We start from the raw sequence: 103,639 nt of genomic DNA on the forward strand, positions 1-103,639 counted from the left end.
AAATAATTTGATTACTTTATACCCCTACCAAGCATCTTGCACAAAGCAAATAAAAATTTAAACAGATATTTTGACTTTTATTGGATACACTAAATTGAGCTTGACGCACGTAAAATCTGTCGCGTGGTGCTACACTTATTCCTTTTTCACAAGCGTGCGGCTTATCTAGCAACGCACGTATAGAGTTGGAGTTGGAGTTGAACTGTTCATTTAATTACGTGCATTCTTTGTAGAGTTGGAGTTGAACTGTTCATTTAATGCTATTATATCTTGTGGAGTATAATTCACATGTCACGTCAGCATTTCGCTTTCTCCTCTTTTATTACACTTTCACTCACAATGGATTACACTCCATAAGGTGTAATAGCATGGATCCACAATTAAATCAAATATTTATTTTAATAATGCATAACTCATATCCCATAAATAGATAAAGTAATTTTAAAAATAATTTTGTTATTTTTAAAAAATAAAGTACTAATGGGTAATTTGGAAAATTTTGGGGGTTTTGATTTTGTGAGGATGATGAATTTTCTACATTTGGAACATTTAACATATTTGTAAAACTGCTAAAATTTTCATCCATAATTACAAAAAATGAATTAAATGAGTGAGAGAGTTGGAGTTGTATGTCAGCATCCACAATGCTATTACATATTGTGGAGTATAATTCACATGCCACGTCAGCATTCCGCTTTCTCCTCTTTTATTACACTTTCACTCACAATGGATTACACTCCATAAGGTGTAATAGCATGGATCCACAATTAAATCAAATATTTATTTTAATAATGCATAACTCATATCCCATAAATAGATAAAGTAATTTTTAAAAATAATTTTTTTATTTTTAAAAATAAAGTACTAATAGGTAATTTGGAAAATTTTGGGGGTTTTGATTTTGTGAGGATGATGAATTTTCTACATTTGGAACATTTAACATATTTGTAAAACTGCTAAAATTTTCATCCATAATTACAAAAACTGAATTAAATGAGTGAGAGAGTTGGAGTTGTATGTCAGCATCCACAATGCTATTACATATTGTGGAGTATAATTCACATGCCACGTCAGCATTCCGCTTTCTTCTCTTTTATTACACTTTCACTCACAATGGATTACACTCCATAAGGTGTAATAGCATGGATCCACAATTAAATCAAATATTTATTTTAATAATGCATAACTCATATCCCATAAATAGATAAAGTAATTTTTAAAAATAATTTTGTTATTTTTAAAAAATAAAGTACTAATGGGTAATTTGGAAAATTTTGGGGGTTTTGATTTTGTGAGGATGATGAATTTTCTACATTTGGAACATTTAACATATTTGTAAAACTGCTAAAATTTTCATCCATAATTACAAAAACTGAATTAAATGAGTGAGAGAGTAAAAGTGTGTGAGAGAGTAAAAGAAATAATTGAGTAAAATAGTGGGATATGTTTTAAAAAAAAAGTGTTGTGTGTTTATATAGAAGGCTAAAATCTAACCGTTGAATATAACCGTTGGAAAGCCAAAATGTGTTGTGTGCTGACAAATTTACCGTTGAAGCAAAAATTGAATGTAACCGTTGGTGGTTAGAATTATTTTACATTTAATCATGAGTCCCACTTTCTAATGGATTACTCGTATCATGTAATCTCCATGACACGGTTCTAGTGGGAGACCGTGTCATGGAGCGGTGTAATGGCCCTCCATTACACCCGCGCTGCTGTTGCTCTAATTAATAGTAGTTCAATTCTCCAGCTACTAATAAGATATCTTAACGTTTTAAGGTAGTCATGTAAGATACTAAGATCCCTTACTTATTCTACAAAAGCATGATGGGGTAGGATGGATATTCAAGAATACACGAATTACGAAGCTCAGGGAACAATGGTAATCTGCTTCCCCGGGTAAATAAACTGATGGTTCATTGATTAAAACTGGTAACTTCGAGAATATTTGATTAAATTTCAAAAAGAATTAAAAAAAAAAAAAAAAGATGTATCCAACTGAACTAATTCATTGATCATAATTACCGTCCAAGGACTCCACTTACAAGGTTAATCACCTCTTCAAAATCTTGAATTTGCATGCTATGCATAATGCATACTTATTTTTCCAAGTCCAACTCATGCATGTTCATCACGATTGCTATCCAATGGCGAATCGTAGAAGCACACATTTTACTGCTATTAGATTACAATTTATGCCATAAATCACTCATAACGAGCCTCTAATCCACCCCACTTAAAAAGCAAGTGTCGGACAGCCAATTTTGATTGGCAAGTTCTTGTTGGTCTTCGAAGCTGAATGCACCAAAAGAGATGCCAGCATCACCATCCCATTTATTTCCCTACCCTTTGGTATATGTATGGAATCCTTGGTGATAAGATACGAGATTATATACCAGATTCACTGCTTATTTTTGCAAAACTATTTGGATAAGTTGTCATTCTCTTCGAAATTTTTGCGCATAAGTTGAGTTCTGAGGTGGATCACCAGCCATTCCATTTATTTTATTCTTCCCTTTTTTGCTAAAGTTTGATCCATGAAAGACTAGTATTAGTACCTTTTCTCTTGCAGTGGAGTGTGGACTGCAATTTTGTTCTTATATTATGTCGGGGGAATCTCGAAATTAGGGTGCCCAAGATCAGACGCAACTCCAAGAAATATCTCACGCCCAAACGACAGAGAGAGTGAGTCATGACTAATTACTAATAAATGGATGAATAAACTATTTAATAATTGATTGATTCCTGACTGATTGTACTTTTTTGCTTGAAATTTTGTGGCTCAGACTGAGACCGTTGGAATCAGCATCTGAATGGATCTGAAGATTCCGGTACCTGTTTTATTTTCATTGGGGTGATTTCAAAAAATCTCGGCTGAGGTTTCTGACAATTGCAACTACCTTCCTTAAAGTTTAAAATGTTATGAAAATCTCCACTAAAAGGTATGTTTTAATAACAATTTGTGATGTAAGCGAAACAATGTCCACTGAATACTCTATATTTACCTATCAGATTTGTAAAACAAATCCAAATAGTAAAAGAAGCCAAATATGACCATTACTTGATAGATAAAATTTTCCACGTAGTTTTTTGCAGGAAAAATTGAACCACGTCTTGAAGGCATCATTTTTGTGCTTGGACATTTTTTTTTAGTTAAATAATTTGTTAAGATACTCTGTTTAACAAATGCATTCCTATTAGTTCATCAGTTCTTTATAGAATAGAGCAAAAAATTCATCCAAGGATTTGAGAATGTAAAATAATGTATTAGATAAGATGATATTAGAACTTTTCGATAAAGAAGCATTAGTGAGAATGAGTTCCCTTTTTTCTTTTAAACTCACTTTTTATTTAAGATTTGTAGAGTTTGTGAAGGTTGTTATAATTTTTTCATAATATTAAAAGATGTAAGTATAATTTTTCAAACTTTAGAAGAAGTAACACAATTGGAAGAAACATTATGAGAGGTTTCCGAAATTATTTCATTTGTTTAGATTCCATATGGACCACAGCAAAGACCATATCAACATGCATGTTGAGACTCCGACATCATTGGCGACGAAGCGCTCCAAATATTTGAATACTAGATTAGTTGGGATAGTTTTGTTAAAAAAAAAATAGTATAATTTTTTTTAATATAATATATATAAGATGAAAAAAATGTGGTTGAAAATTTGTTGAAGATGCAAACAAAAAAAAATTGGCAAATAATCACCGCCCAAACAAACCTTGAAAGCTTTGGCATGTCATACATTTTGGGCTTTCCCCTTGAAAACTTTGATTTGACTCCATCATTTACTAGGGTGATGTTCACCAAAAAAAAATTTTTTTTTGAAAAGGATGTTCACAAAATAAGTCACATCTTTTATGCTGGATTCCAACTCCAATCAGAATCAATTTGTTGTCATGTATGTCTAGGATTGTTTCTATTTGATTATTTGATTTACTTGGACTATGATCTAATACATTCTTAAAAAAAAAAAAAAACTCAAATTAAGTAACTAGATCTCAAGGGAGGGAAAAGAGTGGTAGGAAAGAGGAGGAGGGAGGAGAGGAGGGGCGGTGGCAGTCGTGGGTGGTGAGTATAGATGGTGGGTGGAAAAAGAAAGAGGCAGCAAGAATTATTTTATTTTATTTTATTTGCTTTGTTTAAGTGCATATTGTGTATTGATTGCATGGATTAAGTATTTTTGGAAGTGTTTTTTAAATGTGATAGTGTAGATTCCAAAAACAAAACAAAAAAAAGACAAATCCAAATAGACCTTTAGTTTTCATTGATGGTTTCATACAAGAAAAAACGTTTAAAACATCTCTTATATTTTCGCGAAAATATGAATCTCACACACTACTAGCCCTCTATAATTTTTTTTTTTGCTAGGTCACTTAATCTCAGCTTCGCCTCCTAGCTACTCTCTCTTAAAGTTGCTTCTTGTTCAATTATGCCATCTCTGTATTTGCAATTTGTTTTGGCTGATATCATCGAGGGCCGTCTGAATTTGAATATCTTTAGGCTTTTAGCTCGAGCCCATTCATGAGAGAAATATAATATGGTAACAAATTTGTCCATCCAACCATCCTCTAATATTTGGCAATCACATTCTCTTAACAGACGCCAAACCTTAAGTAGAGGATGGTGGGATACAATTTCTCATAATTGTTTTTGCCGAAAGCTCACCTATTCTGCATTTCCTAGCAACATTTCGTGGAAACAACTAATTGATTCCCTCAGGGAGTGTAGCTCAAAAATACATTAGGTAAAATGATTAGAGTCTCTCAAAATGAGAGCATTTTCTCTCTCTACATAGAGAGTAAAGTCCCCCTTGTGGGTCTCTGAAACTACCAAAATTCAAATTACCCGCACTTCTTCTTTCCCAATAATTTCAACTTTTTCCACTGAAAGCATTGATCCTCCTCGCATTCAACAAACAATGATGAAACTGTGATGCATTTATGATGATTATTGATTTGTTTACTCACGATCCTCTTCAAATGGCTCGCTCAGCTTCATTTTGGTCCAGGTAGCTTGGTCTCTCGTAGGTAATCAGTAGGTTTAGCTCAGTCAAATCTGGTTGTTTTTCCTTGAATAATCTTCTTTTAGCTAGCTAATTGTTCCTTTCAGCTTCATCTTCATTCCGTTTGTAGTGTTTTCCGTTCTGTTTGTGTTTTTTGTATATTTCTCTGTGTCTGTTGAGTATTTTGAACAGCTAGCTACTTTAGCTTCAGAGACAAGTCTATAGTCTGAGCATTGCTTTGTAATTGCGATTGATTCCTAAGCCATTGTCTGATGGCTGAGGAGTTTGAGGAAGTGTTAAGAAAATTTGAGCTAACTGATAAGAAGGCTAATGGTATTCAGCTCGAAGGAGGGGAAATGTTTCAAGGAATAAAGGAATGTAAAATGAGTATCATTGGTAAAGTGGTGGGGGAAAAAATGTGAACATATCTGGAATTAAAAGTTTTTCTTGCAAATATGTGGTCGTTTGCCAAAAACCTGAGAGCATTGAGATTGGAGTGAATATGTTCCAGTTCATCTTTAATAATAGGTATGATATGGATAGGATCCTTAATGGTAGACCTTGGGTTTTCGATAATCTTTCTTTGGTGCTTCTATCTTAGAAGGAAGGGATTGAACTTGATACAAAGGCTTTTTCTAAGACATGGATTTGGGTCCATATGTGGAATTTACCACTTCATTGGGTTACCAAGGAGATTGGGAAGAGAATTGGGGGAGTTTTCAATAGGGTTAGAGAGGTAATAATTTCGCCAGGAGAGAGGAAAGAAGGCAAACACTTGAAAGTTTTGGTGGAATTGGATCTAAACCATCCTATCCTTAGGGCAACTACTGTCAGGATAAGGGATGAAGCTAAGTGGATCAAGTTTAGGTATGAGAAATGCCCTGACTTCTGCTATTATTGTGGGAATATGGGCCATAATGAGAGAAATTGTAAAGACAAAAGTGTGAACATAAGGAAAGAACACAATATGGAGCATGGTTGAGAGCCAGCTCTTCCAGAAGTCCAGCTAAGAAATTTAATGAAGCTAAGTCTTCTGAATCAAGCAATAGAGAGGAACAGGGTAGTTCAAGGGATAGTAGGATGGGTGTTAAACAATTGCTGCTGACTTGGCAAGCTGATGAAAAAAGTAGAAACATACAAAATGAGGTTGCTAGTGGGGGGATGCAAGGAGAAATGATCATGAGATCCTGGATATGAGTGTTGGGGAGAAAACAGTGGGACCAACAGCTTCAGAGGGGGGAGGATCAGATAGGATGGGGGATGTACTAAAGGAAAGGGCAAAGGGGGGTAAAAAAGAACTGTTAAGGGAAGAATTAGGGAGGGAAACCTTGAGGGAATGGAATATATTACTGTAAATGAGGAAGGGAGTGGACTAGTGGACTGTGACTTAACGTGGATTGATGGGAGTGAGGGAGGAATGGGTGAGCAGGGAGGGTTGGAGGGGGGTAGGTTGGAGGCTGAAGGTTCCAAGGTCTCAAAGGGGAGTAGGAAACAGGTGTTAGAAAAATATAAGGGGAATAGTGGGTAGAAAAGATTGATTCAGGAGGTGGGAAGGAGGAAGCTTCTGTGAGAGCTTAACTCTGGACTGGAATCTCAGAAATGGGCAAATAAAAGGAAACAGGATGGCTTAGATGGGAAAGAAAATGAAGGCTTGGTAGATGGTAGTCTAAAGAGAGGTAGAAGAATGGTAATAGATACTGAGGGGATCACAATGCTGAAGATGGTGGAGCTCGACCTAAATGGGGCTCCAAAGTCTTTATGAAGGCTCTGATGTGAAACTGTCGAGGTGCTGGGAGCCCCTTGACAGTTTTCCAACTAAAGGAGATTGCAAATCTCCATTCCCCAGAGGTGATATGCTTGTCAGAAACTAAGAATAAGAAATGTTTCATGAATAAAGTTAAGATGAAGCTGCGGTATGATAAACTATTTGTAGCGGAGCCTATTGGTAGGTCAGGAGGACTGGCTGTCATGTAGAAGAAAGAACTAGCTGTTAATAGGGTGCTGTTTACTGATTTTTTGATAGAATTGTAGATTGAAGGTACTAGGGATGAGTCTAAGTGGTGGCTCATCTGTGTATATACCAGTAGTGTAGAGGCAATTAGAGAGTAACAATGGAACATCATCACTGAAAGAAAGGCTTTACGGGGAAAAAACTGGGTGATTGCAGGGGATATGCATGATATTGTCAATAATGATGAAAAGTGGGGTGGAGGCCTGAGAATAGTTTTAGGAAGTTCAGGAGTTTCATTAAAGTGAATAAGTTGATAGATATAGGTTTTGAGGGTATTCTGTCGACTTGGTGTAACAACTGGGAGGATGAAGGGGAGATTAAAGAAAAACTGGACAGAATTATGGTCACTAGAGGATGGAGAGAGGACTACAGAAAGACAAAGTGTATACATATCCAAAATAAGGCCTCTGATCATTGCATGTTATTGCTTGATACTAAGCCAGGGGGTAGGAAATGGAAGAGGAGGTTCTATTTTGATAGAAATTGGCTTAAAAATTCAGATGTATGAAAGGTAGTTAGTAGAGCTTGGAGCAAACAACAAATTGGTTCAAGAGGTTATAGACTCCTGCTAAAAATAAAGAAGTGTAGAATGGCTCTTCTGGACTAGAATAGACAGCACAATAATAATGCTAAGAGACAAATCCAGAGTATAAAACAGGAACTAAGGGAGCTACAAAGGAGTGGCAAGATTGATATGGGAGAGAGGAGAAGAGAACTGAGATGAAAATTGGCTGAGACTTATAGAAAGGAGGAGGTATTCTGGAGGCAGAAGGCTAGGAGTTGTTGGTTAAAAGAGGGGGATAAAAATACTAAATATTTTCATGCCATTGTGGAGGGTAGGAAAAGGAGGAATACTATCTCAGCTTTGTAGAAGAGTGGTGGGGATTGGTGTAAATCTGGGGAGGATATTGAGGAGGAGATAGAGGGGTATTTTAGGGGCCTGTTCACTTCTTTTAATCCTTAGCATTTTGATACTATTTTGGAAGGAATTCCTTAAATAATTACAAGGCAGATGAATCAAAGACTAGTGAGACTTGTTTCTGAAGAGGAAGTCAGGAAAACTGTGTATTCTCCCTTCATCCAAATAAGGCACCTGGACCTAATGGTATGACGCCTATTTTCTAAGTGTGGGAGTCATTCTGTTTGATATTTTAAAGCTCAGGATAGACTTCGTTGAATGTTCCTTCTCCTTTATCAGAAGGGGAGAGAACTCTGTAGCTCACCATTTGGCTAAATTTGCCTTACACTTGGTAGATGAGAATGTGTGGCAGGAATCATTTCCTGACTGGCTAAGTAGTTTAGCTAGTAAAGATGCAGGAGCACGTACTCCAGCTTTGTAACTTTGAATTGTTTTAATGAGAGTGTTATCGTTTGAAAAAAAAAAACTAATTGATTCCCCCGGAAATTATGTTAGCAATTTGCTAGCAAATGTTGAGTAGCGAGGAATTGCCCATTTAGCGTGGCTTTTCTCAGGCGATACTGTCAAAGTTACAACATCATGATATGCATACTTAGGGCTGCAAACGAACCGAATCGAGTCGAGTTTTGAGCTAATCGAGCCGAGTTTTGATTAAATTTTACCAAACTCGAACTCGAGCTCGAGCTCGACTCGAATCAAGTCGAACAGAGCTCGAGCTCGAAAAAAAATAAAAAATAAATATTTTATTTTTAAAAAATAAATAAAATAATATTTTTTTCTGAATAAATAATAAAATATTAAGAATATATACGTAATTTTACTATAAAAATAAAAAATATATATATAATATATGTAATTTTATTATTAAATAAAAATAAAAATAAAAAATATATATATATACTCAATCTCGCGAATCGGCTCGCGAGTTAACGAACTTAATATTCTTAGCTCGAGTTTGACTCGAGTCGGCTCGAACTCGACTCAAGCGAGCGTAAGCAGTTCGATTCGTTTGCAGCCCTATGCATACTCAATACAAAAAGGAGGATTGAGTTGTTGAGTTGATGGCCACTGAGAAGTTGAGGCCCAACAAATTGGCGGGTCCTTCTCGAAATTGGGCATTACTCCAAGAATAGGATTGGTTTCGAAAAAATTGACAGGCTTTAGATCAAAGCTAGAAGACACTGTAGGCATCACAGGAAAGTCCTCCTGGCATGGTACGTGATGAAATCCCAGTGTGTACCACAGCACAATATCCTTGTTCTCAATTGGACGATTCCTGTTTGACATTTAAAAGAGAATCAAGAAAAAGTAAGTACCAACATATTAAAGAAGTCAATGAATGGATGCCCAGAAATTCTTGTTGGAGTTTACAGTGCTATCACCGTATATTTGGAGTTCAAAATTCGATTGTTTTTTATTCCTTTGAAGAAAAATTGAACTGAAGCAGATCCCAGGTAAAGTATATACCTGTCAGACCAGACAGCAAGTGTATCTTCCCCCTTGCTTTGATACACTAGAAACCCACCAGCCCATTGTTCTGATCGGTTATAGGGAGTCACCCAAATCTATCATTACAAAATAACATTTGAATCGAAACTCGCGATGACCTAATATTTCCAGAAAGATTTTAATACTCGTGATCAAATATATATGATTATTAATTGGCGACACAATCCAATTACTGGTACCTCATTGTTGGTGAAAGCAGCTCGCAATTGTGGGGGATCATCAAGATCTAGCAAACTGGCTGCAGTGGCACGAGGAACCAGTTTGTACCCTGTTGGATTACCTAATCTAGAAAACCGGGAAGGGTTAATGAAATGAAACTCGAAAGGATCGTAGAGCTTAAGCTTTATTCTTGCATCTTCCTCATTTTTGGCTACTTGTCTTTTGGCCTTCAAGATACTCTTTCTAGGAGATTGTCCCCCCAGATTCTCTTCCTTGACAAGATTAATGTTGACGAAAGAATTGTTTGAGCCATCAATGTCCATGTCCAAATGAAAAGTAATGAAATGATCATGCACAACACCAAGTACGTTTTCTGATACTAGAGGAGTGGACATTTCTACATTTGATGGCACTTGATTGGGATTTTCGTATGGAGTTCCTTTCACCATTAGCATTCCTGACAAGCTCACCTGGACTCGGATTAAACCATCCATTTGAAACTCCCAGTCGAATATGTAATCATAGTTTCCAACTGATGCTGCCATTCTAGCTACAAGAGTTATCTTCGGCCTTGCTTCTCTTATCTGCTCGAAAGTTAGAATCAAATTACTTCATCTACTTCACGGCTACCGATATCAACATTTTGCAGTTATACAATATTGACGCCTTCATGTACAAATTATCCAAGTCAAGGGGCTGAATGAGAATATAGGTTTCGAATATTCCTAAAACTGACACTCGGGTTACATGCAGTTTTTACTCATGGTCAAAATTTAGTCTATTCACATGGGAAATTTTTCACACAGTAGTAAATTTATAGTTTACTAATGTCATCTTCCCACCTTTTTGCCTATTCTTTGGATATTTGTCTTCCAGCGTTACTAGTTATGGTGTGTGTATTCATGGGAACAAACCTGCTGATATGTTAGCCAAACTAGCAGCTAACTTAGATCAGAGATTTGTATGGTAGGATAGCTTGAGTTTATTTCCAAAGTAACCTTCTTTAGAAAAAATATTTACAGTTGCTCTTTCACAAATTATTACCTTTTAATATCTCTTATGCCAGGTAAACTTCTATCTTAAATGTCGTGAGAGCTACAACCTCCTCCTTGTTTTGAGGGATAATTTCACAAACCTCCTCTAAGATTTATGACATTTACATTTAGCTCCCTTCACCTCTAAAAAATTATGCATACATTTTCTGAATAGTAGTTGTGGGTTTTATTTGGCTGATGTAAGGGAAAAAATCATACTAATAACTCGAATTTTGCTTAAGGAGTTTTTATAGTATTTAAATCAAATTATTCAATGAATACATTCTTGTTTTTCTCCTAGTCTTAAATAGTTTCACCTTAGGCCTAAATCATTTTCTCTATATTCCTTTGGCCAAAGTTACAACTGTATATTTGTGTTTGCAATTGTTTATTAAACTTTGGTCAGTGAAAAAATGAGGACAAATCGAAAGAATGAGAGATGAATCAATTAAAAAGCACGATTAACACTGAAATTTTTGAGACATGGAGATTTGGATTATGGAAAGGATAAGAAAACTTGAATAGGGGAAAAAAGGTGGATTGAAACTGTAAGAAAGAAATAGCATGGGGTGATACAGTATTTGGTGATGGGTAGATTCTTAGTGATACATTTTTCAAGTTTGACAAGCATTTCATTACCTTTTTCCCTTTTTCAAAAAATTGTCACTAGAATATTTTATGAAGTTTGGGAAGATTATTATATCTTAAAAAAGCGTGATAAGTATAATATTTGAATGTAAAGGTGTGCAACATGAAATTATCAGAAATCTTGGAAGGGGTTTTCGTAATTATCCTTTGTTGTAATAGTATTCACCTTTTTCTACCTCGTGATTATTGGTTTTAACATTCGCATTCGAAATGCAAATGCAAAAAGCAAAATTTAAGGATGAAAAATAAAAAAAACCAAGGCAATAAACATAGGAAAAGACTCTATATTTGATTATTACTAAAATATTATAAAATGATTATAGTACTTCTTTTTCATTTTTTATTAGTAACACTTTTTCTTAAAAAAAAAATAGTGGGGGGAGGGGGGGAATGGTAGGATTTAAAAAGCGAAGAGGGGACGGGGAGATCAATCAAAATTTAGGATCCCAAATTCTTTGGAGTAACATGATAATATTATTTCTAAAAACCCAATATCGAATCCTATTGGTTTTGATATAAAGGAACTTGGATGATTGAAAAGCTTAAAATATAAAATATTTGTTAACTATAATATCTTATCATTAATCAAATGTGGAATCTTATGTTTGTTACCTATTTTTGCTTTGGATTTGGTTTTTTGGTGTTTGAACTTCGAGTATGACCTGAGTAAGATTACTACAATTCATTTAAATGTGGTCTTCCTCCATTTAAATGGGAGCTTACATGGCATAAAAAAAAAAGATTAAACCTACTGGAAAATTTTTTTCCAAAGAAGGTTACTTCAGAAATAAACTCCGGACAATTTTCCGTCCTTTTCGGTTAACGCTGTATCTGCTGATTTAAATGAATGAAGTATTGATCTTTTTCCTAACAAGAATAACCATTCATGTGCCATAGGATAACAATTATGGTAACTCATACCTCAAAACCGTTGCCCGGGAGCTCTGAATGCCGCCAACCGATATCACCTGCATATTTCTCGAAAATGCAAATCATGTTGGGCTGAATATACGGTCTACCATCAGCATAAACAAATACGCCATCCATATAGTATGAGTACCTAGGACAATCGTTGAGTGGCACAAGTGCTAAGGCCATCGCACCTAGACCAAATTCCCCAGCATCCATGAACGACTTGAAGTACCAATTTTGACTGCAGTCCATATGTGGCACAAATAGTTCTGAAGCAAATCCCTTGTACATCACACCACACTCCTGAATGCACCAGTCTCAGAATCTTGAACCATGGCTTTAGAGATCACCATCCCAGCTCGCTGGTCTGCCTTAAGGTGGAAAATCCAATTGGCCCATCTGACAATGTGTCCATCCTCAACGGTAAAGCTTGGCCCTTGAGGCTGTTCTATTGAAATTGGATTGACTGGCTGCATTTTTGAAGGCTTGTTTTGTGCCTGATGCCGATAATCAGTGTTCTCAGCTTTAGGCACTGGAATTCCCCCGCCCGGATCCAAGACTCTTAAAATATTTCGGTTGTCAATGTCCACAATTACGACCAACCCTTCAACTGGCCTCATGTAGAAATTGGGCGTGCCCTGGTTAACAAAACATTCAACCTTCGCGATACGCCTCCCTTCTTCTTCAGGGCCAAACCATCCAAGGGGAAGGTGGGACGCAAGTAAGATCCGGAAACTTCAATCCTCGAGCCATGATGGACTTGTTGAACTCTTCACTAGTTGATGTAATTTGCAGAGCAACCTTTATGTCGTCCATGGACAGCATTGGATACCCTGATCCTGGATTTTTTACATGACTTGTGATTTGGCCCAAGTTTAAGTCCACAATGAGTAAATGAACTTCACCATTCAGTATTGCAGTTGCAGAAGCTTTCCTTGGTGGGAGGGAATGGCCTTTTCCCCATTCCAAGACTTGGGCTTTTTCAGGTTCGTCAAGGGGTAGAGAATGAACCGACGGAAAGAATGATGTAAATGGTTCATAGGATTAGAGGATGTCTCGGACCACCCCGTTGAAGGATTTCTTGAACAGTTAAGGGGTCCTGTGGGTGTGAAGGAGTGTCAGCAGCCAAGTGGTTGGGTTTGGGGATTGGAGTCTCCAGGACTGAGCTCAACTTTGCTTTCCTATTACTAGAATTGCACCAATATGTGACCTTGGGGCATCCCAGGAATCCTGAACTGATTGTTTTGTACCAATATGGACGTTGCAGATATGAAGAAGAGAACGATGAGGATAATGGAGAAACGGGAACAGGATGGAGGTTCCATTTCTGTCTTTCTTTCTCTGGTTAAAGAAGAGAGTCTAATGAGTTTATATGATGAGAAGTCAATCCTTCCATCAATGAAAATGGCCCTTTACTCTGTTTTGGAACGAACAACAAACAGATGATGCTTATTACACAAAATGTCCGCGGCAATAACATCTCACCCAACGGAGGAGATGAAATGGACTGTTTGTAACAGGTAACAAAAATAATATAACTAGATAGCATCCTATTACGTAATTCGATACCAAACCTAAAAAAGAATATGGAGCAAGAGAGAGCGACAAATAGGGTATTATAACAGGTCAAGTGGACCAATGCCTTCTGCTTCATAACCAAGGCTGTTTTAGTTGGACGAGGTCTACAACAACTTATTCAAATAGCTTGTGGTTCCTCAGTTACTCTCCTGAGTATAAAAACTCAGCAAGTTTGTGCAAATAGGGTGATGGCTAAGAATTTTATTGAAGAATTATTGCCAAGTAGCTTTCTTCAAGCGTCTTGTAATCATTCACAAAAAATGGATATTTTTATTCCACTTGTTTGCTCGCAGCATAATTCTTTCCTGGCTTTGTCGTAGCAAAAAACTTGTAATAATTAAGGAGACGACATACTTTATTTCTGCATTTGAAACTCCTTTGCGCAAGCATGGCAAGGCATCTGTCAATTAGAAAGTAATTGATTTTTCGAATTTCAAGGAGCAAAAATCAAAGGAAAAAAAATGAAAAATCCATGAGAAAAGGTAGAAAATTTTGTCAAACTCGAATAATTCTGTTTAAAAAAAAAACTTGAATAATTTTGGAGTTTGTAGTAGGAAAATGGTTATATGCAATTTTTAATAACATAAAAGAACTTTTCAGCTTTCATCCAAATTGAATAATTTGTAATTAAATTCAACCTCCATAATCTTTTGTGTTAATGATTTGAATACCATAAGTACAAATTCACTACCAAATAAAATTGACATCTAAAATTTGAAGATAGAAAAAAAAAATACGGCCTATTTTGTTTTGTTTCCCATTGTTGGAGATTTTTATTTATTTTTTCCTTCCTTCTCATCAATCTTGGAGGGGATGGATGTTTTTTCCTACTTTTAGATGCAACTGAGTACAGACGTCAGAACAAATTTGTACCCATTTAAAATAAGAAATATTTACCTTGTTTTGCTTTAAAATTCAATTATAATGTATAATTTCAAATTATTTTACTTGTGTGCGGTCGCATATCTCAATCTTCACCCAAAATCTGACCTGATTCTTAGCATATTATCCGGATTACACGAAAAGAGTCACACACACGCATGCGCGCGCGCACAGACACACACACACACACACACACATATATATATATATATATTCATGTTTGGATTGCATTTTTTATAGCAAAATTATTGCGACGCTTTGATATATGTGAGGTGAAAAGGTGATTGGAAAATGTGTTAATGGAGAACGTAGCAATTTTTGTTTTGAAAATTGCTTTCCAAATCTGTGCCAAAATAATCCACACAATCAGGCATTGTTTTTTGTCATTTAAATTTCACAGTGAGCTATGGTTTGGATCATATTGAACAATATTAACATTTAAATTTATAAATAACTAAAGTTTAAGGACCTAGCATAGAAGTCACATCCACAACACTTTGGACACTTAATTTAGTGCAAAACTTGAAAATTGTGATTGTGGCTTTTTTTTTTTTTTTTTTTTACAATTTGTTTGTGTCGAATCATTTCACAAGTACTAAAATCACTGCCCACGGGAAAGAAAACTTCAGAACGTTTCTTCTGCTTTTTATTTGAAGAATTATGCTTCTTCTCAAGTTATTATCAACAAAAAATTCATCTCAATTTCTGGATAGCGGTGGAGGCTGTCTACTTTTTCTTTCTTCTTGAAACGGATCCATGAAATGAGCAGAATTTCCTCAAGCCTGAGGCAAGATATATATGGCCATCCTAAATATCTTTGACTATCTCTTATGTTTGAACTTGTATACAAGTGATAGATGGACTATGTCAAATTTTCTTGACAACATCAAAGTATAACATCATAAATTCGAAACAAAACTGACGACACAAAAAATTACCTCAGCAAAGATCGCAAATGTGGCTGACAAAACCAAAGGAATGTATTTTGATTAGCAAGATGGTGTGTGTTTGTCTACAATGGAGCATAATAGATAATTAAAACCCATTTATGATTTACGGTATTTTTTGCTAAAAAAAAAAAAGAAATTTTAGGTGACATAATCAATTTTAAGTATTTCTACGCATCATTTCATAAATTTAGTTGTTTGGATTGCTGTTTTCCGTCAAAAAATTACGTTACTTTCCGTGATCACATTTCCCTATTACCTTTTTCCCTCACATACATCAAATCGATATAGTAATTTTTTCATGAAAAATCATGAAAAATACAATCCAAACACAACTGTACGACAACTAATAATTCTTTTGTTTTCCTTTTAGGTTCCTAGGTTTTGTTGTATGAGTATTTGACAATGGCACATGCACCAAGCTCCCGAGCATGGGTGCATGTATAATGTATTAATGTAGTATTTATGTATTTGTAAAGCCCACAAATGCAATCATACTATTTTTTTCCCCCTTTTCTTCTTCCTTTAAGAAAAAAATGCACTCGTGCCATAAACATCAATTAACAAAATAGTTTCTTTTACGAGAAACATTTACACATTCTTGAGGACATGTACCATTATTATTTCAGGAACATATCAGTACTTGCTCAAGGCAATCTTTTTTTTTTTTTTGACACGATAAATGCTATATACATCTACTCATACTCCACGCTGAGATGAAGGGATGGGGCCGAGGAAATCAATGGAGAACCAGAAGGGATTGAATATCCACGGAATCGGATGGATATATGAACCTCCATCGAATCAAACGGGTTTCTTTGCATCCGCTGTAAAATTTTCAGAAAATCTTAAATTAGAATGTAAGTCAAGGGATTCGACCCTTGATTTACACCTAATAATAAGAGCCTTAAAGCTCTCAGTGATGACCAACTGGTACTTGCTCAAGGCAATCGCTAGCAAGTTTTAATCATGATTCACTCCGGCGTTTCTTCTCTTCATGTACCTATCAGTTTGCATCTTGATTCGGTTGATTTTATGGCTCGGAAACTTGTATAGTGCCAATGAAAGTTCCACCCATGTCCAATAATTGTTTCACTTATTTGATCTGTTCAAAAAAGAAAAGAATATCATATTGAAAGTAAGATTTATGGCTCATGGGAAAATTTATAGAAAGCAATAAAAGCAGAAACGAAGTTTATGGAGCCAATCTTCTTTAAAATCCTGCATTATTAGCCCTTAATCGGCAAGAGAAAATAAAGAGTGATATATACATGCATAAGTGTAACATCGCTTGTCAATTCTCTCAAGAAAACCAAAAGTGGTAGTACTAGTGTAAATTGCAAAAATTGCCGATAAATAGAAAATGAAGGGTGAGCCTTCTCGATAGGATTTTCGATGAAAATCATCCATTCCACTTGGTTTTAATCGTTAGCAAGCAAGTCTCTTTCACGAAATGAAATGGGAAGGGGAAAAAAACAAAGGGAAAAAAAAAAAAAGGGGGAGAGAAAAGTATGCTTTTGACATTTCCAAAAAGAAAAAGAGAATCTACCCCGGAAACTTTTCATATTGGTTATTTTTCCTTTTTAGATTATGGAAAAGCAGTTTTGGTTCAAAAATTTGATTGTGTGTATAATTGGAGGAGGTACAGGATTACGAAGTAATGCAGATGCATTGCCCTGCGGGACATGTCAACGACTGCGTGGTGGCTAATTTAATGCATTGCATTGGTTGTCATGATAATGACCAAATTATACACTTCGTCGATTGCAGTAAACGCGACAAAAATATGCACACCAATGACAGCACCACTGCCAGTATTGATTGATTTATGACACTATGAACAGCCCTATCCAAAGTATCCCATCATCACCACACTCACAAAAACTCCGTACATTACATTGAACTGGAATGCAATTGCTCCCAAATGTCACCAAGTTGAACTAATGCAGCTGACCTTGCTTGGAACGTGATTTTATGTACGAAAATTTTACCTTTTTTTAAACATATTTTTTAATCAATTTTTTTATATATATCAAATCGTTATAATATATATATTTTTAATAAAATTTCTTAAAAATACAATTCAAATGAATTATAAATAATTAGCTCAATTTCATATTGGTTACTAATTTTTTTTTTGTTACATATTCAGTGTAAAAAATTCTTTACATTGTAATCATAGCTCAGTGGCTTTTGTTGCATGCAAAATTATCTTCGAGCTTGTAATTAATATTACAAGATCTTAAACTTGTTGGTGTTCATAATTATTCACACTACAATACGGACGGATAAGAGCCCAATCCATCTAATAAAATTTCTTTTTTCATCACAAAGGAAAGGGAAAAAAAAAAAAAAGACAATCCATGTATTTTTGGTTAGAAAAGAAAGAGTCAAATCCATCTATTTTTGGTTAGTTGAGGTGAAGACCGAAAAGTCCACAAAAATTAGGATTCGTAATTCATTGTACAATCACCTTTTTACTATATATATTAGATGTAATTCATTGTACAATTACCTTTTTACTATATTGGATGTACATTTTATGTTAGAAATGTATGTATACTTGGTATACTCGTAACTTGTGCCTTAAAAAAAAAAGGAAAAAAATGGATGTATACTTGTACATAAAATTGGACGAGATGTCTTGCCTTTTCTTGAAGTTTGGAAAGATTAAAGTAGTCTCGCTTTGTTGCTTTTTCCACCAGCCTCTCCAACTCCAACCCAGTCATCGCAGATTCGCAGCCCCCCCCCCCGGCCCCACTGTGCTCCTTTCCTCCTGTATCACTTCTTCCCCCCTCCAGGCCTTCACCAGAAGATGAAGCATTGAATCATCTGCAATCCCAAAATTTACCCCAAATATCTGTTCAAAAAACTAGTTTTTTCATCAGTTTAGCCCCAAAAAAAAATTTTATTGTGTTTTTTTTTGCGGAAGTGTTTTAAGTGAAGAAATACAGATGACCCAATTGAAGCCGATTCTGTCCCACCTTGATGCCATACCCTCTACGCCGGGGAAGTGCAAACCGGACAAAACGTCGCCGTATCACTCCACTTTTCATCGTTTAAGGCTTCATTCTGCACTTCTCCCAAGGCGCACTCTTTGGTCATTTATTTTCCTCTTCCTTATTCTGCTGTTCCTTTTCTTGTCTCCGCCGTCTGCCACTAGCACCGCCTCGAACGCCTCTGTCAATGGAGGCAAGCGCCGGAGTCTCCATACTGCTGCAGTGGTTGGACCCAGTCTCGGCCCGAACTGGGAGAATCGGGCATGGGCCTCGGCCCGTCCGGCTTCCAAGTCGGGCCTCTCCGTTCTAGTCACCGGTGCGGTTGGTTTCGTCGGAGCCCATGTCTCCCTTGCCCTCAAAAAGCGTGGAGACGGCGTCGTTGGGGTGGACAACTTCAACTCTTACTATGAAACCGGGCTTAAGAAGGCCCGAAATTCCCTCCTAGAAAAGTCGGGAATTTTTGTTGTTGAAGGTGACATAAACGACGCCGCATTGCTTCGGAAACTCTTCGAGACGGTGAAATTTACGCACGTGATGCATTTGGCCGCTCAAGCCGGGGTACGGTATGCTATGAAAAATCCCATGTCCTATATTCATAGTAACGTGGATGGTTTTGTGAATTTACTAGAAATATGTAAAGCTGCAAATCCACAGCCTTCTGTTGTTTGGGCTTCGTCTAGTTCTGTTTATGGATTAAATTCTAAGGTGCCCTTTTCGGAAAAAGATCGAACTGACCAGCCAGCAAGTTTGTATGCAGCCACAAAAAAGGCTGGTGAAGAAATAGCACATACATATAATCATATTTATGGACTTTCCTTAACCGGGTTAAGGTTTTTTACGGTTTATGGACCGTGGGGTAGGCCTGATATGGCGTATTATTTCTTTACCAAGGATATATTGAGAGGAAAAGAGATTAAAATCTATGAGGGGGTTGATCATGGGACTGTAGCAAGGGATTTTACTTACATTGATGATGTGGTGAAGGGTTGTTTGGCTGCGTTGGATACGGCAAAAAAGAGTACCGGGAGTGGGGGGAAGAAAAGAGGTGCTGCACAGTTTAGGATCTATAATTTGGGGAATACGACCCCGGTGCCAATTGGGAGGCTTGTGAGTATATTGGAGAAGTTGTTGAGGGTGAAGGCTAAGAAGAAGGTGATTCAAATGCCAAGGAATGGAGATGTGCCTTTTACTCATGCCAACATTAGTTTGGCTCACAAGGAGCTTGGTTATAAGCCTACTACGGATTTGGAGGCCGGGTTGAAGAAGTTTGTTAAGTGGTATGTTGGTTATTATGGATCGAAGAAAAAAAGTGCTTGGTGATCTCTCAGAAACCAAGTGCTTGGTGATCTCTCAGAAACCAGTTCAGGTCATATGAGAGACTTGTTTTCTTCAAGTTTAGCTCACTAGAACTTGGATGATTGTTGCCCTTTGGAATAAGAATCGTTGCCCTTTGGAAGATCTTATTCAGTAACTGCATCGTGTTCGATTGTGAAGTTGCTAAATGGATGGAGCTGTTGATTGTCCTGCATTTGATGGCAAGGCATTCTTGATCTGTATCCGTAGAGCAGCATTGGCCTTCTTATTGTTTTACCATATTTATGTTTTTTGGTTATTCGATTTGTGGGTAGATATGTACAGTTCTTGACTGATGATATATGAGGATTTTATTTGTGCCGAGCACTGTTTTCACTATCTTGATGTAGTTTCAATTAGAAAAATATTTTCTTAATTAGACAGTTAATTGATATTTATTAAACTTTATTAGAAAACAATTGAATGTTCTACTAAACCATTTGCATGGAAAATTTTTAGCAAAAAATGCTGTTTCACTCTTTTATTTGATTGTCTGGATGAAGTTTCAGTTGTTGGGCAGTCAACTTGTTTAATTGGCCAGATTGGTGCATGGATTTCTTCACTTTTCGAATTGGTGATATACAGTTGCACTGGTTTTTCTATATATCAGCCTTTTCATTTTATCATCATTTTCAAATACTCTAGTATAATTCTAGAGGATACCTTTATTTGTTGCTCATGAACTTTGGGATTCTCACAGTGATTTTTTATGTGTGCTTCCCTTGTTTGACCATTAATCTTGTTCAGGTTTAACCGTGCATCCTTTGTACTTGCGTATCTCTGACAAACAGTTGTTGAAACTGGATTGACGGAGATAGACTATGAAGCTGTTCTTGATAACTAGCAAGTTTGCTTGATTAGAAACACTTAACAGCCAGCTATTTTGGCATGTTGCTCAAAGGTTGTAATTTGGGAAACTTTTGAGATGCTGTATACTTGAGTCTAACTTCTAACAAGGTAAAAACTGCTTGTCGACATTTGAGTGTAGGGCCTGATTGTAGCATTGCTGCTGTTCTATTCATATCCATTTCCGCCTCCTAAAATTTGTCCGCAGGTATTTCGTCTGTTAACCTCATTGGGACCAAATATGAAGCTTCTATTAACAGCTGTCTGATGATAAGCAGCCAGTCTTGAACTCTCAAAGCGTAGCCCGATTCTGACTTTATGTTGGCGTGGCATACCAGAATTGTCAAATGAAAGATCATCCTGTGCACATGCACAAATTTCTTCCCTATTAATGCTTTAGCCATTCTCATCTCACCAGTTCTGGCTAATCGCAGGTGAAGACGTATACTGATTTTCGTTTTCTTTCTAGATGCGATTTGGCACAAGACCGAGCACTTGTTTAGATGGCTGATGGCCTCTTTCCTCATAGAGGACTTGCTAGATACTCTTTCTGCCTGGTATGGATGACCAGGTGTCTGTGTTTCACTGCCTCACAGGCCAGCAGTCTATTTCGAGTATAGGAATTGGGTCATCTTCTTTTTCGCTGGTCAAATTTGTCAATTGCACACGTAATGAAACCGGGGCGGGCGTTGTCATTTTCCTTGGAGGAGGTTCCTCTTCTTTTCGCCCCCTGGTCAGATAATGTTGGATGGCAGGAATGGCCTCGCCTCTTTTTGTCTATTAAGTGAACCTTAGGTCCCATCCCATCTTGAGTCGATCAATAACAATGTAGAGGATTTGCAACCTTGAATCTTCTTAGGGGCTTAAATCAATTCATTGCCCTGAATAACTAACTAGGAGTCCTCATTATTAATTAGTCCCACAGGAGTTTTGTTTTGTCACGATTGACGCTCAGACTGGCATTCTGCATTCCCCTCTTCAAGAAAAACTCTAATGGTGGAGTATTAATTATTACGTAAGATGTGAAATGTCACCTAAAATGTTGAAAAGAATAGGAAGATGATTGCTTGTTTCTTGCGAAGATCACTTCCCAGTTTAAAACAATCAGGTGCTCACATTTTATCACGACCAAATAACATCCCAGTTTGAAACAATCAAGGTCCTCTCAAGAAAGAAAAAAAGTGTAACCGGACCTCCATGGAAGTAGAACATTTTTCTGTCACGTCCTAGTGTACTTTCCTTTTCTTTTCTTTATTGTCCCTTTTTTATGCTTTTGAGCAAATTGTCCCATATTTTCCAACAACACCTTTGTTATCGGGGTACCAATTTTTGAAGCTCAAGAATCTTAACAACAAAGGCTTCGGCTAAGAATGACCCTTATGAGTTTATTCGGCTCTCACAGAATCATCTCATTAAAGCAAGCATGAATAGCGCCCTCTATTACGCGCTAAAAATTGGAAACCGAAAAGAAAGTCATTTATTTTTTTTCTGCGAAAAATTAGGCTACCTTTCAAGTTTCAACGTTCGTATCTTGCCTAAGCAATCTTTTCATTTCCCATTTTGTAGCAAGCTGTTTCCCCAGCTGAGTCAAATTTATAATCTCATTGGTTTAGCAGAAAAGGCACGTCTTTCCCTCACAAGGAATATTGGGGCTAATTCCTTTGTTTATTGCTGGGAAAAAAAAATCGCACAATTATTGCTCTAACATAGTTGTTTTCTTGAACTATGGCTGCCGTGCCACATAAAAAACATGGCACTGGGCTGGCTGCTGGGCTAAATCAATTCATTCTAAAATGCAGGCTGCCGGGCCGAACAGGGGAGTTTTAGCAAACAAGCAAGACCCAGAAAGAAAGAAAGAAAAAAAAAAAAAAAAAAAAAAAGGCAAGTCCTCAAAACAACTGGCTAATATAAGTGCAGAAGCACAGATGATACCAACCCAAATGCCTCTGCAGTATGCCACACCTACCAAATTAGTTGCTAAACTAAGTTAAAAGTGCCTGCTGATCATGCTCATCAAAGTTCCACAAACTACCATGCTGGGCTACTGCTTCACTCGGACAAACTTTTAAGCATTAGCTCCAGCTGCTCTTCCACTAATCAAATGTCCCAGCTCATTGTGGACTAGAAAATAATGGACCATGCTTCCATGGCAATTCTTCCTTTCTGATCCCACGAGAAAAGATCAGGATTACTACACCTGAACCACCTTAGTAGGAAATACATTTAAGAGGCAAAGCAATCACATCATTGATTGGTGGACTACCAGCCCACCACTCATACTTCATATGGAGCAACTCTCATTTGCAATACAGCCATCTTCCACAACATTGTCATAATTCCTACCTCTAAAATATCCAATGATATCCAGCGATCTGACATGGCAAACAAGTATCATCCAGTCATACTGTCAGATTGAGAAGTCCTCAAGAGTCTGTAAATTAACCCAATCATCTTTCCATTCCACTATGGATCACAAGAACTTCAATGGACTTGCTTAGGCCTGAAAATTGGGGAATATAAGAGTTCAGTAACCTTAATGTGATTCATGGCGTAGAGTTCTGCATTTTGTAGTCTTAAAATGAATAGTGAGAGCCATGTGTGTCCAAGTCATCAAGTCCTGCGGCAGGATCTCAACGTCTTAAAATGTTCATCCTCCTTGCAGTAGATGAAGCAGAAAGCAATGGCTGTCAAATTTTCCCATAAGTCAGGGCACCTATTCCTTTCAGACGATGGGAAACAGACAATGTTTAACAATTTTCTTCTTCTTCTTTTTCTCGAAGGAAATTGAGAAGCTAAGGGTCAAGTACTCATTATGGTCTACCACAGAGCAACTTATGATCGACAAATCATTACTTCCTTGAGTGCGAGAAGCTGTTCATAGTTACAGTACCAGGTTCCAGCTTCCACCATGGAGCAGCATCTTCTTGCTGCACATTACCATCTTCATTCCCTGAAAAAACATCTTCCACATCAGAACCCTCACTCAGAACATCTGAATAACACAATTCTCTCTCTGTTTCAGGGTCATATGTCCATTCTAATCTTTTCAAAACATCTCGGTCCTTCCACCGCTCAACAACTGATACAGCTTCTTTCTTAGCTTTTCCCATCAATATCTCCTGCCAAGAAAATGAAGCATCAGCAGTCCTTTTAAGAGCCCCATCATTTACGTCACCCACAACAACAGTCCTCAAACACCTCTCCCTTGCCTCCTTCAAAACCCTCACAAAGTCTGAATCATCCGATACAAGAACCACACAATCAATCAATCTCTTATCCATCATGTCCACTATATGATTCCTCAATGCAACATCTGCCGCTTGTGGTTTATCCAACACAGCCCTGACCCAAAATCCCGCCCTTTTCAACTCATCTGCCAGACCATAACCAACCTTCGGAGTCAAAATTTCCCTAGCTGCATTCCTATACTTATCCATCTTCATAGAATACTTAGCAACCAAATTCACCCTCCTCTTTCCCCTAGCAGACTCTATCTGATTCAAGCGTTTCCTCTGTTCGCTCTCATGAATTTGCCTAAAATGATTAATAAGCTTCTCATTAGTATAAAATTTCCTGCCACATACTCTACAAAGATAAGGCACATTTGGCTTAGCAACCCCTTTTCTTTCCAACTGATTCAGAGCTTTCCTCTCTTTCCTCTGTGCCAGCACCTCGGGTGGCACGTAGCTAAAAGCATGCCTATTAGCATAAGCTACCAAATACCTAACAAATCCAAATTCGAGCATTGCTTTTCTAAGCCTAATAGCAGCATCATAAGGGGGACATGATTTTGGTGGCTTATTATCCAAATCCCAGAAAATCCCAACATTCTTCTGAGCAACCCTTTTCACTAACCGGAATGATTCACCAGAAAAATCAGAACCCGCACTGGAATTTGCATAAAAATGACAATTTCTATACAATACTAGACATGGGCTTAGGTTTTTAAGCCCTCTGCTGGACTCTATTGCAGTGTACAAGTTGCGAACTTCGATTAATTTCAGCGAAAACATTAGCAGTTCGGTGATCTGTTTTAGCAATTTTGTAATGTTTCAACTATCAAAGCAGTACCTTCATAGACAACGACATGATCTGTTTGTAGTGTACATCTGCAGTTCCAGTTATTCCAGGAAGACAAATAAGAGGGGGCACCACTTTTGGGCCAAAGTCATAATATCGCCAATGCTTTAAGCCAATCTACAACAGACACAAAAAATTTTCATTAAATTTGCATGAAGTCTAACCATGTGCAACTAGCTTTCACCGTTCAATTAAGCGGTCCATAAATTGGATTCGAAAGAGGCTAAAGTTCGAAGCTTTAAGAGAAAAAATGAGGGATAAAAAGAGAACTTACAGGGATCTTGTGAAGAGGGACCTGAGACTTGAAGTAGATATAATCACCGGGAGCTGAAAACACGCCTTTCATTGCTGATTCCGAATCCGAGGCTTTCTGTTATTGCAACGCAAGCCCATCATCGCCATGGTACATCTGCATCTTTTACGATTGATTGGTAAAAACAGAACAAACTGGTCGAAGGTTAGCAAGATTCTCCGTTTTCCCTGTTTCTACGGTTTGTGTTTGGAGAATTTAAGGCGGTACAGGAATTCGATGAGCTGCGAATGTGATTTTTAGTTTTTTTTTTTTTTTTTAATAGGATTTTAACGAGGTGATGAACAAGAGCGAAATCAAGATGGAGCAAGGGGGATTGTGCCCCGGCTCATGTTCTTGTACAACTATTAAAACAGTTGATGGACTTCATCCGACCAAAGCATCTTCAACTAGAGGTCAATGCCATTTTTTATCAAAAAGATCGGTAAGATAACCTGGTGAAAAAAAGGTGCAGCGAAATTAGTCTTGAGCATATTATTGTAATATCATATTGTAATAATGTTCCCCCAAACTGTATTTATTAGGATCAAAGTGCCAAGGTGTAATACGACTTTAGTCTTGTTAGTCTTTTGACACTGATGTTTCAATTCTTATCAAAATCAACACAGATCACTTGACATAAGTTTGTCCCAAGTATGTAAAAGCAGAACTTCGATATGTTTTCCACGACAACCAACTTTGGAGCACTTCTTTTTTTCCATTTTTTGTTCAATGAAAAACTTCATATCTTATACAAGGGAGAAGGGAGAAGGGAAAACTTTTTTTTTTCTTTAATATGACTTCAAATTAATAATGTTGCTGTCAACTAAGTTGGTTTTTGGATTTTGGATCGCGGAGCGCTCGACTTGCTAATCCATATGCCCTCCGTTCAAATTGTTCTTTTTGTTTGTTTTGTTAGTAAGGTAATGTTTCAATCAGCTCACATGTCTAACTAACCCGCCTCTCTAGCTCATGAAACTAAATACTAATACAACACCAACAATCAATAATAAAACTATCATGAGTTAATAATCCAAACACACCCCATGAATGTATGTGAAGACGATGAAACTATTCTCTCCGATTCTTACTTTTTTAGCAATAATCGAAGGAATTAGCCTAATAAACACAGTTGAGGGACCATTATTACAATATAATATTACAATAATATGCTCAAGACTAATTTCCTTGCACCTTTTTTCATCAGGTTTTCTTACAGATCTTTTTGGATCAAAAATCGCATTGACCTCTAGTTGACGATGCTTTGGTCAGATGAAGTCCATCCTTGATCAACTGATTTAATAGTGGTACAAGAACATGAGCCAGGGCCCAATCCCACGTGGTCCCTCTTGATTTAGCTCTTGTTCATCACCTCGTTAAAATCCCATTAAAAAAAAAACTAAAAATCACATTCACAGCTCATCTGATTCCTATACCTCCTTGAATTCTCCAAACCCAAATCGTAGAAACAGGGAAAACGGAGAATCTTGCTAACCTTCGACCAGTTTGTTCTGTTTTTACCAATCAATCGTAAAAGATGCAGATGTACCATGGCGATGATGGGCTTGCGTTGCAATAACAGAAAGCCTCGGATTCGGAATCAGCAATGAAAGGCGTGTTTTCAGCTCCCGGTGATTATATCTACTTCAAGTCTCAGGTCCCTCTTCACAAGATCCCTGTAAGTTCTCTTTTTATCCCTCATTTTTTCTCTTAAAGCTTCGAACTTTAGCCTCTTTCGAATCCAATTTAATATTCATGAACATGGGTTTGGTGTTGACCTTTTTTCTGTGATTGAAGTGAACTTTTAGAGATTTCTACAGTAATTTTGTTGAGCTTATGTGATAATTGGATGATCGTTCTTCTCTTTTTTTTTTCTTCCCAGTGTTTGTTGGATTAAAGACTGAATTTTGTTTAATTTTTTTGTCTTTGATTAGAATCTTTAGTTCTACAATATCTGTGTTTTTTTTAAACTAATCATAGTTTTGTTTTGTTTACTTGGTTTCAATGATTATGATTGCATATCTCTGGGTATATGATGAACCAAGTTCGTTTCAGTCTAATTGAATAAGTCATGAAGAAGCATTTTCAATCAGACTGAATAATGCTGTGACCGAATTCTTATTGTTATCTTCTTTGGTTCTGGCCTCAAATTGAATCAGTACCTTTGATTGATACTTACCTGGCTTTATACAAACAATGGAGAGCCAAGGGCATCGGTAAAGGCTTTTCTGGAAAACTGCTAAGTTGCTACTTGCAAACTAATCTCAACTGTGAGAACGCTTTAGTATTTCTTGGAAAAAAAAAAAAAGAAAGTCTAATAATACAGAATTTTTTCAGCAGCTACAGATATGATTCTTCAAGCTAGTCATCGTGATTAAGATGTAGGGTAAGTGTGTATGCAAGTATGAACACAATAATGCTTGTGCATACTGTTTCAGTAATCAATGCACTAGCCTATGGTGTATCTTCCCATCAGAAAATTTTCTCTATTAACCAAACATATCCAGGTTGTGGTCATGTTAACGCAAGCATAATGGAGTGCCTTTGGGCAGGTTTTTCTTCCCTTCCCCATTCCAATATGATGTATGATCCAATTACACTTGCTTTCGTCATCATTGTTATCATTTTTTATTTCATTGGAAGATAGAAGGATTGTTTCTTGATCTGAAAAATAAAAAATTTCTCAAGAAAATTGATGATACTAGGATCCTTATGTATGAACTTGGTAAATGAAGAGCTTTTAATAATTTTATGGACCACTTTATTGAATGGTGAAAGCTAGTTGCACACGGTTAGACCTCTAGTGCAAATTTAATGAAAATTTTTTGTGTCTGTTGTAGATTGGTTCAAAGCATTGGCGATATTATGACTTTGGCCCAAAAGCGGTGCCCCCTCTTATTTGTCTTCCTGGAATAACTGGAACTGCAGATGTACACTACAAACAGATCATGTCATTGTCTATGAAGGTACTATTTTGATAGTTGAACCATTACTAAATTGCTGCAGCAATGTTCATGTCCTTCCTCACGCTTGACACAGATAATGGCTATTGATGTCAAAATTGAAGATGTTATGGATGGAAAGTTAACAAAAAGGAAACATTGATATATAATAAGGCTAGACAATTTGATTAGTGCTGTTTGTTCCTTTTGGGCTGCTGAGGAAATCAGGTTTTGTGTTAAAAAGGTATTCTGTAGAAAGGAAAGTAAAAGGGAGTGACTTTTAAATTCGGAGGATCATACAAATACCCTTTGTGAAATTGAATAATTGGTCTTCTTGCACAGTGCTACTGACCAAATGAGGTCCAAATTTTGGAAGGAACTTTGGGCACTGCTAAACACTTCCATAGGAGACTATTGTACAGGATTCAGGATGTCTATGTATATAAGAATATCATGAATGATGTGTTTCTTTTATGGTTTATTCATTCCATTTTTTACTCTTTTACCCTTTCTGGGGTCGTGCTTCTTAATGAAATCAAGACATCAAAGATGAGTCTGATATTTTTCCAGGGTTATCGAGTGATTTCAGTTGATATACCACGTGTCTGGAACCATCAGGAGTGGATACAAGCATTTGAAAAGTTTCTAGATGCCATTGATGTGCACCATGTAAGATTTCTATTAAGCTTTTATACCTTTTTTTATATTATCTTCTGATCTTACCCTTGTTGGCATGACTAAAAGAGACTTAACTTTCCCCTGATTCTATCTACATGCTAGTGCTTTAAAGTCTAAAAGATAACCTCCTTGTTTGTTTCATGATTTGTGAAAAGGCTATTGTTGTGGCATCTTCGCTCTGTAGTCTGATCTGATTAGCTCATTTTTTATGTCTTTTAGCCGATTACACTGGGAAGCTCTGCAGTGTAATCTGTTTACTGAGAGTGCATATGTTGCAAACTTGCAGTTCTTGATTTTTAAGCTCACAGAGACACTCACCTGCTTATGCATTTGTGATGAACAGGTTCATCTGTATGGAACTTCACTTGGTGGCTTCTTAGCTCAACTTTTTGCTCAGCATCGTCCACGGCGAGTTCGATCATTAGTGCTCTCAAATACATATACAGAGACCAGTAGTTTCAAAGCTGCCATGCCATGGGCTCCCATGTATGTTTCATATGAAGTTAATGTTCTTGAATAAATCTAGTAAGGGTTCCTTCGTTACTAGAAGTAACAATTTGTATTTGTACTAGTTTTATTCCAGAGTGGATGTTGATGTAACTTCTTAATCTCTCTTAATTCGATGGTCCATGCTGGGAAAGTTAGATGGCATTTTATTCCAGCTCTAATTCTGCTCTTAAACTTAGGAATGTGCTATCTTCAATAGGATTTTTTCGATGATAGTTCCAACTCTACCTTCAAAATGCAAGCATTCTAGAAGCTCTCCATCTCACTCCAAGCTAGACATGAATGAGATAGTTTTAATTGGGATCAATTAGGTATAGGTTTAATTACCGTGTTTATTTACAAAAGAAATTCTCATGACATTCCTTTCCTACTCTCTCTCTCTCTCTCTCTCTCTCTCTCTCTGCACATTTTAAAAGCTAATGTGTAAGTCTTATCACAATCTTGAGTGGATTTTTATTCCACAACAATATGGTCTTCATGGAGAGTTCCACACATGCTCAGATGTCACTCATGGCAACAGGATGGTGGTGCCCTTTTTTTTCTTGTTTATACTCATGTAGTATAATGTATCAGAGTTTTTTCGTAGGCCATAAATCTCAAGCATCCTTACACACACACACACACACACATACATGTGTACACACTGACACGCACACATATTGTTTCCTTATCAGCATTCCAGAGTTTCATTTTGATTAACTTTCCATGTTGGCTTTTCCTGTGGTAGTGTTTCTTGGGCGCCTTCTTTTCTGTTGAAACGTTATGTTCTAACGGGGATTCGTGGTGGTCCGCATGAACCGTTTATTGCAGATTCTGTGGACTTTGTTGTCTCCCAGGTAAAAGCTGTCATGGACTAGTGTGAATCTTATGAGTGGTAAATGTGACATCATAATATCTGTCCGAGGTTGCTAAACAATTTGACTTGTTTAGATGCATAAGATTTGCTTGCTACAACTCTTTCCTATGCAAGGGTGAAAAATGGATTGTTTAAATTCTGCTAGATTGATGCCTGTAGATTGTAGTAAGGGTTCAAGTCAGCAGCTTTTTCATGGATATAGGTCTTTTGTTCTGTTGTAGGCTTCATGGATTGTTGATCAAGATACTGTGGAAAATTTGGTAAAAAGTTACACGATAACTTGTTTGCAAATTCCATCACATGTTACTCATCTGCTGCCTGTGAATTCCACAAACCATCCCCTCATTGGGCGGGGGCTGGAAAAGAGATAAAACAGGAAGAAATAGTTCAAAAGAGATGTTAAAAGAAGAAAGAGATGCTGAGCTACATGTATTTGATGCATTTTTTTAAATTTCTTCCAGCATCTTCAATGCTTCTTCCCTTTTTTATTTCAGTTCTGAAATCCTGAGCAGGAATTTACATGTCATGCAGGTTGAAACACTCTCAAAAGATGACTTAGCATCCAGGTTGACTTTGACAGTCGATGCAGCCTCAGTGGGAGCTCTTGTGCTTTCAGATTCATTAATTACTATAATGGATGTAAGTTTCCACTGCATAATAATAAATTTGCTTGTTACAAATTTAATATAATTTCCATCCAGCATCTCTTGAATTTCTATGGTTGAGGATGGGGACTGCGTGATAATAGTTGTTTTGAGTGAAAATGCAGTTTCATGGGACCTTCTGTAATTTGATGAAACCGAGTATTATTTATGGGAAATAATGAGGCCCCAAAAACAATTTCTAAGTTCGTAATATTATTTCATTTTTTTTTCTGAGACTCAAGTTAATAAAACATAAGATCTCCTCCATCATCAATTTATTTGGTTGTTTGCAATATAATTTTCCTGGTGCATATCCAATGCCTGTCTGCTGTTACTTGGCATGCAGTTAGTTTGGGACTAAAAGACAATTTTAGAGAATTAAGCTGATAGGCATGTATTAGGATGAAAAGAAAATAATAATTGATGAAGTGGTCCATAATTGAACCTTGCTTCTTATGGTTAGATTCTATATTTTATGCTGTTCCTTTTTTGATTATACTATATCGAGTTGTGAAAAAGTTGCACATTTGCTAAAATAAAATTTGCCATCTAAGACAACTATTTATGACCCATGTTGTACACCTCGAGTGACCCCTATGAATTTCTCCATGTGTATGTTTTTTCTGCTACATTTATCATGGACCTGAAGGCAATATTATTTTAAGGTAGAGGGAAGTCTGTTTCAATGTTGGAAAGCTGGTGGGCGGTCAGGTCAATGACCTAAGAACTGTTTGTAAGGATATTTTATCCTCAGTTTAGGCCCAAAAGAGATTTGCCATGTGGAGGTAATAATGTGGTAAAAAGTGTTCATTATCACGTTTTGCTTGTGGAGAATCTTAGGTGCCAAATATTTTTTGATACAACATATCATGAACTTTCTCCAGGAAAGCTGTATTCTTGTAAGATGATCTTTAAATGATAATAATATTTCTAGATTTTCTCATATCACATAGATTTTATCATAAGAAATGAAACTATAGAGATTTCTGATGTTGTATCTTCCATTGTTGGCCAAATCATGCTGCTTGAAGACAAGTGACTACTGCGCAATCCCTCAGCAGCTCAAAGACCAAGTGAGTGAAAGGTACCCTGGTGCCAGAAGAGCTTACTTGAAGTCAGGTGGCGATTTCCCATTTCTTTCACGACCAGATGAAGTAAATCTTCATCTTCAGGTATGGTAGCATTTCTTCTTCTGAATGAAGGTTTGACAGTCCAGAAATGATGAAACGGAGTTAGCTTTTGTAGTCTATCTAAACTTACAACTGCTGTTTTTCTGCTTTATGCAACAGCTGCACCTGCGTAGAGTTGGTGTTGAAGCCAGGCCAGACTTAGTCCAGGGTCTCCCAAAGGGCGGCGGGGGAGAGAGTTCTGGGGAACAAGATGATGAGAGCAGAGATGCAGATGACAAAGCTAAAGATGACAGGACGGATTCTGCTGGCCCTTCAACTGAAAGTGGACCGCCACTGCTTCCTGAGAGCATAGAGTCACATGATTTAGATAACCAACTTTTAAGCAATGCAGAAGTTCTTGGCGCCAGTGGCGAATTCCTGGCATCTATTCTGTTACTGGCCTTTCTTATTTCCTTTCTCAGACATTGTACATTAACAGGAATTAATACTGGATATTTAAGAGCGTATTGGACATGATTTTTTTTTTTTTATGTACATTATGGTTTGTAAACTGTCAAGTGAAGAAGACAAATGTGCTGCCATTTTTAGAAATTCATATTCTTTGCTTAAATCTTTGGCGCCTTACCAGCTACTTGGTAGTTTATGATGTTTATTGAGTACCAAGACAAAATGTTTATTGAGTTTATAGTTAGCAGTCAGGTGCCCGTACAGCGTTGCTGCTTTTCAATGCGAAGTAATGCCTACTTCCGTTGCACAGACAACATATTGTCTGTTCCTTGTTCGTCTTAACATCACCACAAAGCAGTTGTTAGAGATCATTATAAAAGTTATAAATTCTGATGAGCAACATCTCAGGCAATGTTCTAATCTCTGTTGGGCTGGAAGAGGGAGGTAAGTGCCTTTATGTATCATCATATAATTTCTTTGCTGCCTTCCACTGTCTTGAAAGCTGCAGCTTGGTGCTTTACTGCTGTAGTATTGCTTATTGAGAATCATCATTTTAAGTGGAACATCTTTGACCTTTTGGCACCTTCGGGCTCAATGCATTGGGACACAATCTATACTTGATTCCAGTTGATGCAGCAACAGTAGCCAAAAAATGGGTTCCAGAAAAGATGATCGATGTACTGGGCTGCAAAAGGTTAATCCAAGGAAGATGCTTTCTTTCCCACTCGCAAAAAGTGAAAAGGGGAAAGCAGACTGATGTTTACTCATGGTAGAAACGCTGATGTGACATCCAGCTTTTCGTCCGGACATTGGCATTGGCATTTCTGCATTTTCACATGGCCATGGCCCCTCTAAACAAAGACAGAGTTTTGAAGACATATAAATTCAAGGGATCCCTAGGATGATTTTCTCTGTCTCTGTCCTGCATAAAAAGGCTGTTTTGAAGGACTCTCAAGTTTTAGATTCAAAACAGAACAGATGAACTGGTAGTGTTTCGTCAGTTACAAGGCAGTAAAAAAAAAAATTGGTAGCATTAGAATTTCATGCAGTCAAGTTAAATTCACCTGGTATTGGTAAACAGGAAGTGTGGAAGATTCGTACAGAATGGAAGCGGGGGGGAGAATTGGTATGGTACACGTACGTAAATTTCAGTGATGGTGGATAACGGGAAATGCTGAGATGATCCAAACCATTTGAAAAGTCGAGCTCTGTCTGTCCTACCATTCTCCCATCACCGACGGCTTGAGCTGATGTGATAAAATTTGGGATTGAAACCAATTGTGCCCTTCAATCCTCAAGTGGGTTCAAATCTAGCAGCCAATAAGAGTGTGTTGATGAACAAGTTGTTAAAATCTTGTAAGCTATTATTATCCACGGACATGTCTCGACTCACGATGACGATGGTGATGATGAATAGAGTTAAATCCATCCGAACTTTTTTTTTTTTTCCATACAAACAAAAGAGAATTACCCCTTTGAATGGTAATTTTTACTGAGGATGCCAAAATTTCTTGTTGCATCAATTGTCTCGCTTGACTTGCAACTCAGTAAATCAAGTGGGAGAAAGACCATAAGTCAACTATTCATTCATTAACAGCTCATCTGAAGGGAAAGAAAATGGGAAAAAAGGTGAAAAACAATAAGAAGAAAATAAAAAGTTTGAGAAGAAATGCTCCACTTACTTACCTTTGGCAAGTTAGTCAAGAAGAAAAGAGGACGGGGAAAGTTAGGGGAGAGAAAATAATGCTCTAGTTTGAAAACCATTCGAGAAAAAAGACAGAAAAATTATACGTAAAAATTTTTTTCTCAATTTGTATTAACTTTGTCTGCTAATTATGAAATTCGCACCATCCATTTTTCAACCTCAGCAGGATGCTGGAAAAAACATATATTATTTTTCTCTTCTTACTTTTTTTCCTCCACCTTTCAACTCTTAAACTAGGCCTAGAAAAACATATTAAAATGTCCACAAAACCTTGGTATCCTTATTTAAAATCTCTAAAAATCTTCTATCAAGGATCCTGGTTTCGTTTTCCCTGGCGTCGTCGAAATGGATAGGTTTGTTGGCCTGTCTTTTCGCTCATAAATGAAATAATAATAATAATAATAATATGAGGTATAAAAGACATCTTGATATTAAAATCAAGCTCACTTTGTGTCTTTGTTATATGTATAGAATAAATTCGTAATCCTGCTCATTATCTGATTAAGACATTTGTTAGAAATTAGACAAGTAAATGTCCTCAAGAGTTGAATTACTTCCATTTACTTACTACTTTAATCTTGGGTTATCATTCATTATTCACACAAATTAATTTCATTTAATTTCTAATCTAGTTACTATAGAAGCTACTCGTATTATTTTCAGGTCCCAGAAATTGATGAGCTAAGTCAACTTTGCCCCTTTTATTTTTGCCAATCTTCCTTTATTATTCTTTTTCCTGAAATAAAGAATGCAACCGGACTAATTATTAAAAAACTTAGGTCTTGTTTCGATTGCATTTTTAATATTCTTTATAATATCTGTCAATCATTTTTTCATGTCACATGCATCATACTTAAAAAAAGTGCTATGATAAAAATTTTTTATGGAAACTTCCAAAAAAAAATTACATTCCAAATGGGCTCTAAGATTTTCGACTATCGATCTAGACCTGATCGGTGCCCAATCCCGACCTTTTTGTCTGGTGATTTGACATTTGATTGAGGAATGAGACCTACCCCAATATTCTAGTTTTTAATGATGCGTAACATAAATAAATTGTAAGATGAATCTTGGCTAAGCCTGATTTGGCCGCCTTGACTTAAGAAAAATGTCATAAGACTTAAGAAAAATGTCACTCTTATGACCAAACGAGTGCCAGCTTATTTACTTACTTACTTACTTCGAAGGTGACAGAAGTTTAAAATTGGGCGGAAATTCACTTCATAGGTATATGTTATATGTAATGATTCCACTGACAAAATACGGACACCCAAGTTCTTGGTCTTCTACTGCTGATACAGTAGTTGTTTCGCTGCAAATGAACTGAGATCCAAACTTTCAATCATTGAGAGGAGGGATTGGTTGGATGGTACCAGACGAGAGTGAAGGGGAGTACAAGTGAAAGGTTTTAGGTTTGAGATGTCTCACTTACGCTAGAAAAACAAATAAAAAATATCTTCCAATAACTTTTGAAATAAACTATTTCCTAATAAGCTTTTGATATTCTTCTGTCACTCTTTTTATTTTTCTCCTTTCTTGCTTCTATTCAGTCTATTTCTGAACTTCCATCAAAGAGAAGCAAATAAGAGGCTTTCATAAAAATTATGATACAATCAAAATAAAAGTCATGCTGTGTACATGCCAGATCATGAATTAATAACTACTATCTCCAGCTTGCAGAAAAAAAAAATAAGTGGACTAAACTAAAATAGGTACTGTGTAAGTGTGACGAATTTAAATGCTAGGAAACTCATTTGCACTTCTAGAATGGAAGAAGCCTAACGCTGAATCATAGAACCAGTGAAGTAGATCGGCCTCTGGTCCATAAATGGCGCTGAAGCTTAGACATTTTGTGGAAGAATAGAACGGAAAAAGTGTAAAGAAATAGAAGACCAAAAATTAGCAGCCCAGTGTCAAAAATTACAATAGAAGAGGTTTTAAATTTACATCCTTTGAAATGTGGAAAATTGACAGAGTCAATTTCCTTCCTTGAGGCACTTAGACTTTTTCACATCATATTGCAACCTGTCTACGACATCCTGCTAATTTTGCAATGTAATTGAAACAGCAGGAAAGGCTTTCAACTCTCATCAAATAATTAAATCACAAGTGTACGTTCTACGGCTTGACTGCTCCCCTTTGAACTCAAATCATGTCGTGAATGGTGGGATGACAACCAAAGTAACAAACTGCTTGAATCTCATTAGGGCCTAACTTTTCTCTCTGATGGATGCAAATTGTAAACATCTCGCTTTCGACTTTATCCTTTTCAAATAAAAAAAAAATGTACCCATTCAACTGTTGAGTGGTTAGTTCTTAGTTGTTTCGATGGTGCTTGGACCATTGATAGTGAAATTGATCTAACTTTGTCTATTCTAAAAATAATAATGTTGCCAATCTACTTTCTTGAAGGTCTCGAGAGTAAGGTTTGGCATAGATTTAGGCCCTTTTGTGAATCTTGGCTTTCTAGATTCTATCAACTCTTTCAAATACGATCTTTCTCTTTTCCAAACCAAAAAAAAGAAAAGAAAGCCTTAGTCCACAGGTGATGTCAGATGTTCTAAGCAGAAGATCTCAAGTCCCAAAATGTCACTCAGGATGCTCTTGTCTCTCTCTCTCTCTCTCACTGGGCTACATTTCTTCACAGAACAAACCCTTTTACCAAATCACCAACAAACCTGTAAAAGTTTCTATCTTTTGTTTGCAGACAGCAATGAATAGGGTAAGCATGATCAATACTCGACGAAAATTTGTCCATAAGATCATCATAAAGTATTAATTACAAAGAATCCAAGGTCGATGTCTCGAATTAAGAAATAAGAAAGTACATGAAACCAGATTCTTTCAATAGTTGTAATTTTGTTTATATATGTATAGATTCTGCACTGCATGGAAACAAAGCAGTAGGGTATAAAATTTTACACAGTCGTCAGACTGTGTGAAATATATATATATAAATAAATACAAAAGCATTTTGGTCAATCATTCAACTGGTCCCAGGAAAATTTCCATTGATAGATACCAGTGGTAGGTGTTTGTTGAGCGTATAGAATTCAAAGCTGGGGAGTCTAGAAATTCGTTGAAACTGAAACCTATGTAGCTGCAAGTGTCAAAAGGTTGTGGTTGACTACGACGCAAGAACGGATGCCTCGTCCCATCCGGGGAGAATATTAGTATGAAGGAGCACGTTACCACTTACCACCGGTTTGATCATCATCTAAAGGGGAAATTCGAAAAAAGAGAATTCCATATGAACCAAAAAAATTTGTATTTTTGTCGGAATATTATTATTTTATAGATAATTAACAAACTAATTCAGCCAAATGGTTACTGAAGCCTCCAGAACGTACAGATGGTAGGAGTTTTTTGAGGGGAAACATGGAGCAGGGGTTTGGAACGATTTACAACATTTACATGAGCCACTCTTCGCACTTTCAGGAAAAGCACAAGGGCTATAAGATGGAGCCAGGGGAAAAAAGATGAAAAAGGAGAGAGAGTGAAAGGAGGCTGAATTGGAGACGGGAATAAAGGGAAAATGAATGGAATCACTCTTTTGTGGTTTGATAAATTATGGGGATCCGATATGTTTTTCTTCAAAACTTTTCCTTTTATCATGTAATTATTCTCTACATGTCGCTGAGTTTGTTTGAATAAGAGTTTATTTGTATGATTTATTTGAGATATTTACTGTAACACTTTTTGCGATGTAATGCGTGTGAGATAAAAAGATGATTGAGAAGATAAAATGGTGATTGGGATTTGTGAGGCAAAATTTTTTTTTCCAAATTCTCTCCATCCAAACAAACTCAGTGTTAAAAGTTGTTGGGTTAAATGTCAAAGCAATCAAATTTTAATGTCAAAAGGAGTGAAGCTGCAGACAAACTGCCCAAGAAGGAACTAGTCAAAAATTGTCTAAAAAATATATATACATTCAAATCACTGCATGTATATTATTTTTATCATCGTCACGAGCGTGAGATTTATAAAAATTTGTTTGATATTTACTTCCTATCGAAAGTGAATTACCATCATAACGGTGAATGGCTATCCCCAAGCGATTTTGTCAAATGACCGTCCTAAAATTTCAAGTTTTCAAACTGTTTACATTCTCCCACATGTAGACGCTGTCGTATGCTATTAGTAAACTCGACGGACACCCTGTAATGCCTATGGATTATGGATTAGTAGTATTAATTACTCCATGCAACGTTGCAAAAAAATATTTGAATTTGAGACCATCCAATTGGAATATGAATGTCCAAAACCCTACTTGACTAGTCAAACCTCAGGTGCCCGCCAACCCAAAAATTAGTAAAGGATAAAAAAAAAAAGGAGTGAAGCATAAGAAAGAAAGAAAAAGAAGAAGAAAGGAATACCTGTATGATTTTTTTTTTTGGGTCAAAAAATACCTATATGATAAAAATACGAGCATGAGTTCTTGCAAGCTGGATCTCGATAGACTGAAAAAGGGTCTGAAAATTGGAATGCGTGGAAATTAAATGAGATTTCACAATTAATAAATATCTCATACACATCTGGATGGCTTGGTCCCACTAAGCTCACAACCTGTGTGTTAGTGGAGGCTCTTTTTTCTATTTCCTATTTTTTAAATTTAAATTTTGATATCACGAATCATGATCTTCAAAATCTATATGATGAGTGGTAGCTTTACGGACCTTTCCGTCCATTAAATAATTTTCACATCTATTAAATATGAAACAGACACAACTGCAATATTACTGCAATTAATCTGATGACTCCATCCATACCGTGTATATGTAGCCCTGAACCCTTAACGACGTTCATACCGTATCAACCAAGAAGAACTTAAGTTGTGTTTGGATTATATTTTTCATGATTTTTTATGAAAAAATTACTGTATCGATTTGATGTATGTGAGAAAAAAAGATAATAGAGAAATGTGATCACGAAAAATAACGTAATTTTCCGACGAAAAACTGCAACCCAAACAAGGCCTTAATCGTTTGGACCTTTGTATTAAAAAACTACACGCCATAGTTATTAAATCCGATCTGGCCCGGCGGTCGAACCGGTGAACCGACCATTAGGCCGGCCGAGTTTTAAATTGGATCGCTTGAGCAACGGGACCGTTGACTAGTCAACGGCCCGGCGATCGGACCAGGCTAAACCGGAAACCCGGCCGATTTTCTCTTACGGACCGGTTTTGGTGGAAAAAATTTATTGCCTTTATCAAAGCTCGAACCTTGGACCTCCACCAATCACTAATGTATGCTTACCACTAGGCTACTCCGAAATTTGTTAATAAAAGGTCTTTATTATAATATATATATGTTTTTTCAATTCTATCTTTTTTTTTCTCTAAAATAAATTTATTTGAAATCTTTTAATAAAAATTAGTACCCTCCAAACTCTGTAATTTATAAAATGAATTTCAAAAATAACACATTACATAATTCATTTCAAAGACAAATATTAATTTAATAATTTTTTACACTTAAAATTCATAAATAAGCTACATTATTACACTAAATATAGATAAAATTTTACACTTGAAGTTTGGTGTATTACTAAATAACTTTATATTTAATTGATTCTTATATGAATTAATTATTTTATAGCAAATTAAATTAAATGAGCTTTTACTATGGCATTATTTATTACAATTTATATCATATATCTTATATAAAAAATTATGAAATATAATATTTAAATATATTTAGTGACCCACCGGTTCAATCACTCACCCACCGGTTGAACCAGTAACCCGTTGACCCACCCCCTTCGCCGGATTCCTTCTCGGGTTGGGTTTAATAACTATACTACACGCACAGTTTTTAAAGGCATTCTATCAATTTTTCAACACATTTTTCAACTGCGAGCTTCTAATCTCAAAGACATATAGTACCATTTACCAATAATACCATAGAATTCTTTGAAAACAATCCAAAACAGTTATACAGACAAGATTCAACTCTCGAAATGCACATTGATCCGTAATTATCGTGCACAAACCCCAAAATTGACACTCATTGCATTTTTTTTTAAGATATGAGGTCCCTAGTTATTAGCTTAAATCGTATGATATTTTTTAAAAAAAAAAAATTTAATCTAAATAAAAAGTTTCAATTTTAAAATTTCTCATTTATACTTTTTTTTCGTACCACCCAACACACCCATTACTCCCTTAAATTAAGATCTAATGTGTATGTACTAACACCTTAAATGTAGACGTCAAAATAATTATGTGCAAAAAAATAACAAATCTTGTCATTTTAATGTGTGTTCCAAACTTATCTCATTCTTCTAATTTAAAATCGACCCATGCTGACCATAAATCTTATTCTTCAACCACTATTATGATTGCATACTGCAGATAATCCAAATCAAAGTGGAATCAATTCAAAGTTTGTTTAGGTTATAACTTACTTTGGAACATGTGTCGAAGGCTGCAACAAGCTATATTGGGATTAGTCCCTTCAAACCTATGTTTTCAGAACCGGACCGGATAGCGACTCGGCCGAGGTCAGGGGTCAGGGGTCAATGGGTTCGACCGGGGGTCGATAGGGGTCGAACCGGATGACGTCATAAATAAAAATTATTTTAAAATTAAAATGTTATATATATAATATCTAATAATATATTGATATTAATAAAGGCATATTCATATATATTTGATGTTTCAAATATATTTAATAAGAAAATACAAAGAAATTAGAACAATCAAGTAGCAATTTATATTATTTAATAAATATTAACAAGTTTAGAATTAAAATTATGAATTTAATTGAAAAATAACATCAAATTTTAGGACAATATTTATAAAGTATCAAATATTTGAGGTATATCAATAAGTTTTAACAATTTAGGGGGTCAAAACATAATATTAAAAAGTTTGAATTTTTTTTTTAAAAAAATACTGTTGAACCGGAAAAACCGGTTTTTTCCCGGTCAAACCCGGTCAAACCCGGTTTTTGACCGGCTTTGACCGGGTTTTAAATTTCCGGTTTTCTAATGTGACTCGGACCGGCTACCTGGCCGGTTCCCGGTTCAACCGGTTCGACCGGCCGGTCCGGTCCGAGTTTGAAAACAGAGCTTCAAACTCGCGGCCAAAACAGCCCCCGTAGTTTGATTGGTGTAGCTGTGTGGCAACATGCAGATACCATACGTACTTAAATCATTTGCAAAATGTATTAAGTAGAGACATTTTTGTGTGTATTTTTGAAAAACTTATTATAGTAATATATATGAAAATTCTTTTAAAAAAAATTTTAAAATTATTTCTATTTGTATATTATATATTATTGAAAATTTTATTTTTGAAAAACAGAGAAATCCAACCGAAGTGGTTGGATGTTTCTCCCCGCTCCGAAAGAAGTCGTACTTCTTACAACCTTTTTCCTCTGACAAACAAACCAAACCAAACAAAACAGTATACATATGCATACGCGGTCGTTCTCCCTCCCATTATGTCTCTCACACACAACACACACTAGCCCGACTTCCAACTCTCTTCTCTCACTCTAACAAAAAGTCTCATTTCTTTGCCACAAAACAACCAGGAATTTGATTCCAAAAACGAACAACAAACCTATTCAGAAAAGAAAACACCAGAATCCAAATCCCATTACAGAGCATCACATGGGTCGGTTGAAACTTGAATCTTGAGTCTTCACGTTAATGATCTCCCAGTGAAAAAGATAGTTTCTTTACAACTTTCAGACCAGGCCCTGAGATGGGCAGTTCCGAATTCCTCTTAGTTCTCCTTATTTTCTTCGCATTTTCTTGTTCCAGACCTGTTCATGGGAATGCCGAGCTGAGAGCTTTGATGGACATAAAAACTTCTTTGGACCCGGAAAATAAGTATCTTTCTTCGTGGACTAGTGATGGTGATCCGTGTGCAGGCACGTTTCTGGGTGTGGCTTGTAATGAGCACCGGAAAGTTGCTAATATATCATTGCAGAGTAAAGGGCTCACCGGAAAAGTGCCGCCGGCGCTGGCCAGACTCGAGTGCTTGTCTGGATTGTACTTGCATTATAATTCTCTGACTGGACAGATTCCGAAAGAGATTGCTAATCTCAACGAGCTGAATGATCTTTATCTGAATGTAAATAATCTTTCTGGGACGATTCCTCCTGAGCTTGGAAGCATGGCTAGTCTCCAAGGTTAGTGATATAGAAGTATGCGATGTTCAACGACAGCCTGGTTACCGTCTTTCTGAAATTTCGAAGTTGAATAACACCCTATCTGGTGTTATTATGTTGTTTTGAAAGAAATTTCGAAGTTGTTGTTTTGAAAGACTTGTTTTTCTGAAATTCCAAGATCATTTAGAGCAGTAATCCTTAATCATTTGAATAGTTGCTACTCGATTTAGTCAAGTGACAAAAGGGTGAAAAAGGTTGGATTTTGCTTGAGAAGCTGGATACCAGCTAGGTAGATGAATTGCTGAACTTCCAGTTTGATTTGATAACTATATGAATCTGGCTTTTATTTGAACTTTGTGTTCCTGGTGCATAAATAACTGCTTTCATAAGAAATTCCTCAAGATTTCCTTTTTTTTTTGTAAATCTACGTGACGATGCTAAGGTTTAATTTGTTTTCTGGTCATAATTATTTGAGGCTCTTGAAGGTTCAGGGGTTTTTCTACTCTTCCTAAATCTGTTGATTTTGTATTTGTCAGTTTTGCAGCTATCTGGTAACCAGTTGACGGGCAATATACCTACAGAGATGGGGTTTTTGAGGAAGCTCAATGTGCTTGCATTGGAATACAATGGGTTAACTGGATCAATTCCTGCAAATTTAGGGAATCTGGGTATGCTGAGAAGGCTTTATTTAAGCTTTAATCAACTTTCTGGTTCAATTCCTGTTGCGTTAGCTGGTGCTCCTAATTTGGAGGTTCTAGATGTTCAAAATAACACCCTATCTGGTGTTGTACCTCCTGGTGAGTTCATCAGACTTTCGGTTCTTTTAGTCTGAAGAGTTGATACTTCATCGAACGTATTTTTCTTCCTCCATACAAAAAAGAGTAGCTTAAAAGAAATGATGCACCCTGCATTTTGAGGCTAATTTTTTTTTGTTTTCTTCTTTCTTGCTAATTTCTATCATCTTGGGACGCTCCATCCAAATGAAGCTTTGCAAAAGTTGAATGAAGGGTTTCATTTTGAAAATAATCCTGATTTATGTGGTGTTGGCTTTACTTCTTTGAGAAATTGCACTGCTTGGGATAATCTAAACATCAATCAAGTGGCACCATTGGCGCCTACATCCAACAATAATGCTTCCCCGCTACCTCAGTTTGCTTATGTTCATGTGCATTGCAACCAAACACGTTGCTCAAGTTCATCCAAACTTCCAAGAATAGCAATTGTTTCTGGGGTAACTGCTCTCACAGGTTCATTGATGATTGCTGCATTTCTGAGCATTTTTCGGCATCGCCGACAAAAGCAAAGAATTGGAAACACTTCCGACATTTCTGATGACCGTTGCAGCATAGGACAGATAAAGGAATCTTGCAGAAGTCCCTCGCCACTGGTTTGTCTCGAGTATTCCAAAGGATGGGACCAAATGATTGCAGAGCAGAACTGCCATGGCTTGTGTCCTACAGAGCTCCCAAAGGGCCTTAAGTTTAATTTAGATGAGATTGAATCAGCAACTCAGCACTTCTCAGAGATGAACCTGTTGGGAAAAAGCAAAGTTTCATTCGTCTACAAAGGAATTTTAAAAGATGGTTCCGTAGTTGCTATAAAGAGCATCAACGTGACTAGCTGCAAGTCAGAAGAAGCAGAATTCATGAAGGGATTGAACTTATTGACCTCTCTTAAACATGAAAATCTTGTTAGACTAAGGGGATTCTGTTGTTCAAAGGGTAGGGGTGAGTGTTTCCTCATCTATGATTTTGCTTCCAGGGGTAATCTGTCACAGTATCTTGATGTGGAAGATGATAGGAGCAGTATTCTTGACTGGGCCACTAGGGTTTCTGTCATTAATGGGATTGCAAAAGGTTAGTTTGCCGAAATCTTAATCACAAGTTTATTGCTTCAAATTGTGTTCCTTTTTCTTTCTTTGCTTAGAGTTTTATGTCTTCATTCTCCAGCCTCAGTTTGGCACTGTGCTGGTACTCTGCTAGCATGCTAAAGATTTTAGTTTCATATATAGGCACAAGTGGTATGGTCTTTCTTCTCTTGCTATGAGCCTATGCTCATCTTTATTTGCTGCTGGCTGCTAAACTTTACAGCTGCATGTTTGTCACATTTGTCTATGTATGCTTTGTTGTCAATCTTTTTTTTTTTTCCGACAGGTTCCTATATTCCTTCTGCTGTAATAGATTCTTTGCTTGGTTGTTGGAGTTAAATACACCAAGATCAAAGTCCTCTTTACTTCAATTTGTTCACGAGTGTTTCCCTGTTGCATTTGCCATTGTTTGAAAAACAGACTTTTAATTGCATTTTGTTGACAAGTTTTTGAATAGAAGCCTCAGTTTGTCTTGCGATCTATAATAAGAGATTGTAGAATCCGAATGTCAAGACATGTCAAGAATGTGTTTCAGTTGCATGCTTCTTTCAATCAATCACCTGTGTCATTTCTGTTCTTCACACGTTTCAGTATTTTCAAGGGATGTAAATGAGAAATCTCTAATGGGACGTAGCATAGTTGGTCTTGTGATTCCCCTAGATCTATCTACAGATTAAAAAGGAACTCTTCTCTCTCTCTAGTTATTTTCTGAAACTCATTGAGAGTAATGCGCGAGGCAGGATAGCTGGTAATGTCCTTGCGCTAAATTCCAATAAACTTGGGACTTTAATGCTTCAGCATTTTGAAGTGATGGCTCACTTCTTGACGTTGGTTCTTTTACTAGTCTGGTCCCTTCCCCTGAAAAAATGAACACTTATGTTATGTTTTCTCCCTCCTTTCTTTGACCATTTACTGTAGGTCTGAAATGCTAAGATCACGAATATTAAAAGTCAGTTCTGTATTTCCTGTTGCGGATTTTTTCCTCTGCCTTATTGTTGGAATATAATTTTATTTTTTCATTGAAACAGGTATAGGATATCTACACAGCAGCGAACAAAACAAGCTTCCCATGGTCCACCAGAACATATCTGTTGAGAAAGTCCTTGTTGATGAACAGTTTACCCCATTGATATCGGACTGCGGCCTTCTGAAACTCCTGGCCGACGACGTTGTTTACTCTGCCCTCAAGGTCAGTGCAGCATTGGGTTATATGGCCCCTGAGTACATTACCACCGGCCGCTTTACGGAGAAGAGTGATGTGTATGCATTCGGAGTGATTATACTTCAAATACTCTCTGGTAGACGAAAGCTTACCAATTCTATACTGCTGGAAGCTGAATCTTGCAAGTTCGAGGACTTTATCGACCCTAATCTCAAAGGCAACTATTCCAAATATGAAGCAAGCAGGCTCACTAAAATTGCACTGGATTGCACGAATGAAAGTCCAGACGGCAGGCCAAGTATTGCTTCAGTAATTCAAGAACTGAACAGGTCTTCAGATGGTTAGCTGCTGGACATCTATCAAAATCAGAGAATCACAGATGATGACAAAAAACACACTACTGATGCTAGAGTAGCTGGCTGCTCATTGAGTGATGAACAAGCCCCTCAATCATCATCATCTATTGTGCCTGCTCGTGTGGGAAAGATATCCAAGTGTCATAATCAGTCCTGTTCTTCACAGAGCGAGCTGTACAGGTAGAAGAAAAAGTCGGGAGGAGCGTTTTGGAGGAGAGAAATAATTGGTGGGGTAGACTGTAGAATGAGAGTAGGTGAGCCAACAGAGCATGTATCGTATTTTGCTGAATTGACTGATGATAGAACTTTCAGGTCCACTCCCCTTCCATGTTACATTGCCAAGGTGAACACTAACCAACCTTTGGCTGTCCCCACTGAAGGATGAACTGTGTGTGTAATTATAGCGTGGAAGAGGATGTGACTGAGACCTATGTTTGAAGGCTACTTGGTTTTTAAATCAAAATTTTGCATATTTGAAGTTCTATTTTGGACGGTAACAAACGTGGGCAAAAACAGATAACTCAAATTCCTTTGTTTGAAGGCATACAACTGTGAACCCAGTGGTTGCTGTCCAAGTTCTAATTCACCTTCATAATTTCCTTCTCAGAAACTCAACTTTCTAACTATCATTCGAGTACTTGAACATTTATTACTAACATTGACAAGCCTGTCCAATATCCAGCTACCGATCCAAAGGTTGGCTCCCTTGGTTCAGTTAATACGACGTACAAAATTGATATCGCATACTAGCTGCGAAATTGGTAAGCAGCTCCTCTTATTTCCCTTTCGGCAGAAAGTCACTAATCTTCACTTACTACAGAAGAAGCTAAAGGTAAGCTAAAGAACCACGAAGGAAGAAGGATATTCAGCTTCTGCAATTAAATTCCTAAGCTGCTGCACTCTGTTGATGATCTAAATACCACTCAGCAGGCCACCATTCTGGTCTGTTAGACTTGACCCTGACACCATCTTGTCCTTGTATGGCCAGAAAGCCTGCCCCTTTAAAGGCTTCCTCCAAGCGTAGAAGGCCAAGACCACGGGAGCCAAGTGCAGTTGTGACGGTCCCGACCTTCTTTCGAGATGCTACATCAATTACTTCCGACTGTGGAACTACTTTTTCTCCCACCTCTTTAGGAGCAGAAAAGAAAATAGTTGAGATATGCGCAGAAAATAAGCAGACCATAGAACCTGAAATCAAGATAAACTTACCCCTTCCTTGATCATCCAGAAATCGTAAAGGAAGCAATCTCTTTCGAATGACACCACGGTGATGTGTACGGGCAATCAATTCTTGCCCTACATAACACCCTTTGTCAAAGCTAATACCATTTAAACCAGCCAGGTTGTATTCGAGGGGAATCGCCTCGCCTGAAAATTATGATACAATCATATAGAATAAGGTGTAAAATATTCTGTTACCCCACTGACCAAAAGAAAAACAAAGGGAAACTCGAGTTAAAAGATACTGGATTTTTCTCAAAAAAACGTGCTCTCAATTGGAATAAGAGGATGTGAATTCATACATATAGAACCATGCAAAAACATTTCTGCAAGTGAAGAAGAGCAAGTTGCAGTCACCCATTAAAAAAAAAAAAAAAGGGTGTAAAAGCAAGACACTTTTAAGATGCACCTTTTGGAATCTCTGAGGGTCCTTCTGCAACTCCCTTCTCTAATCTCCACAGAAGATAGTGCTTTTCATCAGCTTCTTTATCTGCTTCAACTAGAGGTGCTGCAACAAAGTTCACGCGTACATTCTTGATCAACCAAAAGATGTACCTAACAAGTTTATGATTTAACTAACCAAAATGCCAGCTTCCAGCAATCAAATCTTTTCCCACATCAAAGTGACTTTCTTGCCTTATCGTATGCCAACACACACACACGCTCACACGTCTGAAATAAATACATGGAAAAAGAAGGGAAATAGAATACAGGTAGGCCACCAACAAACTTACCTGTTTCATTGGAAGGAAAAATTCCCCTAAATCCAAGGCAATCTAATCTTGGATCCTTATACCATTCCCATCCACATTTATTCCCCCCTGAAGATGCCACTCCTGCGTGATCAACAGAACCACCCCACCCAACTGATGCAGCTTCTGGTTCTTCAGCAGATGAGGACTTCTCACTAAGGTTCCAACCAAATCTTTGCCAGCAGGAGAAATCTTCTGCAACACTGTCGATATCAACTTTGGACCGCAATCGATATCTGCAGCACTCAGATGAAAAATAATTTAAAACCAAAAAAATCCTCTAAATGGCTCTATCAATGAACTGATAATGCCAAAAGAGTGTAAGAGTCCATTTTGGTACAAAATCCTGGGACTCAGAGCTTATACAGCATTTCACTAAATAATAAATGACCTATATCCAAAAGCTTTTGCACTACACTTACTGATTTGGTCAGACCCATTATTGTCCTTAAGAATACACTTAATTTTCACGTACAAATGTAATATTAGCATTTCATTATTGCAATACTTGAGAATATGAAACTACCATAGAGGGTATTTCCTTCACTAGTAAACGAAGTCAAAGTAAGCTGAAGAGTGATCAGAACAATACGGGAAAGGAAGATTTTCTCTCGTCATGAAAAGTCTATAGTAGGCATCACGCACATGAATAAACAGAAGACTGTCTCCAAAAACAATCTCTTCCTACTCCTCATCGTGTCATGTTTCCGACTCTTTGGCTACTCACAAGACCGATGGTTAAGATAATAAGTTTCTTATTTACCTACAAAGACATATGATGCCACCACTTCTGCCCCTTCTGGCTAGTTAAAAAATAAATTGAAATTGACTCACTCTACATTCTTAGATATACTGGCTTATCTAAAAAGCAACAACATCACTTATCCGACTTCTTTCCAATGGCTCGATTAGACAAGGAGGAGCAATTGCATCTGAAACCAAGATCATTTCCCCTGCATTGGCTTGTCCTCAAGTGAGTCAGAGCATTGCAGCAATAAAGGAATAGACTACATAATCTTATCCACCAAAAATCAACACAAACAACAAACAACTTATAAAAAGCAAAGATTTATGCTAAATACTCAACAAAGCGCCAGCCAATCATTGCCATATATTCTAACCCTCGTTTTTTCTTAGAGGAAAAAAAAACCCAGCAGTACAAACAAGTATATTTTACTAGGAGATAAACTAAAAGACTTCGCTAAATAATAGCAGATATCACATTTAAATTAAATGCAGTTAATGCAATCTAAAAGTTCATTTAGGCAATCAAACTAAATCATCAAAGTCTAACAGAATCCATATATCCACGAAAAAAAAAAGCTCACTTTTTTAATACTTCCAACAGTTCATCCAAAGAAGAAGCATCTACGTCAGCAAAGAGCTCCAACTCTTCCGGGATAGGCCCAGGACCTGACCCGGTACTGTTGAGCTTCTCATCTGGTTGGGGCGGCCTGTAAAGAAACATGTCGTGCATAAACCTCCCTTGTGCAGTCAATAAAGCTGCGTATACCGGTGGCACTGCCACACCCGGGAAGTTCGGCGTTCCAACGGCGCCGAAGCTCCGATTGTCAGTTGAAGGTTCGCTAAGCCTGCGCACATCGTTGGTGACTAAGCCTTGCAAGAACTTGACAGTGTCGGGTCCTTTGAACCGGATTACGGACCGGGCCTTCAGGTGGCAAGCCATGGACCCGGCATTTTCTAAATGGGTTGAAAACGGTCTGGGTTTTAGGTAATTGTGTGAATTGGGTTTCAGGAATCGGAGGGAGAATTTGACCCGATGCATTTTTGTTTGGTATATTCCGGGGAGGCGTAGTGGAGATTCGGGCATTGCGAAGCATTTATATGGGTCGCCCGGCAAAAGGGAAGGGGTACTTTGTGACACCTGGACAGGGAAGAGTTTTACTCTTCGACAGTGTGACGCGTGGCTTGTGGAGCTAGCGTCCATGGGAAAATGTGGAATATGGCGTTTGATAATATTGAACAGGACTCTAAAGAAAGCTATCCTTTTAGGGGTGTTTCCTTGGGCAAAGTTTAACTCTAAAACCTTTTATTAGGGATGAGCAATTGCGATAATTACCAAATTACCGATCGAAATCGATTTGAATTTGGTAATTTGAAATAGGTAAATCGGTGATATCGAATTAGTAAGAATCGAATAAGGATCGAAAATGATTTTGGAGTTTTTGAATTCGGATTTACCGAATTCGAATTTATTTCGATAAAACAGTAAAATATTACCGTTTTCAAATTCGAAATTCCGAACAAAGTTAAATAGGAAATAATATGTCTGGATATATGTTCCAATTTCAGTACCCTAATTGGTACACTTTCTAATTTCACTATTTCTGCCTTCCTCTTCCTCTCGTTCCTTTGCACCGCCGCCCACTGAAGTCTAAAGCCTAAGCTGTTTCTGAGTTTCTCCTCTCCTCTCCTCAATTACAGAAAGGCTCACCCCTAACTTTATCCGTTTCTCATTCTGCTTGCTTTTTGCTTTATGTTTCTGGTTTCTCAACTGAAGATAGAAACCCTAAGCGGCTAAGCCTTCTCCAGCCGGCTCCTCGCAAGTCACACCTCCACCAGCCGGTCCATTTAAAGGTTTGGTTGAAAATTAGAACTACTCATTGAATAAGAGGTTAGACATGGATTCTCTAGTTTTTTGTTTGTTTCCTATTTGGCGTCTTTCAAGTGAGGACAGAAATATTAATTATCAGAGGAAGAGAGGAGGAGGGGGCGGTCTTCATCAATGGCAATTGATTTCTTTAATGTACACCCACTGGCCAGCTCTTGGGGTTTCCTAAAATGATAAGGTAGTAAAACGGATGTAAGGCTTGAGAAATTTGGCAATGGGATTGATAAAAAAGAAAGTAGACAGACAAACCAATTTTCAATAATCATGAGATAACGTACGTTTTCTTTTTTAGATATCTGGCTCTGCTTTATGGTTTCTAATCGGGCATTTGCCTTGTTATGGTAACGTGCTGTTTGCTGATGAAAAATGGTCAAAGAAGCAGTTTCCTGGAATTCGGTTAAATCGGTAACTTTCTGTTTTCCGAATTGAATTCGGATTGAATTCGAATTCGATATTTTCTATTTCAAATGCGAATTAGGTCGAATATTTCGAGAATCATTTACCGAAAATTACCGATTTCAATCTACCGAATTATCGAATTCGAATTCGATTCTCACCCCTACCTTTTATGGATAAATATTGGTTTTTGACGATGGAAGAGCGGTTGATAAATGTGTTTTCAAGTTAGATATGACATTCACACACCTATTTAATTGACCTATTTAACTGACATTCATTTTTTAAAGACTGCTGTCCAAATGAAAATTAAGATGGTAAGTAAGATTATACGAATATCAATTTTTTTTTCTTTTTTACCTTCCCCCTCCCCTAATCGCTTCTTATCCACAAACTTGACAATCAAATTTGAACTCTAATACGCTAGACGAGACATCAAATTCCTAGTCAACAATTTTAACAGCGGTTGGGTACGGAGATATAAAATTGTAATATATTTCAACAATATATTTCTTTTTTAAAGTTATAGAAGACGTATTTGTGACAAATATGACAACATGTCCATCCATCCAAAAAATGCCACGCGGCGTAGGAGTAAAATTGGTTTATGATAGTAGTAGAAAAAAGGTCAAAGGTTTATCATCCCACATTAGAATAGTTTAAGCTCTAAATTGGCCCTCCTTAGATGGACATTGTTGTTTGCCACTTCTTGGACTTGATCTACGGGGGCTCAAGACTATCAACCTATTCATGGGCTTCAATGCTCAGAAAACCATCAATGGCCCGGAAAAAAGAATCGCCCAAGGAGATGCATATCATGGATGAGCAAAAATCACAAAATTCAGTACAATCACTTAATAAATGTCGTCATTTCACATGAATTTTTAGTCTCATAATAAAAATCAAATACAGTAGTGATGGAACTCCAAAACTGTCACTTGGGACATTTCTAAAGCACCACTTGGTTCTCCTCTCCCTAGAACCGTGGAATGAAGGCTTAGTGCAAAAGCAACTAGTTCTGGTTAAGGATCGTTGTCTCAATCCAGATTTAATCCTTTTTTTTTTTTTGTGTTTTTAATATCTACCAACAAGATATTAACACAAACATCATTTTAATCATTCAAAAGTTTAGTAACCCAACGAGGTGTCTGATCTCAACGAGGTACACAGGCCTGTCACCCCACTCGTTAATCAATATTGAATGGTGTAGTTGTGAAGTTAAGCATCAATTGACTTGAACGAGGTTAAGCAGTGGAAGGAAGACAGAGAGGAGGTAGTAACCAGAAGAAGAACTCATTGCTGCTTTTGTCCCACGACTTTTGTTCCTGTTCAACGGGCAGGGTGCTGCTATTTCGCATAACATAATCCGCTATAATTAGGAAAGATTTTACTATATTATGAAGATCTTGGCCTTCCGCTATTAATGAAGACCAGGTGCTTATTAAAATATATGGCCGAGATTTATATGGCAGTATAATATTTTGTTGTGCATTGAATCGCGACTGCAATAAGTGATAAGCGCTGCATCCATCCATCGTTTCTTCGTACATATATATATGAGGAGTGGCTTATTTGTCAGCCTTCGTTTCTTTGTTTTTCTACAAACTCAGGTCAGCTCTTGGTACTTAGCCGTAATTAATCACTTTTCTCAATTGGAGTATGTCATTAAACTAGCCACCATCATTTCCTTCAAAAAAGACAACTAGCCACCATAATAGGATAATGATACAACGTACGTATTAGTATTACCTTTCTTCTCTGGATGATCACGAGTGTTTCCGTGGCTAAGTAGTAGTAGAATAATACGAGGCATGGAAATTAAGTAATCATTAGTCAAATTCTATTTGGTCATTAAAAAAAAAAAGAGGGAGAAGAAGTGATGCAACTAAGAAACATGATGGTATGTAGCTCATCAAAACGTCACCCGTACTTATATTTAACGTTTATGGTCATAATCATTAGTCATATCTATATTTAGATGGCTACTTTTGAAAAAAAAAAAAAAAAAATTGTTGGCGAATTGTCAACAGTGTCAATCCTGTTTTTGATGGCACAGTCGGCTCTCGTTAACTAAGATCAAACTTATCTTGTTTTGGCCAAACTAAAGGCCAACTCCACACTTAACGTCATCGTTTGCAAGTGAAATTAATTTCAAGATTATATATGATACAACTTGGTTAAGCATGAAGTGGCCAAGAAACTAGCAACTATATAGGACAGCTATAACATCGTCGTCTTCTCTTCCACCCGATTACTTAATTTGCACTTAACTCGCTTGCTGTATTTAGATATACAATTAGGAGCTTAGGAATTTCAGATTATAATTCTCAAGTTGACAAAATTTAAAATGCCTTTTCTTCAATGTTCCTCGTCTATACCTAATAAACATCTCTTTCCTTTCTTCCCTCACAAGTAAATCATGTTCTCTACCATTGTCATTCGTGAATCATATCAAGGCGTGGGATAAACATTAATTCTTTACCATCTAAAACGTAAAGACCCAAGAAGGAAAGACCTGCATTAAGACAGGCACGCTTTTTTATTATATTAGGGCAAAATATTTCTCAAATTATTACAAAATTTAACTTTTAGCCTCCAATTATTAATAGATAAGTTTTAGCCCTCCAACTAATTAAAACATATAATTCTAGTCATTCCATCAACTTGAGTCATTATGTCAACTTGAGTTAAAGGATTCATGATTTTTCGGTGGCCCTCAAACTATTACAAAGTTCAACTTTTGTCCCTCCAACTATTAATTGATAAGTTTTAGACTTATAACTAATTCGAAGATATAATCATAGCTTGAGTCATTATGTCGAACATAAACATCTCCGCGTACACGGTAAGGGGCATAACTGAGCAGAGTTTTTATTTTCACAAGACATGTTCATCAGATTTAGGCATGTCTGGAAAGATTAAAACAGTGATACATTGCTCCATAGCTATTGCTTGTATCTTGATTATGACACTAATTTGCCGTATATTTTTGAAATTTAGACACAAAAATGGGGACATTCCAGTATGCCCCGTCCCTCACGCGCGGTGATGTTTTTGTACGACATAATAACTCAAGTTGATAAAAGGACTAGAATTATATGTTTTAATTAATCGAAGAGTTAAAACTTATCCGTTAATAATTGGATGGTCAAAAGTTGAACTTTAAAATATTTTGAAAACTACTAGAACCCATGTCGTGCTATTTCTGTTACACATAATGATCCAAATTAATGGAAGGATAAGAATTATATATTCTAATTAGTTGGAGGATTAAAACTTATTCATTAATAGTTGAAGAGTTGAAAATTAAATTTTGTAATAGTTTGAATGCCACTCCAAACATTTTGTCCGTAAATGTACCTCAAACCACGCATGCACCTTATAGTTTTCAGAAAGCTACGATAACTTGATGTTAAACTATCAAGGAGGAGCCTAGGTCAAAGGATTATCTGCTTAATTTAAATTAGACAATTTACCACTTGAGGTTTTTGACGTTTTCCTTGTCTCTGTTTTTCCTCAATTTTTTAGATAGCGAAGGACTTTGAACTCCAATCGTCAACCCTCAAGCCATGGGGGCCTCGACTGGCTGTACAGTTGTACATGCGTACAACAGATTAAAGTAAAGATCAGCTACGTGACATGGAAAAATAGAAAATTGCATACGTGGCAATGATTGGGAGCAAGGCGTAAAAAGCTGCTAAGGGATGAAGTCAACGTAGTTGGCAGGCTAGAGTCAATTGTACAAGTTTTGCAGCGACGAAGAATCAAAAACCGTTGCCAGAGGTTTTTGAGAGGATCGTAAGGTCTCGTACGGTCCACGGAATCATACGGAAGCCCTTACCGATTTGTCTTCCCTCTTTTGCGGCTTTGCCTCTCCGGCCAGTGGATCCCAAAAACAGACTAACTGAAGATTAAAACAAAAGAGTAAATCTTATATATACTGAAAGTGTATATACTATCATCGTCGAATTCATGATATATGTGAGCAAAAATTGAATTTTAAATTTAAATTTTATATAATTATTATTCATTCCAACGTTGATAATATATATACTGTCAATGTAAAAAAAATTAATTTAAAAAAAAAAGAGAGAAAAAAAACAGGGTTCTTACAAGTGATCATACGATGTTACACCTGATGATGCAGGAATCTATAACCGAAATTGAGCTCCATTTTTTCGCATGCTTGGGAACCTTTTTAAGTTGTCCCCAGCCTAAAAGGCTCACAGCAGAGGATCAGGGATTGAAATTCTGTGAAAATCTTCCTTTGTCTTTATGGACCGAATCTGACATTTGCCTGTCAATTGGGCTGAAGAGGAATAATAAATGTGAAGAGAAGTTTTGGCAAAGTTTTCATGCTTTTTAAGTCATACAAATTTAATTTGCCTATGTCCTTGCGTGACAAATTGACTTGGGCAAAGCCTAATCGATACCAGAAAAACACATATAAATATTAGCAGCCTGTTGTCTAACCAAGCAGGATATATACGAATTAAAACCAAACACAGAAAGCAACAAAAAATTTGTGACTAAAAAAATAAGAAAACAACAAAAGCAGATGTAAATAAGTAATCCAGTCTAATCCCAATCGACACATTGGATTTGGTTGGGGCTGCAAAGTTGCATTTGTCAACGGTGTGAAATGACCTTTTCTAGGTCGCTGTCTTTCTCATTTTAAAAACCCCCACCTTCACACCTCTTCCCCTACATCATCCACCATTTTACCTTTCCAGCGAAGAATAGCACAACTCCTCCCAAGCCTTGGAGATCAAGAAAAGTAGAAGAATAGGAGGAGCAAGAAAAACCACCCCAGAAAAGAATACCATCAACAAAAGATATGAAGCTCGATTGGTGTCCAGAAACAGCCACCAAGGCTTTTCTTGACACTGTGGAAACAGTAAGTCCCTTCCATTTCTGAAAATTCTTACTCTTACCTTTTTTTTTTTTGTAAAAAAAAAGTCATCTGTAATGTTGGCTTTGACTGCTTTCTTTTTAATTTGCAGTGTAAAGTTGTTTACAATGAATCCAGTGTAGCAGAGATGGTATCAGCCATGGCAGCTGGATGGAATGCAAAATTGATTGTGGAAGCTTGGTCGCAAGGTGGGATGATGGCAACAAGTATTGGCCTGGCAATTGCGAGCCATCACTCCGGTGGAAGGCATGTTTGCATAGTTGCTGATGAAGCCTCAAGGTCAAAGTACATTCAAGCAATGGAGAAAGCCGGAAAATCGCCTGAAGTCATCGTTGGTGAGCCGGAGGACGCTATGAACGGATTAGAAGGTATAGATTTCATGGTTGTGGATTGCAGGTGCAATGATTTTGCTAGAATTTTCAAGGTGGCTAAGCTAGGTGAAAAGGGTGCGGTTTTGATACGCAAGAATGCTTTGGCCAAGGCTGAATCAGATTTCAGATGGCGTACGGCTCTTGATGCTAAAGCAAGGATTGTCCGCTCAGTTCTTTTGCCTGTGGGGAAAGGATTGGATGTTGCACATGTTGGAGCAAGAGGTGGGAACTCAGTTCCAAGAAAGGGCGAGAGAAGATGGATTAAATACATTGATCGACAAACAGGAGAGGAGTTCATCATCCGGAAGTGATTTCTCAATTGAATTAGATCATCAGTTATCAGTCATGGAAGGGCACGCACCTTAGGATTCTCAATCAATCAATAGAATTATATACCAAAACTTTTGTATTCCCCCCCCCCCTCCCTCCCCCCAACCCCAAAAAAAAAACCCTTTTTGCATTATGTAAATGAAATTAGTGCATTTCCCATTTCCAATCAACCAGTTGTATATAAAAGCTTTGATCAATTTTGCAGTCTAAGTCTGATGAAGTTTTTGGTATTGTATCGCCTGCCTTTCAGGTACCTGTTGTTCAACTCCGGTTTTTGGGTATGTTTTTTAACCCTAAAAGAAAAAAGGGCATCACCTCAATTTTAACCTTTGCTGTATTAATGAATAGAACTCGAGTATATGCGAAAAAACTAGGTAATTGGGTTGATAGCGAATCCAAACTTCATCTGCACGTACACACGGTGTTGACGCGCGTAAAAATGGAGTTTATTCAATAAAAATTGCTTGCTTTGAAAAAAAAAAAAAAAAAAGAGCCTAAAATTCACCAACTTCCCGGGGGCTAAGGTCTAAACATGAGCAAAGCACCGTCGGACACGTACAACCGGGGATTTCCTTCATTTCCCAACTGCTTCCCTATTTTTTGACCACCGAAGCATCAACTTCAATTTCAAAGCAACATAAACGCGGTAATAGCTTTGTTTGGATTCGGATATTGGTGACAGGCCCAGAAGTTCGAGTTTCACTGTACAGAAAGGACGCCTTTGTAAACTAATGAATCAACAAAAATATAGGTCATTTCACAGTTTCAGAAGCACAAATGCTGCAGACAATTGCTAGGTGATAGTCCCAAGTAAAATGCATATTTTTCTTTTTTTGGACAGACAGAAAATCTGTCCGACTGCCAAATTTACATCCATATGAAGGCTCCCGAACAAAATAATAGTACAAGCAGAAATTAATTGGGCTCTGTAATATCTATATCTGGATGCAGTACGTACTGCAACTAGTAAAAATGAACGAGGTGTAATCCTTCTTCCTGCAGCATCCTACTTCCCTAACTGGTTGATGGCGGGAATTTAGATCACTTCCACTGTCTTGTGTAATAGTCATATCAAGAAACTCTAGACACATGGAAGATTTTGTTTTCACGATGATAACCCAGGAAACACAGAAATGGTGCTGAACATCTGCATCTATACATTCAGCTTAATCATCGATTCACTGCAAAAATTGCAGCACACAGCTCATGCGCTAATAACTCAGTCCCAACTGTCTCGGCTTCTTCTAAAAGCCTTCTTCTGTGAATGTGCTTTCTTCTTGTCAAGACGCTTTTGCTCCCCAATAGCTGCCCTGAATGTGCGTGTTTAGGAGAGAAAGAGAGGGGTCAGTCCAAAAGAACCTAAAATTTAAAGCATATTGAGAGCTAAAAGACATGTATTCGCTTAAAAGTACAGAATTTGTCGAGCCCTGAATTGTTAGACAAACCCAGAGAGAGAGAGAGAGAGTGTGTGTGTGCATACAACATACAAGAATGAAGAAGCAATGGCAGGTAAATTAGTTGAAGAGAATACAGAAAAATAGTCCGTATTGCCTTGAATGGAAAATGATTCTTGGACATGTAGGGCAAAAAATAGGCACTTGTTGCATGTTCACGAGTAACTAAGAAGATCTAATTTAGACAAGATCGTACAACTTAGTAATCTTCTTCACTGTCTCTTCTGACGGAGGTGGTGGGACATAGGATGCCTCATCAATAATAGCCTGCATCATCCATTTAAGAAATTAAGAAATTGTGTTACATCTGACATCTAAATATACCAACTGAAGATCGCTTTTACTGTGTTGATGAGATGAGGAAGCTCATGGATATTAGTGACACAACGACAAACATGATGGTACCTGAAAATTCTTTATTAGTCTCATGAATACCTGTAATTTCGCCAAAGCATCTTCAATGTTGCCCCTGTAATACATGTGTACTATGTTACTGTGAGTCTATGACTTGTGCAACAATTCAGGAAAATGATAAGACTAAAGAAGAAGTTAACTTTTGAGTACGAGTCCTCGTTGATGAAATTACAAGTTCCCCATCCTTGTTGATCCGATTCTTTTCCTGTTGACAACATAAGAAGTTAGATTTGTAATGACAGAACGACAGCATATAGCAATACATTATCTTGCTGTGCACGGACTACAAAATTAACAATTCTAAAAAATGACAGAAACCCTAGGTTATTTTTTATTCTGTCATTTTTTGAAATATAAAGTTCACCAACTTGCACAACAGAGCAAAAGTGGTGTGGAAGAATCGCATCAGTGTGTCCTCAGTTGCATAAATAATACCAGTTAGCAGTTGTAAAAAAAGGGGCGAGGCAAATAGACCAGAAATAGTTCAGTCTCTATATTTGAAATCAAAGACCAGAAGGACATACCAACATGTCCTAATAAATTAGATACTGCTCCAGACGATAAGTATATATTAAATTTGGCTAAGGTATCTACATAGGGTCATGATCTAGAAAACTGGAAACTGAGCATCTAGGCCTAACAAGACTATGGGATCTCAAAAACATGAGGTGACCAATTTGACTCTCAGGCACTCCTGTTCCAATTTTCCTCTTGTAAAACGTGGCCCTGTACCAAAATTGAAAATCTAAAAAATGGATAACTCCAAAAATAGCAGTAGTAGGTAACCATTTGCATGATCCTCTCCTTGACCCTTTCACTGAGCCAATGTGCATTTCTAACATTGAACCGCATATCCACCTTGGTATTTACTGTAAAAAGAAAAATGAGCCTAAGAAGAAAACATACAACATAAAAGTAGTATGGATTACAGAAGAAAGGGAGGTCACAAATTGCATTTATTGATCCCAAGCAAGCTGGTGGCTGACCTTTATTAACATTTTGACCTCCAGGGCCACCACTTCTTGCAAAGTTCACTGTAACATGATCTGAAAACGAAAAAAACGATACATTGGAAGAATTTCATCTTAGTACTCTTTGGTCCCAAAGCAAAAACACGCAGCTTGAACAAGCAACTTTCTCCAATATCACAAGTAGAATCTATGGATTGAACAAAGCCATTGATAGGTAAACAAGTAAAGAAGAGTTATTGACAAAGCAGCTGCAATTAAAGAAAACAAGTTGCATGAGCAAAAATTTCTCATCAAAATTTACACAGGTCAAAAACATAAATTGTATTTAAAGCGGATGTCCTACCAAAGCTTCCTGTTGGATTAAGAGCCTGCCGAATTACATCCATAGAAAAATAAATGAATCAAAACAACTTTTCCTTAGAATCCAGGAAACTCTCACTCAGCAAACCAAGTGGTAGGAAAGGAAAAATTGCCAGCCCCTCCAATGCTGCAAAATCAGGTTCTGATTACAAGTACCACTTGACAAGTAATCACAATTCACAAGTTGGATATCACTGACTCCAAAACTTAAATTGACTGAGAACATAAAGTTCAACCACCATTTTAACTACAACCTTATCTAGAAGATTAAAACTTTTATCTGCATTAGCAAATGGATACCTATAGCATATGCATTAAAATTGGAAGACCATGATTTAACCTTGTAATATGGAGGAATCGTTACGTGTTTTCTAGCTTTTATCACTGCATTCCCTCAACGTAGTTTCATGATACCCGCTATTTCCCACATCTATTTGAGAAGATCCACATCTATTTGAGAAGATACGACAAGCCGCCATCTCTATTCCACCTCCCTAGCAATATCTATCTATTATTTAGCATTCTAGCTAAATTTCTGTCAAGGTGGAAGAAGCAAACTTCATAAGTAGGACCAAACTTTTGTTAATTACTTTCAGAGGCATGAGAATTTTAAAGAGCTGTTTGAAATCAATTTTTCCAAGGCATGCGCAAGCTGCTTTCAATTATAACATGTGAACGTTTAAGGTTTACCTAGTTAACCTACGAAAGTACATACAGTCTTCTAAATACTTCTGCCACAGAATATGATTATCGAAAAGTTAGACTTAAATTTGGTTCTTCCTTCATTCTTTAGCCAAATTCTCCATTAATAATTTGAATACACCCATACACAGTAATGGCATCAAGCTACACATCCATAAACATTCACGAATATTTTAGAAATTAAACAGAGTTTCAGCTAATAATGCATGACATTAAACATTAAGAACGAGTAAAATACTTGGATAATTGAGTTACCAAGAGTGATTTTGGGAATAGGTTCATTTCCAGCGGATTGAGCACGCTCGTTAGCAGCAACCAAAAACTCCTGAACCAGAGCCAACCTAGCCGGCGCCTTTTTCTCTCCGGTGGCATTTTCATTAGACGCCGCAGAGCACCGGACCGGGCAATAACTGATGCCGCGTGAGACGACTGGAAGATGGACCCCGCTGAACTGGGAACCAGCCGGCCGCGACGGTAAGTGAGATAAGCTCCTCAACGTTTGTGGAAACAGCAATACCGGACGGAAGATTTCTCTAGTTATCATGCTTGCCGTAACTCTAAGAACGGCCATTTCAATAACTATTCTGTTAGCTTAACCGCCTTAACCCTAGGAGAGGATTCAGAGGGAGAACTTAGGATTGAATTAAAGTGATCACCAATTTTTAAAGTTTTCTTTGTATTTTTTTGTTGTCTATTGAAATGCTAGTCTCGAAATTCTGCCACTAACTAATGCTCCATCTAACAAGTACTAAATCACGTTTTCACCATCTTATTCTTTTTCTTTTTCGTTTTTTTTTTCTCTTGTATTATTTTTCTTTTCTTATTAGAAGAATTTTGCTTTCCATTTCCTTTTGGATATCAACAACCACGCATCAGAAAATTCCACATTACCTTTTAATATCATTCCCTTAACTTATTTTAAATTTTTACTAAAGATAAATAATTTAAATCTTCACTAAAAATAAATAGTTTAAATTTTAAATATTTAATAGTATTTAATCTAAAAGTTAATAACAATTCTTTCATCATTCAACGGTGAGTTTTAGATTTTCAAAATGAACTATTGAATCTTTCACAAACAAGAATAATCTCATTCGACTTTGTGTTAGACGATTTGCAATTCGATAGCATTGAAATATCGACAATCCAAGCAATATGTATAATATTTTCATTAAACGGAGTGAATGTCACACCATTTTTAAGACGTTAATTTTCCCTCTTTATGATAGAAAAATCCTCATTTATTATTTCACGACTTCAGAAAATTTTTTTAGAAAAATATTATCCCCATCTCCTGGGCAGGAAACATACACGATGTGAAATTAAGAACCTGATATTGTGGAATAGTAACAAGTAACAAAAACGAAAGTAACACACACTATATGAAAATGAATGATGTTGAGCAGTGCACCGGCCACATATACGCTCTCTCCATTCCCAAACCTAAACCGGAATAAGACGAAGATTCCGGCACCGCCATAATTTTTCAACCTTTGATAATCTAAAGCACATCATCCTAAAGTATCCTCAACCTTAAGCCTAACCATCGTCATGAGTCGACGCCGATGTGATACCTAATAGAAAAAGTACAATTTCAACCTGTCAATCCTGGAAATCTATCTGTTGTTTAATTCATGGATAATCTGCCACGTAATTCAAGGCTTCACTGCTGTTCCAGCAACCAAGACTTCATACGCAACAAAATTACCAGACAAGCTCACGATGAGAGAACTAGCCGAGCACAAATTTCTCGATTTTGAGGTGGAACAAGACTTGTAATCCAAACCACCAAAACACCAGGGACAGAAAATCTCAAAGTACGATTTCACCACCATGAGGCCGCCTGATAAGTTGAACAATATAAAAAGAAAAAGCATGCCAAACGCTAATGCAAATCTTATATCATCTGTCGTATATCAGATTCGATTCAGACAGACTGATCCGAGAATCGGATCAATAAGCACCACCATACTCGCGCAGAGAGTTACAACAGATCTTGTTTCGAGATATCCGGAGGATAAGCCTAAGACATATATAGCTAGTAACTACCTAAAGCATAGCAGCACTAATACAGAGAGCTTGGATCCCTAATGCTTCCCGGCTTGATTCAAGTTAGCCGTGTCAGCTGCCCTTGATTTAACGCGGGATGAAGAACCCGACATGCCACCAACAGCTGATCTTCCCCTTCCAGCATGGTGAGGACGCGAAGGGCCTGCTGCATGTCCCATTTCTGGCACCGCACCACTCTCAAGTTGATTGGACCTTCCTACATAAGGAAGTGCCCGCCCTCCCTGATTTGCTCCATTCACAGCACTTCTTCCAGATCCTAGAGCATTGGTTGCCAACAAAAATAATAATAATAATAATAATATAGACATGCTTTAAATACTTCAGAAAACAGAAAAAGAAAAAAGAAAACAAAATCCCCAAAGAACAAAACCATAATCAAATAATGAAAGTTAAGCAGCAGAGACTTGTCTGCAGCGCAAGGCCAAGAATGACCAATACTTCGACCTACTATACCAATTAGCTCATCTTCTATATCCACTAAAAAGATTTCCAAAAAAGGAAAAGCAACATCCTCTTCAAACCACCAATCTCAAGCCCCATAACTAAGTGGGCTCCAAACGCGCAGCCATTAATTTATTGGTCCTTGGTACCCCACTGATCCAGAGACCAAATGCCTCGAAACAACCAGATTGAAGTCCAATCTCAATCTTACACGTGACGTAGTTCTCAAAAATACATTTTTTAAGCATAGTGTATAAAATCATAATGAGCAATTTGGAAAACCATAGTTCTGATAACCATAACTCATGAAGGACCACATGCAAGCAAGGTCATGCAGCTTATTGTTCCTTGTTCCGCATGACAGCTAAGAAATATAATCAATAAACAAACTCTTAGAATCAACACAATTTAAAAACATTACAACCGCTACAGATTCCAACACCATACCCAACTAAAAGCGAATAGGATACTTCTAAACATTCCAAATTTTCTCATTTGTTAAATTCAACCCAACCTGCAGTTAACCGCCAGTTCCAAGACACTCAACTTTTCTTTTTTTAAAAAAAATAAAGGAAAATGGACAAGATATCAATGAAACCTGACAAAAACAATAGTTCGGCAGGAAACTGAGACAAACAAAAATTCTTCAGACAATCCAGAAACACTTACCAATAACTTCTGGGTTCAGACCATCAGTCCAGCCAGGCAGATGTTTCCTAGCCTTCCCTTTCCATGCCTCTTCAAAACCAGCAAGTTGATCTTCAAAAAAACCAACAACAGGTTAACTTATTGGCAGGGCACACAGGAGAAAAAATGAAACATCAAAGACACCATCTTGACTGAAGTTTCATCTTCACTCGAAAACAAATTTCAATGTACCTTCTTCCAGATTGTGCAAAGTCTGCATGGAGTCCACCCTACCATCAGATTTCAGCTTCCGAGTGACAGAATGACCCTACAGAAAGTCATCGTTATTTCCTTATGCCTTCCGTCTACAACAAAATAAATGTAACTAACACCATCTGTCTAGTAAACAAACACATACCTTGTCATGGATTCCCCTTGATACTCTATGGGCTGCTTCACGAGTAGCTGAATTGGCTTCTTTGCTTTCCTCAAATGTCATCTGCAAATTATGATTAACTTATTGTGAAATGAAATAAAAAACCAGAACTCCACCTTATTCAAGCTAGCAGATGACTTACTCCATCACTGCCAGTCCTCCTTGTACTAGATGAAGTGTAATATGCACCATTTCCACCACCATAAGTTACAGTGGAGCTCTGGAAGCTGAAGCTTTGAGCTCGGGGTTGTGACTGTGGGATACTCCCCCTGTGGTAATCATTCCTGAACTGCACTTGTTTCCTCCTCCTCTCTGTACCATAAACCGATTAGTCTCTATCATGTATAAAAGAAACATAAAAAGCAACCAAATTCACTTGGAATTAAGGAAAAGAAAAAACCTCCAGCGTCGCCATCTGGATCCTCAACCAAAGGCTCATTGATTGACCTACCATGCTTTCTAGGGTTATCCCTCTTTTCCTTCTGATCTTCATTTTCATCTTGTTCATCATCAGAGTTCAATTCCTCAATAATAGGGCCCCTAGACCTAGGGGGATGAGAGGACTGATGATCCAGAAACCCAGTTGCTTGTGCGTCCATAAATGGAACTCCACTGGGACCAAACAGGCTAGGCGCTTGAGAATGCATGAATGGACCTCTACTGGGGCCAAAGAAGCTTGACTCAAGCATACCCCCAAATGGGCGAGTGAAGAAGGGGTCATCAAATGGGTCTCTCCCTCCAAAAAAGCTAGATATTAAATCTCTATGCCCATCAAAACCACCACTGGCAAATGGGTCGCCAAAACCAAAGAAGGGGTCCCTTCCTCCTTGCATTTCTAGTTGCTCTATCCCCGTCAATTTAACACCACAGAACAATGGAAAAAATGCAGACTTAGAAACCCTTCAGGAGATAATACTATCGCATTTGTGAGAAAACAACATTTCCAGATAAAAATTAAACACTTCCAGTCAATGCATTTATCAGAGAAAGAAAACAGGATTTTTAAAACTTGGCTCTGACCAAATATATTTACCTTAAACAGAATCAGAAAATGCTGACATATTAATAATTTGCACAAGAAAACATCTATGGTGAATTGAAATTAACTTTAAATCAAGATTAAACCATTAACCTAGATTAGGCACAACCAATGTACATCAAATGATGCACTTCTAATAAGGTAACAAGGATCACTAAACCTTTGACACGAATAGGCATACTAAGATATGTAGCTAAAAAGGTGATTTGACAATTAATTCACCTGAGAATCTAGACACACGTTTTGTGAGCCCAAATAAGTGTAGTAAAGCTCAATCACAACGATATGATCTGTAAACTCAATCTAAAAGGTAATAAGTGATTTCATCTTGCTACTCCTGAATATACGTAATTAACCAGGCAAATCATCCATATGCATAATACACTACGCATAACAACAATCAAAATACACATCCTACATATTAAACTAACTAACTGATCAAGTGCAGCGAAGATTGCAAAAGCTTGCAGGTTTATATTTTATTTCATTGGCACTAAAAAAATGATTGAAGATTATTTCATTTTATTTACACCTTATTTACACATTTTTCAATCGCCTTTTTATCTCACATACATCATATCAAAAAAATGCTACAATAAAAATATCTCAAATAATTTACCGTCCAAACACACTCGCTGTTAAACATCAGAAATGAATGTATAGATTACCACAAATTCGTAAATATAAAAAGATACGATCCACAAACGAACACGCACGCCTACCGAAAGCTCGACAATACACTCCATTTAAAAAAAAAAAAAAAAAAACTCAAATCTTACTGCGCATAGACAATTTCCCAGAATTAAATTTGAGAAGTCGTTCGAAAAATACAGGAAAAAAATTATGACTATTTACGAAAAAATTAAGTTCCAAAGAATCTCCGGGGTTTCAAATTCATCAATAACGATAATTGACCAAAAATTAAAAGTAAAGTTATCATCCTGCCCCACCACCCCGGTTCCCAAATCCTTCAATCATCATTACCGAACAAATTCATTTTGCAGAAAGAAGACCTAAAACGCAAAAGAAAGACATACCCAAACTGAAGAATCAGTCTTCATCTCCCTACTTTTTTCCATTTCATTTTGTTTTGAAAACAATAATAATTATGGGGAAAAAAGTATTGATCGAACAGAAATCCAGAAGCAAAGGAGTTCATTTCATCAAACTATCGCTACCAAAGAAACCAGAGAGAGAAAATACCTGAAGAAGACGAGAATTGAGGAAATGAATGAAAAAAAAAAAAACAGATAAAAGTCAGGCAGACGCAGTTTATGTTTTGGTGAAAATAATTCTCGACTTCAAGTATTTATATGGATTATTTACGTGCAATTTTTTTTTTTTAAAACAAAAGGACGGTAATGAAGAATATGTTTCACCGGCTTAGGCGGTGAGCAGAAGAGAGTTTATTTTTAAAATAAAAAAAATAAATAATTTAAAACTTAAAGCTTTAGGTTGAATTTTGGAAACTTCTTACTGAGTTAAGTCCAAAGCAGGCGGGGATTCTTGGGACTTTTTCAGGTTATCCAGTTACAGACTGGCCCAAGCAAGCCACTAGACCAAATGGGCCTGTATGCATTGGATATTTTTCCCGCCCCATAGCGTGAAAAACGGTTGTACATATTACCAATGTCAATGTGGAGTGGGGACGTTAGGTTTGCGAGAGAAGCTTAGTCTTTTCTCGTTTTATCTTTTTTATTTCTTTCTTTTTTTAACAAATAAAAGGTATGCATATTGTTTTGCAGACTCAAATCTATTTGAATGGAAGGAAAGTTGTGTGGGAAAGTAAAATGCAAGAAAGTGAGGTGAAGGAAAATGAAAATAATAATATTCCGCTTTACGTTTGGTTAGCAAGAAAAATTGTGAGCGGAAATGGGAAGTTGTTTATAGCTAGTGGGGGTTGTTAAAAATTTTGTGTCTTCAAAATCCTGAAAATTTGCAGGACACAAAATGCGGGAAATTGAAAGAAAGTGTATGAAAAATGTTCAACTTTCCCGCTAATCCAATATACATGAAAGAAAAAAAAACTTAACTTTCCTTTATTTTTCCATACTTTTCCTTGCAAACAAACACTACTATCAAAAAGTAGATATTTGTTTCAATCAAATACAATAACCTATTAGTTACTCAATGGTTTTCTGAGCCCTCAGGGGCTTGGTCTGTTGGTTGAGATTGCTGAAGATGGAGCCTCAGGTCCCTGGTTCGAACTTTGCTGCCAGCAAGTTGCTGAGGGTGGTGAATAGTCTGCGGGGTTCACTCCCTGCGGGACACACCTAAAAAAAAAAAAAATACTCAATGGTTTTCTGAACATAGATGTGTTAGCTAGCTTATGTGAGTGCAAATTTCATGCTGCAGCAGATATGAATTATGAAAAGCACGCCCAAGCCCACTTCATTTAAACAATCGTTCGCAGCCTAGTGACGCACAATCTGGAGTTAAACTATTTGTTGATTGAGAAAATCCAAATGAATTATGGTTGACGTTGCACAATTATTTTAAAAAGAATTAACAATGATAATATTTGTATAACTTCAACTATCATATTGCAAAATATGAAAGAAACTAGCAGGTACACAGACCTGACCGATCAAATCTCAGTGCTATGCTATTTTCTTTTAATTTTTTTCATTGCTGGTGATACCTCTTTTGGGGGCTCCTAGGCCAATGCTGAGTGGTTTACAATTATTTTAAATTTTGTGGCATGACTTGTAAGATGACAACGGTGAAGTACAAATAAAACTTTTTTATACCTACGGAAGGGTAACTATTCTTCACACTTGTCTAATAATGAATTGTCGTATTAACTTCTCTAACTGGAATATACGGAATTTTGACAAAGAAATGGGAATGCTTTCCATCTTGTAGATTCCGAGGAAGGAGAAAGGTGACCCGAGCCCTTGACTCGTTGCTCCGCAAAACATGCAAAACTGAGGCGGCAACAGCTCTCATTAAATCCCAAGTGGCACATGCCATAGCAATCTTGTATCCAAACAGTCAAAATTCTCGGCAGTCGGCCGTCCATTGAATTCTTTTGAGTTTTCACAGTTATGCCAGCTGACCGGAGTATGTTGGCTCTTGCTTTTTTTCTTTTTTCCCAAACTTGAATTAGCCCTGTTTGAAACCGGAGTTTTTAAGAAGTTTATTTAAAACTTTACTATAATGCACTGTACAAGTTTTTGAAAAAATTTTGTAGAATTTTTTGTTTGTAGAAGTTTTTGAAATGTGAAAAATTTTGTAAAAGTTTTTGTATGGTGAAAATTTTTTTTTCCTTTTCTTTTTTTTCTTTCTTTTACTCTTTCTCTTTCTTTTTCATTTTCTTTCTTTTTTTTTTCTTTTCTTTCCTCTCCTCCTCTTCTTCTTCTTCCTTCCCCCTCCCCCTTTCCCGTTACCTCTCCTCTGCCTCCCACCTCCACCAACTCCGCCAGTACCACCTCTGTTCTTCTTTTTTTTTTTTTTTGCTTTTCTCATCTCCCTCCTCTCTCTTCCTTCCTTATCACCCCTTTCCTCCCCTCTCCCCCGCCATCCCCAAACTTTTTCACCATTCCTTTCCTCTCTTCTCTGCCCACCACCCCCTAGGCCCGCCACCCCTCTCTCTCCCTCCCCCGCAAACCTCTCTGCCCACTCTCCCCCTTTCCTCCCCTCTTCTCTCTCCCTCTCTTCTCCCTTCTCCCTCGCACTCCGACGCTGGAGGAACGCCGGCATCTGTAAATTTTTTTTTCTTTTTCTCTCCCTCTCTCCCCTCCTCCGCCACCCTCCCCCTCTCTGCTCTGCAATCTGGGACCAGATCGCATCTAGCAGGAGAGGGAGGGTGGCAGAGGAGGGAGAGAGGAAGAGGGGAGGGGAGGAGAGGGGATAAGGGTGAGGGACTCAAATTTTTTTTTTGAGATTGCCGGCGGCGCGGAATAGGTGATTGGCGCGGGGAGAGGTAGTGGAGGTGGGGGTTGGTGTGGTGGGTTGGGTAAGGGAGGAAGAAAAATTTTTGGAAAATTTTTTGTGTATAGATTTTTGAAGTGTGTAGATAAAAAACTTTGGAAAGTTTGTTGAGATTCTTGTAACAAAAGCTGTTAAAAAATTAGTAGTTAAAAAACTTGATAAAAAACTATGGTGCTAAACAGGCCCGTGAATTGATCGGTGTTTTCCCTCATTTTTCCCTATTTCCCCTCATTCGATTGGAATCAGAAAAGCCTTTTTTTTTTTGTGCGGTGATGGGTTATATTGAACTCTCCTTTTCTTGATAAGGTGGTGTATGGGTTCAGTTTCCACGCAAATTGGAATTGCCCACTTCTCAGCTAGTGAAACATGCCTAAAGGCATGAGGGTATTTCAGTGCAACGGATCTTTTGTTCCACACTTTGTGTCACTCTCTGTTCCACTTTTTATTATATTACTATTTCTCCTTCATAAATATCACGTTTTAGTTTTTTTTTTATTTCCTTAAGATTCAATAACTATTAATTCAATAAAAAATAAATACAACAACTTCAAAAAAATAATATGTAATAGAAAATTAAAAAATACGGCAGAAAAATCATAAAAAATCTCATTTTTTTTATGCATTTTGATTTTTTAATTTTGTTAAATTTTGTGTATTACTTAATTAATAGTTATTGAATCTTAAGGAAACAAAAAAGAACTAAAATATGATGTTTATGATGGAGAAATAGCAATATAATAAAAAATGACACAGGATGTGGGACAGAAGATTCGTTGCGGTATTTCAGTTGAGGTGGTATATGAGGAGTGGGAATCTCCATCTATTTTTGCAAATGACGAAATCAAGTATATTAAACTATATTTTTTGCACATAATGACGAAATTGTCACTAAGATGATATTACTATACAAAAGATATAATTCTTCCCATTTTAATGGGAGGTCAAAGGTATCTAAGTCTTAACTGCTCATTGATATTTAAGTCTCAACTTCTCATTCTCATCCGCGTGCTTATATCAATTCATTTAGCGTCATTTGAGGGGGGGAGTCGGGTTGAGTAACTATGCAAATTGTTAGACCAATTCCATGGGGCAATTCATGGTATAAAAGTATTAATTTGAATTTAAATGGACAAGATTGATTGGTCATGTGACTCAACTTTTAATGAATGAGTGACAAAAAAGTGTTCGTATTTTCGCATGCTATTATTTTAATGTCCATATTCCTTATTTTAATATCTACGTGTACTGTTTCAGCGCATGGATTATATGGTGTAATTGAGACTGATAGTTGTACAAATTAGCGGCGCAAGTGAACAATGCCACTCATAATTAGCTCAATGCTCAACTCAAGAAAAACTCGGCTTGAGTCAGTTTCATCTTGCTCAAGCTGCTTGAATAATAAACCAAATCGAGTTTCAATTTCAAAATGCTCGTGAGGCTGCATGAGCATATTCGAAATTTAATAATTTTTAGTTTTTAAGCATTTTGGCCTTTACAATAACGGATTGATTATTGAAAATTTTGTGATTAGCTTTGTTTTAAAACTGAGTCAAGAAAACCCAATCGAACTTGAATACCACTTGAATCTAGCTCAAATTCTAAAACAAGACAGTTAAAAGAGCTCGATTCGGCTCGATGACGCTAGAAACTCTCCGTTTCAGAGCAAAACTCGACCCGAGTGACGCTCCCGACTTCTTGCTTGGTAGGGTTACTGTCAGTGGGGTTGGGAAAGCACGACGCACGTGACCCACCCGCGAGAGAGAGGAAGAGACGGAGACAGATAGGGTGAGAGACCACGACGACACCGGTCAGCAGCAGCCCCTCCTCTCAGAGCCGGCTGTCTAATAGGCGCCTGGGACCGCCTTCACATAGGACTTTTCACCACCCAGCCCAATCGTCTCATTTATTATCCTCACATGCAATTCCAATTCAAGTTGAGTGCATTATGCGTGTGTACACATCTTCTCTCTTTCTAGGGCTCGCTCTTTTGCACATCCTCCGCGGATCAACACGCCATCTTTTTCTCCGTGAAATAAATGGGGTGGTTGAGTATAATGAAGCTTTGATCAGAATTGAGTGATGGGATATTTAAGATGAGCTCTTAAATGCTTCAACAATACCTCTAGCTACCACCTAGCCAGGCTGCTGCTGCTGCTGCTTCATTTAATTGACCCAACTTTTAACACTTTACCGCGCCAGTGTGTATTTCTATTGCGGCCGTGAGTACTGTCACAGTGGTTCCACGCGTTTCCTGATATGTTTTTCCCTGTCGCTCATCAGTCATTAATTACGAGTAGTATATCTGGTAATCAATTGGTTGTCGTTCTCTGAGTGGTTTTCTTTTCTTTGCATTTACGTTTACTGTGGATTTGGGTTCTGACCCAAGAATTTGCCTCCTAGAAGAATTCTTTTGGTGTTTGAAATTGAACGTTGTTGAGGATATTGAAGAAGCTGTTTAATTTAATTTGAGGGTTTTCTGAATTTGATGGATCCATCCCTGGGACCTATGTGTTGCGTGCAGCCACAAAGACTTTTCAGGGCAATCTTAATTTATTCGTAGCGTACTAAAATGACTTTTTGTTCTTTAGCACAATTACGCCCCCTAATCACTCTGGAGTGCATTTATCTCGCGAAAAACATTACCGGGCTCTTCTGAATTTGATTTCTATTAGGATCGACGAGTTTCACAACTTATCTCTCACGAGTATTTTCAGTAAAAATTTCAACTGCCACTTACTGCGCGCAACGTAATTAAAGATACATTCTTCTACAATAAGAAAGATCACAGGGACAAAGTCAATACAAATTGGTTCAATTAATAACGATGGACTACCTTTTCATGAAAGATTTTGCTGACGTGAGGACTGTGTTGATGAACGATGTGTATAAGAATTCATGTGAATGATCTATAGTTTTGAAAGTATATTCTATTGGTGAGAGTGATTAAAATCGAAGTCATTCAAACTTCTTTTTTACGCAAGAAAAAAATGGAATCATGTGGGTTTGAAACAAATTTCATAATTTTGATTTTTGAGTTAACTATCTTATAGTTGACCCATCAGAGCCAAGAATCAGGAAAGTACGTAATGGTGAAGAAGAATACAAGAGAGACCGCTAGCTCGGTGTTGTTCAACGGCAAAAAATTCCAAAATCTATCAATTCCTTCGATCCACTAAGCACCTTTGCATTCATTGAGGAAAGGATTAGGATGGACCGACAGGCAAATGTGAAGAATGCTTGGATTGTTTATATCGGAAAAGAAAAAAAAAATTGTGTACGAAAGAGGCTTCGACCTCTGCTCAAAATAATTCACGAGAGGGGTGAAACTTTTTTGGGAAATTTATTTTTGACGAGCCTTTTAAAAATGTAGGCTGACAACTATTATGTTTAGCATTTGGTAAGGTAAGTTGGATTTGTTTAGCTGAAAATTTATTTTAAGAGTTAAAAAAATACAGAAGTTCGTTGGCAAATAAAATTCCAGAGGTCATGCAATCACATTATTATTATTTCAATTAGACGAAACCTAAGAAACCAAATACTACTACTAATTTAGGATCAGTTTGGTGGAGTGATTCGGGGAGCGGTTGGACATCAATTTTTTTTTTCTTTTTTTCACCGCTTTTTGATAGAGCTGATCATTCATTTCATAAATTTGTACTATAACAGAAAATACATCAAACAGCTATGATACAAATACTTGTAAAAAAGAAACAAAATATCTTTAGGATAAGGCAAAAAGGTGGATTAATCATTTCATTTTGATCAAGAGTGAGTTATCAAAAGTCAGTTTTTTTATCATCGTAAATTGAAGACATTATTATGTCGAATTGACTTGCCCCCATGTTAGATGTATACTTGTTAGTGACTGGTGCAATGTAAAGAAGTTTGAAGCAATTCCACCACAGATCAATGATCATAGCTCTGTTGAACCAAGGTTTTCTTGCAATTGCTATAACTTTCAGAAATCAGAAGCCAACTAGATTCTTTAATTAACTTATCAACATTTTTGTATCCTACAATGAATGCTCTCTTTTTTTCATCTTTTCCATTTTTTACCCTTTTGGTAGGCTTTGATGATTGCTTTTGTCAAAACTAAGGAAACTCTACTCAACTTAGCGGTCACAGGGTCTATTTTTAGAGTCTTTGATTAGGAAAATAAAGCGTACGCTTGCGATTATTTGGTTAGATATAGAAATATTTGAATATTACAACTATGTATTGGACTGACATATATTTAAGTATTGGTTATGGTGAACCCTTACCTTTCACCTTATCATTTAATTGTGACTTCTTTCAACGGAAAAATCTCGTCGGCTTTTCCTTTCCTTAGACTAGGCTAAACAAACATTATCGTTAGAACAAAAAAAAAAGAGAGAGAGAGAGAAGAGAAGATGCCTGCTTATTGAGCATTGTACCATCTTTCATAGCCATACACCTTTTTTTTTTGTAAAAATTTTTCAACTTATATCATAAGCGCGTCTTTCATTAAATTTTTTTTTTCATATATCAAATCACAAAAATTGCTACAATATTGTTTTAATAAAATTTTCTTATATAGAAAAGTTCTTCATTGTTACTTTTGTGTTGGTGTAAAATTGTTCACAATGCAAAAAGTGACAATGGAAAATTCATCGTTTTAGAATAAAGTATAGGAAATTAGTGTATTTTCCAAATGCACATTGTTTCATAAATATCCTTATATCCCTTGCTTGTTGAAATAAGGCCGAAATTATGAAGGATTAAAAGGTCACTATTCAAAACTAATAAAAACATGTTAAGTTGACTGCTGTCCAAAGGAGACAAAAATTTATTGAACATTCCAAAACAGATCCACTATAAGATAATGGCTCTGTTTGGATCCCTGTTTTTGGAGTATTTTTCAAAAATTAGTTTTTCAAATGCAATGAAATTTTTTAAAATATACTCTAAAAGATAATTTAAAAATTAATTTGAATTTTTAAGAATTTTAAAAAATATCTCAAAATATATTCTAAAAACTCTTATACTTTTAAATATTCCAAATATTTTTAAAAAATATTCAAAAATATACTCTAAAAACTCTGTTACAACAAAATTTTTCAAAAACACCCCAAAAAAACAGTTACTACTAGTATTTAGATACTATGTTTTAATTACTACCACATTTTTTTTATTAAAAAGATATTTTATTACTACTACATTAATGATACTCATCAGTTACAAAATTCAAGATATTATACCATTTACAAAAGCTTTTTAGAATTAAATCCCAGTGCAGCTCTTTTACTGTTTGCAATTTGTTTTCTCCTGGCTGTTTAGTATTTATTCTCTCATTTTTCATTTTCCCTGGTTTTTGGATTATGCAAACATTCTCGAGCCAAGGTAAGAGAGTGGATCTCACGAAGCAATGAGAAATCAGATGCGGGACTGCTGCTGAACCTTGGTTCATGAAGGCGTGTGGTAGTTGACCATTAGTCCAGCGGCAGCGCGTGGGAACTGCAGTAACTCTGCTCCTACACAATTCGATTAGTGGCATGGAGCTCATAATTATGAAATACTTATTGGGTCAGTGACTGCAAAATCTGTGAAAATTTCATACAGAACCATGATTACAAACCGACGAAAATTCATCCATAAAGAAAATGATAGACAACGATAAGATAATGAAGCATCCCAAAAAAATGAAAAATAAATCTATCCACCGGTCCGTCCATCCCACAAAACTTTTCTCGTGCTACTACTGCTACATTTATGATTTATCTTCTCTAGCTGGTGAAAAGCCAAGCATATGAAAGAAACCATGAATAATCCTATGGCCACTTCTTCCTCCTCGAGACCATCTATTTCTCCTCACCACCCTCCTCAGTTCACTCCTGTAAGTTTTTCTCTCTAATATATTCTTTTCTTCGTGTTGGGTTTTGTTTTCTTGACAAAATTTGCACTTTTTTATTTTCTTTGTTTTGTTTTTTCTTGCTGAAGATTGAAGAAGGGAACGAAGATGAGGAGTTGTCGCGAAGCAGTTTCAGAGCGACGACCCCTAGTGATTCAACTGACCCGAGACACCACAGCCTGACGCCATTGCATCAAAATTCTTCAGAAAAGAGAAGCAAAGAAAAGAGCACCAGAAAAAAGTTGGAGAATGGTGAAGTTGCCGGGGAAGACGACCGTGGGATCTCATGCAATAAGTGTAGGCCGGGTACCCGGGAGAAGATATCCGTCGTCCCTGTGGACAACAATGGAGTTAATAGACAATCTTTAACCAGCCCAAATGGTATTTTCAGGTCTATTTTCTCTAATTTGATAAAGAAAAGCCCCAGATCATCAGATGATCAGGGATTAGCAGTTCCTGGAGAGGAGCAATGGAAGGTTGCTGCGGCTGAGCTTTCTCATAAACTCATCCAAGCAACCAGAAAAAGAGATGAGGCGATTCTGGAGGCATCCCGGTTGAAGTATTCCATGGCTGAGTTGGAAAAGAAGCTGAACAAGCTTGAGATATACTGTCACAATTTGAAGTCCGGGCTCGAGGTTTGTGCTGGTAATAATAATGCTAATGCCCACCACCACCACCACCACCACCAGTCACAAGCCAACAAGTGTTCTAATTCTAAACCTCAAGTGAATTATCAGCTTGTAAAAGTTGGTCACGATCAAGGAAAAGTGATTGAGCATTTCTTGGTTTCAGTTTCTGAGGCTCGGTCTTCAGTCAGGCTTTTATCTCGATCTTTGACTCTTCAGCTCAGACAAATGGGTAACAAGGTTTATGATCGAATATCATCGCTTCTTCAACCTTATGAAGTCAAGATTTCCATATCAAGAAATCCGAGAGGTTTGCTTCTGTATCTTGAAGCGCTATTGAACAGAGCCTTCTTCGAAGATTTTGAATCGATTGGGTTCCAAAAGAGTGCTCCAAACTTGATTTTGAATCCCATTGACTCTTGTGAAGCAAATTTCGCGTCCTTCAACCGGCTACAAGGGCTGACCTGGGATGAAGTTCTGAATAGAGGGACCAAGCATTTTAGCGAAGATTTTAGCAGGTTTTGCGATAGGAAAATGAGCGAGATTGTGGCTATGCTGGGGTGGAATCGTGCGTGGCCCGAACAGCTTCTGCAATCCTTTTTCGGTGCGTCTAAAGCTGTGTGGTTGGTGCACCTTTTGGCTCATTCGGTTCATCCAAGCCTACCAATTTTCAGAGTGGACAAAGGTGCGACCTTCGATTCGATCTACATGGAGGACATGGGGGGAGAAAAGGCCCAAAAACTGGTGCCAACTATAGTTAGGATCATGGTTACACCCGGGTTCTATGTCTACGACAATGTCGTCAAGTGCAAGGTTCTGTGCAGGTACTACAACAGCAACAACGGGTACAACATTGACAGCAGCGGAAAGGTTTTGGTCCCATCCCCGTCATAGCAGAACGTGTACGATCACTTGATCAAGTTGTAGTACTAGCCAATTGTTAATTTGTCTCACCTTGTTGCTTCTGTTAATTAAATTAAAGAAAAGAAAAGAAATATATGGGTGTTGACGGGCGCGATTTTGTATGCAAATTACTAGGATTTTGAGAATCTAAGGGTCAAACCAACAAAATTTGGCATTTTCTCGTTGTTACCTTGGTATTGAGTTTCTCGTGTGTTGGTCCAAGTCAATTTGGATTTTCATCTGTTTAGTCACTTTAGACACAAATTTCTTTAGTTTCCTCTCCTCCTGTCAAGTGCATGCTGCCCTGGATAAGATGCAATTCTTTCGAATTTTGTCAAAGCTTTTCTCTCTCTCTCTTTTTTTTTTTTTTTTTGCCCTTTCTCAACATCATGGTCTTTTGTACCTAAACAAGAAAACGAAATTTCTTTACTTTTTGCAGCTTCCTTTAGTTCACGTTGTGCTATCATGTCAATACAAGTCAAAATGATCGTTTTTGTTTGTTTCATTAGCTGTTATAATGTTTGACGTAGTGGGAAATCCAGGGCTGAGAGTGTTCTCTGTGGGCAGCACCAGCAACGCACATTTAGGGCCCAGCAATTAGCAGATTGCCTCGTGGGAGTCGCACTGAAAATATAGCCTACTCGTGCAAGTTGTGAGCATTCTTTCTGAGGGGAATGGTTGTGGTTTTGCCATGGCAGGCTGCGGTTATAATGAACCGACCAAAGCTTGCATGGTGCGGCCTCCCACAAGAACGGACTCGTTTAGCCAGTGTAGATTTTCTGACTTCTGTAATCTGTTATCGTGGAATGTGGTGCAGAAATTCACCAGATACTCGGATTGGATCGATAACATAATCCTGAATGATCGGATGTGGTAAGTTTTTGCGTTATGTATCACAAAATAACTTAATAAACGAAGAATTGATGTTTCATGCATTAGTAGATCTAGATGCATATCACAAAGTCAAATTCAAATGATGCGACATACATTCAAACACGATAGCGTATGCCGTATATATTGGCATTGTATAAAAAACTAACTATAAGTGAATTGTTATTACAAAATAGAATCAAATAAATGAAATGTGATACTCTCTGACGAGTCCGATTTAAGAAGGCGAGGGGTGGGATTTAAGAAATGACGAGGGGATAGGGGGATTAGAACCCAAAACCTTTATGTTTTGGCGTTTTAACCTTTAACTACCAAATCAAAGCCTCCTCAGCACCTATTTCCGATTAATTATAAGAAAGATGGATAATTAATCAAAATGTTTGAACTATCAGATTGGTGTCCGATTAATCAATTGGAAGTTTCGACTGGGAAGGGGCTGTAAAATCATTCGTGGTAATTGTAGAGTTCCAACGTATGCATTGCAAAACACACACGCTAAGTAACAAGTGTAAAAGAGTAAAGATGCTGGTCAATTTAGTATTAGGAAGAGTTTCAAATTCATTTGCAATCACTGAACTTAATAAAGGAAAAAAAAAAAAGGCTCAATCCTCTTTTTCTGCCAAAACGTGAAGCGGTCCTCTGCTGTATATCCTATCCTCTTTTACGAAGTACTACTCATTAAATCGATGCAAGTACAATATTTGGTCCTTGAAAGGTCCGCCAAATGGAGAATAACAATACAGCAATGCATTGGAGGCCCAGTTGCGCTTTTAAAATCTCTCTTCTTCTTGATTTGTGGTTTTGACCTTAATTTATTGAACGGCTAATTCATTCTTAAAGTTTACAACTCTCATGGCAATCGACCAATTTGTCACCGAAACAGGCTTCGAATTTTGAGCATTTAAACAAGGTCAAGGTTGATGAAATTGTAAATGACCCTGGAGAGATCGCACTTTTTGCAAATGTGTTGTTTCAAACAAGACGATAATTCCATAAAGCTCCATGAGGTTTCTGATGATTACAGCCACCTCCCTTGAAATTTAAAAAATTACACCTATATCCCTTAGTGTTTATGACAGCTCTCTACATATTCCAAGTGAAAAGTGAGTGTAAAGGAAAAATAAACAGCATTTTGGAAATATTTCTTTGTCCAAAAACTCTAACATCATCTCACTTAATACATTACATTCAATTCCTAAGTCATTAAAATGGATTTCTTGCTTAGTTTTATATATAACTGAATAACTAGGGATGCATTTGTTAAAAATAATTTCTTCACAACTTAGTAAAGAAAAAAAGTCCAAACATTAAAAAAAATAATGTCTTGAAACATGGACTAAATTTTTCCTATAAAATTTTTTAATTAACAAGTAACACTAATATTTGATTTCTTTTGTCATTTAATTTATTTTATAAATCAAATAGAGGCTATATAGGATATTTATTAGACTTTTTATGCTTACATTGCAATTTTACAAACCTCAAGGGAGGTTTTTGAAATTATCCCCTCAAACACCAAATATCCAGTTGAGGCAAAAAACATAATAGTACTATATTGAAATGCAAAGGCAGTACATTTTTAGGCTGCGTCTGAATTGCTATTTTTTCAGGAAAAATTGTTACGTTTTCTATGAACATATTTTTCAATCATCATTTTATCTCATATATATCAAATAACTATAGTAATTTTTCTACAGAAAATCAAGAAAAATGCAATCCAAAGTGTTTCATGTGAAAGCATGTGGTACAACAAAAATTGCTGCCTTGGAACTATGAAACACAAGTATCTCTTTCACGGGCTTATCCCTGTAATCTTAGAAGTGTATGATTCCTGCTCATCCTATCTTACCTTGAATTAATCGTAGAATATATAAACACTAATACCATAATAAACGTTGTATGTATAATCATCACGCCATTTCACATTTTTATGACGCTATTTTCTTCCCGTGCTCAGATTTTTCTTTCTTATGTTTTTTCATTGTCCGTTCACGGAACATGCCAACAAAAAGATTAGAAGAAGCAAATAGGCCCCTTACATCGTCGCAGACCGAGCTTCTAGAGCTTCCAGAAACAAAAGCCCTTTTACGGTTTCCATCCTTAACTTGTATGCATTATTTGAATTATCTTAAACTCAACAAAACCTAACCGTGTCGTCTAACCCTTCACACCTTCCTCAAATTAAACGCATTTACAACCCTCCACAAAACCTTTCTTCCAAAACCAAACAACTGACGAATATACACGGTTTTTTTTCCAAATATATATATATAGTTTTACTTCCTTGAAAGTTCCTCCACACAAACCATGTTAAAAATACTAAAATAGCCAAAGTTTGGTGTAACAATTTGACACATAAGAATCATATTTTGTAAAAGTTAAAGCGTCAGCGTTTTATTTTTATTTTTATTTTTGTAAAACAATTGCATTTAGGCATAATGAATATTATTTGAAATATTATTTAGAATAATTACTGTAGCATTTTTTGTTATGTGATGTATGTGAGATAAAGAGTTGATTGAGAATATAAAAAAGGTAGGTTGGGAAATGCGTTTATGATGCAAGTGAAATATTATTTGGAATAATACGTGTATCCAAACAAACCAATTATTATTTCAAATCAGCTGCCAAATATTGAAAAAGTCTTGATTTAGTAGTTAAAATTGAATCTTTAAAATTAGAAATCATAAATTCAATTTTCTTATTTTCCTCTTCGCTTCTTAAATAGGATCTTATCCTACTTTGAGGAAAAAAAAAAAAAAAGTTGCCAAATAGAGCAATTTAGAACTCTCAAACCAAAATTAGAAAATCAAATCTGACGGAAAAGATGGGATTGAGAGGTATAATTTCAAATTAGTTACTTATCACGGAAAGGTTAGTCAAACAATCCAAAGTCCAAAGCCCCGATAAGGGCATGACTGTGATTTCAACTTGTGACCATCCATCCGCGGCTATGCGGTCCGACCCGGTTCTGACTGCCGGATATTGAATTAGTCACCCAGCAAGCAAGAGGCAAGAAATTATCCGTAGCGTTCGGGTCATGAAATATTCAACTGTCGGGCTTGAATAGTCAAACCATAAAGTCCCCCATATAATTACTTTCAGGACCCCTCCATTTCTTCCCCAACGCTCCCGTTCTGTCGCTAAACCACTCCGGATTTCGATCAAACCGATCTCCGATCGATCGGTTTTTGTCGGTTTGATAAAAGAAAACTGGATAGCTGAATTCATCATGTCGATGTCTGATTCCGATACGTCGTCGCAGGGCGGCGAGTACAAAAATTTACGACAAATTAGCCGGGAAAGTAAGTTTCTTAACTTAATGGTGTTTAATTTAGTTGAAGTATGGTTGATTCAAGGTTTGAGGATGATGTTTTATCTGTATAAAGTTGGTGATCGAATTTTGACGGATTTACTTATTCAGCAACGGTTAATTTTACTGAGCAATGTGAAATGTGATTTTGTTCGCTTTCTTTTTGTTCTTTCTCATTCTCTCAGTATACGCTTATTTAATTTGTAGTGGAGAAAAAAAGGAAATGTTAATTAACTAAGGCTGAATTAAGTAACAATATTTGTTGTGAGTAGTGAAGCTAATGGTTAATTACCTTGAATGAATTGTAGCTGAGAATAGAAATTGATGCCTTTATGAGTGCAGTACGCTAGAAGTGTTTTGGGCAATAGACTAGTCTACGGGATAAATTTCCTAACCTGAGAATTGGATCGCTGATAGGGAGGGTCGATCATTGAGTTATCTTGCTACCCTGGACAATTGAGTACAGCCCATAAAAAATGTTTTCACTCATGATAGAGAACAGCAGGAGGGCGCATGCCGAAAAGTTTGATTATCTGTTGAAAGGTGGGAACTTGTATTTGTTACTAGTAGATTTGTCATGTAGTAATTGAGAAGACTTCTGATGTCACTTTCTCAAGAAGATTCATGCCCTATTGTATTGTGGGCGTGTATTCAATTCTGAGAGACGCCTCCTAGCTTGTGGTTTGCTTCACTTTGAGATGAGCTGATTTTTTGGAGATGCATAGTATTTACTAAAATTTTGGGTCTGTAGACGTATAATCATGAAGTGAATTGTCAAAATATAATTCTTGATTTTCCTAGCAGATAAATTGGTTGGTCCAGTTCATTCAATTTGAGAAAAGGGAAAAATGTTTTGTCAGCGTATGTTTATATTAACTCACTAACCTCAATAGCATGTCTATGATGTGTTCGGTTATTTCAAATTGAATTTCAATTTATGGAGAAAAGTTGGATAAGGAATCATTTCATGTAGATAAAGCTTTTGATTATCTTGACTCTAGGCTTCATTTGTGGGTAGCCAAGACGTTTTTTAGATATTGTAAAGTTTCTTTGTTAGATATTCTTGACTTGCAATTATTGAAATGCTTAGATGTCGTCGATATGTATTATGACATTATCTATAACTTCAGCTTTATGTTTAATTTTATTTCATACTCTTCTCTTGCCAATTGGTTTTGCATCATCGCCTAGTCCATGTTTCTAGTCATCTTCTCGTCATGCATAACTGAAGCCAAGTCAAATTTGTATAGACAGTAACAAAAATTATCACTAAAAAAGAATGCCTAGGGTCAGGGTGAAGACCATCCCTTGTTTTAATTTAAAGTGAAATTTCACTCTACATTAACTAGAATTTGCATCTGCACTTTAATGTACTTTAAAATTCATAGTAATTTACTCCTTATGCTGTTGGTTAGAGTTTCACTGTAGCTAAAATTACTGGAGTACGTTTGAGAAGAGTCATGTTTGTCATGAGCATCCATTTTGACATGATAAACTAGTTCCGGTCCATGTATTTGCTCTACAGGTTCATCTTGTACTAGATTCCCACTAGTTTTTCTTAAAATATTTTATGCACAAGGTGCATTTTCAGTGACTTAGGCTGGTTTGGCCCCTGCTGTAGGGTGGATGGGAATATGGGTTTAATATGACCCTCAGTGTATGGTTTTTAGTACAAAGAATAATTCCAAACATACATGTCTAAAAGCCTATGACCCCCATTTGTTGGTTAGGGATGCAACAGCATAGGACTTGAAGCATGGGAACAAATCCTAACGCTGATAGATCTATGGAAGTTATGAAACAAAATTGATGTGCTATAGTCTTCAGTTCTGTGGTCCAAGTTTTTCACTAGACGTTGCTCCTCAAATGGATGGCTTATTTGTTGTCTATTCTTGTCCCTTGGTTAAAAAAATTCCGCATGGCAGTACAAATTCTTTCTGATACCCTAATTCTTGGTGCTATGTGCTGTTTATGATGAAGAAATATGATTAATAATCCTTTCTATTATCTTTTGCAGATTGAGCTACCTGAACGTGTTAATTTCCTCATGTTTGTCATGTATATAACACATAATTGTTATATCTTTTTTGTGATAAAGTTAGTCTTTGTTTAGTCTTTTTGCAATCACAACTGTTTACTGATTGTGGTATTGCATCCTTATACACATAGCAAGGGAAGTAGTTCTTTGATCTTTTTCATATAATCCTTTGTACCTTTTGCAGGATTGTTATATGAAATGCTTCGATCTACAAAAACAGGAGATTCTAAATCAACCTGGAAGGTGTGAATAACTTGAATTCATGTTTAGTCACCATTTGGTGCTACTGTTGCTACATTATTAGCTTTCTCAATTTGGTAATGAGTTCTTACATAATAGAATTTGTTGTTTTTACTTAATTCCTTGGGTTAAACTTTCCACACATTTTTTTTTTTTTGGTGATAAGAATGATTTTGCTGCCAAACTATTTTGCTTAAAGTATAATACCAGTGTTATTGTTTTTTTTTTTATTTATTAATGTGAAGCTTAATATGTTTCTATAGCTCAAATTTAGTTTCTTGGCCTTTTCTTGTCATCCTTTGGTTTTCCTCTTTTGGTTCTTATTCTGTTTCTGTGTCTGTCTTCGTTCTGTTTAATTACTGTCTCTTTTTTACTGCCATATGTATAGGTGCTTGTCATGGACAAAGTGACTGTCAAAATAATGTCATGCGCATGCAAGATGGCGGACATTACGGAGGAAGGAGTTTCATGTAAGTTAGAAGGCTGGTCTTCCAGAATGTTTATTTTGCTTGCCATTTTCTTATTCTGATGTGTGACATGGCAGGATTTATATGCAACATTGTGCCCTTAATGAGTGTATTTTTTCTATCAGATGAGCTTGTTTAATATATTTTTCTTATTAGATTCCATTAAATGTCAAAACTACAGCTTTCCATATCTGCTACTCAGTATTTTGCAGCGGTGACTACTCATTGCTCTTACTTCCTGTATCATTTAAATGATGGTTTTATATCAGAGATCATAAGCACGAAATTGTGACCATTGAGAATATATGAAGAGAAAAGGGTTAAGGGAGAGTTATGCTTATTCATTACAAAATTAAAGATATATAGAGAATAATAATTGGCTTTGTAATATGTGGGGTTAGATTATTGTTGACATAAATATTGAGTTGGCCAAAGAATGTGTCAATTTAAGCACAAATTCTGGTTTATACATATTTTTTGGACCACAGTGGCTTGTCAGATTTGCTTGACCTATTATGGCTTAACTTTGGTCAATGATTTTTCTTCTGTAATTCTGGCTTTAGTATTGGGACCTTTTGTTGTCTACGTGAAATGTATGTAATATAAGGTTCCACCCAATTTTGTATCCATGGCCTCAGACTTCTTTCTGTATAAAGCATTTTGAGGCCCACTTTCAGGTGACTTGAGTTGAATAGCTTTTGCTGACTGTATATTTCTCCAGAAAACATCAATAAAATTGGAGAATCATGACAAAGTAATTAAGTTTCCTTGACTTGCTGGGATTGAAATAATGTTAATGTGTACGCAAGAAGTTGCTATATCTGTTTCTGCAGTACGACAGCAAAATATAGTTGAAATCCCTTTTATTTGTATGGAGAAGAGTCCACTTATTTCACAGCCAAAGTGGTAAGCCCAAAGTTTATTTCAAAGCTATAACCTGTAGTTAAATTGTCAAACACCTAGTACAATTGTGTTGTGTTTTCTTTTTTTTTTTTTTTTGCTTTCTTTTCTTGTTGTTTGGTGGGGCTGGCGTACTTTTTCTTGTTATTCAGATTACCTGGTGTAAAAATTTTGCTGTGCTCAAGTTTATCAAATAGCTTGAAAGCTTTGAAGGGCTAATTATGATTATGCATATTTGTGCTGTTTCACATGTTAACATGCTTAAGCTGATTTTGTGAACTTATAATGTTCATTTTGGCTTCAGTGGTGGAGGACATACACAGGCGACGGCAGCCTTTACCTACGATGGATGCTATATATTTTATTCAGCCAACCAAAGAAAAGTAATTTCCATTAACTTCTCAAACTTTTAGTTCGATATTTTTAAACAACCTAACTTGTCTAATCCTCTTGATGGTGTGTGATGTCTTATCGAATACTTTATAAGCTGGAAAGTGATCTAACTATACTTACCGTTTATGTGAAAGATTAGGTAAATATGCCCCTTTCTTTTCCATTGAATTGCTTGCTTAAACAAGAATTGCTTTTAAAGATCCCAATTTTTACCTGGATTCTTGAGTTTTATGGTTGTTTGATTCTGCCTTTGGTGTTTACTTTGAAAACTCACGCCAATTGATGATTTAGGGTCCTTTAATTCTGATTTAATCCGCTGCAGTGTTTCATACATCAGATTCTGTTTATCGAACATATGATATTTGTAACTTTTGATTTTGGTATTCGGGGCATAACAGCTATTCCTGCTGAATCATTTCTCCTTTTCTTTTGATGTGCAGTGTTGTCATCTTCTTGTCTGACATGGCCGGAGGATCGCCTTTGTATAAAAAGTACGCAGAGAACTTTATAGTTCATTTTTTGCCTACTTATTTTAGTTCCCTTCCACCTTCTAGGAAGAAAAATGAAAGAGGAGTTTCTGATAATCAGATTGTAACTTGCTTCTCTCTCTCTCTCTCTCCCCACCCTTATTTCCTTGTCAGGGCATTTGTATTCTTTAGTTCACCTGTGCCCAGAGAGTTGGTTATCCAGATAAAGAGGGATACAAGTGTTTTATCTCGCATTGGTGCTCTGAGAGAGGTTACACAATTCTAGTCACGAAATCTATTGTGAGATTCTGTTTGTTGTTTCTAAATATTTATATAGTCTGTTAAAATTGTCATATTGGGCATGGAACCTGCAGATGAACTTGGAATACTTCACCATAGATAGCCAGGTATGTGATGTTGCATTACTTGATCATTTATAGTTGGTTTTAAATGAATTATTTCTTTTTAAATCTTAAACTTCATTTGAAATCTCTATAGTTTCAAATCGGATTAATGGCTGGAAAAAAAAATTAAAGTTTAAGAATTTTTTTGGATGATATGAATAGAAGTGGCTTAACTCCCTAAGATTAAGATGATAAATTATGAAAACCTATTTTATTAACTCTTCAGAATTATTATATACAAATAAAATAGCAACTGAATGAAACCTCTAGGACTAAAATGTAATGTTTTACCCTTGGCTACTCTGCTTTTATATAGTTTAAACTTTTGTGATTGCATAATTGCTGTCGATATCTAGGGCTTCATCACAGATAACGAGAGGGCTTTGGAGGAACTTTTTGGTGACGAAGAAAGTTCACGCAAAGTTGATGCATGTTTGAACGCAATGGCCACCAGCATTGCTACCGTTTTTGCTTCTCTGCGGGTAAGTAAATTAAAATTCTTCAATCATGATTAGTACTGCATACAACAATCATGAAGCATTCTTGATATTGATTTTCTACAGGAGTTTCCTTTTGTGCGCTACCGTGCAGCCAAATCTCTTGATCCTACTACAATGACAACATTCCGTGATCTAATTCCTACAAAGGTTGCTGCTGCCGTTTGGAATTGTCTTATGAAATACAAAGCTAACCTCCCAAATTACCCACAAACAGAAACATGTGAATTGCTTATTCTTGATAGATCAGTGGACCAGGTATTTTAGTTGCACCAATTGGTTAATCTTGCGGTTCAGTGCATAGATATATTTATACAATTTTGACATACCCTTTTTATTGTTTTTCAAATGATTCGATAGATTGCTCCTGTTATACATGAATGGACATATGATGCCATGTGCCATGATCTATTAAATATGGAGGGTAATAAATATGTCCACGAGGTAAGTTTAAAGTCACATCCCTGTTGCTTTAAATATTTGGACGACTCAGCTGCCCACGTAATAATTACTCTGACTAGGTTCCAAGCAAAACTGGTGTTCCTGAGAGAAAAGAGGTCCTATTGGAGGATCATGATCCTATCTGGCTGGAGCTTCGTCATTCGCACATAGCAGATGTATGCATGGTGCCTAATAATTCAATTGAGAACTGTTTTAGTTGGGATTCTCTCTGATCATGAACTTTATTGTCAGGCTAATGAACGGTTGCATGAGAAGATGACAAACTTTGTAACAAAGAACAAAGCTGCACAAATGCATCAAGGTTCAAGGTTTGTTTTTCTTTTTTATTATTAATGGCGTTCTGTTGATTTTCCACTGGACTGATTGTGTGGGAAGTCTCGATTTTGGTTTCTTCTTTGCACTTATCCTACTTATCCATCATCCTCGTATCTAGACAACATTTATGTTTCCTGTGCAAACAAGCTAAAAGTCAAATTGCACGTGATTTTTATCTTTAAAGTGGTCAACTATTGTTCTGAGAGAAGAGTTTTTTGATGTTTTGACTTCAGATTAAGGTCATTTTTGTGTTTCCATTAAAATAAGATACATTGGTTTACTTTTGTTCATCGAGGCTTGTGTTATGTAGATCTGGCAGACTTCTGCATGTGATTTAATTAATCAGCCTCCTCTATAGTGTGAGTTTGGGTCATTATCTTTATCCTTATAAGGCTCAACATTTTCTTCCTCAAATCAAGTTGGAATATCAAACATTTAGGTGTTTAAGTCATGATAACCCATGAATATTTCATTTATTTGTTTTTCTGATTGACTAGACCTTAAGAGTGTCATTCGGTGACTAGTGTCTATCCTTTGGGATGTGTGATTATACTACCCTTTTCTTGAACCACCTGTATAGTTCCTTCAAAACTCGTGTTGGAACTTAATCGTAATTTCATTTTGTCCATCAATGATTAACTTCTGTTTTCTTTACTTAATGAAGAAGCATCTGACCTCTTTGGAAGTATGTTTCCTGGATGCTCTTTGTTAGCAATTTTAGTTAAGTGGACTTCTTGTGATTGAGTAATTAGCAGTAAGGAAAGATTGCTAATCCTTTTTAGGTAATTTGTTAGCATCAAATCCAGCGTGTTTCTGTTATCTTCTTTTGATAAACTTTTACCTTCTTGTTGTTGATGGAAGCCCAGGTAGGTTAACGTCAATCTATATTGAATTGTGTGCAAGTGTTTTCAGTGGTCCAACAAGGGTATTTGTTTAACGTATTCTAATAAACCATTCAATGATATATAATAACCTTCGGATAGTGAGAAGCATAAAAGTGTAATGTTCAGTTGTTCTCCATAGAAATCATGAGGATATTAGTCACATGAAGTTTGGGAAGTTGATCATTTTGTGTCTGACTTTATGTTTGGCTTCTGGTTTCTATTTCCTTGTGATCACTGACACTTAATTTCGTATATAGAGATGGTGGTGAATTGTCTACGCGTGAGTTGCAGAAGATGGTTCAAGCTTTGCCTCAATACAGTGAACAGATTGAAAAGCTTTCCCTTCATGTGGATGTGAGTGTCACATACCTGATCGTAATGTTGCAATTTTATTTATACTTTTGGGTTTTGGAAAATTGTATTTGTCATTTTTGTACTCAGGACAATTTATAAATGTTCCATACAGTTTTAGGGCCTATTTGGGGTTGCGGTGCTTTTGCTAAAAAAGTGCTTTTGGAGGATAAAAGCACTTTTAATGTGTTTGCTGAGCATAATTCCTTTCATTTAGGAGTAGAGCTTTTGGCTATTAAAGTGCTTTCAGCAGGAGCTCAAAATTGATGCTTCAGTGCAACTTTTGTATTTCAAAAAATTAAAAAAAAAAAACCTTAGCAATCTTATTATAAATTTTTGAACTAAATGAAGAAGTAAATATGTTTTAGAAATTCAAAATTGCACATGCAAGTATGCACCCAAACAATGTGATTAAGCACTTTACAAGTACTTTGACCGAAAGCTCTACTAATTTAAATGCTTTTTAATAAGCTCGCATAACCCCAAACAGGCCCCTGAGTCTGTTACCCTTCTATTTTAAGAAGTACAACACTTATTGAATGTGAGCTACCTATTACTTTGACATCTAAGACTAGTATTTCCTCTAGGTTCTGCTTCTCTTGTGGACCAGTTGTTTTCTACTCCTTTGTTGTAAACCTTGAAGCAAAAGAACTTTAAAGTTGTTTATGGGACAGCTTCTAGGTCTTCAATCTTGGGCTTCTTCAAATGACATCATGGCAGTTCTTATGTGAAATGTGTTCATTGATTATCTGAATGCCTTCAAGATTGCTGTAGTAGTGCATCCATATGCTTTATACTTGTATTCTATCAAAGTGTCTTTTGCTGTGTATCATTACCTTTTGACTCGTTCTAAGTTTACGGAGTAATGTTTGAAAGCAGTTTACTTATCAGCCACCATCTTGAATGCTTATTTTCATAAGAGCTGACACTTCGCAACTATTATGGTAAATATGGCTTCAATTCTATGCATAGCTTTTTGACAGATAAATTTTTCGTATGCAGTTTCTGATAAGGTACAGCAATATGGAACAGGGCCAACAATTTGAGTCACTGTGTTGATATTTACTTCTCTTACATGCATATGCTGAATTTTGTTGAATATGAATTTCTGCAAGAATGGAAATGAAAATAGCAGTAGAAATTGGTAGGAGAAAATCTTGCATCTCAATGAACTCAATTCTGAAAAGTTTGAAAATTTTAGAATCGTCTGTGCTTGTTGCGAACATGTTCCTTTTGCAAGGCCATGCTATCATACTTCCGTGGGTAATAAGAATTAATAATTTCTGTTGCTGCATTCACTCTGTCCTGATGCATATGAGTTCCAATCGTGTGAAAGCACTACTGCAAGTTGAATGCCTTCTATATCTGCCTGATTGCTGTCCTTAGGAATAATTTCTGCTCCTTGTATCTGCATTAACAAGTGGAGAGACCAAGTGAGAGCCTTGCATCTTTACAAACAGTTGATGATATACAAAATTATGGAGTATGATTCATGTATTGATCTGCATTTTTAAATTATAAGGTACTCTAAGAAATATGGTTTGACACAAGCCATTTTTTTCAGATTGCTGGAAAAATTAACAGAATTATAAGGGAATTGGGGCTAAAAGAAGTTGGGAAATTAGAGCAGGATCTTGTTTTTGGAGACGCTGGAACCAAGGATGTCATTAATTTCCTGAGAACAAACCAGGTTAGAACTATTTGAATTGTGAATTCTTCTCACTGTGATATGTATGTCTTTTAAGTTTCCTACCTTCCTCCTCCTGCAGGACGTTACACGTGAGAATAAGTTGCGCTTGCTGATGATTTATGCAGCTGTTCATCCTGAGAAGTTTGAGGGAGACAAAGTTGCAAAACTAGTGGAGGTTAGTTTTCTTGATTACTTTTAGAGAACCCATTTCTCATTCTTTATGAGCTTCTCAAAAATAGTAAATCATTCAAGACCTAGCTACCACATACACACATACATATACATATGTCATATGTGTGTGTGTGTGTGCATGCACTCTTGTGCTTTCATATATATATATATATATGTATGTATGTATGCATGTATGTATGTATCTATATACTTGTATTTATATGTATGCATATATATGTATATGCATTTTGCACGTAACTTTTAGTTTATTTGAGTTCTCCACAATTGTTGCGTTAACTGGTAAGCAGATTGCACCACTGCCTATTTCTTTACAAACAGAAGTATTAACTGAAATGAAGACTTCTTCTCCCTTTAAGAATCCCTGGGCAAAAAAGAAAGGGAAAAAAGGAGCTTGGTTATCCACGGGTATTTGTGCATGTTTGCAACTCATACTGATCACACATCACTGCAGATGTCAATGTGGACTGCTCAGCAGATTCGCATTTTAATCTATTTCACATGTTGAAAATGTCATCTTTGTTATGACTTGGTCAAAATTTTGTGTTACATGCATCAAAACGTCATCTAATTTTAGCTTCTTTTACTGACCCTATATGCTTGTAGCTTGCTAGGTTGCCGCAAGAAGATATGAATGCTGTGTATAACATGAGATTGCTTGAGGGCGCAGCAGACAGCAAAAAAAGCTCTGTTGTGCCTTTCTCCTTGAAGTTTGATGTACACAAGGTATAGTGAAATTGGTTCCCGAATTCTGATGCAGAATTAAATCAGACTGCCTAACAATAACTACTATTTCTTTTGCAAATTTGTTTCAGAAAAAACACGCTGCCAGAAAAGACCGTCCTGGTGAAGAAGTGGCATGGCAACTATCACGTTTCTACCCTATGATAGAGGTACCTCTAATTTTAGTTGTTCAACCAAGATCAACCTATACGGTCTGGTAAAGCTTTGTCCATGCTATGATCTTTATTGATCTTGGGTACTAGTTTGAGACCTTGATGTCAGTAAATGGAATTCATCTTTTGACCTTTTAATGCTTCATTTGATGAGTTAGAGAAAACTGTATAGTTGATTACAAACTCAAATAAGAAACAGCTGGTACGACACTACTTGGAAAGAACACAACGCCTTGCTGATGCTATTATCACCTCAGGTACTCATTGAAAAATTGAGCAAAGGTGAACTCGCAAAGAATGACTACCCATGTATGAATGACCCAAGTGCAACATTCCACGGGAACTCTAATTCTGCATCAGTAAGAACAGGGGAAATTCCAGCTGCACATTCAGTGAGATCAAGACGGACAGCAACATGGGCCCGCCCTCGAAACTCTGATGATGGCTATTCAAGGTATTCTTAAGCTCAAGTTGTTTTTTGTTTTTGTACTGTTTCCATACACATTGGCACCAAATGGCTAATAATACTGATCATAGGCTTGAAATACCTGCTTACTTTTTAAAGGCCAGTCTATCTTCCTACTTCAACACAAGTAACATATTTTACTATTTCTTCTTGAATGCATTTTTAGTTGGCATTACTTCTTCACCCTGCTGATATAAGATAATGGATTAAAAACATTTGATGACTTTCCACCTTTAGAGTGTTGCTTTTATACATTTATTGATGCCTTCTGTTGCAAATATTGGTTTTAATTTTAGAAAAAGTAGCTTATTCCTCCTTTCTTGTAGTGATTCAATTTTGAAGCATGCATCTAGCGATTTTAAGAGCATGGGTCAACGGATTTTCGTGTTTATAGTTGGTGGGGCAACTAGATCAGAGGTAAGCCTCTGTTTCTTTTTGTTTCATAAGGCTTTCCTAATCCTCAGGCTCATTTTATGCCATTATGCAAACTACTATTATATGATGTTATTCTTGTTACATTCGTTCTTATGTTTATTGCAATGGCTATTCTTTTTCCAGCTGCGAGTTTGTCATAAATTAACCACAAAGCTAAAGAGGGAAATTATTCTTGGTTCATCTAGTCTTGATGACCCTCCACAATTTATTACGGTATGTGACTTATCCATTCATGCTATTCTACCTCTAATTTTTTTGTGCTTCTCCCCTTTGGTGTCTGTTGGAATTTCAACGTAAATGTGCATATCGTAAGATATTGCATTAGGTCCTTAGGACTTGGAAATACTGAGGGAATTATTTACTTCTTCTTGACATCTTCCATTATCCCGACCTTTTTTTTTTTTTGCATCTGTATGAGGGAGGGAATTGTTGGTGGTCCGGACGGACGAAGATTGAAAAATGTGACTGCTTCTGAAATGTGATCATGATTGAAGTATTTCTTGGTGGTGTGGGCAGCTTGTTAAAGGATGAAAACATCTACCACCTCCCATATTTCATCATTACTTGATGACTAAAATATGTTTAAACTTGATAACGTTTCTTGCTGTCTTGGTGTTTTAGAGATTTTGTTTTATTCGAAACTGATTCACTAGTTGGTGATGCATCGTCTAATTAGTGCGGTTCATATGTGGCCATGGGACTCGTATAAAATAAGCACAAGCAATTTGTGGTCTTATTGAAGTTTTAGCTTCTACTTTAGAGACCTTTACAGGCCTTAAACTGTAATAAGACATTTGGGAAAAAGAGTTATTTTTTATTGGAAAGTGGAAAATGGAGAATGAGATTTCACAAATTAAACAGACGTAGCCTCGAGTTTTTTTTCTAGTCCTACTTTTAATGTACTGACTGCCTACTGGAATCCATATAAAACTAAACAAACTATACTTGCTTATTTGTTGGTGGCTAATCACATTTCTTATGTGGCAGAAATTGAAGCTGTTGACTGCACAAGACTTATCGTTAGATGATCTTCAGATATCGTTAGATGATCTTCAGATATAGTCAGCATGAGGGGTACAAGGTGGTCAAACGATTTTTCCCATGCCTGCTCTTCGCTTGCTACGAATAGGTCATCCCTTGGTCGTCTTAAGTTTGCTATTGCAAATGTGTCGTGTATTATTTGGGCTGTGTCGTTCTCCTTCCCTTTGAATTGCTTCCTGGCTTGTGTTGCAACTTGTAAGTGATGATTTGAAAGCCATGAAGCAATCGGCATGTATAATATCATTCTCTTTCCATGGAAAATACCACTTTTGACTTTTTAGGAAGCAATCAGTCCGTGTGTATAAATATCATTCATTTCATGCAAGGCCCCATTTTTTGTGTTGTCGAGTGTGTTAGCGATTAAGAAGTCTCTCCTTGCTCTCTTTTTAAGGGTGATGGTTCTGTTCTTGCCAAATTCTTGTCTTTAATTTTCGTGACATTCCGTTGGCAACATATCACTTTGGATATAGTGATTACTAAATCGGCAAACATCTCTAGCTTTCCGTATTGAACAACTTCCTTCGCATTGTAGAGCCCCAAACACAGTGACGCTATTTGGTGCGCTGAAATTCATGCAATTGCAGATTGACGCTCCGGCTGGCCTTATTATTATTTGGTCCTTGCTTGAAGTTGAGGGATTTTGTTTGCTTTACATTTTGGTTAGAGAAGCACAATATTTGAGTCAATGTAATCCTCCTCTCCCAGCAGGGAGTCGAAGAATTCGATTTGAACAAGAAAATCAAAGCTACACATGAACAGATATTTGAAAGAGCTCGAGAGATAAATCTACAAACGAAAGAAACCACCAAAGGGTTGTAAATCGCTCCGGATAATGAGACTCGAAACAGTTTCCACCAGCCCACAACACGAATACCCTCGAGCAAACACACAATCTAAATGCTACTGGCACAATTCCTTTGCCTGCTGATGGTTCAGCTAGATTTCTGCCTTTCTTTTCTTACTCTCACCTGCTAATCTTTTCACGTATGCAATGTACCCATCAACATCAAATTTCCTCTTGCAGCCGGCGTAGTTCATATACCTTATTTTCCCAAAAACTGGACGCTCCCGCCAACCCTGTGTGTAGTGTGTAGACAACACAAGCACATATCGTTGAGAATGCAGCGAACGTTGGAATAGGATCTCTGGTAACACTAAGCATATCTAAACTAAGGGGCATTGGCATGCAATTCAGGATTACCAAAGTAAAATGCCAGAAGAAGGTTCAGATTACCAACCTGGTCATGTACACCGCAAATTGACCACATGCAGCCTACATAACCATTTGGATCCCTCCCGTCAATTTCGTACTGCAGATAAAAGTCGATGAGGTTCAGATCTTGTACTATGATCAGAATTTTAACAAAGTATTTTTTGTCAGAATTTTGCCTTGTCATTTAAAGTTATAGCAATTGCAAGAGCTTCTGTAGGACCACTTGTCCATTCGAGAATCTTTTTTGCCCAGTACATTCTGCAAATTATTTTGAAACCAAAAAAAAAAAAAGAAAAGAAAGAGAGGATAAAACAAAACAAGATACAAAGGATGAGAGAAACCACAACGGTAACAGTCCAGAGCAAGCAACATCAGAAAAACCTGCCTCATAAAACCGTGCATCTTCCCATAGTGAACCATCTCCAATTGAGAAGCATTCCAGAGCTGCAGGTCAGTAAAGTGAGTCAGCACAAAATTGAGTCAATAATCAGAGAACATTATGGCTGTGTATAAAAGCACCATAAAGGTTTATTGCTATTCTGAGTTACTATATCCAAATTGATATCTTGTAGCTTACAGGGTCTGCAGTTTGTGCCTTCTCCAATTGTTGCATCCTGCAAAAGCAGTGGTCTCAAAACTATTAATCTTATACAGCAGATGGCAGTCATTGATCAATAGTATTAGAAACCTGTAGTGTGTATAACACATCAATAGCAGTCTCACTTACGTGTATGTATGTTCACGTTTATCAGAAGCATGATCCATCAAGGTCTTGCGTGCCCATTCCCATGCCCCCTGCAGTGAATCATAATGGGGCTGATAGAAGCAGAAGTTATCAGCTAGTTCTCTGCGTACAATCAACTCCTCTAAGAATGTGTCAACTCCCTTCAAAGCAGCAGGTTGTACCAAATGAGCTTCGTGTGAAAATTCAACCAGAGACGTATACAAAAATAAACTGCAGCATAACGAGGCAGCTAGACACGCACAGTTAAAACAAATCCAGGCAAGCAGCACCACTAAATTTCACAATCAATGAACATACATGAATTATCCAGTTGGATGATAAAATTGAGTGATCAACTATGCCAGTGAGGAGAAGAACATTAAATAAATCTGATGTAAAACATCTTAGGTGTCAACACAACATCAATTAAATCCATTGAAAACCTGTGGAGATAGTGTCCGAACTTTGCGTGCCTCTAAGGCACACCGCTGTGCTGCTATCTGCCCAAAATGCAGATAAGGGGAGAGACCAGAGAGTGCTTTGGGCTTTAGCGGATTATTCCGATCCATGGAATAATTCTTCAATCTGGCAGTCAAGAACCCATTTTTACTCCCCATCAATACTTCCATAGCAGCATCCTCACCTGGTTCACACCATGCAATTTCAGGAACTTCTGCTCCTTTCCTGGTCATATAGTCAGAAGTGCAGAAACTCCTACCTCAAACTAGAGCAAAATCAACAATTCATTAAAATTTTTAAGAGCATCTTACCTTACAACATCTGCAATTAGTTTATCCCAGTCTATAAAATGATGCAGATTAGGCCACTTTCTTTTTGAAGGCCCTAGTGTTGGAAAATCAATTAGGTACTCAGGAAGCAATTTATTGATTTTACCCCTTATGGTCTTAGCACTATATTCCAATTTATCAGATGCCACCCAAATAGGCACTACATTGTGTGCGTCAACTTCATGAACTGATACTGAATCTTCCAACCTCTCAGTAATTGTTTCTTTCCAATTCTTGACCTCCCTTAAGGGTGAAAAGTCTGTCACCAAAAGTGAAGCCCCGCATTCTTTCAAAAAATTGGGAATTGTGTCCAGTGCTTCCCCCTAGTTAAACCAAGCCACAAAAGGATCAGTCTGAAATTGTTGAACCCATTAATTTGTCTGCTTATGTACAGATGTATAATTCAATACTGTCTGCCAATCCTCACACGAAATTCACTATCCAACTAGTAACGACCATCAAATAAATACGGTTTTGTTTTTTAGAAGACAAACTTAACAAGTGAGACACTGAAATATATGATCCTTATATCTCAGTAGGGCTACTCTTTACAATGACAATCAGCTATTCTTCACGTGTCCTGCCCCAGTTAAACAAAATGTAAAATTTTTACTACTTCAGCATAAAGTTTAAGTCTTTTCAATCTCTAATCGTCCAAGAACTAGTTTGAACTTTGAACCCTCCAGATTTTCATTTCTCAATCACTATATCAGCGACCAAATAAAGCAACAGAGCCCATTAACTGAAATCCCTACTGATTTTCTCGCTCACTTACTCCAACCAGTCATCCATGTGGGAAAATCTGTAAATTTATGAAATTCCATAGCACCAACTTTTTAAACCAAAATCTATGAAATTCCATAGCAACATTCTTACACCTATGCTAAAAGCCAACTCTGAGCTATGACTAGTGCTACATGCGAGGCCAATTGTGGATTTGTCCACCTCGGCATCGTCTCGGGGTTAGCTCAAGTGGTACCAGGAAACATCCCCAAGACCCCTTATACAAGGGACTAGGGATCAAATCCTGGGGAGGCGCCTCCGAAAGCACTACCAGGATTTCAAGGGCTCACCCTTAACTCCAAAACGGTGTTGTGGTGGACAAATCCACAATTTGCCTCCACACTACACAAAGCCACCATACCGACAAAGTTAAATTGCAGCTTACAGAAAAACTGCAGGATGATGAATAACTATATTCTCTTTGATTATCATAATTGGGTCAAAAACTACTTGGATCACCAAACCCACAAACTGAATATGGAACTTATTAAAATCAGATCAGGGTACACTACACAAGTGCTATATCAACGATCTCAAACGGGTCAGGCTTAAAATCTTCAACGGGTAAACTGGTCGTACCTGAAACAGAAAAAAGGGGATATTGAGAGACATTCCTTGAAGATTTTGATGAAGCTTTTGAAGGCCTCTAAGCATAAAACCCAGATGTCTGGCTTTGGCACCCAAGAAGGAATCAAATAGATTGAAAGCTATGGCAACGGGTACGTTGGCCTTATTTGCTTGATCAACTGCGTGGATCAAAGCCCAGTTATCTCGCAGCCGTTGATCTCTGAACATCCAGTAGACAACTGGACCCTTAAGTTTCTCCCGGTCAATGGATGGCCCTGATGCCTGTTTCAGAACTCGGATTCGACCCTGCTGAATTGATGCCATTGAATTGGCCATTGATGGTGGTGGTTAATGGCGGCGGAGGTTAACCGGAAATGGCTTAGCGTGGCCGAGGAGGAAGAAACGGGGAATCGGTTCGGGCAGGTTGCAGAAATGGAGGGAAAATAAACGGTTGACGGTTGTGGTTTAAAATCGGGCACGTAACGGCTTTTCATCCAAGATCTATTTAGTACGAAATAACTTTTAAGAATTTAACAAAAGAATTTCCCGCTAATAACTTTTTTTCATTTTTCCGTCTTTGCACAACAAACTAGTACTACTACTTTACTAGTAAATTTTTAAAAGAAACAGGAATAAATGTCTTGGCTTAGTTAATTTGTGTCTTTTTTTTATTATTGGTAAAAAAAACTTCGACTCCATTTGGATTCCTATTTTTTGAAAAATAGGTTTTTCATATACAATGTTACAGTAACACGTAAATAAAAACAACTTTAAAAATACCACATCCATACAATATATCAAAAACAATTCCAAATATACAAAAAAAAAAATAAAAAATAAAATCTATACCATTTTTTTCTTTCATCTATTACCATCACCCACCATCGCCACCATCCTCTCCTTTTTCCTCTTTCCTCACCCCTTCTTCTTTCTCTTGTTTTCTCTCCATTCACCTTCCCTTCCCCTTTCCTGCCATACCCCACCCCTCCCTTCCTCTTCCTATAATCTGGCCATAATATCGTGACCAAAGGTTTCGATCTAGTCTCGGCCAAATCGAGAAAGAGGGAAAAGGGAAAGGTGAGGCATGGCAGGGAAAAGGAGGGAAAGGGGAAAGGAGAAGGGGAGGAAAAAAAGAGAGGAGGAAGATGGAAGGAGAAAAGAGATGAAGGAGGAGAAAAAGAGAAAGAAAGAGAGGTGGTGATGATGGTGGATTAAAAATAATACAAAAATTTTTAAACTTTAAAAATATCTTAAAATATATCCCAAAAAGACCTTCAAAAACTTCATGAAAAAAACATCTACAGTAAAAAGTTTTTCATACACTACAGTCAAATATTTTTAAAAAAAATCAATCCAAACAGACCTTTCGTTTACTTGCATTGTTTGTTATTTTATTTTTTTATTAATTTATTGAAGTGATGACACTAAGGGCGAAAAAGGAGAAAGGTTAAGGTTTAGCTATTATGTTCGTTCTCCATGGTCAAATATTTATATCCACAATATTACAATTGTACATTTAGGTTCGAGTTCCTCTCTTTTCTCCTTCCTCCCTGTTTTAAATGGCTACTTCTAGTCTCTATTCAAACATTTTTATCTTCCGAGTGAATTACCTTTTTTTTCTTACTCCCTTCAATTTAAATTAGACGATTTTGTAGAGATGCTCGATGGAAGAATATATTGTTAATTTTTCGTAAATTACGTTGTCAGTCGACTTCATGATTCTATGTTTGAGTATGCAAAATAAATTGTTATAGTAGCAAGTTTAGTTGACCATCAAAAGAGTTTAAAAATTTTACTTGGGAGCAAATCCCTTGGTCTGCATTCTAAAAACTATAGATTTTTTCTAAAAAAGTTTGTCATGCGCCCGTCTGGACCGATGGTAGTTCAGTCCTTTCCGAATTCCCCGTCTAGAATAGATTCTATCGTGTTCCAAAAAAAAAAAATTTGTCATAGTACTAAATATAATTTTTTTTAAAATCCAAGTATAGATAGTTGTCAAAAGCCCTTTCCCTTTAACATTGAAAAGCCCAATGGGTAATAATATCAAACAGGATGAGCAAATTTGATCGCGCATCTTTAGTGGTGAATTGGATTACTGACGGAAGATACCTATCGGGCGGCCCTTGATTCTACGCTGGAACCCACTAGGTGACCGAATATCTATGTACATGCCCATTACTTTTGGCCCAATTCTTTAACCATGTGGCCCTGTTTAATAACCCAATTTAACATTTCAATTTAATGGATTCAGATTTTAATATTGTCGAAATGGGTATGATAACAAAAAAAAAAAAAAGAATATATAACTTAATAAATTAAGTGATATTGAATTTTCTAAACAAAATCTATTCTAAAAAACAAGTGATAAACTATACACTCGTCACTTAACACAAAATATACTCGAATGATAACATTTTAATGCGTAACACTTTAGTAACTTACTTAGGTTCAAACTTCAAATTTTTTCATTCAGCCTCCTAAGAAGCAAATTATCTCGTGTGTAGAACCAAAAACCATAATGTGCGGTTACTTTCTCCTACAATTGTTGGCAATTGATTGAGAGACGCTGTCCTCATCATCACCGAAAGCGAGGGGCGTGTGTATCTTCCTTTATTTTTGGCGTATTTTTGCTTGCTTTTGTACTGTATGTGCTCACATGTGAAACATTAGATGAGCTAACCAGCTTAATCTAACACATTTGTGGTCCTGGTACGCCACATCTCATTTCTTTTGTAGTAAGCAACCCAATAAACATCTAATTACATGCCCACCTAATCTTATTATTATTTTTAAACCACAGAGGAGGACAGTTTTGTCCTCCCATCATGACGCTGCATCGCGGTCCAGGGGAGGGTAATCACGGGATGGCTAAGAAAAGAAAAAAGCTTATGTGGGGGGGGGGGGGGGGGGGTCCAAAATTATTGGTTTGATATTGCTCCATTACGTGTACAATTATACACCTAGCACCGATGGTATTATTATGCGAAGGAATAATCAAACCAAAAGTATGATTGACCGCTGAAAAAGTGTGGGAAAAGATGAAGGCTAAATAATGCTGCCCATGTAAAATTAATTGGAGATCTCATCTAATCCCAAAAAAGGTGAGCAAAAAGCAAATCCTCCTTTGTCAACCAGCTACATTATTATCAAACAAATCATATACCCGCACATACTACACCTACTAGACTATTATTTATTTGATTAGCTTTGGCATCTTTGGTTTTGTGTGGACCAACTAAGCCAACACATGTCGAGTCAAATTTTTTTTTTTTTTTGGTATTTTTGAATTTTATTAAATCTAGGGAAAAAGTGTTTGAAGTACGTGCAATTATAGAACCAGAGAAAGAGATTAGTATCACTAATTACAGCAGTGATAGCGAATTAGATGAGACGAAGGAGAAAAAAAGAATGGCAGCAATCATTTCGTTCGTTGTTATGAAAGCTAAGTTCAAACTAAAAATTAAAAGTATCCTACTCCTACTCAAGTTGAGTGAGGACTGTGGTGGTTGCCGCGCCGCCGGGGCGGGGGGCCGGGGGGGGGGAGCCCACATTGAGTATTGTTGCAGGAGATCCTGGGTTGTGCTCAATGTCCTCACGTGCTAGTAGGAACGTAAGCTACTCCATACTTGTGACATTTTTTAATATTCTGCATACTAGAAAATATACCAACAATTTTCTAACTGCCACCATCATAATGTGACCCCAAAAGTAGAGAGGTGATAAAAAGTCATAAAACTATCCGTTTGCACGATTGAGAGTGTGTGTGCAAAATTAGGAGATGAAAGACTTTTTTGTTACCGGGAATTTGTTTACTAGTATTTATAAGATGGGAATATCGTTTATGATCACATTTTATCAAATGATTTTTTTTTTCGACTTTCACTTTTAAAATAAAATTCAAACTAGTAAAAATCTGATCTCAATATAAGTTTTCAATTGCTTTTTAGTTTGAAATCACCACATGACTCGCTTTTTAGCTTGAAATTAGCCATTTTTTTATGTGATAAAAAAAAAGAGTCAGATCCCACTTTTTTAGTAGCAAAAAATGAAAGATCTCTTTTTTTTTTCCCAGATAAAAAATGATTATGGTTCGAGTTACATCCTTTTTTTTTTAGAGGCAAAAATAAACATTGAGAGGGTCATTTGTTTAACTATAATTGGAATGTAAGCTTATTCCCCTAAAAAAAGGTTATGTTGTGGGTCATGAGATGAATTTAGATTAGAAGTGATTAAAAATATAGGTTGATACTAAATTTTACTGACTTGATTTTGTAAATGATATAAAATTACCATTTTAAAAGTGAATAATAAAAATTTTTATTTCACAAAATGTAAATAACGTTTTGAAAGATTTTCCCTTATAATTAACATATCGGAAATTAAGTTTAGCAAGATTTAATTGAATTATATACTTTCAAAGCGTAAGCTGAAATCAGGGTTAATACAACAAATATTCCTACATTTCTGGGTTCTTTTTCCAAAAAGAAATTACTTTCAGTTTTAAAATTCTACAACCAGGATATAATACATGTTCTTAGCAAATTTTTATATCTTGTAATCAAATGGAACCGAATATTAATCAACTTTTAGAGTAAGCTAAGCATAAATCTGCCAACCACATGACTCTGCATGTGTATATGTACAAGATTTCTAAATCTCGTTAGATTAGTCGATTTTCTTGTCAAAGTAGTTTACAAGTAAAGTAAATATAACTTTTTTTCATAGATAATCTAGAGTAAAATCTTATGAGAATTAGCTTTGTCATTTCTTTCCCCCACTTTTTTTGGGGTTCAGCAATATTGGTGATATTTATTCGGACATTCAAGTGACATCATCACACAACAACAGAAGCTCATGACGTCGTCTGTACGGACACAACACTTTGACCACGTGGATTTCTTTTTGTTCTTTTCAATTAAAATGTGAATTTTAATTATTGGTTATCGAAGTCTGAAAGTTCAAATTTAAAATTTGATATCTAAATTATAAATATATTAAATTGTTAAATTATTAAGTTTTAAATGTAATATATTTGAGTGTATATTATATTAAGTGATAAATAAATATCTTATTATTTGTTTTTAAAAACAAATTTTGTCCAACAAATTATGTATTATTTAATTAATTCAGGTATTTAATTTTAATTTTTAATTATAAAACGTATTTCAACATTTAAAAAAATTGAATTCATTAAATTTATGTATTGTATTGAATTTAGTTATTCAACAGTGACTTGTCCCATGAATGTGCTGTACTACATTAAGCCGGCACGTGACTCGCGAGGCCTGAACTGAAAGTAATCCCTTGGGCCACAGTTCCCATGACCACTTGATACAATTGTAGGCCTATTTAATTGGAGTATTCCGTACAATCTTTTACCCAAAAATATAAGAAGGGTTAATTAAAATAAAATAAACTCCTTCCAAAAAAATTTTTTTTTTTGGTCCTCTTTCTCACATTGCTCCATTGGATGTTAAATTGAATTAAACTCTGGAATACTATGAAATAAATTACAATATTCTAACACATGTTCCAGTTGTAACAAAAATATAAATAACAATAGCTATAAGCTCGGAGTGTTTGGATACCAATTATTTCAAATTATATTTCGCTTGTATCACAAACACATTTTTCAACTTATCTTTTTATATTTTCAATCACCTTTTTATCTCACATACATCATATCACAAAAAAATGCTACAGTAATTATTCCAAATAATATTTCAAATAATACACTATCCCAATATTCACGTTTCTTCGTTTTTGGGTTTTTATGTTGAAGGTTATACACCGATGCATCACATGCTCTTAGAATAAAAGAGTGAATATAAGTGTTCTTTATTTCTTTGGCCACTTTGTAGTCCTTTGATCTTGATATAGTCATACAAAATTCTTGACATCAACAATTACCAATTGGCACGTGCCCAAACTAATACTGATCATGTATACTGGGAGGCAAATAGCAATTTTTTTTTTCTAGACACGATATATTTTATACAACACTTATTCCTACTATATATTAAGGAAAAGGAGGACTCAAAGGGATCAAGAGGTAACACAGCAGGGACTGAACCACCACCAACTTGAACGAGTGCCTACTCACCCATTTGCAAAACATGATACTAGAATATATATCAAGAGATTCGATCCCTTGATCAACATTCAAGTAGAGTCTTAAGGTTCTATTGTTGGCCAACTACTTTACTTCTCTAGGAGTAGTTGGTCACTTGGAGGCGAACAACATTGCAAACTTATTGGCCAAGGAGGGAACCAAGCAGGACAGGAGAGGGACAGGGACTTTGTTTGTTTGACTATGCCCCTCAATTTATAAAGGGATAATTTCACAAACCTTCATTAGGTTTCTATTAATTTTACTGTGCCCTTCTGAAGTTTTAAGAATTACATTTACCTCTCAAAATTTGATATTTTGATAACCAAACCTTTAGAACTATGTTTCCCTCGAATGACTGTAACTGATTTGGTTTAATTATATTACGGTCTTTTTAATTTCCAACCCAAAAATACGAAAAAACAATTGCTAATAATAGCAAATATAGCATGCAATATACTAGCCCCCAGCGGGGGTAGCTCGACAGGTTTCGATCGTCTGTCTTTATAGTAAAATCCCATACTCGACACCTACTTGCTATCGTTGTTGGGCATCTTTGGGACGAACTCTGTCCCCTAGGGGATTAGTTCTGGTGATTCTGAGATACCCTTCTTGTAGACAGTAAAAAAAACCTATAATCAGTTTGAAGTAGTACAATGCACGTCGCGAAAAAACAGACGTACACCAAGAGATTCGGTAGCCAAGGCAGCAGAGAGTTACAACTTTCAACTTACGTTCCGCGGCCACCATGATTCCAAATACATCAAAGTTCTGCATTATTCTTGTTCGTGGGAGGGATGGTGGTCCACAATGTGTACCACCAAAATAGTTGTAGTGATATGGAGCACTACTACTTGACGAGCGATATTGCTTTGACTGGTCCATCCGTCGACCCTCATTTTCCTGCTATCCACGGTCCGGTCAACATTCGTCTCTATTAGTAACAACCAATCCCCAATCTTCTTTTCTTTAGTAGTATATAGTACCACTATGTATTAGTAGCAGCATGATTTATAAGAAGTAAATCGGGGATGTGTACAGTAGTATTTCATGCCACATCCT

General features: G+C 36.7%; 12 protein-coding genes across 18 annotated transcripts; 6 read left to right on the top strand and 6 right to left on the bottom strand.

Annotated features, from left to right (window-relative positions):
- Positions 1 to 8,416: 8,416 nt before the first annotated feature.
- LOC113704982 (amine oxidase [copper-containing] gamma 1) lies at positions 8,417 to 13,962 on the bottom strand. The gene is given in 6 exon segments (XM_072063246.1): positions 8,417 to 9,218; positions 9,410 to 9,507; positions 9,631 to 10,194; positions 12,214 to 12,498; positions 12,501 to 12,914; positions 12,916 to 13,962. Coding segments are annotated over 6 exon segments (1,734 nt in total). The 5' UTR covers positions 13,030 to 13,962; the 3' UTR covers positions 8,417 to 8,959.
- Positions 13,963 to 18,290: 4,328 nt separating this feature from the next.
- On the top strand, positions 18,291 to 20,287 carry LOC140013651 (UDP-glucuronate 4-epimerase 3-like). The gene has a single exon (XM_072063247.1). The coding sequence runs from the start codon at positions 18,566 to 18,568 to the stop codon at positions 19,928 to 19,930; it is 1,365 nt and encodes a 454-aa protein (XP_071919348.1). The 5' UTR covers positions 18,291 to 18,565; the 3' UTR covers positions 19,931 to 20,287.
- Positions 20,288 to 22,437: 2,150 nt separating this feature from the next.
- LOC113704224 (uncharacterized) lies at positions 22,438 to 26,013 on the bottom strand. Its single transcript, XM_027225982.2, has 2 exons — positions 25,164 to 26,013; positions 22,438 to 25,006 (listed from the first exon to the last, which is right to left on the bottom strand). Exon 2 carries the CDS (start codon positions 24,820 to 24,822, stop codon positions 23,659 to 23,661), a length of 1,164 nt encoding a protein of 387 aa, XP_027081783.2. The 5' UTR covers positions 24,823 to 25,006; positions 25,164 to 26,013; the 3' UTR covers positions 22,438 to 23,658.
- A 164-nt stretch (positions 26,014 to 26,177) lies between these two features.
- Positions 26,178 to 32,545, top strand: LOC140013653 (uncharacterized). Of its 2 annotated transcripts, XM_072063248.1 has the most exons (9): positions 26,178 to 26,856; positions 28,019 to 28,144; positions 28,691 to 28,789; positions 29,142 to 29,284; positions 30,033 to 30,141; positions 30,383 to 30,421; positions 30,693 to 30,800; positions 31,837 to 31,977; positions 32,095 to 32,545. In XM_072063248.1, the coding sequence occupies exons 1-9, from the start codon at positions 26,785 to 26,787 to the stop codon at positions 32,449 to 32,451; spliced, it is 1,194 nt and encodes a 397-aa protein (XP_071919349.1). In that variant the 5' UTR covers positions 26,178 to 26,784; the 3' UTR covers positions 32,452 to 32,545. The 2 variants fall into 2 exon arrangements, with proteins under 2 accessions (XP_071919349.1, XP_071919350.1); XM_072063249.1 differs by lacking the exon at positions 30,383 to 30,421 and having other exon boundaries at positions 26,184 to 26,856.
- An 8,958-nt stretch (positions 32,546 to 41,503) lies between these two features.
- On the top strand, positions 41,504 to 46,077 carry LOC113707102 (LRR receptor kinase SERK2-like). The gene is made up of 4 exons (XM_072064144.1): positions 41,504 to 42,231; positions 42,747 to 43,007; positions 43,197 to 44,066; positions 45,106 to 46,077. Exons 1-4 carry the CDS (start codon positions 41,802 to 41,804, stop codon positions 45,582 to 45,584), a joined length of 2,040 nt encoding a protein of 679 aa, XP_071920245.1. The 5' UTR covers positions 41,504 to 41,801; the 3' UTR covers positions 45,585 to 46,077.
- Positions 46,078 to 46,098: 21 nt separating this feature from the next.
- LOC113707103 (putative transferase At4g12130, mitochondrial) lies at positions 46,099 to 49,541 on the bottom strand. Its single transcript, XM_072064145.1, has 5 exons — positions 48,897 to 49,541; positions 47,551 to 47,804; positions 47,226 to 47,324; positions 46,805 to 46,963; positions 46,099 to 46,723 (listed from the first exon to the last, which is right to left on the bottom strand). The coding sequence occupies exons 1-5, from the start codon at positions 49,514 to 49,516 to the stop codon at positions 46,482 to 46,484; spliced, it is 1,374 nt and encodes a 457-aa protein (XP_071920246.1). The 5' UTR covers positions 49,517 to 49,541; the 3' UTR covers positions 46,099 to 46,481.
- Positions 49,542 to 55,298: 5,757 nt separating this feature from the next.
- On the top strand, positions 55,299 to 56,439 carry LOC113707337 (uncharacterized). The gene is made up of 2 exons (XM_027229615.2): positions 55,299 to 55,493; positions 55,600 to 56,439. The coding sequence occupies exons 1-2, from the start codon at positions 55,434 to 55,436 to the stop codon at positions 56,188 to 56,190; spliced, it is 651 nt and encodes a 216-aa protein (XP_027085416.1). The 5' UTR covers positions 55,299 to 55,433; the 3' UTR covers positions 56,191 to 56,439.
- A 571-nt stretch (positions 56,440 to 57,010) lies between these two features.
- LOC113705568 (uncharacterized) lies at positions 57,011 to 60,830 on the bottom strand. Of its 2 annotated transcripts, none has more exons than XM_027227469.2 (7): positions 60,366 to 60,830; positions 59,064 to 59,123; positions 58,864 to 58,946; positions 58,218 to 58,282; positions 58,069 to 58,132; positions 57,860 to 57,930; positions 57,011 to 57,519 (listed from the first exon to the last, which is right to left on the bottom strand). In XM_027227469.2, exons 1-7 carry the CDS (start codon positions 60,679 to 60,681, stop codon positions 57,429 to 57,431), a joined length of 750 nt encoding a protein of 249 aa, XP_027083270.1. In that variant the 5' UTR covers positions 60,682 to 60,830; the 3' UTR covers positions 57,011 to 57,428. The 2 variants fall into 2 exon arrangements, with proteins under 2 accessions (XP_027083270.1, XP_027083271.1); XM_027227470.2 differs by having other exon boundaries at positions 58,099 to 58,132; positions 60,366 to 60,824.
- Positions 60,831 to 61,986: 1,156 nt separating this feature from the next.
- LOC113707326 (uncharacterized) lies at positions 61,987 to 66,066 on the bottom strand. 2 transcript variants are annotated; one of them, XM_072063223.1, is made up of 7 exons: positions 65,927 to 66,066; positions 64,136 to 64,528; positions 63,827 to 63,996; positions 63,667 to 63,747; positions 63,501 to 63,576; positions 63,291 to 63,380; positions 61,987 to 62,436 (listed from the first exon to the last, which is right to left on the bottom strand). In XM_072063223.1, exons 2-7 carry the CDS (start codon positions 64,515 to 64,517, stop codon positions 62,198 to 62,200), a joined length of 1,038 nt encoding a protein of 345 aa, XP_071919324.1. In that variant the 5' UTR covers positions 64,518 to 64,528; positions 65,927 to 66,066; the 3' UTR covers positions 61,987 to 62,197. The 2 variants fall into 2 exon arrangements, with proteins under 2 accessions (XP_071919324.1, XP_071919323.1); XM_072063222.1 differs by having other exon boundaries at positions 64,085 to 64,528.
- An 8,181-nt stretch (positions 66,067 to 74,247) lies between these two features.
- On the top strand, positions 74,248 to 76,989 carry LOC113706206 (IRK-interacting protein-like). Of its 2 annotated transcripts, XM_072063958.1 has the most exons (3): positions 74,248 to 74,510; positions 74,615 to 76,053; positions 76,597 to 76,989. In XM_072063958.1, the coding sequence occupies exons 1-2, from the start codon at positions 74,424 to 74,426 to the stop codon at positions 76,043 to 76,045; spliced, it is 1,518 nt and encodes a 505-aa protein (XP_071920059.1). In that variant the 5' UTR covers positions 74,248 to 74,423; the 3' UTR covers positions 76,046 to 76,053; positions 76,597 to 76,989. The 2 variants fall into 2 exon arrangements, with proteins under 2 accessions (XP_071920059.1, XP_027083896.2); XM_027228095.2 differs by lacking the exon at positions 76,597 to 76,989 and having other exon boundaries at positions 74,250 to 74,510; positions 74,615 to 76,229.
- A 2,974-nt stretch (positions 76,990 to 79,963) lies between these two features.
- Positions 79,964 to 92,736, top strand: LOC113703891 (SNARE-interacting protein KEULE-like). Of its 2 annotated transcripts, XM_072062480.1 has the most exons (21): positions 79,965 to 80,250; positions 82,481 to 82,539; positions 82,925 to 83,006; positions 84,208 to 84,286; positions 84,737 to 84,787; positions 84,938 to 85,034; positions 85,138 to 85,170; positions 85,524 to 85,649; positions 85,731 to 85,922; positions 86,025 to 86,108; positions 86,186 to 86,281; positions 86,358 to 86,434; positions 87,583 to 87,679; positions 89,241 to 89,366; positions 89,446 to 89,541; positions 90,162 to 90,281; positions 90,371 to 90,448; positions 90,709 to 90,905; positions 91,244 to 91,334; positions 91,476 to 91,565; positions 92,340 to 92,736. In XM_072062480.1, exons 1-21 carry the CDS (start codon positions 80,178 to 80,180, stop codon positions 92,412 to 92,414), a joined length of 2,019 nt encoding a protein of 672 aa, XP_071918581.1. In that variant the 5' UTR covers positions 79,965 to 80,177; the 3' UTR covers positions 92,415 to 92,736. The 2 variants fall into 2 exon arrangements, 1 of the variants encoding a protein (XP_071918581.1); XR_011820347.1 differs by lacking the exon at positions 91,244 to 91,334 and having other exon boundaries at positions 79,964 to 80,250.
- A 333-nt stretch (positions 92,737 to 93,069) lies between these two features.
- Positions 93,070 to 96,979, bottom strand: LOC113702944 (deoxyribodipyrimidine photo-lyase). 2 transcript variants are annotated; one of them, XM_027224128.2, is made up of 9 exons: positions 96,481 to 96,971; positions 95,101 to 95,441; positions 94,774 to 95,014; positions 94,334 to 94,491; positions 94,184 to 94,220; positions 93,992 to 94,050; positions 93,783 to 93,864; positions 93,632 to 93,703; positions 93,070 to 93,470 (listed from the first exon to the last, which is right to left on the bottom strand). In XM_027224128.2, the coding sequence occupies exons 1-9, from the start codon at positions 96,802 to 96,804 to the stop codon at positions 93,330 to 93,332; spliced, it is 1,455 nt and encodes a 484-aa protein (XP_027079929.2). In that variant the 5' UTR covers positions 96,805 to 96,971; the 3' UTR covers positions 93,070 to 93,329. The 2 variants fall into 2 exon arrangements, with proteins under 2 accessions (XP_027079929.2, XP_027079930.2); XM_027224129.2 differs by lacking the exon at positions 93,783 to 93,864 and having other exon boundaries at positions 96,481 to 96,979.
- Positions 96,980 to 103,639: the final 6,660 nt, after the last annotated feature.

The sequence above is a fragment of the Coffea arabica genome, chromosome 8c (assembly GCF_036785885.1).
Source record: "Coffea arabica cultivar ET-39 chromosome 8c, Coffea Arabica ET-39 HiFi, whole genome shotgun sequence".
In the NCBI taxonomy this organism is placed as follows: Eukaryota; Viridiplantae; Streptophyta; class Magnoliopsida; order Gentianales; family Rubiaceae; genus Coffea; species Coffea arabica.

Coding starts and splice junctions, on each gene's coding strand:
- LOC140013651 (XM_072063247.1), top strand. CDS start 18,566: ATGACCCAATTGAAGCCGATTCTGTCCCACCTTGATGCCATACCCTCT.
- LOC113704224 (XM_027225982.2), bottom strand. CDS start 24,822: ATGTTTTCGCTGAAATTAATCGAAGTTCGCAACTTGTACACTGCAATA.
- LOC140013653 (XM_072063248.1), top strand. CDS start 26,785: ATGAAAGGCGTGTTTTCAGCTCCCGGTGATTATATCTACTTCAAGTCT. Junction 26,857..28,018: donor TCCCTCTTCACAAGATCCCT/GTAAGTTCTCTT, acceptor TGTCTGTTGTAG/ATTGGTTCAAAGCATTGGCG. Junction 29,285..30,032: donor GCCATGCCATGGGCTCCCAT/GTATGTTTCATA, acceptor TTCCTGTGGTAG/TGTTTCTTGGGCGCCTTCTT.
- LOC113707102 (XM_072064144.1), top strand. CDS start 41,802: ATGGGCAGTTCCGAATTCCTCTTAGTTCTCCTTATTTTCTTCGCATTT. Junction 43,008..43,196: donor ATCTGGTGTTGTACCTCCTG/GTGAGTTCATCA, acceptor ATCCAAATGAAG/CTTTGCAAAAGTTGAATGAA. Junction 44,067..45,105: donor CATTAATGGGATTGCAAAAG/GTTAGTTTGCCG, acceptor TCATTGAAACAG/GTATAGGATATCTACACAGC.
- LOC113707103 (XM_072064145.1), bottom strand. CDS start 49,516: ATGGACGCTAGCTCCACAAGCCACGCGTCACACTGTCGAAGAGTAAAA. Junction 47,805..48,896: donor CTGTTGGAAGTATTAAAAAA/GTGAGCTTTTTT, acceptor TGAGTGCTGCAG/ATATCGATTGCGGTCCAAAG. Junction 47,325..47,550: donor TTTTCCTTCCAATGAAACAG/GTAAGTTTGTTG, acceptor ACTTTGTTGCAG/CACCTCTAGTTGAAGCAGAT.
- LOC113707337 (XM_027229615.2), top strand. CDS start 55,434: ATGAAGCTCGATTGGTGTCCAGAAACAGCCACCAAGGCTTTTCTTGAC. Junction 55,494..55,599: donor TTCTTGACACTGTGGAAACA/GTAAGTCCCTTC, acceptor TTTAATTTGCAG/TGTAAAGTTGTTTACAATGA.
- LOC113705568 (XM_027227469.2), bottom strand. CDS start 60,681: ATGGCCGTTCTTAGAGTTACGGCAAGCATGATAACTAGAGAAATCTTC. Junction 57,931..58,068: donor GACTAATAAAGAATTTTCAG/GTACCATCATGT, acceptor TGGATGATGCAG/GCTATTATTGATGAGGCATC. Junction 57,520..57,859: donor GTGAAGAAGATTACTAAGTT/GTACGATCTTGT, acceptor ACGCACATTCAG/GGCAGCTATTGGGGAGCAAA.
- LOC113707326 (XM_072063222.1), bottom strand. CDS start 64,517: ATGCAAGGAGGAAGGGACCCCTTCTTTGGTTTTGGCGACCCATTTGCC. Junction 63,748..63,826: donor GGAGGACTGGCAGTGATGGA/GTAAGTCATCTG, acceptor CATAATTTGCAG/ATGACATTTGAGGAAAGCAA. Junction 63,381..63,500: donor TTTGCACAATCTGGAAGAAG/GTACATTGAAAT, acceptor GTTTTTTTGAAG/ATCAACTTGCTGGTTTTGAA.
- LOC113706206 (XM_072063958.1), top strand. CDS start 74,424: ATGAAAGAAACCATGAATAATCCTATGGCCACTTCTTCCTCCTCGAGA. Junction 74,511..74,614: donor ACCCTCCTCAGTTCACTCCT/GTAAGTTTTTCT, acceptor TTCTTGCTGAAG/ATTGAAGAAGGGAACGAAGA.
- LOC113703891 (XM_072062480.1), top strand. CDS start 80,178: ATGTCGATGTCTGATTCCGATACGTCGTCGCAGGGCGGCGAGTACAAA. Junction 89,542..90,161: donor AAGTTGCAAAACTAGTGGAG/GTTAGTTTTCTT, acceptor ATATGCTTGTAG/CTTGCTAGGTTGCCGCAAGA. Junction 91,566..92,339: donor ACCCTCCACAATTTATTACG/GTATGTGACTTA, acceptor CTTATGTGGCAG/AAATTGAAGCTGTTGACTGC.
- LOC113702944 (XM_027224128.2), bottom strand. CDS start 96,804: ATGGCCAATTCAATGGCATCAATTCAGCAGGGTCGAATCCGAGTTCTG. Junction 94,221..94,333: donor AAACGTGAACATACATACAC/GTAAGTGAGACT, acceptor CTGCTTTTGCAG/GATGCAACAATTGGAGAAGG. Junction 94,051..94,183: donor AGGCACAAACTGCAGACCCT/GTAAGCTACAAG, acceptor ACTGACCTGCAG/CTCTGGAATGCTTCTCAATT.